This window comes from Eucyclogobius newberryi, unplaced genomic scaffold (genome assembly GCF_026437365.1).
Source record: "Eucyclogobius newberryi isolate DKJ021-1_F unplaced genomic scaffold, fEucNew1.0.hap1 SCAF_3, whole genome shotgun sequence".
In the NCBI taxonomy this organism is placed as follows: Eukaryota; Metazoa; Chordata; class Actinopteri; order Gobiiformes; family Gobiidae; genus Eucyclogobius; species Eucyclogobius newberryi.
In genome coordinates this window covers 17,295,186-17,414,665 of record NW_027315945.1, presented here as the reverse complement: position 1 = coordinate 17,414,665, position 119,480 = coordinate 17,295,186, and the positions used below count along the sequence as shown (strand labels likewise).

General features: G+C 40.1%; 1 protein-coding gene and 1 long non-coding RNA gene across 2 annotated transcripts; both read right to left on the bottom strand.

Moving 5' to 3' along the window:
• Positions 1-7,204: 7,204 nt before the first annotated feature.
• tgfbr2b (transforming growth factor beta receptor 2b) lies at positions 7,205-70,706 on the bottom strand. The gene is made up of 10 exons (XM_072461190.1): positions 70,434-70,706; positions 54,161-54,299; positions 52,698-52,891; positions 25,095-25,381; positions 23,532-23,780; positions 23,338-23,451; positions 22,290-22,427; positions 20,229-20,370; positions 11,434-11,561; positions 7,205-9,169 (listed from the first exon to the last, which is right to left on the bottom strand). The coding sequence occupies exons 1-10, from the start codon at positions 70,516-70,518 to the stop codon at positions 8,906-8,908; spliced, it is 1,740 nt and encodes a 579-aa protein (XP_072317291.1). The 5' UTR covers positions 70,519-70,706; the 3' UTR covers positions 7,205-8,905.
• On the bottom strand, positions 34,285-35,086 carry LOC140374332 (uncharacterized). The gene is made up of 2 exons (XR_011929088.1): positions 34,903-35,086; positions 34,285-34,856 (listed from the first exon to the last, which is right to left on the bottom strand). It is a non-coding gene; the product is annotated as an uncharacterized lncRNA (long non-coding RNA).
• Positions 70,707-119,480: the final 48,774 nt, after the last annotated feature.

The following is a 119,480-nucleotide window of genomic DNA, read 5'->3' as shown; positions in this document are numbered from 1 at the left end:
GTTCGGGGGTTGCCGCCACGACAGGCACCGGAGACCTTGCGACCACAGCTCCGAGCAGCCGCATCAACAATGGAGGCGGAGAACATGGTCCACTCGGACTCAATGTCCCCAACCTCCCCCGGGACATGGGAGAAGCTCTCCCGGAGGTGCGAGTTGAATACCCTACTGACAGAGGGCTCCACTAGACGTTCCCAACAGACCCTCACAATGCGCTTGGGTCTGCCAAGTCTGTCCGGCTTCCTCCTCTGCCAGCGGATCCAACTCACCACCAGGTGGTGATCGGTTGACAACTCTGCCCCTCTCTTCACCCGAGTGTCCAAGACACGCGGCCGGAGGTCTGATGACACGACAACTAAGTCGATCATTGACCTCCGGCCTAGGGTGTCCTGGTGCCACGTGCACTGATGGACACCCTTGTGCTTGAACATGGTGTTCGTTATGGACAATCCGTGGCTAGCACAGAAGTCCAATAACTGAACACCGCTCGGGTTCAGATCGGGGAAGCCGTTCTTCCCGATCACCCCTCTCCAGGTGTCACTGTCATTGCCCACGTGGGCGTTGAAGTCCCCCAGTAGAACAACGGAGTCCCCGGTCGGTGCACTGTCCAGTACCCCTCCCAAGGACTCCAAGAAGGCCGGGTACTCTGCACTGCTGTTCGGCCCGTAGGCCGCCACAACAGTGAGAGACCTGTCCCCCACCCGAAGGCGGAGGGACGCGACCCTCTCGTTCACCGGGGTAAACTCCAACACGTGGCGGCTGAGCTGAGGGGCTATCAGCAAGCCCACACCAGCCCGCCGCCTCTCCCCGCGGGCAACACCAGAGAAGTAGAGCGTCCAGCCCCTCTCGAGGAGATGGGTTCCAGAGCCCAAACTGTGCGTGGAGGTGAGGCCGACTATATCTAGTCGGTATCGCTCAACCTCCCGCACAAGCTCAGGCTCTTTCCCCCCCAGCGAGGTGACATTCCATGTCCCCAGAGTTAGTCTCTGTGTCCGGAGATCTGGTCGCCGAGGCCCCTGCCGTCGACTGCCGCCCAGATCTCTCTGCACCGGCCCCTTATGGATCCTCCTGCGGGTGGTGGGCCCACGGGAGGGCGGCCCCACGTCGCTCTTTCGGGCTGTGCCCGGCCGGGCCCCGTGGGGTAAGACCCGGCCACCAGGCGCTCGCCATGGAGCACCCATCCCAGGCCTGGCTCCAGGATGGGGCCCCGGTGACGCCGATCCGGGCGACGTAAACGGCCTTGTTCGTGTCGTCGTCATAAGAGGCTTCTGAACCGATCTTTGTCTGACCCGTCACCTAGGACCTGTTTGCCTTGGGAGACCCTACCAGGGGCATGAAGCCCCCGACAACATAGCTCCCGGGATCATTCGGGCACTCAAACCCCTCCACCACGTTAAGGTGTCGGTTCAAGGAGAGGGAAAGCAAAGTTCTTCCCTGAGATAATGAGACCAATGAAAAGTGCAGTCTAATTTTTGTTGGTTGGTTTCTTGTCATTATTTTAATCACTAGGACTCAATTTTTGATTACACTTTAAAATAGAAAACATTCTAGTTTTGTCCATGAGTCTAAGCTGTTTGAAAGCAATCAAGTCACATGATTCATTTATTTTTTTCTATAAAAATAGCTCCAAAATAAGGAGAATTAAAGAGTTCAGGGCCGTCTGGGAGATTTTTCAGACACAAGTATGTACCAGAAGCAAATGTTTGCATGTTCAGGCTTGGAAAAATGAAGACAAATTATTCCATTATTGTTTTGTGAATTTCACCCTCAAATATTTGATAAATACAAACTAAATTGTATGACATCATATTAAATGTACCGGTAATCACTTGCTTTTAACATGCAGAGAGAACATTATCCAGGTGGTCAACATTGTAAATAACATTGTAAATAACATTGTAAATAACAGTTATCTTAATGTTTTCCCTGGTCAAATAAAGGTAAAATAAAATAAATAAAACCGAATCCATTCATCCATTCATTCCAACCTTTATCAAAAGTCAAAATCCCTCTGTTTCCTTCCTTGCCTTTAGCCTGTATTTGTATGTGTGCCACTGACTGTGCCATGGCGAGTGCACTCTCCACTCTCTGCTCCGGTCGACTTGTCTCAATTGTAGAACTTGTCCTGCTGGAAGATGCAAGAGGCTTTTGCTGAGTAGCAGCGCTGCAGGAGACGTAATAAAAGACATAAACCAACATGATAAACTACAAGTGTTTATTTGTAACATAACATGTCTTTCCCAGAGACAGAGGCCCAGCATGCGCTGGGGCAAGAGTCAAACCGGCTTTCACTGGGGTTGTGTGATGTCCAATCGCACCCCTGTTGCCATGTGGGCTGTACCTCTTTGTACCTTCAGTAAATTAACGATTAACTCTTATTTATTAGGATTGATAATTGTGACATTTACACAATGAAATAATGTAACTTACAGTTTTATCTCGGACCAAGAAAGCGGAACGTGGGGGTCCCACGCTACAAAATCCACCCTATACAGCACAAGCAATAAAATAATAACATCTACCTGAAATAGTTTACTGTTTACTTACCTGTGAATGCCTTTTACCAGGTCTTTGTGTCTGAGAAAGAATGGCTGCCCCCCCAACACGCCTAAAAGAGAGAAGACTTACATTAGTCATTCTCACACTGCTTTAAATGACAAAATAGATGTTTTCTTACATGGACATGCAGCCGCAGCCCAAACGTCTCACAAATGTCTGCCACCTGTTTGAGGGAGTCAAACGTTAATAACCTCTTTTGTCTTACCTCACGTTTAGCTTCCAACATTAGTCCTTCCAAAGCATTAGGGACTATTCTATCCCTTGATACAGTGGTTTTACTTATTTACTTTTTGTGCCTGAGTAAGAAAAGAAAGGACACACACATTTCCATGAACCAGAAAGTAACTTATGGTTGTGTTGTTTTAAATCTTTAAACATCCTGTAAAGTGAAGACGACCAGACGTTTTGCTCCAAATAAATCATTTTCTTTAAAGCGCCCGTATTAGACACACCTGCCTCAGAAATAGCACAACAACTTCATGTTCAGTGTCTATTGCCCAAAAAACATTATTTTGCTTGCTTTTACCTGGGTTGAAGATGCCATCTCCATCTTCCCCTCCAATCACATCAATCATCTTTTTCAGCACAGGCTGTTCTACCAGAGTGAACACGAGGATCTGGGCAAAACACATAATAACACAAGATAGATTAACAATAGGATTTCAGTCCCATTACAGGGTTGTTAAGGTAACAAAAGAAGATTAGTGTCAGATGAAACTTACAGTGTAAACAAATAGAAAAACAGGAGGTTCAGCCCGGTGAGCAGGGCTTACTCAGAGTGGGATAAATCTGAGTTCTCAGACTAGATCCACAGATTAAGAATGACTCTTGGATGAGAGTCAAAACAATGTTTTATCTCAAATCAGAGTGTAGATGCTTTTTAGAAGCCTATAACATTGATATGTTTACATTTTGTTCTTTTGTAAACCAAACTTACTCACAAACTTAATAATACGATTATTATAGAAGGCAACACTCACAGCCTTGGGCTTGATGGCTTCAGTGATGAAGCTGGCCACAGTGGAAGAAGGCGCTATCCCGGCTTGGATCTGACTAAAAACGTGAGGTGGTGAAAATAAGGTATATACAGTATGTATGTTATATATGTTATATATGTTATTAGTGGTGTATTAATGCTGTACTCGTCTTGACGCTGTATTAGATGATGTCCCTGCACCTCTGCAGCCGCTCAGACATCTCAGACTCTCCAGTGTCTCCCAGATCCAGGTCCAACCTCTGCTTTGGCGCTCCGGAGACACCCACTCACACACCTGAGCACAAGGACAATCTGATTCCCGTCTGTTTCCCATTCTAAACATCATTCTTCTTCATTATTCTACATGTTTTATGTAGAATAAGTTGTGATCACATTGTAGGATTTGGCATAACCTCATGGTTTTCCCTCTTTATATTGGACTTTGCTATTATCACAAATGTTGAACCTGCAGATTTCTCTTAGTTAAATTGTATTGTTTAACATTTATGAAGCGCTTTTCTGCCGTCTTTACATCAAGGAACCAGTCCACCATTCACACACCAGATTTATGCAGACACTGGGGGCGAGGCGGCCTTGCCCAAGGACACAATGGTAGTATTCACCTGAGCAGTTGCTAGGCACTCCTTCATCACTCTGAAACCTATGGACAGGTTTGTTTAGGTGTAAAAACACAGGTTCTGTCTATAAACTGAAACAAAGGATCCAAAATTCAGAAGGTTTTGTATTTTGGATCCTTTTCACTAGACATGGATTATAATACCCCCTGAAGCATTCAAGTATTTCACTTTCTGTACATAACATATATTTGTTTGAAGTGGAGATGCACCAATCACAAAGATGTTAAGAAGAAAATATTGCATTTTCAATGTCTCAACATAAAATGATGTAGTTGAAATATCCGTAAAAAGCTGACCTTCTGTTTGGGGTCTTAGGCCTTGTTCACTGCTCCTCTATTATTAGCTTCATGTCTTTCTGCACAAAGCTCTTTGCTTCTTTTCTGTGTTCACACTGTTCCTGCCCCAGGTTCTTTGGACACCTGTTACACACTTACATTTTTCACATAAATTGATGCACATAGAGCCAGGTCTGCACCTTGAGTCCTAAATGTATAACGTTACACTCTTAGTGGCACACAGTTAGTGGCAGTTCTATAGTGGAAGGCACAAAGTGTCACTACTGCAACGCTGTGTATGGGTTTCAGTTTCCTCTTATATTCATCTAAATATATCATATTTTGTTTCCAATTGTTACTTGCTATGTCAACAGTCCTTTGTCCACCTCATTCTAAAACCCAGATATATAACTGACCCCTTTGTTTTAATAATTGACCACATTTTGTGGAATATATTATTTTTAATACTTAATGATTTGGGTTGTGTCAAATTGATTAAAGTGCCCATATTTATTTAAAATAATATTATACAAATATTATATTGAAATAAATAAACCTAAGCTGTTTAATACATTTACGATAAGTAACATTTTAGCAAAATATTACACTTTTAGTGACAGTAATTGTGTTAGAATGGAACGTGAAAGGACTTGAGGACAGCGCAGGACGTCTCTGGTGCAGTTCTACCATTGTCCACACGGTGGCAGGGTTGCATTAAAAAGGATAATTCTGTATTTCTCTACTAAACCAGTTCTGATGTATGAAGATAGATAAACATAACATACTGAACATATAATAATGCTAATGCCATTTATAGATAAGCTCTGTTTTATTAGGATATCTTCTGTCTAGCTCACTGTGTGTATTTGTAAAGATAGTATTTTGGAAGCTCTGTAATAGATCACCGCTCTATACTTCCACTCAAAGCCCAAATATGGCATATGTTGAATTTAAAAGCCAAGCCAATTTCCAAGCAGCATCAGGTCATCTTCTCCTCCATAGCAACTCCAGTAAACAATAGATGAAAGCACAAAGCCTTAATGCCACACACACAGAGCTGCAGGTGCATCACATCTGGACTGAACCTGCTCCAACTCCACAAGACGCTGCTTTTCAGCCACAATTTATCACTGAAAACAAACTAGCAGCACCTATAAATGATTGGAAACTTAGTATGGTTGTGCTAAGGAAAGCCAAAAATACCCCAACAAAGGTCAAGCAGGGGAAGCAATCTGCAGTTTATAGATGGAAATAGCCATGTTCAGAAGGGGCCGGTGTATGCATAGGTCATGGTTGGTCTATGGGACACCGAAGCCTGTCATTACAGTCGTATGGTACAAACTCTGGTTTTAAAGAATGTCTACACCACATTGTGTCTGAGTCACTGCTTTGAGCACAGGTCCAGGCCACAGCACATAATAAAGGGCCCACTCCAGCTGTTTAAGTGCTGCACTTTCTACTTGTGCAGACTAATTTAGCAAAGGGACTGAGTGGCTTAAACGATTAAAACATGAAACGGTGTGCTGGTATAATGCAACTTTTCTTTCATACATTGATTACTATTTTCTTTCCAAAAAGTGAATCTTTTAACAAAATCACTATAGTTGACTCTAATCATTCTCAAAATTTTTGTGAAATGTTTTGCTCATGTATCTGCACTGATACTTCTTCCACTGTTAAATACACAGAGCAAGAATGAGATTCTTCAGAGGGACCGAAAGGAGACAAAACAATAAGCGAGCCCTATTTTGTACTAGATCTTACATCAACACTAAACAAACAAAATAGGAAAAAATATACACATTACAGCTATGGTAGTCCAGAACCGCCCTGTGTGCTTTCTGGAGACTAAACTGGAGGGGCTAAATTAGAGTATTTTATAAGTGATTTATGTATTTATGTAATTCATGTACCGGTAATTATACTTTACATAGAAGTAGTTTCAATATTATCACTAATTTATTCAGATATTTTCTCTTCAATATTTAAAATAAGATATTTGGCACTAATATTTATTAGATTATTTTGATTTTTTAAACTGTATTTTTATTGTTTTTAATATGTTTTTTGGAATCCAGAAACAAGAGAATTGACCCAAAAGTGAGCAAACCATCTCAACACTGTTTTATGAAAGCTGATCTAGGAATATTTCATGTGGTACTGTACTATACATCGGACTTAAAATGGCACAGTATTTCATAACTGCTAAGAAAATGTAGGCGTGGATATGTAATAGCCGTACATCTCAGTGGTAGGTTTCCAGGCTGATGTGAAGAGGCAAAGAGGACTTGGCCACATGTGGAGCAGAAAAACATAGAGATAGAGTTGTTTGGGTTTGTCTGTCTAAGCTCACCCGGATCTCACCCCCGTCATCTGCGTTTTAAATAAAGTTTTATTCCTTCACCACCGTCAAACTCAGAGGCAGAAGTTGTGTGGACATTGTGTGGGGCGGTGCACTTCCTCTGGCATTCCTACAGAGGCCAGCAGGAAGCAGAGAGGAGAGAATAGCAGGCAGTAAAAGGACATAAACCATATATGAGCTGCTGGAATAGAAATACTTTGAGGTAAAGTTATGCACATACAGTATTTTGATTGCAAAAACAGTTTGAGTAAAATTAAACATTGTTAACTTTGCTTTAGCGTCAAAGCTGTAACACTTTAGCTGAAAAAAGTGTACATTTTCAGTGATGTTCAAACCATCCTTGTGTTCGTGTCATTTTTATTTCAAAACGTAAAACCATAAACAGCTTGACACAATTAATTGTATATACTCAAATATTTGTTTTATTTAATACACAATTTACAGTATTTTACATATAACACATAATGATGGTATATAAGGCACAACTTTGGCACTCTCCTATATTTGTCTAAATATAGACAAGTATTTTTAAAAAATATTTTTTTATAAAGCTTTCAATATTTGCATTCATACAATAAGTGGAAGGCTTAACTTTCCCTTTTGTTTTGTACATCTGTACACTGCTTGTTTGTCTGGCAAACAACTGCTTAAAAACACAAAACATTCAACTCATTCTCTCAGTGAGGCCACGAAGTGTCACTGCAGCGGGAAGTTTGGCTCAACGTTAGGCACAAAAAGGTAAGGCCCAAGCTCACTTAAATAACACGTGAAAGGCGCAGGTAAAGTGCACTCGACTGTCTTTGGTTCAATACTTATTGCCCTGTTGATGATGTAAAGATATCCTCTGCTGCTTGCCCTGGAAGAGCCCGACCCGTCACCAAAAAGGCACTATGTTAAGTAAATTGTGATTCCATCAATATATAAATCTATATTATGGAAATACCTCATGGAAATACAAGGCTGGCTCCAACCCCACATGATCACATTCCAAAATGTGAAAACAACCCGAAAGCATGATATGTACTGCATTTTAAAAGAATATCAGTAATAAAGATTAAGAAACACAAAAGCAATACACGTGACAGCTTTAGTATTGACCTATTTCAAATGTTTTGGAAGCTTCCAGTTTTCTTTGGCTTGTTAGCGCTTTGAGTTTGTGGCTTCAGAATAAAGCAGTCCTGAAAATGTATTAACACTCTGTGGCTCATTCATTGTCCTGGAGATCAACTCCTAGTCACCACATCTACAAGTGTCCAGACTGCAACAAGGTACCGCCTAGATGTGCTATTGTTATTTATTAGTTACTTATTAGCTTCAGATTGGTTTACGTTTTTCATTTTAAAGAAATGTATCTGCAAATGGAGTATGAGGAAAAAATATATTTTGTTTAGTCATACAGTCTCAGCTATAAAATTATTTTTATCTTTATCTTTTTATTTTTTTATTTTATTTCCCAAGAGTTCTATTAAGAGTGTGTTTTTTTGAAACTTCCTATAATCTGTCCTTTCCTCCTGTTCAGCTGCGTTGTAACAACGAAATTTCCCCTTGTGTGGATATTAAAGGATTATCTTATCTTATCTTAAATGCGTTTAAACTTAAAGTGCATATGACTGGTTAGACTATACATTTCATTAAAACATGATTATATTTAAGACTTTACTAATCAGTTTGCCTATTTACCCCCAGTCTGACAATTTTGGTGAAGGGCCAAAATCCATCAAAATTACACAATAGTTATGATTTGACAAATAATAATACCCGATGACATCACTATTTAGTTAAATGATGGTTTCAGCTGTCCGAAAATGTTATCTTTTGCTGTATTTTTAAAAATGTAAATTGTTCCTGCATTATGGATGGAAAGTCGCTTTTTGATGACATAGACAGGGGGATTCTGTTTAAAACTCAGCTCTACGTCCTGTAATATTCAACATTATTTTACTTGACTGATGTAAAACTATGATAAACATACACTACAGGTTCTATCCCACCGAGCAAAAGTAATAATATCCACTTTAAACAACTCCAAACTCCAAATCCAGACAAATCAACCCAAGTAGTAAGTCTCTTTTTGCAGTTTCTCGTATGTCATTGGGGCTTATTGCTTCTCATCAGAGACAGAGCAGTCCACAGCGATGATGTCCTGCAGCGCGATGATCTTGGTCTCGCCCGGGATGTCCACCTCTATGGGCAGTTTGAGCTCCGGTTCGGGGATCTTCTCGTTGGAGGAGCTGCGTGAGGAGATCTTGTCCACTTGGTCCTCCAGCTCGTAGATGCGCTCGGCCACACAGTGAGCCGTGAGACGTGCTTCTGGGTCGTGGTCCCAGCACTCGTTTATGGTGGTACAGATCACAACCACACCCTGTGGAAAGAAGGGGACAATGTTAGGACAATGCTAGGACGATGTGAGGATAATGTTAGGACAATGTTAGGACAATGTTAGGATAATGTTAGGACGATGTTAGGACGATGTTAGGACAAAGCTAGGACGATGTGAGGATGATGTTAGGACGATGTTAGGACAATGCTAGGAAGATGTGAGGATGATGTTAGGATGATGTTAGGACGATGTTAGGACAATGCTAGGAAGATGTGAGGATGATGTTAGGATAATGTTAGGACAAAGCTAGGACGATGTTAGGATAATGTTAGGATAATGTTAGGACAAAGCTAGGACGATGTTAGGATAATGTTAGGACGATGTTAGGACAATGCTAGGACGATGTTAGGACAATGTTAGGACGATGTTAGGACAATGTTAGGACAATGCTAGGACGATGTTAGGATAATGTTAGGACAATGCTAGGACGATGTTAAGACGATGTGAGGATGATGTTAGGACGATGTTAGGACGATGTTAGGATAATGTTAGGACGATGTTAGGACGATGTTAGGACGATGTTAGGACGATGTTAGGACAAAGCTAGGACGATGTTAGGATGATGTTAGGACGATGTTAGGACAATGCTAGGACGATGTTAGGATAATGTTAGGACGATGTTAGGACAAAGCTAGGACGATGTTAGGGCGATGTTAGGACAATGCTAGGACGATGTTAGGATAATGTTAGGATAATGTTAGGACGATGTTAGGACGATGTTAGGATAATGTTAGGACGATGTGAGGATGATGTTAGGACGATGTTAGGACGATGTTAGGACAATGCTAGAACGATGTGAGGACAATGTTAGGACAATGTTAGGACAATGTTAGGACAATGTTAGGACAATGTTAGGACGATGTTAGGACGATGTTAGGACAAAGCTAGGACGATGTTAGGATGATGTTAGGACGATGTTAGGACAATGCTAGGACGATGTTAGGATAATGTTAGGACGATGTTAGGACAAAGCTAGGACGATGTTAGGGCGATGTTAGGACAATGCTAGGACGATGTTAGGATAATGTTAGGATAATGTTAGGACGATGTTAGGACAATGTTAGGACGATGTTAGGATAATGTTAGGACGATGTTAGGATAATGTTAGGACGATGTTAGGATGATGTTAGGACGATGTTAGGACGATGTTAGGACAATGCTAGGACGATGTTAGGATAATGTTAGGACGATGTTAGGACAAAGCTAGGACGATGTTAGGATAATGTTAGGACGATGTTAGGACAATGCTAGGACGATGTTAGGATAATGTTAGGACGATGTTAGGACAATGCTAGAACGATGTTAGGATAATGTTAGGACGATGTTAGGACAAAGCTAGGACGATGTTAGGATAATGTTAGGACGATGTTAGGACAATGCTAGGACGATGTTAGGATAATGTTAGGACGATGTTAGGACAATGCTAGGACGATGTTAGGATAATGTTAGGACGATGTTAGGACAAAGCTAGGACGATGTGAGCCCTGCTGCTGGCATTGTGTCATCCAGCTTGCCTGTCTGGTTTTAGGAATGTCAAGATTATTTGCTTAATTGATAATTGTGATTATTTGGGTCAAAATATAATTGTAAGAACTAAAAAGTAATGATAGTGACTATTTTAGAAGCCAAGTTGAGTGGTTTTAATGCAATCTATATTAAAAAAAAAAAAAAAAAAACTCTAAATAAAAAGTACTTTTTTTATCACATTTTTGTCATTCAGAAAGTTCCATTTCATAAAGCTGGTCACAAAGGTGAGAAATTAGACGAGATTTCACACATAATAATCATGAATAATCGTTAAATCCTCAAGTTTTTTCTCAATATTGGTAACACTAAAATACATACAGGATTCTATAATAAAGAGAATTTCTTATAAACATTTGCCGAGTAATTCAGATGTCAAGATTTTGCAGATTTAAAAAGCACACTTGTGCCAGGTGAGGGTCGCTAAAGTTTAATGTGTTTAGTTTTGAAGATGCATTGTTATTTCATTAAAGGAAAAGATAAACTCAAAAGTGTCATTTCAGGCTCGTTGCCATTCATTACCACAGTTTCTTCCCTGTCGTAATGGAGACTTCAATCAAATTTGTCACATGGGTGTAGGGTGCTCTGTTTCTATTATCAAGCCGTTTTAGCTCAATATTGCAATTTGCAATGGACAAAATGTAAAATGATTCTTCTCAGAACAGAATTTCAGCAATTGGTAAACTACACAACATTCTCTGATAAGTTCTTGTGTTTCGTACTTGATGCCGGAGCCATGTGTCGGGTATTTCGGGGCGCGCTCTGTCCCTCAGAACATTGTCCTTCATGCTCTCCACACAGGGGTGCTCCCGCACCTTAGAGCCGTATGCAGGCTCGTACTCCTTCACCTCTGCAACACACAACACACAACACTCAGTAATATCATCTTTTATGAGCAAAATACAGAAAAAATTGTACTTCAGAGGATTTTGAATGTCTAAAACAAAATCACCATGATTGTAAAATAATATATGAAACTTACTTTGGAAAACCTTTAAAAGCAGTCAAAAGGTCTGAGGCACTCTGTTTAGTGATGAAGTAGAAGTCCTTTCTATTTTACAAGTAAGAAACAGAGCCTCAGACCTTTTTGACTATTATTTAACATTTTTATATTGCAAAAAGAGAAAATTGTCTATGTGGGTATGAATTGTGGCAGAAAATTATATGAGTAGAAAATTCCCACAGACAAAAGATCCAAGGCACTCTGTTTAGAGAATAATTAAAAAGCCTTTATTCAAACATGGCTTTTAGGTTAAAATTTGCACCCGTAAGTATTGCCATTTTCCCTGTTTGCATTGATAAATATTACTGACTTTAATCACCTATGCGAGGAACATATATAAAAAAAAAAAAAAAGACACAAACCAAGAAAAAAAATACCAAAAGTCATACCCAACATTTTAACTTTATACAAGATGTCTATTTTGCCAGTAAGAAAGACAAAAAGAAACAGGTGCAGCATGTGTTAATGTGATACATGCATAAACTTCCTACTATGAGCTCATCATACCATAAACCACCATCTCACTGTAGCCACAACCACTGACCATTAGGCATAACACAAACAGCAGGACGTCTCTATGGTACGTGGTGAAACTAAATTGACCTCTGCTTGTCACGTATTAGGTCCAAAATCAACATCCAAGAACTGGCTGTCGCTCCCTCTTCTTGTCTTTGGTGAAAAATTAGCATGAAAAAGCTGGAGCATAATTTTGCGATCATGAAAAATGAACAACAAGGTTTCCCGGGAAGGCGGCCAGCTCTCGTGAAACTGGATTCAGCAGCTGCAGCACGGGCTCCAACACAACGCGCTCACAGTCGGAGTGAAATGAGCCACTTGTCGCTGCAGCGTTTGGGCCCAAAGTGATGAGATGCAAATGTTTAAAACGCATCAGAGGTAAAGTGTGGCAGGCTGGATATGTAAGATTGGATGTTTCACCTTTGCTCAAATCCAATATGGTGGATGTATTTGGGATACCTGGACGGTTTACGTGCATTGTGGTGGATTACTGGTTAAGGCCCACCCAATTTGGAGGGAAATTGTCAACACACTTACTAAGCAGAGTGACATTAGCTTTCTAGAATTAGTCTAGGTCAGTGTTGTGTCAGTGAGAAAAATAAACCTGTACCGAATCAATGCAGTTGTGACATTTGTGAATCTGTGGAGAAATCCTGCCTGCAACGCCAAAATGATATTCCACCCCTCACTGATTTTCAATTTTCAATTCTTTATATGTCAGTCCTGCACATCCTGGCTGTCCACAGGACCTTAACTGTGGTTCTTCTCGAGGTTTCTCCTTTTTTCTCTAGATTTTTTGGAGTTTCTCCTTGCCGAGAAGGATGATCTGTGTGTGTTTAACTATGAGAGACAGCGTTAAAGACAAGATGCAGCTGAAGCAAAGATTCATCTCAGAATAAGATTATTTCTCATCTGAGGCTAAGTTGAAGCTAAAATGGAATAAAACAAAAGAAGATATTTTTTAGTAATAAATTATGACAACCCCCCATTTAATTTTAAATTTGTTTGAAGCTATTTTATACCAGTCCAGAACAAATTAGGAGAGTTTGTATGATACTTTGATAACATTTTGAATGACATTATGTATAAAAGTATAATATAATAAAAACAGCAATGTGGCAATTGAAAGCATGACAAGAAATAGTGTGATGTCATGTGACATGTATCTATAGTGGCATGAACCTTTCAAAGTGGCACCTGAAGCCCAAATGTTTTCTGACAACTGGGCTATACACATTTAAATTGAATTAAAATGATGTAAGTTACTTATAAATTATGCAAACGGAAAGTAATTAAGTGGATATAGTATAAAGACAATTGTCTTTATACTATATCCACTTAATTACTTTCCACTCTACACATTGTGGTATGGTTAGCAGGGACGTGCCAAAGGGCCTAACATAATAGAACACCATTTGCAGGCGTGTGTCATTTTTGGAGAGGAAAAAGTCTCCTAATGTTGGTCTCAAACCACACTCATTTATGCTGAAGCGGAGTGGAAGACTGTGTAAAAGAAATGTATTCTACTAATGATTCCTGGTCTGGGGCACTACATAGTTTCATATAAAAGTGTGTGGTCTGGACTCGGGAAGTGGGAAGGTTGGAGCAGGAAGCTGAAGGCAGGGATTGGAGTGTTCACAGAGGAGCTGACTCTACAGCTCCGCTCTTCCTGTTGTTGACGTGTGGGACTTCCTCTGGTCTTTAAAATGTGAAACCACGAGCACTTTTACCCAGAAGCTGATCCAAGCCAGGCCTGGCATTGTTCACTGTTTTGGGCAGGTTTGAGTCTCCTGGTGGGGGATACCACATTTGTCCAAGAGCAAGGAAATACAGCATAAAAACAAGACAATTATGTTTAAAGGAGGTTTTTTGGCCTTTACACATGCTCTAGAGTATTTCTGTGTCGGCATCTCACTTAGAACTTCACATAACGTATCTACTGAAAGCACACATCCCTTTATACCTGTGAGGCGATCCTCATCAGCAATTTGGCACTCCATCAACTGGCAGTAGAGGGAATTACAAAGCGGAAATGAAAAAAAGCTAGCTTGCCCCCAACATGTTAATGTAAGCACGCAGTTGTAATGAACGTGATTTGATGGCAGCAATACTCAAGTCTCGAGATGATTTGGCTCGACTTTGACGTCACAAATCTTGGAAATTTGGAACCAGTGTTTACTGAGGCTCGAAGGGAGAGGATTTACTAAACAAGATTCTTTTATTATTTTGTATATTCTATATTGTCTTTATATTATTTTTCAATTTGGTTTGTACGTATTTATTTATTCATTTTTTAACCTTTATTGTTTTAACATTGTTTGCTTTTGCTTGTTTTGTACTCTGTGCAGCACTTTGGAGACTTTGTGAAACATGCATGAATGAAGCTAAATACAACTCCAGGTATGTTTGTGATCATGAAAGAAGGCACTATATGGTCCAAGCTATGTACATTAAATCAAAGGCTTGGTTTTGTCCACCTGTTGACAGTCCAAAGCTTGATGTTTTTCTCTTAGACCCAGACAATAATCCTGGTGCAGACCCCAGGCTACAGCGGTCTCAGACACTTAATCTCAAAAGAAAACGCTCCTAAACTGCTCTCTGCCCGAACACCGGATAGTTAAAGTCATATTTTACCAAAGGAAAAAAAACAACAAGAGTGACCTAGACGCAGCATAAAGCTTCAAACCAGCTGTCCACTGGACCACGCCTTATGTATGGATGAAATGACAGGCTCCACATCTGTGCACTATATGTACAGAAATATCCCCGGGGACATGTGCACATAGCTGCACATGAGACAAGTGAAGTGGGGTTAGGAGTTGTCAGTCCACTCCAATATCTAAATTAAATGTAATGTTAATGCGGTTTGAGGGGCAGATGGCTGGACACTGTAATACATGGGTCACTCCTTGTCCTCTGTCATACACGCTAGTGCAAAAGTGATTGTCTTTCTTTGCCAATGCTCTCTCATTTCAATCTGTCAACGGCTCACAAACACATTCAGCCAAGGCGGAGGAAATGTCTGACCCAGGAAAACATCAAAATGTACAACCAGGATCAAATTGACAACCATTTATTAGAAGATGTCGGTGTAATCCCTCATTCGTCCAGGCGTGTTCCATAGTAGAAAAAGCTTCAGTTGTAGTCATCTGGACTCAGTTTGAAAAAATAGACGTTTCGACTCTCATCCAAGAGTCATTGTCAATAAAAGAATTTAGATCGAGAACTCCGATATTAATACTGTTCTGTGGTAAGACCCGCCCATTGGGAGGAGCCTTCCTGAAGTAGAAAGAGTTGTTTGTTTCAACAGAAACTCCCCCCTTGTATCTACCGAGCTAGCCTATTCAGAATCTTAATGGGCTATTAGAATCCTCTTTGTCTTTGTGAGACCCTGGCTCAACCACCCTGAGTACCTGATTAGCATCCGAATGTCCTTGTCCTGGTCCTCTACCTTTCCAGGGGTTCAGTAACCCATTATAAATAACAGGAAGATTAAACCTTAGCCCTCCATTTCTGTTTAAAGGTCTGTCTTTTTTAACAAAAATAGCTTCCTTGACTCCTCTTTCAAACCATCTTTTCTCCCTGCTTAAAACCTTCACATCACCGTCTTCAAACGAGTGATTAGAGGCTTCAAGATGGAGATGCACGGCACTCTGTGGTCCTGAACTTGTATTTCTTCTGTGCTGATAAAGCCTCTTGTGTAGAGGCTGTTTTGTCTCACCTATGTAACGTTCTTTACAGCTTTCTTCACTGCATTGGATCGAATAAACTACATTGCTCTGTTTTTGAGTCGGCAACTTGTCCTTTGGGTGAACCAGTTTTTGTCTTAAAGTGTTTCCTGGTTTAAAATAAACAGGGACTTCGTGTTGTCTAAAAATTCTCTGCAGTTTTTCCGACAGGCCAGACACATAAGGGATAGAAACACCCTTCCTTCTCTGTTCAGTTTCCCTTTTGTCCTGCTTCTTGGTTCTCTTCACTCTGTTGAGGGCCCAAGCGGGGTAACCACAGGCTGAGAGGGCATTTCGGACATGTTTTTCCTCTTTCTTCTTGCCCTCTGAGCTGGTGGGCACACCTTGAGCTCTGTGTTGTAGGGTTCTGATCACACCCAGCTTGTGCTGTAGTGGGTGGTTGGAACCAAAGAGCAGATACTGGTCCGTGTGTGTAGGTTTCCTATATACTTCTATTTGGAGTTTCCCGTCCTCTCCTCTGATCGTGGAAAAAATCAAGAAAGGCCAAGCGATTCTCCTTAGCGTCTTCTCTTGTAAACCTGATATGTGGGTCCACAGCATTGATGTGATCAGAGAAGGTTTCCAGCTCTTGTTTCTTAATTGTTACAAAAGTCATCGACATAGCGGAGCCACAGTTTTGGGGTTATGCCTGAGAAAGAGGCCAGTGCCTTCTTCTCAAAGTGCTCCATGTACAGGTTGGCCACTATGGGAGAGACGGGCGAGCCCATGGCACAGCCATGAATCTGTCTGTAAAATTGTCCCCGGAATTGAAAGTAGGTGGTGTTCAGACAGATGTCCAACAGTTTGCATATGTGTTCAGGTGTCAGTTTGGTCCTTTCCTGTAGGGTGGTGTCTTCTTGCAGTCTGATCCTCACTGCTGCTACTGCATCAGAGGTCGGGATGCAGGTGAACAGGGACACAACATCATATGAAACCATGAGGTCATCATTTTTGTTAAAAAAGAAATACCTTCTTTAACAGAAATGGAGGGCTAAGGTTTAATCTTCCTGTTATTTATAATGGGATACTGAACCCCTGGAAAGGTAGAGGACCAGGACAAGGACATTTAGATGCTAATCAGGTACTCAGGGTGGTTGAGCCAGGGTCTCACAAAGACAAAGAGGATTCTAATAGCCCATTAAGATTCTGAATAGGCTACCTCGGTAGATACAAGGGGGGAGTTTGAACTCTTTCTACTTCAGGAAGGCTCCGCCCAATGGGTGGGTCTTACCACAGAACAGTATTAATATCGGAGTTCTCGATCTAAATTCTTTTATTGACAATGACTGTTGGATGAGAGTCGAAACGTCTATTTTTTCAAACTGAGTCCAGATGACTACAACTGAAGCTTTTTCTACTATTTATTAGAAGACCACGCCATTTATGGACCTCTTGATTCACTCCGGGGATTTTAATTCATGCAAGTTGATTGGAAATTAGTCAAGATTCACTATACAAGAGGGCAAAGTTAAGGTCATTATTATTTATTTTCTGGAATGTTCTGCAGTAAGGCTTTGAACTTACCATATTTTCAGCACTATAGGGTGCACTGGACAATCAGGCGCATGAAAGGTTGAATGGACGATTTTTTGGGCCCAAATCTGAGTCTTATTTCCTCGTGGCGTGGACGGCCGATTAGTCCTGCTACGTATCAATCATAGAACGCACCTACCGCTCACCTGCAGCCGCGTGCAGCTCGTCCCCACGTTTTTGCCTATGTTTTGTTACCTTGCGTAAAGGTAAAGGTTCTTTACTGTAATGGTAATAAGTAATCTTCCTTGCGGGCAAATTTGTTTTCTGCAGCACCCAAGATCCCTTCTCCAGACCCTGACCAGGACTTCCTCGCTGTGGGATAAGACCAGGGCTTACAGACATTTGACCCCCATATTAGAATTTATAATGTTCCGGCAACTGGTGTGCTTTGATTACCCAACTCATGACACCAGTCCAAAAGTGTTCCAGTTACTACAGATTCACAAATCAAGCCCTGGATAAGCCCACTACACATGTTTGTCAACTGGCCACTGCTCTACAGATCTAGAGCCATGAGGTAGAGGAGTGGCCCAGTGTGCATGTTCGAGTTTGCTAGGATGAACCACATCTTCCTGGACTTAACCTGCCCAGACACAAGAAAAACCTGAAGTGTCTTTTTTACAGGAATCAAACCAAGGATTATTTTTGCCAACGTCTCTACCACACCACATCATAAACCTGCTACGTGAACTGACATGCTACAGGCAGACCTCTGAATGCAAACACAACGCCAAAGAAGCAAAGCCTGAATCTATGAGTGTTGTTGTTGGGGTGGAGACATTATTCCATAATTGAAACACAACTGGACAGGGGCCACCATCTGTCCAGCCTCCTCCGCTCCACGTCGACCAAATTAAACATAGAAACAGAGAAATGCAAAGGATGGAATGTGTCTGTCCCGTCCAAAATGTCTCGAGACAAAATGGAGGAGGAGCAGTGGCCAGACAGGAGCATGTCCACTGCTATTTGTATAAACGGATAAAAGCCTGGGGATGTTTCGAGGAAGTCATGTTTTTCTATAGAGTTAGTTTTAGTGGATTTGGGCTCAGTTGGTCCAAACCACAAGCCTAAATGTAGCGAAGAAACGTGGTAAAGTTGCTTTTGGACTTGAGATAATGACCATAAGTGACCAGAATACAATTTTAAACAATGTCTACTATGTTTGTCAAGCTTTGTGCCCGACGGTAGTTTATGGCTAAGTGGTAGTAGAATCCCTCCACAAACACACTTTACCACAATAATCAAGTAATGGAAATCTACAATAGCAACAATGTCTATGCAATTTCACCATTGAGAAAGTAGTTTCAGAATTATGACTTACTTTTTGTTCTTATTGTAAAGAATCGAATACGACTGCAACAATGAATAATAATGAATTAATATTAATAATAATAATTGTGACGAGTCAACTATTAAATAATCATAGTCAAATTTGGATCATTGTAATCTGGAATATACAGACTCTAAACAAAGACAGCAGTATTTTTACATCAATCCATTAAAACAGAAAATAAGAAACAATTAATAAAATAACTGATTTTGTTGAGTTAAGTAAATACTGTTTCTGTATTGCACCCAATAGGAAACAAATGTATAGACAAATGCACACAACAGAACTAAATGTCTTGTGATTCTATCTGTAGCACTTGTCTAAAGCAGTGACTGAAGTGTTTAATCTCCTCCTCTGAACGCTCTGTATAAGCCCAGGTACAGTATCCTCAGCGCTCTGTGCCCAAACAAGGCCATCAGAGCAGTGTCCCGCACATTTCAGACATTCTCCAGATTCCCCTGGAAAAACCTGGGGCTGAGGTAAAGTCTTGGTTTTAGGGCTGTTGACACACAAACCCCCAGCCTCCTCATAACAGGAAACAGTGATGGTCCTGTCTGCTGTATGTAGGTAACACAAGCACATGCAACACATGCAACACATGCAACACATGCAACACATGCAACACATGCAACACATGCAACACATGTACTACAGTGTTTGTAATCTTATGCATGAAGCAATGTAATATAATGTAAGTTTATTGACTGATGACTAAGGACTACACCCAGGCCAAGCATGAAATTATTTGGCATTTGTACTATAGTAGACCAGTTACTAATAATGAAGTTATTAACATTTGATGCATTATTGGCATGTAGATCAATAGAAAATGAACATACAGCAACCAACTTGCAAACCAAGACCACCCAATACAACCCAATATATAGAGGTTTAGTCAATGTCAAGTGTCGAATGAGATCCTGATCAGGTTTTCTACACCAAACTAGTGTTTGGTGCCCTAAAAAGGAAACTACTAGGAAACTAAGGACACTCGACCACCACGCAGCACTTGATAATAATTTCCATATAGATTTTGTTTCTGTACAATACAATATGATACAATGTTCAAACTGAATTCTACACCAGGTTAAAATTAGTGTCAAACATGGTTAAGGTGGTTAGACGTTGAACATTTGCTTGATCTTATTCTCATCCCTCCCAAGGTCTCCTAACAATGATCTCACTTCCTGTTTCCGAGCCGCTGCTGTTTGTTGTTACAGGTCCACAAAAGGGCCATGAGTCATCCCAGTGGCCGCCTCTCACGGCGTTATGCTAGCCCTCGTGCCACTTCCTGTTTACCTCATCATATGACATCATCCCATCCCACTGCAGCTATTCACATACTAATGATGTTTGTTTGTTTGTTTGTGTTTGTTTTAGGTTGAAGTGGTGGGACTTTGCACTGACCTCCTACGGCCTCGCAGCGGGACGTTATCTCCCACAAGACCAGGGCCATAGAGTAAATATCTGTCTGTTTGAATGACTCCATGTTCTCCAGGTTGAGACGAGCCTCCAGAACTTCAGGGGCCATGTACCGCGCTGTGCCCACCTGCCAGAGAGACAACACAAAGAGGGTTAGTCATGGTTTACATACAGATTAGGGATATGTGTGTTTTATGCTGTGCATGCAAACATTTTCCCTTGTAATACAAGAACATTTTCAAACTGTTCTTATTTATATTGTTTTATTATCGTGAATAGGCACTACAGTATTTATTTTTCTAATTTACTACATTTAATCAATATTTTTTCTTCTTCTTCGGTGTTTTATGGCGGCTGGTATCCAAGTGCAAAAATGTTTAGGTTGTGTGTAGGTTGTGTTCTAGAATGATGTGCATCACAACAATCTAGAACTACTATAGATCTTACTATATCTGATCAATGGACAACTGCTGTACAAAATACTGCTAATTATAAATAGTAATTCCTTTTTTCAATAGTACCGTTGTCCACTGGTTAAGTAAATATGTCTTACAGTGGCTTCATTTCATCATAGACCCAAACCCCTTAAATTAAAATATCTCTGGCACAAACTTGAAACATGTGGGACCGTCTGTCGTTTATCTGTGCTGCTGACTGTCTGGATTGGAAATAAATCATGTGTTGTGATACAATACTGAACCACAGGCTGGTTTTGAAGTCCTTCAGCTGTTTGACAAGGACTTATATTACACACATCAAACACTACACCAACGCTGGGCTTATCATGGAATATGATGCTCAGCTTTACTCTTGAACAGCTACCACACATGTTGTCTGTATTTCACTATTTAAAACAAAAATAAAATGCTATATTTAAATGATTATAAACTTTAGTAGATTAATAACGATCAATTTAACCCAATTGCATTTGTTGATGAGATGCCTTATTGCATTTGACACAAAGCAGGACACATTTTATTTGAATCCACATGGCCACCATAACACAGGGTATGAATGATTATATTCTATTCTAAGGTGACCGTTCAAGTGAAAATACAAGACATTTTTTGAAATTTAAATTTTGTCCCATTCAACAAAGTCTATTTTTCTAGCTACCTAAACAGTTTACTGCCCACAGAAGGAAAAAATGTGATGCATAAATTCTCACCTTTGCTGCTTTTATGAGACTGGATTATGCTTGAGAGCTACCGCACAAACACATTATAATTGCAAAGTGCATTGCGGGGACTTCCGGCTCAGACTCAAGACCAGAAGAAAAAATCTAGTTTCACACATGGCAGATTTAACTTGGTGTGATGATGACTATAATGTGTCTCTCTTAAAAGCAACAGAGGGAAATATGTAAGTGCAGTTACAACACTCAAGACATTTTGTGATCATCAGTAACTGCATGTCCTATGATCCAACAGAATGACAGAACATTTTGGAAACTTGGCTTTTTGATTATCATAAAACACCTTGATATAAGAATATGTTGGCACAAAGGCATGTCATTCTATTGTATTTAAAAAGCACTGACTGATCACTGGTGTTCTGACAGTGAGGGCTTCATACACAGTGCCTTAAGGCTTGTGCATGTCACAACAGAGTCCTTACCTCTTTATCTCCACTCTGCTGTCTGTTTTATGTCAAATCTGTGTCAGCAAACAAGGTTTATCCCATCAAAACATGCTCGGGACACGCCAGGAACAAGGCAAAATAAATATGAGAGCTCTTATTTCACTCAAAAAAGCCACTGAAACTCACCTAATTCAAGGTTTGGGTTGCAAGTTCTTCAGATGTTAACAAGACGCCCATACAAAACTTGCAAATGTCCCAGAGCTGACAATATCAGGTGTAATATATGTGTCAAACTTGAGTTTTGTGGCAAACTAGTAAATTAAAATGTTCCCTTTACTTTTTGTTTTCTAGTTTTGCTCAGTTTCTGGATCCATGTGCGTGTGTGTAGATTAGAATTATACTTACAGTGAAGATGGTATCACCTAAGTACTCTGAACACACATTGTTATTGTAACGTGCGCTGACCTGTCCACTGTTGGCGAGGTCGTCCACTGACAAACAGCTGTCCAGTCTCAGAGCCAGGCCGAAGTCGCACAGACAACACGACAGGTCGTTCTTCACCAGGATGTTGGAGCTCTTCAGGTCCCGGTGCACAATTGGTACCTGTGTACACAATAAAAAATGTTAAATAGATATGGACTTACACAAGACACAAGACAGAGCCACAACTGCATTAATCATCAAAAATGTCAAATTATTGTATTGTAGTCGTTTTTTTTAGCCATTATTCCTCTTTTGGATGTTAAAATTATAATTATTTCTATTCTTCTGAAATAAATAGCTTTCTTCCACCATAGATCATATTGAAGTTGTATTTTTGACTAAATCTGACCATTGCGTGCCATGTGGATTTAATTATTGAGTATTCTGTTGACCGAAAACTCAAAGGAAAGAGCCGAAAGATGAGTGTGTATTGTATTGACTGCAATTAGCCGAAATGTCAAGCAAGTGAATATTAGCAATGGGCCGAAGGGTTCAAAGTTCAATTTAACGCAAGACACACTGGGAAATGGGAACAAATCTTATATTTAGAGACACCAATTTGAAACCTACTTTACTCATATAAATGTAAGACAAGTTTAATAATGTAATAAGGCATTTTATGTGTAAAAAAATACCAACATTTCACATCCAAATCTGACAAAATTATGTTTAAATGTTTTGCTTCACTTTGACAACATTACAAACATACAAATTCTGTCATACAAATCTTATTTACCGTAGTTTTGGAGTAAACTAGATTTGACTGAAAATTTGTGTAAAAATTCAAAATTAGTTTAATTTTTTTATTTTATTCAAACTTAAATAAATAATGATTAAATATCAACACATTATTCTGTACAATTCATCAAAAATCCTGTTAAGTACAAGCTTGGTGTGAGTAGGTGCTATTTCAAGGTCTCTGTGGGTGAGATTTGCTCGTAGAATCTTTTAAGATACTTTCTCTTTTTGCGGTTTTAAAAAGAAGTTATTGCAGCTTTCAGTTTTTATTAAATTATTGAAGACGCCAAACCTTGGGCCGTCCACAGGGCAGGTGGTCACTGTGGAGGTGAGCCACTCCTCGGGCCAAAGAGCTGCCCAAAACCTGCAGGTCCTCCCAGCTGATCACATGACGTGTCAGATACTCCTAATGGCCAGAGGAGGGAAGATCACATTAACACCAACAGAATCACAGTGCATACTGAACACATGCTCGGTGATTCTTACCTGTAGATTCCCTCTGGGGTGAAAGGCGGTGATTAGCCAGTACTGCCGCTCGACCTTCCTCTCCTCGGCTGTGAGAAAGTGCAGGACGTTTTCGTGTCTGAGGTCCGTGTCTGAGAAAATATCCTTCTCATTTTTCCAGGAGGCGTATTCCTCATACGGGAAGATCTTCACGGCGACTGTCTCAAACTGATCCGACGTGCTCTGCTTCAGTTTGGCCTTGTAGACCTGAGCGAAACGACCCTTACCGACCTACAGGACACGGTTAGACAGAGTTAGACGTGGACTCTCCAGATGACAACAGGGGCTTTGTACACTAACTTGTAATGGAAAACATATAATGTTTTCCATTTATGACAGAAGTGCGGTTTTCTGGATTACTTGTGTAAATATCAAGCTAGATCAACATACAGCTCAGGATCTAATGCCAAAAAGTAACTGTTATTGACAAAATACGCCATGTTTTTGAGCAGCCATGCAAAATATCCATACAGATACATTAGCAGAAAAACTTAACAAAGATGTATTACTATGAAAAAGTTATAGTTGCAAAATATCATTGGGTTAACATTGAGCTAACAAATAGACTAAATATCAAACGTTTTTGCTTGTAAATGTTACAGTGTGAGTGAGTGTATAGGTGAATGAGTGAATCGGGCTTGCAAAACTTGTAATGAAGCCGAATTTTTATGTGGGCATAAGAATAAAGACACCTTTGGAAACAATGCAGTCTGTGTTGTTACTGCCAGCAGGTTTTCATTGCTGCTTGGCAGTGAATTTAGCAAATAAAATGCATCACACACCCACACTGAGCAAATGTGTCACAGGGAAGGGCTATTTACATAATATGTGCATATAGATTAAGTCTTAAGATTGATTTGGTTTGTTTATGCAAACAATACATTTGAAAATATATTCTACATATCATCAAGTGCACAATTCACAAAAGTTGTAGAAGCAGATTCAGCTCTATGGGCAAGGCTCAGTATTATGAGGTTGTTGGATGTTACAGTCACAGAAGTAATGATGGTAGCATTAATACTAGTAGTAATAGCAGCAGTAGTAGTCTGTTTTGGGAAGAATACTTGAAAAATAAAATGGGTTACTGAATACTGAATAGTGCATTAAAATATATTTTCGTAACATTTTTTGTAACATGGTTCAATAGGAGTGCTGTATTCTGAATACTTCTCAATAATAATACTTTCACACAACATAGGGTTAAAACAACTTTATGTTTGCAGCACACATTTGTTACGCATTTATTCATCACTAATTTCAGAGGGAATTGAAGGATCTTGCGAGATGTGTTTACATTTGGATTGTGCAAAAATGATTAAATGCTGGTGAGTTGCATCACACGAGAAGCTGTAGTTCCAAAAATCAGTCAACATTAAACTGGATTGCAAAATTTGTTTATCATAAATTATGTCATCTTATTCTCAGACCTCTTATTTTTTGTATTTTCGGCATATTAATTCAGTTATTTCTAACACTAGTAGTAGTATTGGTAGGAGTAATATTTAGTAGTAGTAATAGTAGTATATTTAGCAGTAGTACATTTACCAGCAGATCCAGCTCTATGGGCAGAGGCTCTGTGTTGTGGTTGAGGTTGTTGGCGTGAGTGGAGCTGCTGTCTGAGCCGTTGTCCATCATGATGGCACAGCTCTCACTGCAGTCCAGCCCCCCCACCTTCCTCTTCTTCACCCCGCTGTCCCACTTCGGGCTCATTCGCTGCCGGGACACTTTGTACCAGTAGAACATGCCCAGCACCACCAGTCCCACCAGGAGCAGGGGCAGCAGACTGACCAGGATCACAGACAGATACTGGTTATCCTCGGTCGGGTCAACAACTGCAAAGAGAGAGAGAGAAAGGCCACCATTATAGTATCTGTCTTGTATTGAAGCTTATACCTGTCTGTTCCAAGCATTGTTTTGAAGAAAAAACATCCATACTTCAAATATTAGTATTATTATAAAGGCATCATGGCAGGGCTCTAGTTAAACTCATCACAAGTAAAGTTATTTACATTAAGTACAAAAAGTTTACATTTTAATTACAGTTTCACATTAAGTACTACAAAAAGTGTAGTTGTTTTGTTGCTAATGATACTATTTCTACTTGTACTTTTACTGGTTGGAGATTGTATTTCTACCAAAATTGTACACTACTACTATTATTGCTTCACTGCCATGCAACAACGACAACGACAACGACAACGACAACGACAACGACAACGACAACAACAACAACAACAACTACTACTACTACTACTACTACTACTACTACTACTACTACTACTACTACAACAACTACTACTACAACAACAACAACAACAACAACAACAACAACAACTACAACTACAACTACAACAACAACTACAACAACAACAACAACAACAACAACAACAACAACAACAACTACAACTACTACAACTACACCTACAACTACAACTACAACTACAACTACAACAACTACAACTACAACAACTACAACTATAACAACTACAACTACAACTCCAACTACAACAACTCCAACTACAACAACTACAACTACAACAACTACAACTACAACAACTACAACAACTACAACTACAACAACTACAACTACAACTACAACTACAACAACTACAACTACAACAACTACAACTACAACAACTACAACTACAACAACTACAACTACAACTACAACAACTACAACTACAACAACTACAACTACAACTACAACAACTACAACTACAACTACAACAACTACAACTACAACAACTACAACAACTACAACAACTACAACTACAACAACAACTACAACAACTACAACAACAACAACTACAACAACAACAACTACAACAACTACAACAACAACAACTACAACAACAACAACTACAACTACAACAACTACAACAACAACAACTACAACAACAACTACAACAACAACAACTACAACAACAACAACAACAACTACAACAACAACAACAACAACAACTACAACAACTACAACTACAACAACAACTACAACTACAACAACAACAACTACAACAACAACAACTACAACAACAACTACAACAACTACAACAACAACTACAACAACAACAACAACAACAACTACAACAACAACAACAACTACAACAACTACAACAACAACTACAACAACTACAACAACAACAACTACAACAACAACAACTACAACTTATTTCTGACAAGAACTCATGAGGCTCACTGCATTCCTATTTTTCTTACTGTTGCTATTTTCTTTGTGTTACTACATCACCAGGGAAGTAGACAGGGGTGTATCTCAAGGCTTACTGGCCCAGAATTAGGGGTTTCTTGCCCTCAGTTGACAGGCCTGATTAAATGGTTAATGGTCAAATTTACATAGCACTTGTCTGCCCTCAATTCAATTCAATTTATATTTGTAACGCCCAAAATCACATCAGTTGCCTCGAGGGGCAACAGGAAATTATTATCAAGCAGATTAAACAATGTTCATAGGGACTTGGCAATGTCCCAGCATCCTGTGTCCTTAGACAAATGTCCCATCATCCCGTGTCCTTAGACAAATGTCCCATCATCCCGTGTCCTTAGACAAATGTCCCAGCATCCCGTGTCCTTAGACAAATGTCCAAGCATCCCGTGTCCTTAGACAAATGTCCCATCATCCCGTGTCCTTAGACAAATGTCCCAGCATCCCGTGTCCTTAGACAAATGTCCCAGCATCCCGTGTCCTTAGACAAATGTCCCATCATCCCGTGTCCTTAGACAAATGTCCCATCATCCCGTGTCCTTAGACAAATGTCCCAGCATCCCGTGTCCTGAGACAAATGTCCCAGCATCCCGTGTCCTTAGACAAATGTCCCAGCATCCCGTGTCCTTAGACAAATGTCCCAGCATCCCGTGTCCTTAGACAAATGTCCCAGCATCCCGTGTCCTTAGACAAATGTCCCAGCATCCCGTGTCCTTAGACAAATGTCCCAGCATCCCGTGTCCTTAGACAAATGTCCCAGCATCCCGTGTCCTTAGACAAATGTCCCAGCATCCCGTGTCCTTAGACAAATGTCCCAGCATCCCGTGTCCTTAGACAAATGTCCCAGCATCCCGTGTCCTTAGACAAATGTCCCAGCATCCCGTGTCCTTAGACAAATGTCCCAGCATCCCGTGTCCTTAGACCCTCCTTTCCTTAGACCACTCAAAGCGCTTTACATCAAGAGCACTCAGCCATTCATACACTCATTCACACACCAGTGTGCGCACACACTAGGACGAGGTGAGATTAGTGTCTTGCTTAAGGACACAATGACCGTAATCATCTCAGAAGCAGGGATCTGACCGCTCAACCCAGGATGATTAAAGTGAGAGCACGATTCGAACCACTGACCTTCGGATGAGAAGACAACGAACTGAAAAACGACTATGCTAATTAGTGAGCTAATGCTCACTGCACTCCTATTTTTCTTAATGTTCATATCATAACTACCAGGGAAATAGATGGGAGGACAAATGGGTCTGTTGCCCCGGGTTCCAAAGTCTTACTGGCGCAGAATTGGACCCTGTTCCTATTAGAGGGGGGCCCGTGTGAGACTTCTTGCCTTGGGCCCCAACATTTCTGTCAAACTGCCTTTACTAAAGTTACCATAACAGTAGCTGGTACTCTACTGCTAAAAAACCTTTACATATTGACCTGTTTCAAAGCATCAGTACTGTATAGTCAAATGCATTGAAGTCATAAGTAGTAGTTTGCATCTACACTCATAAATTACCCACATTTATGAGATTAGAAAGTGCTTGTGGTTTGGCATTAAATCAGACTTTGATCTCTCACTTTAAAGTTAGATCTTAATCTACTGATGACTGTGGTTTACTCTGCAAACATGAGGTAGGATTGTTTGGTGGCAGGGCATCTGAACTAAGACCACGGATGAGTTAAAACAGATTCAAACGCATCTCTCTTAAGACTGGTGTATAATTGACTAACATTCTGCAGAATACAGAAGAACAGATCAGATGGAATTAATGGTTTCATCCAACATTGATTTTAAGTTTGATTGAAAAGGCTGATAGATGATGTCACATTTACGATGCAATTTTCCTCCGTGAGTTATGTTCTATATTTCAGTGTTTTGTATGTGTTATGCACTAAACTCTCAATCAAACAAATCAAAACATTGTCGGATTAATATAATCACTTTAGGCCTTTTAGTCAGTGCTCGGGTTTCTAAAAAGTTACCATTTTGGAAATACAATTTGATTTGTGTGTGTTAAATGGCACTGCTTTTATTGTCATGTTAATGAACCTTAAAATATTACAATTCCAAACATATGTTTGTATTACCCAGAAGCCCTATTTATACAGGTCTGTCCCAGTATCTCTTGTCGTCTTTTTAGCAATAATCTGTAAAATAGTTAAACAGATGGAAGACCCCACCAAAAAAGTTACTTAGTGCATCTTTAATAGTATTTTTACTACTTCGGATACAGTACACCTACAACAACATCGTATATGTGGCACTTGAAGCAACCGACCCTGATCGGTATGAGGTCCAAAGATAAGTATTATGAAGGCCTTGAAATTAAACTTGTCTGGATTGCACCCACAAGTGTCTCAATTATCACAAAAAGTAACAGTTAGGCAAAAGTCAAATTCATTTTTACTACCGTTCTTTTACAGAAAAGAGAGTCTGTGTTTCATTTAGTTTTGTCTGGTCCAGGGCACATAAAACTGTCTGAATCCACGCCCCTCCGGTCTGACCCAGCTTTCGGCCCACACGTCGCTTCGCTCCCTCCAAAACACAGTCTGGAGTCTGAGCTGAAACCTGCGCTACAGTGCAAAGGCTGATGGGCCACTTCTGTGAGATTCGTCCTTCAAAACCTCTGCAATTTCCTCCTGCAGCCACCATCCAACACAAGCAGCGTCCATTACAAAAAATAATCATTCTTCAAAGTCTGTGAAAACACACTTCTGCCCGCACTCGTAAATCTAGATCTCTGAGCCATAACAATGTTCTTTTAAAAGTACAGACTGTTTTGGGGTTTTCTGAAGTGGAAGAAGTACTTGGAGTAGGTGCTCTAAGTTCTGTTTCTTCAAAATAGTCATAGTCATTTGTAGTTATAATTAAAGTCATAGTTTTATAGATTCTGTAGGAAAATATACTACACCACTACTACTACTACAACTACTACAACAACAACAACATCTTGACATCTTTCTTTATTATTACTGCTGTGGATGAGAATGATTCATCAACTGTAATCACTATACACACAATTACCATCAAGACTTCAATTTATACTACTATTGAAAACCTTAAGTTCACAACAACTAAGCCTGCTATAAATGTATCACATACTAAAGTCTAATTACCACTCTTTCTCAGCTATTGTATTTAAACTTTCTACTATGTCTTAATAGGAAGTTCCAAAGTACTACATCTGCATGCAAATACAAGCATTATAACTACACATGCAGTTATAATGAACTCGATTTGACGGCAGACCGTGTCTGGTGAGGATTTATGGACTTAAAAACAGAGCAGAAAATCTCTGGATCTCTACCTATTATTTACAAATCTAGGAATTTGGAAACGGAGTGTTTTGTGAGGCTCAAGGCAAAAGTGAATGAAGCAAAATACAACTCAGGGTGTGTTTTTGATGGGCACATCGTCATAACATGCATGGTAAAAAGCTCAAAGTCAATTTTATGTAATATTATGTCTTTAATAATACTCATTTACCAACTTACTTTTGTGCAAATATATTGAATGTGAAGATTACGGTGCAACAACTTGGATATTGCTACTACAAATGCTTTACAATTACTTGTAGTAATGACAGTGGGTGCATTCACACTTTGATTGTCACGCTCTGATTTGAGCCTGAATTTAGACCTAGTTTAATCCCAATTTTAATGTGGTCTATGTGCAAGTGTGAAAGTGAATTGTCCTACTGTAAATAGACTCAAGATTTGGTACAGTTTTCTCAAAAAAAACGTAATTAATTAAGTAAAATAATCTGTCTTTTCCACCGCTTAGTTAGGTGTTGAGTGCTGTCTAAATGCTTAATGCTCAGTGCCAGTGTTGAGTCGCCCTCAGTGTGCCACTGAGCTGCAGCTTTAGACATGCTCTGTGATTGCAGTGCCAGACAAACCGACGGCGGCCAACATGAGAAATCCAGAGGCGGGAAGAAAACAAGCAAAGTCTTGTGCTTCTCCAATGGGCAGCGTTTCAAAGACTGTCTCATATGTGACTCTGGGGGGAACTGTACAACCTCCTGCTATAGGACAGCGCCAGCAAGGCCGGACCAAGCACTGACCATTAGACTGGAGACTTGTAATACAAATCTCACTGTGGATTTAAGAGGAGTAGAGAAGCTTGTGAGTGATTTTATGCATGCTAATGTAGAGAATTAAAGGGAAAAACGGACAAAGCTTTTTGAACTAAGTTGTAAATTCAGAAATGAGGGTCAAATAATAATAATAGTAGTAATTGAATAAGTTACTGAAAAATGATCATGTTTATATAAAGAGAGTTATTTTTTTATTTCACAGTGTCTTAATGGTGCAGGGTCAGTCAACTGCTTTTCTCCATACTATCTTACGTGAAATGTTCCACAGTATGGCATTGATTGTTTAGCTATCTTGCATTCATTCAATGAAAGGTGTTTTTATTGCTAACGATTCCTAAAAGATTAAGACTCATTTATATCATAATAATATGATAATGATAATTTTAAAAATGTGTTTTGCACAAATTAATTTGGCAGGTTCTGAGCTTTGAAATGATATTATTATGACAAACAGACTGAGGTCAAGACAAACATACATTATGCCTTGTGTTCTCAAAATGACTAATTGGAGTATTGGATCAGTATCGGAAGATAGGGAATCCATACCCAATATATTAAACTTTCCAGCCTCGGCACAGATATTCTTGATATTGGGACTTAACTAGGACTGACCCCGGAACTTGACCTGGAAAAGACCAGGACCAAACCAAGTATATGTCAGGATTAAACTGGACTCAAACCAGGAAGCAATGGCCATTCAATCTGTGGTTTCCCTTTTATTGTGATTAATATATTAGCATGTACTCAACTTTGTCTCTTTGCATTGAGGAACAGCTGAAGAAAGTTTGTTTTTGTGGTTTTGGGTTGTTGTTGATGATAATGTAAAAATGCTTACAGCAGAACAGAACAGACATCTTTTTAATGTAAATTAAACTCCAAACTTTGCATGTTTAGACACTCAAAACACATAAAACCTAAAAGATTTGCCCTAATTGTTTTGCCCTTTAATTTTGTCATTACCAAAATCCATTATAACGTGTGGTGATCATGTACGAGCTGCAAAGGCAACACAACTTCAAGTCTCTCTTAAAACATCACTAGTTTGTGGTTGTGTGTGATTTCTAGTGTTTTTTGAATCGCTTTGGGCCAAAAGTGTGTATGCCATAAATCAAACTCGGTGCAGACAGGCCCGTATTTAGCCTGTAGACGGTTGGAGCGGTCTGGTACAGAAGCTACAGACTCCAGCGCCTCAGTCTGTACAAGCGCGGCTGATTTAGGGCTTTTTGATTGCGCTGAGGTTTCTGAGGTTTTCTTTTTATTTCACCGACCGTCTTAACCTTGATTACAGACAGTGAGTGTAGCGCTGCAGCCCATCAGACACGGCCAAGACAAACTGCTAATAATGCACTTGTGTGGGAGAATACAAAACAAGTGAAAGTGTTCAAAAAACTTTGAACACACCTGGAGATGTATTTAGCTTCATTAGCTCCATAGCTACTTTGAAGAATATTGCTAAGAAAGTCCTCTCCCCTCCGAGCCTCAAAAACCCTCCATTCTGAATTACCCCGATCATCAGGATCATTCTGTCGGAGGAAAGCTAGCTTGTGATTATCTCACGGTATTTAATTCCCTCTTCAGCCAGAAGATGGAACACAGTCAACCCCTGGAATGGGATGTGCGCAAACAACATGAAGTAGTTTTGTTTTTTGTAAACTTTTTCTACTATAACAAGAAAAGCCATAGCAAAGCATCATAATGCATAATTTTGTCTTTTAATACAAACACAAACAAACTCATATTACCAAATCTAAAGTTTTAAAAAAAGTTTTTTAACATTACAACTTACTACGGTTACCACTACAACCAGAAATCCTATAAAGTTTCATGCTGCTTCTACAATGCTCATCATTCTCTGTTTGTCTTAATTTTTCAGCATTCAGTCTTCTATCACGTGAGGACGTAATTTGAGTCATTCCAGGTTGAAATGGAACGGTTATATAAGAATTCCTGGCTTGCTACTATTACCACTATCAACATTGCTAATTTCTGTTTATTCAAAACCCAAACACATCCTACTGCTATAACCACTAAAGTACTAGTCTACTACAAAATGTGTTTTCTCTACATTGAAACATTCACAATCATACACAGCTTTCCACAAAACAAAACAGTAGATTAGGCCTACATGTGCAGACTTTTCCATATGGTTTGACACTTCATTGAGGCTAATGGCGCTTTGTAATTATCCACATTATTACAGTGGGTGTCTCTGGTTATTTAAACAGCACTGCTAACTGCCTGACTCACTGCCTGACTCCTCCAGCCTCGCACAAATTACTTGGATCCTCACTGTGTTTGGGTAAATAAAGAAGTCGGCTGCTGGATGTTTTGGGATGTTTAAGAGGAACTCCTCTACTTGGAAAAGGGCAAATCCAGACTGTTAACAAGGGTTTAGTGTTTGCATGTAAATATAGTGTTTGATTTGTTCATCATTTAGTTAGTCACTCCGGTTTTAGTTATTAGTTTATTATTAGAGCTATTCTTTACGTTCCTATTCTCTATTTGTAACCTGATCTCCAGCTATAGTCCAGCCAATCACGTCCTCTTACTCTCCACCAATCATAGTTCAGCACCTGACGGGACTTCTGTGCGTTTAGCAAAGTTGTTGTGTTGTTTTCCCCCTTCGTATGGCACGGTGCCTCCGTCTGCTTCCCGTTCCTCGTGTGCTTTTCCTGTGTGTTTGGTCCTTGAGAATGTGAGTTTAATCCTCCTAATGCTTCGTCTTTGTCTGTTTTAACTGTGCTACTATTAGTCATTACCTGTAGTTAGTTTGTCTTATTTATCCGGCTCCATCTCGGCAGTGTAATCTGCGCCGACGATGCGTTCATGGCCCATAGGCCAGCATCACTCCGCAGCACGCTGGCGCTAGTAGTGATGCATTCAAGGACGATCGGAATTTATAGTTTTTGGCGAGAAAATGGCTGGAGATCATTGCTCTGTTGTGTTGTTGTGAATGTTGCTGCTTATATACTGTTTATTTCCCATTTGAACTTGTTTTAACGTTGCAAACTATTCACACCTTTACTGTCTGTATATTCTATGTTTATCTGTCTATATTCATTGAATTATTGTGTTTTAATATCCACTATTCACTGTACTTCTGTATTGTAGAAACCAAACATCAAACCACATCTAACCCCGAACCTCAAGCAAATAAAGAGTGATAAGCAAAGCTGACGTCCTCCTTTGTTCTGGCCGGACAACCTGGGAAGATTAGGGAAATATATATCCAGTAATTATACAGTCCTTCAGAGGTCGCAAGATTGGGTCTCCTTCCCAACACCTCATTTACATGGTCCTTCGAGGCGGATTTCCTCAGCTTTCCCAGTCCAACCATGGCTCACCCTCGTCCTCGTCGTGATGTCCATCAGCCTCGCTATCTCGACGACTTCCTCGTATCACTCCCAAGACGTCAGCTTGATCACTCCAACGAGGGAGCAGCTCCTCATCCTTCTGCCCAAATCTACTCTCCCGCTCCAGAGAGTGCTCCACAGAACCTCAGCTCAGAAGCAGTCCTGTCAGCGCTTCAGGAGATGAGAGAGGAGAACAACCAGCTCAGGAGAGACATGCAGAATCTGTTCAGCTCTCTTTCCCAGAGACCTGCTCCTCCACCTCAGCCTCAAAGACAGCCTGATCAGCTTGATGTCAGCGCTGTATCATTTGTGCCAACTCATCCTCCAGAGAACACTTCCACTCCTTACTACTACTCCAGAGAACCAATGGATGTCCATCTACCGCCGTGGCCTGAATCATCACCTCCTCCATTAGATGGTCCGCTGCCTCCACCCCCTCCTCCGGCAACAGACCATCCAGCTCCCGCTCCTCTGTTTCCTCCAATGTACGTCGACCCCTCGTATAATTCAGGTCTGCAGTCCACTCCACAGTATGTTCAGCCATACACCCCCGCTCATGTTCCTCCTTTGACCGAGACCACGTACAGAGGGCCGAAGCCACATATTCCCCCTTTCACCGAAGATGATCCTCGTCAGTTTGCTCGCCTCAAAATCGCACTGGACAATATCTTGCCCCGGGATGCCACAGAGCGATTCAAATACCAGATATTAGTCGATCATCTCAAACATGAAGATGCCCTCCTCGTAGCTGACTCCTATAGCAATAGCTCAACTCCTTATTCCAAAACAATGGCATCACTCACTGAGATGTATGGACAGCCTCACAAACTAGCTCTGCAGCGCATTAACGAGGTTCTTGCAGAGCCTTCCTTAAGGAGTGGTGACAGCAAAGGGTTCCGTCACTTTGGCCTGAAAGTCAGAGCACTTGTCGGCATGTTGGAGCAGTTAGGAAGAGAGGGGCGGACAGAGTTAGAATGTGGGTCACACACATCACGTCTACTATCCAAGCTGCCACATGAACTGAGGACACAGTTCAAACGCTTCATTGACCCCATTCGTAAGCCCATACCCACATTGCTGGACTTTTCAGACTGGTTGGAATGTGAGGTGCGTGTTCAGGATGAAGATGTACCACCTCATTACTCACACTCACCTCGGGACGACCGCCACAAAGCTACCAAGCCCAAGGTGCAGAGACCCAATGTTCGCCCGACCACAGTTCTGCTTGGCTCTGACCCTGCCTCTAAATTCATCAACCCATCATCACCAGTTAGACCTAAACTCCCCACGTCATCAGAACAACCGAAGAAATACTGCCCCTATTGCAATAATAACATGCACTATTTCAATCAATGTTCTGAGTTCAAGAAATTCACCCTTGGGCAAAGAGCAGCCTGGATCAAGACGGAGAGGCGTTGCTAGAGATGTGGCCGGAACCACTTAGCTGCCCAATGCTACCTCAAAGCTAAGTGCCACCAATGCAGTCAAACTCACCTTGACATTCTGCATGAGGTCAACTCTCCATCAACAGTGAAGACAGAGCGACCAGCTCCAGAGCCTGGGCAGCCCGTCACTTATTATCTAGATCCAGATCGGAGAAGCAGCAGTGTTCTGCTGAAGATGGTTAAGGTCATCCTCCACAATGGCCAGCACAGCCTGGAGACTTATGCCATTCTGGACGACGGCTCCGAACGCACAATCATCCTCCACAGTGCGGCCCAAACACTGCACCTCCAGGGACAGAGAGAAGATTTGGCACTGAAAACAATCCGTCAAGATTTAACAACAATATCAGGCAATTCAGTGTCCTTCTGCATATCCTCCCCCGTCCATCGCCAGAAGCGCTTCCGCATTCACAGAGCCTTCACTGCCCCCGAACTCGGCCTCTCGAAACATTCTCATCCCGTAGAGGCCCTTCAGAAAGCATATCGTCACCTCAGGGGTCTCCCACTCCATTCCTTCAGCAATGCTCAGCCACTCCTCCTCATAGGCTCAGACTACCCTCACCTCCTCACACCAGTTGAGCCTGTTCACTTAGGACCACCAGGTGGTCCCGCAGCCCTCAAGACACGTCTTGGATGGACTCTACAAGGTCCTGCAAAGGTTCTGCTTCACCAGCCCTCGACCCCCCAGTGTCTCCTGATAAACACATCGTCTTCCTCAGCTGACCTTCTCAATCATGTATCCAAATTATGGGAGATGGACATTCTACCCTATCGTAATGAGAAGATCATCACCAGATCAAAGCAGGACAATGCAGCTATCCAAAGGTTGGAAGAGAAAACGATAAGAGTCGAAGTCGACAATGTCCAACGATATGCCACTCCTCTTCTATGGAAAGAGGGACTCCCCCCGCTCAGTGCCCCGAAAGAAGCAGTCATGGGTCACCTGCGTGGCACAGAGAGTCGCCTCTCCAAAGACTCTGCCAAGGCAGCTCGCTACAGTCAGGAAATCAGGAAGTTGCTGGACTCAGGTTACATCAAAAGGATCTCGTCGTCGGAAGACCATAGCAGCCATTCCTGGTACATCCCACATCATATGGTTCACCACAATGATAAAGACCGCATTGTCTTCAATTGTTCCTTCACCTTTCAGAACAACAGCTTGAATGAACATTTACTTCCTGGGCCCACCTTAGGCTCCACGCTCCTTGGTGTCCTACTCCGTTTCAGAGAGTACCCCGTCGCAGTGAGCAGCGACATTAAAGGCATGTTTCATCAGGTTCGCCTTCTGCCTGAGGACCAGCCCTTCCTCCGCTTCATCTGGAGAGACATGAACCGCAGTTCCCAGCCTGACATTTACCAGTGGCAGGTGCTTCCCTTCGGTACCACTTGCAGTCCCTGTTGTGCCACATTTGCCCTTCAAAAGCACGTAGACAAAAGACCACAGTAGCCCTGATGAAGATACCCGGCATTCAGTTGAGAACTGTTTCTACGTGGACAACCTCCTTCAAAGCTTCCCCTCGGTGGCAGGGGCAAAACAGCATGTCGCTAAGCTACAGACTCTCCTCCAATCGGGTGGGTTTGAGCTGAGGCAATGGGCCACCAACGTTCCAGACATCATCAGTCATATGTCATCCGAACTCACCTCAGAAAGTAGAGAGCTGTGGCTGTCCCTGGATGCAGCAAACCCTCCAGAACGAACTCTAGGGCTCCACTGGCACTGCAGAACAGACACTATCACATATCGCCTCCGCCACACAGAGCAGCCTCCTCCCACCATGCGCAACATCTATCGGGTCTTAGCCAGACAATATGACCCCATAGGTCTGCTCAGTCCTTATACCACCCGAGCAAAGATCCTGGTGCAGAGGCTCTGGGGAAAGAAACATGACTGGGATGATCCTCACCTTCCAGAAGACCTCCTCCAGCTGTGGAATGCGTGGGTGAGTGAGCTTCATATTCTACCTAACATCTCTATTAACCGATGTTATGTGCACCCAGAGACAGACCTCTCATCTGCAATTCAGAGCATCCACATCTTCTCAGATGCATCAGAAAGAGCATATGGGTCTGTCGCATACCTTCGCACTGTCAACAACGAAGGTGAAGTCCAGGTGGCCTTCCTCGCTGCTCGATCACGGGTTGCCCCAGTTCGCCAGCAGTCGATTCCAAGGCTGGAACTCTGCGCCGCCCACACCAGCGCCCAGCTCGGCACGGTTTTGAAAAGAGAGCTCAGGATCCCCATTTCATCGGTCACATATTGGACCGATTCCACGACTGTGTTGAATTGGCTGCTGTCCCCTTCCTGTCGCTATAAAGTGTTTGTTGGTGCCAGAGTAGCGGACATTCAGGAATTAACCGAGAACAACTCATGGCGCTATGTTCCCTCCAGTGAGAATCCAGCTGATGACATCACTCGTGGACTGACCCTCTCCCAGATCCAGTATCACAGCCGCTGGAGTGATGGACCCCCTTTCCTACATGAGAGTGACTCCTCCTGGCCCCCCTGTCCAGACCTCTCCTGTCCTGATGACCCCGTTGAGCAGCGTAAGGCTAAGTTCTGTGGCCTCATCACTTCCTCCCCTCCTACATGTTTGCCTGACGCTAGCCAGTTCAATAATTTCAAAGAGCTGCTAGACGCTACAGTCCGGGCATGTCACGGGGCGGCCACCGATCACAAGGTCACAGTTGACGAATTCAGACAAGCTGAACTGTCACTCCTCAGACAGGTGCAGAGTGACTGCTTTCCAGATGAGTTTGCCCTCATCTCCTCCCAAAAGACTATCCCGTCCAGCAGTAGACTCCTCACTTTGGCCCCAGAATATGATCCGGAGACTCACCTAATCAGAGTTGGAGGTAGACTACGACGCTGTGACTCCCTCAACACAGAAACATTACATCCCATCGTTCTCGACCCTCATCATCCCATCACAAAGCTGATCATCGCAGACTATGACAGCAAGCTCGCCCATCCAGGTCCAGAGAGAGTTTTTGCCGAACTACGCAGAAGGTTCTGGATCCTACGTGGCAGAGAGGCAGTGCGCAAACATCAGCATCACTGTGCAGACTGTCGTAAGTGGCGCGGCCAACCCATTATCCCCAAAATGGCAGATCTCCCGCCGTCCAGCTTACGCTTACACCGTCCAGCTTTCTACTCTACTGGGATGGACTGCTTCGGCCCCTTCATAATCAAGATTGGGAGGCGCAACGAGAAAAGATGGGGCATAATCTTCAAATGCCTCACTACACGTGCAGTGTACCTAGACCTGCTGTCCAGCATGGACACTGATTCATTTCTTATGAGTCTGCGGCGCTTCATTTCCAGACGCGGCAAGCCTCACGAACTGCTGTCCGACCAAGGCACAGTTGTTGTGTTGTTTTCCCCCTTCGTATGGCACGGTGCCTCCGTCTGCTTCCCGTTCCTCGTGTGCTTTTCCTGTGTGTTTGGTCCTTGAGAATGTGAGTTTAATCCTCCTAATGCTTCGTCTTTGTCTGTTTTAACTGTGCTACTATTAGTCATTACCTGTAGTTAGTTTGTCTTATTTATCCGGCTCCATCTCGGCAGTGTAATCTGCGCCGACGATGCGTTCATGGCCCATAGGCCAGCATCACTCCGCAGCACGCTGGCGCTAGTAGTGATGCATTCAAGGACGATCGGAATTTATAGTTTTTGGCGAGAAAATGGCTGGAGATCATTGCTCTGTTGTGTTGTTGTGAATGTTGCTGCTTATATACTGTTTATTTCCCATTTGAACTTGTTTTAACGTTGCAAACTATTCACACCTTTACTGTCTGTATATTCTATGTTTATCTGTCTATATTCATTGAATTATTGTGTTTTAATATCCACTATTCACTGTACTTCTGTATTGTAGAAACCAAACATCAAACCACATCTAACCCCGAACCTCAAGCAAATAAAGAGTGATAAGCAAAGCTGACGTCCTCCTTTGTTCTGGCCGGACAACCTGGGAAGATTAGGGAAATATATATCCAGTAATTATACAGTCCTTCAGAGGTCGCAAGATTGGGTCTCCTTCCCAACGCCTCATTTACACAGACGTGAGATCATGTGAGAAGCAGGTGACTGTTGGAGTGAAGAAGTAAACACATGCAAGAGACGCGTTACGTGCCACTTTGTCTGTGATTACAATGTGGTATTGATGATTAGTGATTAAATGAGCAAAAGCCAAGTTATACAATCTGGTTTAAGTTAATATTGGAGATTGAAAAATATGAAAAGTTTATCCAGCTGGAAACTTGCATGTAATAGAGAGCTGGTTTTATTACTGGAACACTTCTTTAGTCTGAGTTTGCAGAACTTTTTAATTTGCCACCAACTTTATTGTGATTGGATGAAATTTGAAATTATTCATAAAATATTCCTTTAACACTGCCAGCGTCACCCAAAGTTCACTACTTTCTTGGACTGAACATGTTTGAGGATTGAGAGTTTTACTGCAGAGCGTGACTCTCAATGGTCTTGTTGTAAAGGGACAAGTCTCGTTGACAAAGTTGGTGTGGCCCAAATTTATATCAAAATCAATTTCACCATTGGATAAATTGCAATGTCGCAGAATAAAGCCAGTACTTTTATTTTGTATGTTGTAGCATATTATTACAGACTGTGTACAGAATGTTGTTTCAAAGGCAAAATGATCCTCATAATATCAGAAAATATAAAGAATCTTGGTGTTTTGACAAATGAAAAGCAGTCAGAAACATGTGAGTAATATCAGAATACAGTGGCTTTTGTGTTTTACATTATTTATTTATCTGAAACATAACATGTTTGATGAAGAAAAAAATCTGATGTTTAGGTTTTACTGGACAAATACAGAAACGTTGACTCGTCTTGAGGTTAGTTTTACCCTTCTGATGATGTGTTGTTGCAATAGTAATCCTGATTTTATCTACAGATATATTACATTCTTTACCTCAAATTATAGTTTTGGTGAGGCATTTACATTCCAAACTATCCTTCAAAAACTATGCTTATTGTCCTTCTGAGGCAGGAATCTTGCTCTCGTGTGGTCTTCATTACTACACTATATTAGATCATCTTTCATGAATGTATTTTGCCATCTCTGGTGGTTGTAAATTTTCTGACATCTTAAAAATATTGCCCTGATTCTGGCCCAGATGTGCTCCACACCTGGATCTCACTAAAGTCTATGGAAAATGTGTCTCTGCCAAAAGGTGCAGGCTGATGTCATGTCTACGCACAGATAACTTTATGATAAGATCTATAAATAGCGGACTTTACTGATAAAAAAGATTTGTATTAACTCCTCTGACCTCAAGGCACTTTTCCACAGACTATGACTGAATGCACACAGACTGTGGCAACACATAAGAGTAACACTTGAGGCTTAGAAATCAAGGAAATAATAAAATGGAACCATTTTGCCTCCCATCATGATTATTCGTATTTACAATAATATGTACGTATAATATGTAACATTCCTAATGAACAGCTGAACTACAAGAAAAATTGCATAGTACACCTTCAATAATGGTAGTCTAGTAATAGTAGTTTGTATGGTATAATAATAATAGGGGTTTTAGCACTTTTTAAAATTCCAGTCCCCATTTGATGCACATTCACACAGAGAAGGAACTAGGAATTAGGGCCATACTTTAGGGACTTTTTTTAGCTCCTACTCCCAGTCACAGTAGGATTTGTTAACACATGTATATTTACAACATAACATGTATTGTAGACAAACGTTTTTGTTCCACAAGAAAATATTGGAAACATTCTTAATTAGTAAGTAGTAAATTAAATTAAAAATTGGGTTTTATTGTTCATTTCATTGTTTTTTGACTGTTTACTGCTGTAGGATGAAGGAGCATGATTATAAATGTTCTAATTTTTGAAGCAAGATAGACCCACCTTCAACACAACGGTTAGGTGCAAAAAAAAGGTAATTGGTAATAGGTATAGTACTTGAACAATCAAAAAGCATACATTAAAAACTGAAAAATGTATAAGTTCAAATCATTTTCCAATCCATGTGTCCTCAAATGCCCGGTCATAATAGCAGCTGCTCTCTCATCCAAGTTTACTGCAGCAGTGCAACCTGACATTTAAGTCGTCTTTTTCATTGCACTTTTCTGTGTTGTAAAGCATAAAAATAGCTTGTGTGTATTTGGTCTCATTACAGTATCGCAGTCTCTTTATTTACTTGTCATGGAAACAGTGGGGACTTCAGCACACTTCATAAACAAGACTCATATCTCCGCTGTGTCCCTCTCCTCTTTCCATCACCTCCAACCACAGAACCTTTCGGCCTCCTTCGCTCATCGCAGTGTGAGGCAACTCTAGACACCAAGCTATTTTAACACAGGGGCCTGTACTGTTAGTGATGTGTAAAAGAACGTAGGTAATTGATAGAATAATAAACACTGGCTCGTTCACACGCATTGACGTGACTTTGGGAAGATTTTAACTATAGCATGCTTTAGGTGACAAGTAGACAAGCATTTGGGGCATCTAAAGTGGGCTATGAGGTCCTATCCTGACTGGCAGTAAACAGCATTTATAGGTTAAAAAGTATATTTAATGTATCAACACATTTCAAAGTGGGATAACAGTGGGGATGCAAGAAATCAAGTCGGATTTTTGAAGTACCATGATATACTCCAGAAACAACAATATGTATGTCTTATTCTGCTATTCTACATCATACATCATACATCATACCATGTTGATGTGTACTAACATGTCCTGAAGTACATAGTTTGTCAGTTCAGTATTTTTGTCAATTCTCCTGGTCATGTTTAATTATTAATATCCAATTATATAACTTTAAAAAAAAAAACCCAAAACAGGCAGATCTAGATTTTAAAATTGTGGGTTATCAACCAATTTTCTGTCAAGTCTTTCAAGATCAACTGCCAATCCACACGCTCTTGACTGTGACTAAGTGATCAAATGACACTGACTCTTGGAATATTCACTATAATAGGAACAGCACATGAACTGCTTTTCTTCCTCATTTCATCCCGACACCAATGCCAACTAGTTATTCAACAAAGTTATTGGCAGGCAACTCAGACCAACTGACAAAATATCTTGGGGAAGACGAACCTCTAATAACTCATTGCTTACATAGCGTGGCTTTACACCGGTACAGTCATAAAAGCAACACTAAAACAAATAGCATGTTACAATGACAAGCCACTATTTACCATGGATGCCTCACCTCCTCCTGAAGTGTTGGCGAGCTCGAAAACATGTCTGGCAAAGGGAGAACATCGTTGCAATCTGCTCCACATCATGAGTATTGCGTTTAAATTAGAAACAAATGCAGTGGAGCCCAAAGGCCAACGCTTTTGCAGTGGAGAGGGAAATAAACAATGTGGCAGTTTGATTTTATAAAGCTGAAAAAAAATATCTGTGTGAGCACTGGATAGTAATTGGATTTTAAAAAGATACAGGTGGAAATGTATCGATAATATTGTGAATGTTGTTTTGAATTTATGCAACGTTTGAATATTTGGTATATTGTTTATAATAATATGAAAAAAACAAGATTTTTTTTTTTAAAGTAAGAAACGCATTTATTTTTTACAAGATAGAGAAAGGAGTTATGGAACAGACATGACTCATTGGACACAAAGGAAAATAATATCAATAGAGGAACTATTTACTATGATATCATTTTATATGTTATACTGGACAAATCAATTGTATACTATAATCCACCTTATTGATAATGTGATACTTCTGGCTTGTCTATGTTGTATTATGATTGATTATCTATTTTAAAACATTTTTTATGCTCAAAATCATAAAATATTGTTATCTGAATAGTGACAATGGCATAAAAGGATTGAGGTATTCATTATCGCCCATCCAAAGCCCCAACACTGAGCCATTGCAGCAATCGAACAATCTAAAATTCTGTTCCTATTGTTTCCTTTAACTCAACTGAAACTGTAGGATCTCTACATTTGTATGCGTGGTTTTGTATTCCAGCAGTTGTGGTTGCCATAGTAGAGATCTGATGGTATTTTAACTGTATGAACGTAAACTATGCTGTGTATTGTATTTAAAAATGTATAAATCATAAACAATTGCTCTTATCCCAGTTGCTTTGTGCTGTAATGTTAAGAGTGCATGTGAGCACTTCAGATTTACTACATTCACACGCTGTTAGCACCGCTTGTCAAACAGTCAAACACACGAGAAGCAATAAAGCGCACTCCCCGACACTATTAGGGCACGTCATCAGAATGCAATGCAGCAGATGAACAATGCCAAGCGTTTGTGGAGAGAGAAACGTAATGGCAGCGGTCGAGTAAACATCCACATCCTGCCCATGTGTCTTCAATGGGAGGAAGGAACTGCAACCTGTACCTTGGACTGTCAATAAGGTTTAGTAAGACCATAAACCATGATTTATTCCACAATTTGCATACATGTCAAACAGACAAGTGCCACCAGTGCAAGGTCAGAGAATTGCAAGTGAATTGTGGTCAGGACGTGCTGCTGTATGTTATAATCAAATGGGTGAAACAAGTGCAATTGTAATTTTGGAACTTTTTCAGTCACGTCTTTAGTCACAAATTTGAGAGAGCTCCAAACTCCACAAATCACATCAAAGGTGTGTGATGTAACTTTTTATAATGATTGTAATAGTTGATTAGTCAGTGGATATTTTCTCAATCTGTCGACTTTTATTTTATATTGTTTTATTACTATTATTTTAACCAAATAAATGTTGAATATCACCATATTCAACATTTATTTGGCGTCTGGATGGAGTACATTCACTAATAAAGTGTATTATTGAAGAAAGTTTGGAAATGTTTATGACATTTTGGTTTAATGATGTAGCTTTTGTTGTTTGTTGTAAAAAGGTCTTTCAGAGTCAGTATAGTCCAGATAATGATTACGATTATCAAAAGACTACCATCATTTTTTACAAGTCACTATTGGTCGATTAATCGTCTGCCTGGAATGTTTCACAGTATGGCATTAATCTTATCTATCTTGCATTTATTCATTTATTATATTAAGTTCTTACTTGTTATAGCTACAAAACACATTGAAAAAAAGCCATTCTTAGTGTGAGTGGCAAGGCAAGTTTATGTGTAGAGCACATTTCATACACAAGGCAATTCAAAGTGCTTCACAGCAGGAAAAATGCATTCAAATCACAAAGAAATTACAGAAACAGAAATACAATAAAATTAACAAAATAAAAAATAAAATAATAAAATAAAGAACACCTAGCCTCAAAGGGTAACTGATCCAACTGATTGTCTAAACTAATGAAATTACAAACAAAAGAAAAGAGTGCAAAGAAAAATCCTCCGTGAGTGCACTTACCTTTCCACAAATCTGACTCGTAACTTTTCTGGCTTGTTTCCATGGAGATATGTTGAATGCCGTACTGCAGAACATTCTAGCCAAAGCAATAACATCTCCATGGAGAGAAGCACTTGGCAAACCTTCCCGCAGAAAGGCAATGCCATTATATAGATTAAACATAATTATTTGTGATTTATAATTCAAACACTAAAGGTTTCTGTACACATACGTAATAGGTCCAGATTTCCTAGTTCTCAGACCACAAATGCACAAGCCAATGGAGTTTTGTCTAATTTGCAGCACACAAATTATTCAGTGCAGATAAGAAGATACTTGTGGAGTGGCGTAATGAGAAAATTTGGGTTGAATCAATCTCAGCACAAGATAAAGACGCAGCCGTAAACACTGTCAGAACAGCGAGTGCACCGATATCACTGCAATAATCATGTTGTGCTTGGTGAAACCCACACATTTAAATGATGAAAACTCTACAACTAAAGACACAATGAGTTTTACAAAATGTGGGTTGAGAGAGAGAGCTTTGGGCCTTAATAACAATAACTGATCAAATCTAACTTATTATTAGTGGGACTGAGGACATATGACACAATATTTTATTGATATTTTTATTGCATTTTTACATTTGCTGGTTGTGCTGTTTATAATGTATGTGTGTATGTATTTTATATTTTTATTTTTATTATTATATATATTTATTTATTTTTAATTTATTTTAAAATGTATTTATTTATTGGAGCTTAAGTTTTATTTTCTTATCTTTTTGTGGGTTTGTAACATAAATTGGTCTTGAGCACTCGCCAATCATTGTATATTGAAATGTATATTGCAACATGCTCAGGGGTGGAAAATAACTCAGAGCTCAAAATAAGCGGTATCGCATCGCAAATAATTTCTCTCAAATGCGATACATTTGTCAGAAAAAAGTGTTGTTGATTAGCAGCTTTTGCACTACAAAAAATCATGTTCAATTGTATAACCAAAGCGCCTAAAAAAGCACTGTTCACTCGTCAATCGATTGTCAACAACGGCATGACACAATGTAGGATGCTGGCAGGGAACCAGAATGCAACGCGCGGTGAAGACAGCATGGCCGCGCTGACAGTGTCCGCCGTCACGATCCAGAGGTGGAAAAAAGATCTCCCGCGGCTCCAAAAAAGCGACGATGGACTCTTCTGTGACATTTGTTGTAAACATAAGAACATCATACTCATGCTCGCGACTACAGCTCTCACTTCATTGACGGGATCTCAGGCTCTGGGTTGAAAAAGGACAACTGTGTGAAGCATGGCAAAAGTTGACGAGCCATTCCCAACACATTTTGGCAAACTACTTTGTGTGTGTCTGGGGCTCGACCGCTGAGGTTCAATTTCTAGGGCGGAGTTTAGAGCAGAGACAGAACCAATCACATAAACCCAGAAGTGACGCAAAAAACGCGACACGCTTAACCGGATATTACGTAGCCCATGTCAACAAGACGTGTTCCGCGTTATCCGTCCCCGAACGCAGAAAATGTCTCCTGAATTGCGACGACGCCCTTCGCATAACCGCATCTAACGCACATTCATCACGGCGAGTAGAGCGGACTTTCCTGATTCTTCAAACCGAAGCGAGAGCAGAAGTAAACACTCAGTCACGAGCCGGGTCCGCCATCTTGAATGTTTTGGAACGGGGGTGAAGAGCTACTTCCGTCTCTCAGTGTGACGCATTAAAACCTCCGACTGGGATTGGATAGGTAAATAGATTACCGACGATTTCATTGGCTTTGACTCCGATTCCAGACCCTTACACATTCGAACAGAATGTGGGCGGGGCTGGCGGGTCAGGCAATGGCAAAAGCGCGATGCACATCAAGGCTGAACAGTTGGATCAGGACAAATGGAAAACGGCAGCAGCTGAAATGTACAGAATGACACCAATCGGTTGGGGCATTTGCAAAATCTAATGAAAAGGACTACGAATGAATGGGAAGGCTTTTAAATATCACAAAAATGATCATTGACGAAGAGCTGCCTTTCACGAAATTCCGACAAGTTTTCAGTTTTATTTTAAAGTGTTTAAGAGTTAATTTGTTAAGAGTTTTTTTTAAATAGAATATTTACAAATACATTTGAAATAAATAATCTTGTCACATCGACATATTGATTGTTAGTCATTTTTGTGTTTTGCTATGCAACTTGTAATTGTAACTGAACACAAAGATCGCACTCGGCTCATAACACTCTCTCTCTCTCTCTCTCTCTCTCTCTCTCGAGAAACAGTCCCACATCTGTTTCTGCTCCTTTCTACACCTACAAACACAACACTGCATCGCCTGCTCTGATTGGCCGGAGCTCAGATATTACTTTACGTGGATTGTGATTTAAAACAACTTCATTCTGCTTGTTTAAGGCAAGACACCACAAGCAAAACATATTGTTTTAATATTTTTGTTTATTCCTTAGTTTGCTCTCTTAACATTTTCAGCTTTCACGTGGGAACTAGAAAAGAGTCCAATCTGCTCCTAATGGGGTTTTATTATTTCATTGAATCTACTTGGATCCATAGATACATATGTGGAATTGTAACTTCAAAGGCTGTGTTCTTAAACTTGAATGATGAAGCGCACAGAAGGGTTTGTAGACATCTAATTCTGAGCTTGATTTATAAAAGATTTAAATAGAAAAAATAAATTAAATTAAATATCCAAAATTCCCTCTGTATTTTTTGTAACTAATATGTGTATGAAATGAACAAAGATTAAACAATGTCCCAAATAAGTGCAATTTTGAATACATTACATGATACAATTTTACTTTTCAAAAACTGCCTGATGTAAAACTATAATAAATATTTACCAGAGAGACTTTCACACTAAAACTACATCATAATTAGAAAAACATGAGAACCCGTCTTATCCACTTTAAAGCACATATGACAGATTCTCATGCTTTTCTAATTATGATGTTGTTTGGTGAGCTGGTCCCTCTGGTAATTGATTATTATAGTTTTACATCCGCTAAGTTGCAGGTTGTGAAGAAAATTTTACAAATAAAAGTTGAAAATAATAGGAAGCAGTGCTGTTCTACAACAGAATCCCTCTGTGATGTCATCAAAAAGTGCCATTCCATCAGAGACAATTTGCAACTTACACATTTTTATGACAGTTTAAACAATCATTTAACAAAATAAAGAGTCATGTGCAACTATTGTCAAATCATAACTATACAATCCGACAAACATATTTGTATATAATCATATTCCCTTTGTAGTCTAACGTGTCACATAGAGTTTAAGTACAAATTTGGCTGCACTTATATGTCATTTTTGTACTTTTACTTGAGCACAATATTTCAGTACTCTTTCCATTACTAGTACATTGTGCTGTAAAATGTCTTCATATCCATTATCTTTGGTTAGAGAGTTGTTATCATAGCATTAAAATCCCATAAGTGTGTAGATGTAGCCTAAAATGCTGTCTACAGAGGCTAAATTGGCCAAATAAGACGGTATTCACTGTAATCATTCTCCCGATGGAAAACCTAATGTTACAGCAGCAGTAGCAGTCAGACTCTCCTCCTCTGCGCCTCGGGCCTCGCCACCACGCGCTGGACATGTTTCTGATCCGAGCTAAACACAGACAGGAAACCATATGTCTGAACGCTGCAATGAGGCCTACACCAAACAGACTGGACTTTTTGGTGTTCACATTCAGAAGCAGCTGCTTCTGAATGTGGGACCGGCCGCGTGGAGGATTCCCCGCACTGTCAAGCTGTACGCGATGCAAAAACACCATATTTCCATTTCCTGTTTGTGACGGCAGCGCATTCTTCAGACCGCAGTGATGGCAATGAGGCGAGAACTGCCTACAGCTTTGGAAAAGAGCGGGGTAGACAAACACAGGTGGAGAAGGTAATAAAAGTTACAATGAGTTACTGTTGCTCCAGTATAAGATGGAGTAGTTTAGGGTGCATTAGTTAGGCAAAGTATATCTAATTTGATGCTTTGTAAATGAAACCAAAAGCAAAAACCCACAACTCCCACAAGTAACATAGAGATGCATGCAAAGAACTAATGTTCCATCAGAGCAATCTTTCTTACTGCATAAGTCACAGAACTCCAAATGTACAAGAAAAATAACACTTATTTTATCACTATTACTCCACAACAAAACAAAAAAATTAAGTTATTGATATTGCTTGTCAGATCTACTTCTACTACTACAAGGTCAAAAAACTGTTTCTGTTTAGTAGTATACTAAAAAACGGAAATCGGTATCGGACAAGAATTTTGCAATCAGTGCATCTTGAAACACCAGTTTATCAACATTCCTGAGTGAAGTCTGTCAAAGTTCAATGGCCAAAGATTAGAAAATGTGACTTAAATGCCACGATTCATGAAATACTCTCACTGGTTCTCATGTTTACAATTTGTTGGTGTCAAATATCTTTCCTTATTTATTCATGTACTTGTGACTGGTGTCGGTTACTGTGTGTGATATGAACAGATTTAAAAAGACAGTGCAGTAAAGTTGATTGGTACAAACACTGTCGGAACAACTTCTCTACAATGGTGAATTATTACGGGCATTAACACTTTCTGCTTATTATTCCAGTCTGTACATTCTATAGATTCTACTATAATAATTTGATATGAAATTACCATAATCATTGAAGTTAGGAATGTAACAATATTGGACTTTCTTTTGAAGCGTTCACACCGATAATTTGAATATTTGATCTGATGGCCGATTCCGATCACATATAGTGATGCAAACAATACACTATACTGTATTTTCCGCACTATAAGGTGCACTTAAAAGCCTTTAATTTTCTCAAAAAACGACAGTGCGCCTTATATATGGATTCATTCTGGTTGTGCTTAATGACCTTGAAGCAATTTTGTGTGGTACACGTTTTGTTTTGCTTAATGAGCCTCATAGTCCGGTGCGCCTTATAGTGCGGAAAATATGGTATTTTTTTGACAAATATGAAGGCTGACCACAACTTTTATAGGGTCAACTGAGTTTTGTTGGTAATTTAGACTATAATATGCATTTGTTTCTCAGAATCAGAATCAGAATTAGAAAAGGTTTATTGCCATTGCTAATAAACAGAATTCACAAACATAGGAACTTGCTTAGGAACAGTAATAAAACAACGTATAGAATGTTTCTGTCATGTATCGTCTCCTTTACGTTGCATGTCTGATACATTGACACATTAGGCTCTGAACCTTTATTATGCTTTTAGCTAAAAGGTTGGCGGGTTCGCTCGTATCTCTGGTTCGTGGTCTGCTCCGGGAGGAAGCAGCTGCAAGCTGGAGCAGGTGGATACAGACTTAGAGGACCACAGTAAGAGCGAGTTTTAACCAGGAGGATTTAAGGAGCTTAAAGGAATAATAGAATAGGAAGTAATAATAAAGGAATACCGTATTTTACGGACTATAAGTCGCACCGGACTATAAGTCGCACCAGCCAAAAAAATGCATAACAGAGAAGAAAAAAACATATATAAGTTGCACTGGAGTATGAAATGCGGTTGCAAGTGTGAAAATAACAAATAATATCACATATAAGTCGCTCCAGAGTATGAGTATAAGTATAATTACATAACTATAAATATAAGTATAAGTTGCAACCCGGCCAAAACTATGAAAAAATGTGCGACTTATAGTCCGAAAGATACGGTAATAATTTTGCCGATTTGAAAACTCAAGCGACTGTCCCTTTTTTTAAATGCACACACTCACCCCCACCCTCCTGTTCTTTCCGAGAGGCCGCCTACCATCAAATCTCATACGGAAGCACTTGTGTGTGTTTGTTTATTAGCGCCATGGATCGCATCTTTTGTCTCTGCAGATTTCCGTCTCTTCTGAGCTCTAACACAATCTTTCTCTGTTGTCATTTTTGTGTTGTACACTGAAGGAACTCGCTGCTCGCTGTGCTAAACACACACCGGCATATCAACCACGCATGTGCAGCCAGGGAAACGTGCCGCTATCCTGGGAACGAGCCAGAACAAGGCTACAGGTGTGCAGTAGCACACAGGGAATGACTGACATTCACAGTTTGATCAGAGCACCTCTAAACAAAATCAAAATCTCTCGGTACAATATTTTGAAGAGGTTAACAGAACTGTAACTATATATTCCTTTTAGAATGTCTTGACAAGCCTTTACTCTCATATATGCCAACGATAAATATAAAAGCATTAAACAAAACAGCTCTTTAATTTTTTGTTGTTTCTGCCCAAAAAAAACCTTGCATTTCAAGAAAGAAGCTTATATTTGATGTATTGTGACAGCCCATGACATTATTTCAACATTTTAACAACACAGCATGACAATATTTTGGTTATTGTTACATCCCTAATTCAAGCTTTTTGTTTTCTAGAGAGATTTCAACAGAAAATGGACCTCTCATGTATATCTATCTATCTCATATATATCTATCTCAAGCATATTCAATTACAACACTTTTGTCCAATGCCATTAAATTCATCCATTTATCCCGACTTTGGACTGGCACTGGATAGTCTAGAACAGGGGTGGCCAACCAGTCAGAGGCGAAGAGCCACATTTTTTACTGTGTTACCGCAAAGAGCCACATCATACACATGGGCACACATGAACATCACCCCATCCCTTCCTCTTACACACACACCTCTGCTCAGCCAAATTATTATTATTATTAACAATATCATGTCACACACAACCATGATAATGACAGAAACTGACTCCTACAGTACTAAGACCAGAAGCCAGTCATTTTCAACAACGAACATTGTGTCTCACACACAAACTCTCAGTTCAACAAAGTCCAAACCAAAAATAATTTACATACCATGTTGAAGTTCAAAATTGCTGGTTTTCTTTTAGATGAGGCCCGTCTTCCCGTATTTTGGATGGGGTATTTTGAAATGTGGACAGGCATTTTCGAGTGCAAGGACGGGGTAATTTTTATTAATAAATCTCAGAAAAAAGGGAATATTATCATTAAATCAGGCCGGGAAGCGTTTGATTAAAGTCCGCCTCGGCCTGCGCCATGACAGTTTACAAGTGAAAATTTGCATGCTGCGCGCTGATTGGCCAACAAAGTTGTGCTTGGCTCTGATTGGCTGCGTGGTCCGGAGCATGCCGAAGCTCCACTTCCGTGCGGTTGAGCGGCGCACATACTCAGTGACTAGTCTTTGTGTTCTGGCATGAGATTGGCGTGCGTCTTGGCCCAGCGGTTAGCGACACGGCCTTGAGTGCAGAGGTTCATGAGATTGAAACCTGACATGAACTTTTAATCTTGCATTTTTTTCCTCGTCTCATTTATTTCAATATCAAATTAGTTCAGGGGTTTTGGCAGCATTCCTCTCTAGTCCTCTTTTACTATGTAGTTAGGAGACGAGGGGAAAAAAATGCAAGATTAAGAGTTCATGTTGGGTATCGATCTTAAGGACCTTTGCACTCAAAGCCGTGTCACCAACTGCTAGGCCAACACGCGGGCCAATGACAATGCAGTGCTTGTAGGCAGAAGGGCGCCTCCGCATACGCAGAGCGCCGTTTGGTACAACACAAACACAAATGTTGATATGAACGTAAAAGAGCCGCATGAAACCAGGCAAAGAGCCGCATGCGGCTCGCGAGCCGCGGGTTTGTCACCCATGGTCTAGAAGATCTTTCAGTCTAGAATGATGATAATGAATAGTAATTGTGTGATTTGTGTCCTTACTGGGTGGAAATAAGAGCCTGTCGTTGCACTCCTCGTCCTCAGAGCAGGAGCAGACGAAGGCCGATCCACTGGTGGTGTTCTTCTCCTTCATCACACACGTGGAACTGTTGTAGTCGTCCAGCATCACGCCGTACAGCGGCTTAGCTGGGTCATGGCACAGCGTCTCAATGGAGTAACTGGTCTCATTTTTCCTCCTAGAGAATAAAGGCAACAAGATGTCAAGACATCTTTCTGAAGGTTTTATAAACAGATCGTCTGGTTCACGGGTTAATTCCAAATCCATCAGAACTCACTGCACTAAGATAAATGTTAAAGAAAGCTATAGTAATACTGTATGAGGTTGAATTTATCGAAAGTTAAGTTTGAATTATGTAGAAAATAAACAGACAGACAGAAATAACAGAAAGCATCATGGATTACAATGTGGCGATAGTATACATTGGGAGTTTAAGTAAAGTGGTTTATCATCATTGAATATTACAATTATGTTAGAAAGAGGCATATATATATATAGATATATATATAGACTGCTGTCCCCGCGACCCGGACCCGGATAAGCGGAAGAAAATCACTGCAGAGGGAGGTTTACAATATAAATGATAAATAAATACATTAAAAAGCTGATGGTTACAAGTTGATACAAGTAATTTAAAAAAGACAGAGACTCTAGATTCACCTAAAGAGTAATCCACACCATAAACATTTTATCTTTAGCCCATTACTGGTCATGAATATACAGAGATGGGTGGGTTTAAAATGCTGTTATTCAAATGTGTAGTGACCCCAAAATTACTAACAAACTACAGTGTGGATGTAAAATGTATTTTAAATATGATTTATGATTTATGAGTTAATGTAATTGGACAGACAAACATCAAATAATGGAAATATTCTGATATTTCAAAGAATAGACTCATATCATATAACATATCTTATCATATCTGAAGGTGCAAATGCTTGAATCATAAAATATTGTTCATATAAAACCTTTGTTTCTATACTTAGACTTACTCACAGTGGGACAAGTAATCAAAACTTTCACTGTGGTAAAAAATCTTAAGAAAGATAATAAGCTAAAAAGTGACTGAAGTAAGTGGTATTTATCTTGCTGTAAGAAAAAGATAAAATAAGATTTGTCAATAATACGTAAATTATGGTAAAACAAGATATTATAATGTTCAATCCATTGGCAATTTTACTTTGGTTAAACTATATTCAAAACAAGATAAATACAACTTATTTCAAGCACTTATTACTTTGTAATTTTAGTTAGAATTTCCCAGTGTACGCATGTAAGAATATAATTACTTCAGACAAAATATGATTTAAGTATTGTGTAAAACTTTTCACCAGATAGTAAATTTTCTTCAAAACATACTCAAATAAAAGTAACTGTGTAAATGTAACAAAGTACTACCCACCTCTAAAGGGCTAAAAGAGTATGTTTATAAGTATTTACATACCATATAGTGACGCAGACCTCCGCATTGAACTGACAGATGGAGGTGAGGGAGCAGTTGGTCATACAGGTCCCAGTCCCGGTGCAGGACGACAGCTCCACGTCACAGAACTTACACAGGGCATTGAGAGGGTAAAGCAACCCTGCAGGAAACAAGCACATGGACATACGCATTCAAACACTGAGCTTTTGGACACGTCTTTATCTTGTTTTCATCAGCAATAATATGACATAAAGTAGGGCTGGGCGATATGGCCATAAAAACTGATTTGTGATCCTATTCCTATTTTTTTGTGTGTGAGATGGTCATATTGTGACTCGTTTCCACGCCTTGATGAGTGAGTGGCAGGTGCATTTAAACATAACCTTACAGAAAGCTCACACTTTGTTTACCTTTATTTACAAAATTTAGAGCATGACCAACATCAAAATTGTCATATATATATATATATATATATATATATATATATATATATATTTTGCACTTTGCTGTTTTGGAGTATATATTGAACCTGAATTACTTTTTTTTTGAGCTTCAAAAATGTTTCATCAAAATAATATACAAAGCATCATCATATCTTAAAGGCGGTATGGACGATTTTTCGGCGATTTGAGAACGCAGGTGGAAGTGCGCATGCGCACTCCCCCGTACGGACTGATACAACACACACGTGCGTTTGTTTATTAGTGCAACGGAGCGCATCGCATCTCTCGTCTCCCGTAGATTTCTGTCCACTTCTGTGTCAGCTCGAACTGTCTTTCTCCGTCTTCATTTTGCCCCGTACACTGAGGGAACTATATTATGATAGATCCATGCGCTTAGGCACGCGGAAACGTGGGGACGAACCGCACGCGGCTGCAGGTGAGCGATAGGTGCGTTTTATGATTGATACGTGGCAGGACAAATGATTTATCCACGCCACGAGGAAATATGATAAAAAATTTGCTGAAAAAAATCGTCCATACCACCTTTAAAGAAATCAAAAATCACTTGAATTAAATAGCAATCCCCAAAGTGTGGAGAACATGAATGGAATTGCAAATCTCCCTTTTTTTTTTCACTCGACTTTATTTTCTTGTTGGGAATTTTGCGAAACCCAAGATATCTTGATGGTAAACAGCTGTCAACACTGCAACCACTTTTTCAAGCAAGAGCACACGCAGCATGACCAACCACCTCATTTGTGTTTTCGACCAAGGGCTGCACAAAAATAAGCCACAACCACAAAACACTTCACAGACCCAGACAACCACAGCTAAATCGATACCGACAAAGTGCAGCGTGCAGCGATCTGGAACATCAAACCATTCAATGCATTAAAACACATTCAAAATAACTGCTCCAAAGGATGTGCCTGAAACATGACTTTTTTATTGTTCCGGACATCAACGAGACGACTATTTTAAGGAAACTACTGACTCATGTTAAAAGGGCACAGACAGTATATGCATATTTACAGGAGCTAAGCAGCAATCTAAGGAGAATACATTACATTTTGTATTAACACGTTTATAATGTTTTTGTAAATATCTGCCATGATCATTATCGCAAAATCGAGTGCTGTAGTTTCTGATGTAAAATGGATCTTTTAGTAGTATTGCATGGTAGTCAAGGCTACTCCTTAACCTTAGGGCAGGGGCCATCCTCAGGACCACACAATCAATATCATATAATCTAATATAATACGTGAATAAAGTGAATGGGCCCGAGTTATGTTGTAATGTAGAAGTAGAGGGCCCCTCTCAAAAAGGTTAAGAACTCCTGGTCTAGCAGCTCTGAAATGGCTCCAGCTTTATCAGATAAATGCTCGCTCTCTTCACCATAATTTCAGGCTTAAAGTGCTTATGTTGCAGGTTCTTGGGTCTTGCTAAATATCACTTAGTTTGGTGGGATGGTTTCTGTGGTAAATATTTGCAATTTGTCAAGACAAAATTTTAAAATAAAAGTTGAAAATGACAGTAAATAGAGCTGAGTTGTAAAACAGAATCCCTGTCATCAAAAGCAGTTATGGAATCCAAGATTCTGCTAATTTACAAGCAACGCACACACTTTTCTGACAGTTTAAAGAATAATTGAACAACATCAAGGTGTTATCAGCTATTACAATTTGTCAAATCGTAGCTATGGTATCCTTTGTATGGATTTTGGCCCTTGTTTACCATATGGTTGCTAAGTAACATTCATATCTGCTTGCGAGAAGGGTCTGGCTGCCGTTTTGGTTCAGTACTCAATTATCGACCCCTCAGAAACTCCTTACCCAACTTATAGCCATCGTTAATAGTATTTAGTTTTTTGCCACTGGCTGCTGGAGCTCCATTAAGCTATTAGTTAGCTGAAAACAATAATAAAGAAAGAGAATAATAAGGTAAGTTCTTCATTCATAATCCTTAAACCTGAATTGGCGCCAGTGTTACATCCGTAAGGTAAAAGGTAAGGTAACTTTATTTGTACCCGAGGGTAGATTTGGTTGCAGGTAAAAAGCGTGGGCTGCTCACACACACATAGACAACATTAAAGACATTGACAGAAAACGGGCAGTGACACAACAGAGACGACTAGTGCTCCAGACATAGAGACATGGATAAAAAGTATACAAACAGTTAATAGTGTCAGAATACAGCGGATAAAATACAGAGTAAAAGCCATCATAGATACAAAAAAGAATAAATAGATAAATAGGTTAAGAGGGCTGTGCAGTCTGGCTATTTAGTATTTTAATAGCTGAGGGAACAAAAACTGCCCCTGTATCTCTTCGTTTTGCACAGAGGCATTATCTGCGGCCTGATGGAAGAAGCTCAGCATTTAGTGGATGGGATCCGTCTTCTAAGATGGACCCAACGAGCCTCTGTAGCTGCCTAGTGAGGAGGGATTCTGGGTTCAGCTGTCGCTCTCCAATCAGCCTACTAGCCCACTTCACAATTTGGTTAAGGGAGTTCTTATTTTTTAAGGGTAGGCTGCTGAACCAAGACACCAGGCTGAAGGAGATGACTGATTCAATGAAGCAGCGGTAGAACATCGTGAGCATTGTTCTGTCTATGTGGAAGGAGGACAGTTTCCTCAGGCAGTGCAAACGCTGGTTCCCCTTTTTGTACACGGCTTCACAGTTTGCCTCAAAGTTTAGTTTGTTATCCGTTACACTTTTGTGTTTGACGGGTTGTGTTGTGTGTTTGATTGTGTCGCGTGCGTCCTGCCTGGTGTAATCTGTCAAATCGTCTCCTGGTGTTGTGCTCAGAGCGCTCCTCGGATCTGCAGCGTGGACCTGTTCAGACTCGTCCTCCTGAACTCTGTCCGCTCCACACTGATCCCACTCAAGCACACAGCTGCACAAGCTTTGGGCCCTGGGCTACGTTGGACTCTGCATCATGACATTTTTACAAACCGTTAGTAGACACGGCCACGACAATCAGTGATTCCAGTTTCTCAACTTTGTGTGTAGAATGTAAATATTATATGTTGATGATTTGATGTAATATTAGCTTTTTATGATTGTCAAGAAGGAATGTCAATTATATTTTGGATTAAAAAAAGAGATATTATGCAAAATCAACTCAATGGAGCTTTTAACCTTGTTACAACAGTGTTTCCTCATCATAAGTTTACTCAAAGTGGCATTTCGATTGATTCATGTGTTTTTGAGTCATCCTGCAATGTCCTGCAACTAAGGTTCCAGTGCTCTGAAAATTCCTGTTTTCATCTATCCCCTATCCCCGCCCACATCCCTGTGCTTAGTTTTGATTACTTGAAAAATTAAGATAAATTCAGATTTCTAAAAAGTCACGTAGCCTTTTTTAAAACTAATAACACATAAATGACAATCTGCTGCTTGTTACAGTGATATGCCACGACAAAGAGGCGGAGCTTATCCCTTCTGCAGTTTTGAACAGGAAGTCAAAGGAAATGTGTGTGTTATTAAGCCGTTTTAGATCAATATTGCAGTTTATAATGAACAACATGTAAAATAATGATCTACTTATGTTATAGTTCAATACTAAGAAACTGAAAAAGGCAGACCAGGCTAGTCACATTTTAATCATAATTATATTGTTGCCCTAATCAATTAAAAAACAATTGTAGCTTTCCTTCTCCCATTTCCTGCAAAACCATTCTGTCTAATAAAGCCTATGGGCCAAAAAATAAATAAAACGGTTCTGAATAATAAACCTGTAACTGACTTTTCACATAGCTTTACTAATACATTATGATAAATCTATATTTTCTTTTACAGGTCAATCTATAAATGACTCACATACATGTTTTGCTTTTGTTATTTTATTAATGATCAAACAGCCCTAGTTAAGAACTCAATCATTGCATTATTTACTTTGTGTACCGCAAATATTCTGCAAAACATGATTCAGCGCTGACTAATGGTACGGCACTCAAAACATCCATGTCTAGTCCTTTTCAAACAAAACCACTTCCTTGTTCACTGCCTTAACCATGTAAACTATGGACTTTGAGCAAACACTGCGTCCCACACCAAAGTTATGCACCAGCAGCTCAAAAGTTACTGTATAACATCTGAAGACTAGGATGGCAGTGAAATGTTGAAGCACAAATATTTGTTGCAAAATTTGTGGGAGGTCTTCACCAAAGGAGCAACTCTTGGTTCATGAATGACCTGGATGATCTTCTCTCACTCGATGCTCAAAGTCAGGACTTGAAGAGTATCACAACCATCTCCACTTGTATGGCTCCTTCTATTCAGAATCAGAACTATTTCGAGGAGGTTTCATTCAGACATTCATATGTTTTGGTTGGCAGAGTCTCTTTTTGCAGTCAGATCCCTGTGTGTGGGCCCCATGTGCAGTGTAACGTAGACAAACAGACCCACACACGACACCGACATATTCGCCCCAAAACAACCAGAAATGCAGTGAAGAAGTCGCACAAAGCGTGTAAGGTTTAGAGATTTGCGTACACGACATGCAATCATATCAATCGTTTTTTGAGTATGTGTGCGGGAAAGGCACATAATGACCATTCAATCTCCGACAAAACATGTGGTTTGTTGCAGCTAGAGTCCAAGAACAACAATTAGAGACTCTATAAGAAATTGAATCCGCTGACCACTCACTTCCCATTAGATGCTCTGGCCACCCAAGCCCATATGTAAAGGTGTGTTGGGGAAATGAAAGTAGTCTAGAGGGAATAAATGTGAGAGGAATTAAATGCTTGTCTAAATGTGTACTCTGAAATCAAATCTTTGCAATAAACTGGCAATTGTGCAAAACTCTAAATCTTATGTTTACTTGGTTGATGCAATAATCGCTATCGGAATTAAATAGATCTTAACAAGATTCTCCATACATCTATCTATCTATCTATCTATCTATCTATCATCTATTAATGTATTTATTTGATAAGGATAGTGCATCTTAATCAGCATCTATAACAGTTACATTGTAAATATGCCAGATTATAACAAAAATGTATTTGTTATCCCATCCTAACATAGATGTCTACTGATGGTTGTTGTTGTTTTTGTTGAAATAGGCAGATTTGATGTATTATTTGAATAGACCTAAATCAGCCTTGGTTTAATCTTGGTTCTTTCTATAAGAGATAGACATTATTGATATGTATATGAGCTGTGCAAATGTATAAATTGTGGCAAAGTGTGTAATATATTTGTAGAAAAATGAGAAACATTTCTGTAAGTACATCAGAATCTTGCCTCCAACATGCTTAATATGTGTCAAAACCTCCTTTTAAATAGACAAATACTGTAAAATACAATAGTTAATGTCTTTGAACAAGGCTGAGTGTGGTTTTTATTTGGATAAAAGAAAATCTAGGTGGCTTTGGTAATCCTAAATTTCACCATTTGAAATCCCATTCTGGAATTTAGAACCTTTTTGTTTACACATTTTAAGGGTCTATATCATCCAACGAAATCTGTTAATCCCTTAAGTCTCGGTCATTATCACCAGCGTGTCTCTTTCAGATAAAATCACTGACTCCAAGTTAAGTATGTCTCTCTATCGACTTCGTGTCTCCTTTTGCAGAAGTGAGATGTTCTGATATAACCATATGCAGTGATAAAAACAGGCCTCAAACACACTCCTAAACGTCTCCAGTCCACAACGCAGACAAAACAAGTGACGTCTGAGCTTGTAAAAAGTCAGTGGGCAGAGCATCATGTCTGCCAACCTCAGCAAAGAAGATTCATTTTCACGACCTCTCTTTCTGTTTTAAGAGTCTAGGTTGGCTCTGTGCTTATGTGAAACCCTGGTCTGCTAGAGTGAGTTATTCATTTAACAGAACAGAGGCGGAATTACAGGCCAAATATGTCATAGAAACCTGCCGAAGCATGGCTTAACAAGTGTCATTGAGAAAAGCTAAAGAGTAATCGGGGTAGAGTCGAAAGTACTTTCTGCTTCCACCACTAGTATTATATTATGATAAGGGGTGGGCGACATTGACGAGGATGAATATTTTTGAGGTTTTTAGTCGATTAATCGGTCGAGGGTGTTTTAGTCGACAAAACACACCTGGATTATAAGGATTTGAGAGCAAATTGGGAGTTTGCATGTGAATACTAAGTTTCCTAGTGCGTTCCTGTACACATTGTCATATTTGCATGAAATCCTGTCAGCTCATGTTCTTGTGAGTGCAGTTTAGATCAGATATTAAGTCAGAGCCTAGAGATACTTCACAGGTTTGAGAGACAGCACCACACCGTGATCCCTTTTAATCGACTGATCGATTAACCCTAATCTCTGTATTTTTTGGGAGTTTCCCAATTAAGATATTCAAACGACATTCAACCCTAACCCTCAATAGAATTGTGTAAAAATTTTTTTTTTTTTAATGTATTCGTTGAGGTTTAATTATGGCACAAATGTAAATTGAATCAACATGAATACGTAAATAACACTTAATTTAATGCATTTTTTAATATAAATTATATACTCTGATATATTGCCCTCTTTCTGATAATACAAACAAATAGATATACAATATAGATATATATAGAAATACAAAACAATTCATATTACTGGAGTATAAGTTAGTAGAAATCCCAGTGAGTGTAATCTCTATAGTTAGAATAGTTGAGTTTAGCTTGACAGCCTCATAAACCCTGCAGTTTTAGTGCAACCGTGCCACAGAAATAAATCTACATGACTAACAGGGCTATAGAGTTACCCAGCCTGTAAAGTGCAATTTATCTTTATTGAACTGCTGCTACAATCCTGATAAAGCGCTGAAAACAGTCATACGTCAGTAATGGAGCACAGCACGACATGCTGACCCGGGCGTGAGCTTGTGAGTTTAAATTAAGAACAGCTTCGGTCATTTGTAATCTTTGACCTTACCACACAGGGAAAGAATGAGGAAATGGAGTTTAAAATACAGTACAATTTTAATGTTATTAATATACGTAACGTAAGGTGTAAAGATTAAAAGCAGTCAGTACAGTTCTGTTAAAGGTTCTTATAGTTCGCACAATTATCAACTTTTATTTCAATGTGCAACCAAAGTAGCACAGAAAATAGCAACATGTACAACTGAATATCAGGTGGACTCCGATAGATAATATGGGGTCAATGGGGTACATAACATATCTACATGTAATCTGCTCTTGAGCAAGTAAGAGCTTTTAATATGTGCATTTTATTGATCCATAGTCCCATATTAAAACTGGACTACAATTGTATTCAGCTCTCTGCACATCTAAGTGTTGTCTGCAGCCACTATGGTAGAAATAGAAAGGCTGGAGGCGACCAAAGATATGCCCAATCAACCAATTAGTCCACTGAAAGGCAGTGTGACATCAGATCTATGAAGTATCTCCATGTGTCTAACCCAAACTGGACTCAAAAGACAACAACTGCACAGGAGTTCATGCAAAAATAGTAAATTAAATAGTGTTAGAGATATTAGATCACTCCAAATACTGTCCTTTTTGCTGTTGTCCCATATTAATCATCTGAATCTTATTAAAATCATTGGTTGACTAGTACAAATGTTGGACCGATCAACTAAAGGGTTACAGCCCTAGAAATATCTTAAATATTTTTTGACAAATGCAAATATTTCGCTATTGCTAACATAGATTTCTGAACTGCAAACTGATGTAAAAAGATCCATAAAAGCAATCCCTCGCCTCTAGTGTACAATGTGTGTTTGATTTGGCTGACACTTTGCAGATAAAAATGTGACAGTCTTCTAAGAAACCAAGATATAAATGGAAAGCACTCATCTATTTCTGTCGCTTTTAGATAGAATGACAAAGACCATAACAATGCAGCTTTGCAAATATTAACTTGTTGGTTGCAGTAAAAAGCTAACTGTGCGTGAAGGTTTTACGACGGAGTAGAAATGATATAACAAGACGTTTTCAAGTCGAGTAAAGCTATTCTGTATATTCACAGTTCATAACCATCCCTTTTACTGACTTGAACTCTTTCTTTCTGTTATTTCATGTGTCGGAGAAGAGGTCCAAGTACGTCACAGATCGCGTGGAGGAGGAAAGTGTCATTAACCAGGCTTGGGATGGTTCCTGAAGGGCCCATAATGTAAGCTGAGAGCTGTATGCTGCCGTTGTTGCACTGGAGAAACCCGCTGCTACTGTGACTGGCTCCCATCTGGTGCTGTGGCTAATAAAGACGTTTGATAAATATCTGAGTTTTTAACCTTTTAGCTCCGCGGCAAGTGTTGAGTGTCCGGACCGAGTCAGAAATACTGCCTGAGTCCCATCGGTGCGAGCGAGGTAGGAGGCTTTCAATGTTCAAAACTCGAGATCAGTTTTTAAGATGCCACGAGGTATGGGATTTGTCCAAATATCCTCACGCTAAGAAGTTGTGCGGATTTTGCCAGGTTTCCCTAGATGGGTTTGCCGTTTCCCACCATCGATCTACTAAAAAAGGCCCACTAAGCTGATGATCTTTCAGGTAATGACTCCTGGTCAAGTCCTGGAGAAGAAGCTGCTAACCCTGTAGTTTAGACTTCTACAAACACGTTCTTAAATGCTTGTGATTGCTATATTAGTTTAGTAGTTCATGTCTCAGTCTTAGGTCAAATTTTAGTGTTTTTTTTACAGAATTTTACACTATAAAGATTGTCCATCCAGAGCTTATACTGCATTAAAATGTTATGATTTTAATATTGAAGAGTTCACAGTATTGGGGCTATTTTGAGGACTTCGACCATTGAGAAGATGGAATACGGTATTTGAATCGTTGACTTATACGACAATGGTCTGAAAACTATAGATACTTGATCAAGTCTATTAAGATGGGTGAGGTTATTTCCCCATAGTATCGAAACTATTGAATATCACGCTTTTTCCATGGAATCAAAATCATGTTTGAAGCTAAATTGCTGCGACAACGAAGCAACAAAAAAAAATCCTATATGATGAGATTGTGATTGGATGAAACAACGAGTTTTTACATTGAAATATAAAAAGACCTTGTGATGAAAATGCTGCTAAACTGTTTCACTGTCTGTGTTTCTCTGTCTATTTTCATTGCTATCAATACAACCTATTCATCACCATTAAAGCCAGCTGAAACAATAGGACTCACTTTGAATACTTTTAATTATGTCTGGGAAATAATGTTGCATAACAGAGATATTCAAAGCCCACGTGAACTGCTTATTCAACTCCAATGCAAACATGGGGCTCTTGTCGAGAAGACTTATGCATACCATCTTGAAAGCTGTTGACATCCGATCTGCTGAAATACCTTCTCACCACTTATTCTCACCTTTAAAAAACCTATGCACGAACTTAAAAGAGCGTTTGTCACTGCTACACAGGAAAGACGACTATGAGGCGTTCAAATGGCTGAAAAAAGAACTGGAAATATGTGCGTCACGCAGAATGAAGTTGGGTTCAGGGTCAGCGAAATGGTAGCTTGGGTTTCATACTGTAGTTTCAGGTTTGCCGAGAAGCATGATGGGAAAATGAGTTTCAACGCAGTTTCTCTGAGAACCTTTGGTAGATTTTGACATTTCCTGTGCCTCCCGGGGGTGCAGAGGTTTTACGTTTCCAGGTCATAACAATTCATACTTACAATCTGCGAGTTTGAAAACATGACACACTTCATTCCTCCAATAGTTTGACAATCCTGGTTTAAGAGCATTTTGACAGGAGGGTTGTGTTGGTTTATGGGTGCTGAAATAACAAAAGCGTTCACTTGCGCAATGGCACATGGTGTAATGCATGTTTTCCTCATCAATTAACAGGGGCTCTGCAATTAATTACTTTTAAAATAAGTCATGTCAGAACGTCAATGAGCAGCTTGGGGTTTTTAATCGAGAGGTCTACGTTCAATTTTTTGTGTTCAGACTTTGGAGGAAGAAATTTGACTTTCTTTTCTTTTTTTAGCAAAAGTCTATATCGTTTATGTTAAGGCAATTATTGTCGAAAGCCATTTTGATTTATTTTCATCAAAGAGAAAATAAAATAGGATAGAAAATTGTGATTGATCAATATGTCATGCCATGTTATGTCTATTGCAATTATGATTATTGCTCTAATCTATTACCAAAATGGTGTACTCGAGATATTATGGTTAAACATTAACCTTTCGCAATTTGCTTTAGCGTTGTCCCAGTCCATAAGGTGGTTTTCCCGTGTGCAGTGGTTGTAAATGTCAAACTTGAGCTGTAGTTGTTCTGCTTGGAAGCGGGAGAATCCTCTTCTGGACTGGGACCAGAGAGCAACAACTACCATCGTAGGATCAGGGACGTAAATACGCCCACCAGACTGTAAATTGGGATGAGCGGGCGTGCCAACTTTCTCATACCTGGGATACAGTTCTGAAGAAGACGTCACAATAACACCAGTGACAGTTCTGAGGAAGGTGCCAGAGTGCAGCCGAAACTGTCAAAGTACAAGTCTGACTATAAGAAACTCTAAAATGACGTGTTTTCTTGATGAGAAAATTTGCTCACAGATTTTACCTTTCTACTTGTACTACTTTATACTACTTTATAGCATATTTTAGCTTCCAGACTTTTCCCTCGTTCTCCGTTTAAACCACGGAATTCCCGCTGGACCAGAAGAAGTGCGATTACGATGGGAGTGGTGATCACATGGAAAAAAGGTAAAAGTGACCTGGGCGGCATAAGGTCAATTGGTTATCATAAAATCATAAAAGGTTCTGAGTGTTGGATGTTTAGTACCGGTAGTTGGAGGGATCTGAACATTCAGTTTACTCAATAACACAGACAACCGACTGACATAATGAGAGTAGACAACTGGCAAAAGGCAGTTCAGAGCCACATAACTGGCCCAGCGGGACACTCGGCTCTCCCCCTCAGCCCCTGAAAGTTATCCTCCACCTCCAAAGTCTTCCTAAACTCTGCCCTAATCCGACTTGGACATAATCCCTTCATTCCTCAGTGTTTATCTGTCCATGCTACATTCCCAATGGTTTTCTCAAGTTCCCTCTGGCACCTCCGCCTTCATCCAACCCTCTGAATGCTTCAAGTGAGCGATTCAAAGCAAAAGAGTGGAGCTGGAGCCCAGCCAACAGACCTGGACTAATATGGTCAGGAATCAAGAGTGATAGAGAAGGAGATGTATGTGCTTTACTTCAGGGACATGTTTTTAGGTCTTTTAAGGACCAACCTTTGGATATAGGGTCAAATATTCAATACATTATACACAGTCTAGGCCACATCTTCAAGACATACTGTAATTCAAGACAAATGTATTATTTGTTTCTTTTTATATTATTATATAAATGATATGACATACTTTTACTGAACATACATACACTATATTGAGATAGTCATAGTTCAGTTACAATAAGATGGTCAAATCTCAAATCAAACGTCCCTATTGAATGCATATTAACACATTATTATTGCTTATGAGGTTGTTAAATAAGCCCCAAGAAGTTTTAAATTGCACTTAACATTGTGCTATTCAAATAATAAATGCAATGCAATGGGTTTAACAGTAACATCAGACATAAATCAGATCACAAACCAAAAATAATCAGTGATTGGTAAACTTGTAAAACTTGTTGGTTTTCTTTCCCACATGCAACACCCAGTGTGTTTCCCGGAAAGCAAAGTTTTAAAATAGCTAATGTGAGAAAGACAAGTATCAACCGCACACTGTCTGTCCAAAAGAAAAAATCACCACCAAAAAAAAGGGACACACGCTCTAACATTAAGTAGGACTGCCTTTAGCTTTGATTATAGCACGCATTCATTGTAGCATTGTTTCAATAAACTTCTGCAATATTAAAATATTTATTTCCATCCAGTGCCTTATTTTCCCCCAGTTGCTCTTGTAGTGATAATTAGATAGTTTCTCTGCTTGATGCCAATGATTTGACCCTTCTTAAACACACTGACATCTTTTCCATGACCACGGGATTTGTCTTTGCATATGGTTGCTTCAGAAATGAGAAGCCACTCTCTGCATCAGTGCGGTTTAAAGACTGTGTTGCAGCTGAAAGATCCTCGCCTGCAGTTATCCAGCAGGAGGCTCGTACCTACTGTATTTACTTGGATAAATCCAAGTGGCGACTTTCTTTTTTTTGGACAGGCAGTGTTAAAGAGGTTTAGGTGCAAATATAACGCAAAAATAATACTCTCTTGATCCGATTTTTGTCTTGCTTCTCCAGAGAACACGGTCAACCCAGTCTACATACAGGTCAAAGAACCAAAGAAGTGCGGACAGACTTAGGAGACACTTAATTAAGAGACAATCAGTAATTTACTACTAAAACTTTGTAGCTATAATTGCTGATAAAAATTACTACCATACATATCGCCACACTTTAGGTAAAATTAGACGCTAATTTACGCTAAAATTAGACGCTAATTTACGCTAAAATTAGACGCTATTTTACGCTAAAATTAGACGCTAATTTACGCTAAAATTAGACGCTAATTTACGCTGAGCAGACATGCTAGGAACTGCATTGCTCACAAGTTATTTGCTCACCACCGCACAAATAAACACAAGCTCTGATAATCTTTACTTTCACTTTAACACGGTGAACCAAAATCAATGAAACAACACGCTAGTGGAGGGATCGTAGTTGGTGTCATCTCTGCTGATCTTAAAAAAGCACGTCCAAGCACGTCTAATATTTTCCTCATGCAGCGGAATGTCTTTCCTAGTCGTCCTAGTGTGATCGGACTGCAGTGTTACATGCAAAGGGGATCCGACTACACACAGAGCTCTCCAAATGTGTTTATGGGATTCAGGAGATTCGAATAAACACAACTCAATCGTACATTTTTAAATTGAAGTAGAGCTGTAATCAAATGTTAACATGGTTGGCTGGAGGAGTGCCAGAAAAATGCCAGAAAAAACTATTTTTAGAGACTAGTTTTCTCTGCCATTTTGTTTGCAAAGCTATGTGTGCAGTTAGTACCTTTTTGATCTGACATTTAGAGGCAACTCAAGCTGCTTCTGAGAGTTCACCCTTTACTATGATAGGTTAAAACTACATGTCACTCATGACAGAGGCTGACAGATTGGAGGAGTGGGTGGTGAAAAGCTGCAAAAGCACAGAATGGCAATGGTTTATCAACTCAAAATATCAGATCGCACACATAATTTGATGACAATTGCATTTTTGATCGCTATATTGCACAGCCTTACAGACAACCATCTTTCTCACACTATTCATATTCAAATTCAGAGCCAATTTGGAAAAGGAGTCCAAAAATACATGATGAGAATTGGGTTTGCGCTGTGGGAAAGCAAACCAACATTGGCGACTGTATCAAAATAAGTCAATGAACAAAATTATAATGGAAAAAATACATCGGAGGATTAAGATTTTTACGTCACTTCACTAATAATTACTTTCCAATAGTCCTCACCAAAGCAATCAACTAAAATATCAAACTTGTTGACTGCCACCACAACAATATTTTGAGAACTACTTTCATTTCCCCCCCCAAACACACTTTGACCCAAAATGGGCCATGTTTGGTCACGGCTGCACCCGCTCCAGAGTCCAGAGCTCGAGATTCTCTAGAAGAGGAAGGAAGAGGGAGCCTTCCTGGGACGTCCCATTGAGCGGATGGTTATCGACTTCAATTCAAAGCAAACAAAGAGAGAAAAGCCGTGCTGTTTGGATAAGCACAATGTCAAGCTGCTCCAGGGGCTGCATGTGAGGAGCAAGAGGAGCGATGGTGCTATAATAACACTACAAAACAGTACCAAAATACAAGTACTGACACAGGGCAAGACAAATACTCAGATAAAGTACTAAAATAACAAACAATGCATCTTTCTGGGTTAGCGTTGAACTTGTCGGGATACTAAAAATGCAAACTTGATTTCAAAATACTACATTTTAAATACCACAAAGATAACAACAACAACAACAACAACAGCAACACTACTACTCAAAATAATAGTAGTTTATATAATATTAGCCTTTTGTACTACTTCTGATATAGAGCAAAGCTTTCCTATAGTTATTTAGGAAAGGTCCAAATTTGTTGTGTTTTTCTTCAATATTTGTTCAAATCAAGTGAGTATATAGTTTCAGTATTCATTTTAGTATCAATTATGCCCGTTAACATCTGCTACTATTTACTCATTGCAAGCTTATTGTTTGATTAACTGTCATGTCAACATCTATTGATTTATTGTGTTTTTAGGACATCAATACAGCCCTGGAGGAGCTCGGAATGATGTGCTTTTCATTCAGATCAGTGTGCATTATTTCCAGTATTCCTAACCAGACTTTTTGAACGTGAGTGTGAGTAGTCAGGGGTGAGTTTTGGTTTGTGAGTGTGGTGATGGGGGCATGTGGGTGAGTGGGTAGAAGTTTGTATGTAAAGTGGAGAGCGTGTCCGTGCATGTGCTGTCCGATGTCTATTTGTGATCCGTACAATGCAGCAAGACCACACAGTCCTTCTGGTATGTGGGATTTCCAGGTTGAAAATAGCTGTGTCGAGCGGTAGGAGCGAGCAGGGCAGGAAGAGGCAGCCGGCACAGGGGCAAGAGGGCAAGAGGAGGGGAAGAGGCAGGGTATCAACATGAGCTAAAACACGGGAGGTGTAAAGTTACGCCGAGAGAGTGTGGTGTGCGGAGGATAAGCCAATTTAACTAATGTAGTAAACGCTAACGTGATTCATTTAAAGAGGAGCACTTGTAGAGAACACTTGTTGCATTGTGAATGAAAAATCTACACTTTAGTTGTGACTTGCTGTTGTTTCACTTTTTGTGTGCTAAATAAGAAACTAAATGCTACAAATCAACAATAATAATTCGTCATAACCCCCCAAAAAAATCCACGTCAATATTGATGTTGCTCTGGCTCCCGTTCAAGAATGTTTTAGCCATTTTCAAAGAATGTGCTACTAAGAGAGTTTGTGAATAAGAACTGAATAAGCAAGCAGCACGTATTTGACTATGAAATACTGCATTATGGAATTGTTGCTGACTCGTAAACACCTTACAACTTTAACATAATCAAGTTCATTTTGTGACGAAATGACACCAAATATCTTATTGATTGAAGCAGCATAATGGGCAAAAACAGAATTGGACACCTGAATGAATGTAAACATTATAAAGCACATGTATGTTTGATAACTGTAGGGAGAGTTTTAACATCACAGTTACTCCTGGAGGCTTAATGTATGATCATTTGGATAAAGAACAACAGGCATAAAGTCAACTCTAATAAAAGGCCATATTATAAGACATGTAATGGAACTTATATATCATATCACCTCATGTCCTCCTAAAATCTTTTATAATTTATTGGATAGCTCAGAATAATACTTTCAATGCAGCTGCTGCTGTTGTTGTTGTTGTTAGTCCTATTGCTGTTAGTTGTACACTTGTAGACCATTCCCATTGCTCCTTTGAACACTTCCAATACATAATTTGACGCAGATTCGTAAATTGGCATGAATTTGGCAGAAGTCATGAAGAAGTTATTACACAGTCACTTCACCAGACGAAGCATCATCAAACATAGACATAGATCGGCCTAAACGATATTGACAACGATACAAATAGCAACGATGATCAGATTAGTTTGCAACGGATTTCTTTTGCATCAGCGCAGTGCAACAGTCGGATCACTCTCCGGTGCTGCGGCTCGTTCGGTGCAGGTCATTTCCAGGCTAATAAGTTAGTGGGGGGAAAAAGCTGTGCCGTTACTGCTCGTTTCCATGCGCTGCATCTAAAACAAACCACCAGAGTGTGAGCTCAGAGGTGCGCGCACACTCGAGCCCAGCATCAGCGGCTGAGTGAGTCACCTGTTGCGCCCCCGCCGCTCCACAGAGCCGTGCGTAACGCGGACGAAACGCGACCACCACTCACCGGCGATCCTGTGCTCCAGCAGCGACGATAACAAGAGGAAAGACACCGCTCCTCGTACGGAGCGCGACCAGTGCCGTGGCTCCATATCTCTCTGCCCTCCGCACCAGTCTTTGCATTCAGCTGCTGTTTGTGCGAAGCTGTCTCAGTGCGTAAAGTCCAGCGGATAGAAGGGGCTTTTCCAGTGGCGTGCGCTCCCGTGTGCTCTCCACACCGCTCAGCAGCCGGACAGTCACTGCGGAGACATCCATAGACACAAGCCGTTGTATATACAGTGACAGGAAACCGGAGGAGGGAGAGAGGAGGACCCGAGCTCGCGCGCTCTCAGCGGGCTGTGACGCGAGCGGGGCGTGTGTTTTTACGCGCTAACTTCAGGGGCCGAAGAGAGAAAGCTTTGGTTTAAGCAGGCATGTCCAAACTACGGCCCGCGGGCCAAATGCGGCACTCGGACCAATTTTTTGCGGCCCTCCAGCTTAGTCCAAACAACGAAAAGTGGTACTTTTTACTGTAAAATTTGACAAATTCAAGCATTTTGATGTTATAACAACCTATTAATAGTGTTCCAAGTAGTATTAAAGGTGTGGAGGCTCATCAAAACTATGTCAAATGCAAAGGAAGGATTCACTTTTAAATTCGATTGGGTTGTTTGTGCTCCATTCAAGTTTCAAAATGCGGCCCTCAGTGATAAAAGTTTGGACACCCCTTGTTTAGGGTGACACATTTTGTAGAGATTCTATCAGCGGTGGTGGTAGGGGTTGAAATTGGACAGTAAAGCAATATAGTGTTCTTTAGAAGCAGTCAAATTTCCACTAAAATAAATGAAAACTCCCACATACTGTAGGCCGATTCGGGTTGTGATCAAAGACATGTCACCAACACAGGCCACGGAGGAGAGATGAGGCAGAGACACCAAATAAATAACATCAACAAACATGTGAGGGAAAATTGAATCAATCTAGAACTTGCCTAAACATTTTTTTTTTTAATAAATAAATTACCTACAAACCAATAAATAAATATTAATCAAAAGCAAAACTAAAAGGGTGGGTCTTCAGTCTGCGCTTAAAAGCAAGAGTGTTCACTAAAACACCTGTGATCAAATACATGTCAAATAGATCAGATTAAGGCTATACTGTCGGTTTCGGAATTACAGAGGCTAAGCAGTTATGTGATCAATCAGGTTTATACAATGGCAGTTTTCAGCCCAAAAAACATTTTCTCTCATGCTCATTACTTGATTAGCCCAGAGCAAGCTTTCAAACATTTATGTATTTGTTTCCCTATTGTAAAAATGAATGGAAAATATACTTCCAACCAAGCTCAATAATAACTTCATGAATATAAGTAGGTTGTCAACTCTCCCACCAAAGCGCATGTGTACTGTACTGTGTCATAATTATTACACAATTATTTTGACAATACATTCTATAAAAGGCCAATGATCGCACAAGCGGTTCATAATGTTTAAGATTAGCAGACAAACAAGAAAGACAATTCTATGTGGAATGAAAACATGCACATTTCTTATTATAACCAAGTCTCATCATAGTGAATGACAATATAATGGTACGGAGCTTAATCAGATTAACTGTAAGTGTTTGTAATTGGGTCCCTGTGTCTTGGGAGGAGAATCCTGAGTGGAGTTGGCCGAAGGCATTATGTTGTGGTTTTGGAAATTTGTGTTGGTCAATGTGAAGTTCCCTTAAAGCATGGAAACACAACCAGCATGTGTGTGAGGGTTTAATGGGGCTTCACCGCGAAAGTTGAGTCATTTGGAAAGAAGACCTTCTATTATTTGCACAGAATATTCCTTGTGACACTTGAAGGCTGAAGTTGAAGATAGTATTCAGATACATTAGCACAACTTGATTAAATACAGTTGTGTCTACTACAACAAAGAATTCATGTAAATACTTCTAATAATTGTATTCAGAAATCCTTTTTATTATTGCTACATCTTACTCATCACCACTGCCAATGAACAATACTGTCTCAGAATGCAAACGTCCTCACGTTCTAGTCAGTAAACAGCTGTATTTACAGAAACATCAGAGATCTGGGCAACAGCGGTGCTTTCACACGTTCACAAAGACGAGATTGGGATAAACGCACAAACAGCCAGTGTGACAGAGCTGGCCAGCATGCTGCAGTTTACAGTAATGCAGAATAATGACCTCATAGTACCAGGGCCAAGATAGACAGACTTGAATCACTGTGTATGTGTTTTAAAGCAACAGTATGCAACTTTCTGCAGGTGGAAAGTCACTTGCATGATATAAAAATAGAAAGTTAGTTAGTTTTATTATGCTAAAAATGCAAAAAACATTCATTTGCAGCGTTCCACATGTATTACCTACTTATAATGCCTTAAATGACCATTGAACTCATTTACTGCAAAATGTTCATAAGCACTTTTCACAATTTCCTGAGCCCAGAGCGAGTTTTGTCGGCATGCTAAAGCTAACAAACTTGTATACTAACAGTACTTGCGTCGCATAATATGCGAAGCAAGTACTGCCAGTACACAAGTTATTAATAATAATAAAACACTCTGTAATTTGATGCAAAGAGCGCACAATGGACTCAGTTTCACCCGAATAGATGTGACAAACTAGATCTTACTTGATTACATGAAAAAAAAAAAAAAAATACAGCCCCTAAAATATACACTTCTTTATGGATAGATACATTTTATGGCATACGGTGGAATGTTATAGCTAAGGAACAACATTCACATGGAAACAGATCATGATACGTGTTTTTCCCCCTAATGTTTTCAGTGTAATAAACCTACCAACAATGAGAAAACATGATTTATTTTAGTCTATTGTTTTGGATAAAATGCTACGTGGCTTTAAATATGTATAAGAATTAGTCCAGGACTGTTCCATCGTAGAAAAAGATCCAGTTGCTGTAATCATCGGGACAAAAACAGTGTCCAGATGACTGCAGCTGAATCTTTTATAACAATGTATGAAAACTCTAGCTGTATTGCAGGGAGGCATGACTGTGGAATGTAACAACCACGCACAATTGATGTTGTGGGTTGAATTCCTCACTCTACTCAGATTTTACATGAAGTCCTCTTGTTCTTTTTTTGCTATTTTATTTTTTATTAGAACATCGACCAACAAAAACACTAATATAACAACAACAACAACAACAACAACAACAACAACAACAACAAAATATAGCCGCAAGCGGCAATGATCAGCCCTCGCTACGCCGCCGCCACGCCGCAAGAGGAGGGGGCGCTAACGCGCCCAAATTGTCCTTTTATTACATCTACTGCTGAATCTGTGACGCTGTCACATCTTCTCCCCTTTGTTTTACCATCAAAAAGCTATTTTATTTTGAATTCTTGGCAAAATGTGCTGCTTTGCCGCACAGACACCGTGACTCTTTGAATAAAAATGTGGATAACTTTTGATGGTCCACCCCTGAAGATGAGTCTCACCAAATTTCAGGTTAATATGTCTAACGCCCTAAGAGGAGTTTGTGAAAGTCTAAAGTGTAAACATGTTCTGGCGATTTCCCCATTGGAATAACATGGAAGGTTTCGGTCATCGTTACGGCAAAGCCATAACAAATATGACATGGGTCTCATTTACTTTTTTGATGGGGATGCCAAAATTGAGTTGTGTGTCAAATTTCATATAATTTCGCAAAACTAAATATTTAACCTCCATATAAAATCTGTAGGGGGCGCTGTGGCTCCAAATTAATTTATTTCACTTCAAGTAGGTTTAGGGCAAAGAGTTTAACAACTGATTCTAATTTGACGCAATTCGGACTTTATCTGCGCAAACGGCAGAAATGTTAAATTTGGGAGATTTCTGAAATTCTTGCTACAGTTTGCGGCTTCGCCGCTCAGAGACCGTGACAGGTATCAATGTAATTTGGATAACTTTTGATGTCCCACTCCTCAGTAGTATTTTCACCAAATTTCAGCTTTTTAGGGCCAACGCCCTGGGAGGAGTTTGTAAAAGTACGACGTTTGGAAAAACTCCGAAGTCATGTTTAGCCATTTTTGAAGCAATATGGCCGACATTTGGTTGGGCGGACGGCGTTGCCGTAGTAATATTTTTTACTTCTCTTGTCACCATCTACCTCTGCGCCAAATTTCATGATTCTACGATCAGATTTTTTTTGGGTCATTTCCCATCTCTCAATGCATTTTTGGTACATTTGGGGGCGCTGATGCGCCAATTTTTTTATTTTAGAAAAGGGAAATAGCCAGAATGTAGAGAGGCACGATTTTTAGAGGTGTGCAAATTTTTGTGACTTTTCGTCAATGTTCACTGGGTGAAAAATAGGGGGGTTGGTCCCGAGAAGAAAGAAAGAAAGAGAGAATATTAAAGCCGCAAGCGGCATCCAACGGCCCTCGCGGGCCGCCGGCCTTCCGACTCTGCGCTTTCGACTTGATAAAGATGGCGCCCTTATTGTGTTGAATTAAAAAAGAACTTGACAGACGGCGACACATTGGACATGGCCAATCCAGTGCAAATGAACACAAGTGTCAGTCAAATTTGCTGCGCCGCCGCACAGAGACCGTGACACTTGGAATAAAAATATGGATAACTTTTGATGCCGCGCTTGTGTAGATGATATTTCCCAAAGTAAAGCTTGATCGAGCTATTGCCCACAGAGGAGTTTGTTAAAGTGTGAAGCGTAAATGTGAACATTTCAAGGATTTGGCGTTTTTCCCATTTGTGACAGTATATTTGCAGCTCCACGGCACAGAGACCGTAGCACTTAAAATCAAAATATGACTGACTTTTGATGCCCCGCTTGTGTAGATGATTTTCCCCAAATATGAGCTTGATCGGGCAATCGCCCTAGGAGGAGTTCGTTAAAGTGTGAAGCGTAAAAATGTGGTGATTTGAGCGATTCTACGATTTTCCCATAAGGATAACATGGGATGTTTCTGTCATCGCTACGGTTACGCCGTACAAAATATGACTTTGGCTCTCATACTTGTATGATCAGGATGGCAAATTAGAATTTTGTTCAAAATATCATGTCATTTGGAAAAACTCTATTGTTTATAGGCCACTCTGAAGGCCAAATAGTCAGAATTCTGGGAAACGTTTGCGGCTCCGTCGCACAGAGACCGTAAAAGTTATCCTTAAAATTTGGATAACTTTAGATGCCCCACTTGTCTAGAGGACGTACACCGATTTTGAGGTTGGTGGGCAAAACGCACTAGGAGGAGTTTGTTAAAGTGTGAAACATAAAAATGTGGATATTTGAGACATTTTGCGGTTTTCCCATAGGGATAACATGGGAGGTTTCTGTCATCGCTACGACTACGCCGTAAAAATTAAGGCATTTGTCTGATAAGCTTTTTTGATCGGGACGGCAAAATAGAATTTTGGGTAAAGTTTAGAACATTTTGGTAAAACTAATTTTTGACCTTCAATGTTAATTTAAAGGTCACTCTGTAGGGGGCGCTATCGCGCCCATTTCAATTTTGTCATCATAAACTGGTCCAAACTAGAAAGTTGAACAACTGATTCAAATTTGGTCCTAATCGGACTTGTTTTGATCAAATGGGAACAATTTTTAGATCTGCAATATCCCAAAATAAGTTGTCCAACTTTGCGGCTGCGCCGCACACAGACCGTAAAAGGTATCTCAAAAAATTTGATAACTTTAGATGCCCCACTTGTCCAGAGGACGTCCGCCGATTTTGAAGTCGGTGGGCAAAACGCCCTAGGAGGAGTTCGTCAAAGTTTGACGTGAACAAAATTGCTGACACAGCGTGTTTTCATTTTCAAAGGAAGATGGCGGGCATAGGGTAATTCTGGGGGCGTGGCCACAATAATATTTGTTTTTTGTCCTCACAAGAGGAATGCGTGTTCCGAATTTCGTAGCTCTACGACAAAGTTGACCTCGGGGCGTCTCCCATAGGCGCAATGTATTTTGACTTTTGTCGGTGGCGCTGTCGCGCCATTTTTTAACGAAAAAAAAAATGGCCCAGTAAAAACAAAATTTTTCGCCGATTTTGAATTTTGGGTAAAGTTTGGTGAGTTTTTGAGCATGTCCAGGGGGTCAAATTAGAGCTCAAAAAGCAGAAGAACAAGAAAAATAATAAAAAATATAGCCGCAAGCGGCAATGATCGGCCCTCGCCACGCCGCCGCCACGCCGCAAGAGGAGGGGGCGCTAACGCGCCCCAATTGTCCTTTTATTGCGCCTACTGCTGAATCTGTGACGCTGTCACATCTTCTCCCCTTTGTTTTACCATCAAAAAGCTATTTTATTTTGAATTCTTGGCAAAATGTGCTGCTTTGCCGCACAGACACCGTGACTCTTTGAATAAAAATGTGGATCACTTTTGATGGTCCACCCCTGAAGATGAGTCTCACCAAATTTCAGGTTAATAGGGCTAACGCCCTAAGAGGAGTTTGTGAAAGTCTAAAGTGTAAACATGTTCTGGCGATTTCCCCATTGGAATAACATGGAAGGTTTCGGTCATCGTTACGGCAACGCCATAACAATTATGACATGGCTCTCATTGACTTTTTTGATGGGGATGCTAAAATTGAGTTGTGTGTCAAATTTCATATAATTTCGCAAAACTAAACATTTAACCTCCATATAAAATCTGTAGGGGGCGCTGTGGCGCCAAATGAATTTATTTCACTTCAAGTGGGTTTAGGGCAAAGAGTTTAACAACTGATTCTAATTTGATGCAATTCGGACTTTATCTGCGCAAACGGCATAAATTTTAAATATGGGAGATTTCTGAAATTCTAGCTACAGTTTGCGGCTTCGCCGCACAGAGACCGTGAGAGGTATCAATGTAATTTGGATAACTTTTGATGTCCCACTCCTAAGTAGCATTTTCACCAAATTTCAGCTTTTTAGGGCCAACGCCCTGGGAGGAGTTCGTAAAAGTACGACGTTTGGAAAAACTCCAAAATCATGTTTAGCCATTTTTGAAGCAATATGGCCGACATTTGGTTGGGCGGACGGCGTTGCCGTAATAATATTTTTTACTTCTCTTGTCACCATCTACCTCTGCGCCAAATTTCATGATTCTACGATCAGATTTTTTTTGGGTCATTTCCCATCTCTCAATGCATTTTTGGTACATTTGGGGGCGCTGACGCGCCAATTTTTTTTTATTTTAGAAAAGGGAAATAGCCAGAATGTAGAGAGGCACGATTTTTAGAGGTGTGCAAATTTTTGTGACTTTTCGTCAATGTTCACTGGGTGAAAAATAGGGGGGTTGGTCCCGAGAAGAAGAAGAAGAAGAAGAAGAAGAAGAAGAAGAAGAAGAAGAAGAAGAAGAAGAAGAAGAATAATCCGATGCGAAAACAATGTTTCCCATTTTTCAAATATCATAAACTATACATTTTCGGAAAGCGCTCGCGCTTTCCTACCTCATGGTGTGGGTCCCTGGTCACTGACGGGTACTTTCGTTAATTTTGAGTGGGCTCCGCCCACTTTGTGTTTTTGGCCCTCTATACAGTAATAATGTTCAATTTTTGCATTACATGCTTATATGCACGGAACATGCAAGAGATGGGGAACGTATTCGTGAGCTACTTAGCGCAAATGAGTGCTTTATATGGGGATGACGCGGTCGTCATATCAATGTAAAGTGCTCGTTTAGTGCGCACTTTTGCACGGGCTTCGCCCGTTTACAACGGTAATGTTCCATTTTCCTACTACTAATTAGTATGCACGGGGCGTGCATGAGTGAAGGAGTGCGTTAGTGAGTGTTTGGAAGTGGGCGAGCGCTTCGCGCTCGATTTCGTGCGCACTTCGTGCGCACTTTCGCAGCCGTGCTTCGCACGGCCTTACAAGATTAATAGGCCTCTCGCCAGCTTGTGGCGCTCGGGCCTAATAATAATATTTTTAGCAAAAACAATATAGCCGTTTCCACTATAACAACAAATTATACATCGTTTGAAAGCTCTAAGCCTTCCCGATGCCGCCATGGGGTGGAATCATCATTACGAGCGCTTACGCGCTCGTCACTCCCTATTCCGTCGGGATGCCCCGCCCACTCCCCATAGACTTCCATTGATTTGAGCAGATACAAGCATGGCCCATGCCTGCGGCATGGATTCTCGCATACGGGACGATGCCAGGAGGGTTTTTGAAGGAATGCAGCGCTTCGCGCTGCTGTTGTCAACAATTAGTGAATGGGCTACGCCCATTCACTAATTGTTGACTGTTTCTGTCATAGCAGGAGTAAGTATGCATGATCCATGCCTTCGGCATGGGCTAGTTCACTGTACTTGCCAGGGGCGACGGGGCACCAAACATGCATTTTTGCATTACATGCTTATATGCACGGAACATGCAAGAGATGGGGAACGTATTCGTGAGCTACTTAGCGCAAATGAGTGCTTTATATGGGGATCGCGGTCGTCATCCCAATGTAAAGTGCTCGTTTAGTGCGCACTTTTGCACGGGCTTCGCCTGTTTACAACGGTAATGTTCCATTTTCCTACTACTAATTAGTATGCACGGGGCGTACGTGAGTGAAGGAGTGTGTTAGTGAGTGTTTGGAAGTGGGCGAGCGCTTCGCGCTCGATTTCGTGCGCACTACGTGCGCACTTTCGCAGCCGTGCTTCGCACGGCCTTACGAGATTAATAGGCCTCTCGCCAGCTTGTGGCGCTCGGGCCTAAAAACATAATTATTTGAAAAATATTAAGTAAATGAATAACAGTAGAAAATAAGGGAGTGGCCTAAAAAATAAAAATAAGTAGAATTAATGCATTTAGACTTCAGATAATGTCCCGTTTTGTCCATTGTTTTTTAAATTAATCTATTTTTCCATTGTCTATCATGATGTTTGTCCAGTCCTTAAGCAGAAATTCATATTGTTCTAAGTGTTTCTCTAGTATTTGACCTTTTGCTGTGAGAGTAGGTGGTAGTTTATATTTTACAACTTTTAAAAAGGAGGTTGGCTGCTCAAATTGAGGGAGTACGTTTTGGCCAAGCACTTTGAGTGAGTCACCTGTTGCGCCCCGCTGCTCCACAGTAAAACACAGTAAAAATCCATTATTGTCACTGTTTCTGGGGCAGGATCCAACGCCTTATCATGCGCCTTAACATGCAAACATGGAAATGGATAATAGTTGTAAATGATCAGTTGAAGTCTGTTGGAAACTCCAGGTATTTGTGAAACATTCTAATCCATATTTAAGCAGTCATTTGGTGTGTGGTATATTCTCATCATACCCTGAACCACGTGAAAGACAAAGTTCTTTACGACAATGGTGAAAATATCTCTCAATAACAACAACAACAAACCTTTAATTCCAGGTAATTACACGATCAAACAGGTCCTAACAGGCTATTGGAGCTGTATTTCTGTAACAATGCCAACTTATCTTTATAAGAAACTTATATGTATTTAACATTTTAGTAAATATTTGAAAGAGATCAATAACTCATATAAAAATTAAAAATAAATCAATGTAATGCATGCTTTTCTAATCCTTAATAGCTTTCTACAAACTCTGGACTCTGGAATGGAGCAACCTTTTATTAGAAAGCAATGGAATATCATAATACCTGCAAACATATCTTACCCGAAGTGAGCAATATTAACAATCTCAATATTATTGTTTTTTGTTTTTGGCATATCCCAATAATGATTCCCAACAATGTTATGCAACTTAAAATAAATGTGTTTTTAACATGTCTTCAAATGTATTAGTTGAGTTTTAATTAACAGACAAATGTGAAATGTGTGTAAAATGAATTACAAAAGTGCAGAAATGTCACCTTATACCTTATATTTGAAAGTTTACAACATCACTTTTTTCATTTTTCTTTTTGATCAGCTCTTTTTGATGCATTTTTACCATAAATGATTATCTTGATATTGACATTTTGCATATCTTCAAAATAAAATACATTTCACTTATACTGTCCACCTCTGTATTTTACTATAATATCATTCATGGAGCAGCAGGTTACTCAAATGTCAAGTGAGTGAAGTGGAAAGCAACAACACTAAGCAAAGCATTTTAAGGGAATTTGAACTACCACTTTGTTTATATCAATGACGTGTTCTGAAGGATAGAAGCTGTGAAAAGGACTGAGCACAGAGCTGTGTCCCACATGATCACTACTTCCAAATCTGTTTTTATTGTGTCCAACTACAAATAAACTCGGTTTGGCACCATGTTCAAAACAACCACATATCTTTTAAGTACCAAACATTTTAGGGATTAAAGGCCTATTGAAGGATTAAAATAACATGCCATGCCCCTCCTCGGGTGACTCAGCAATCACATTGGAATAATAGAAGTAATAGTGTCACAAATAATGTATTATTGCTTGTAAAACTAAAATGTACTCACACATTTTGGCGCATTAAGTCGAACTTGTAAATGCTTCGTCAGAATCAGAAGCTCAATTTGTTATGCCACATTATGCTAGCAAATGTTTTATAATCAGGTTAGAATTAGATTTCGGAACAGGTAATTTAGTTAAGGTTTGGGCTTTGGGACGGGTTTGCTCATAAGTCATGGTAAAATGATGCTAATCCGATTTACTTATCCTGTTGCTACAGACCTATTGCTGACCAGAAGGACACATACCATTTTCAATACAAACACTGTTTAATAGTTTGCTTTCGGTTCAGTATTTCAGTTTTATGCAGCAAAAGTCAGTGAGTCTTCCTGAAGATGTGAGACAGGATTTTAATGGCACACCTCTCTTTCTCTTCAATTTTATAACGATCGTTTATGTTTTTGTCTGTTTGTATAGTGATTTCAATGCATTTGTTCCTCTTTTGTGAAGTACTTTGAATTATTTTGTGCAAATAAATTCAACTTGCCTTTGAATTTGATTTGATCTTCATCCCTTCGTCGGATGAGCCAAAAGTCCTGACATGGTTTGAGCCTTGAGCTGTTCAGCTGTTTCTCCTGTTTAGATTTGAATCATTTTCTCAATAAAAAACATATTTTCTTAAACCTTTTATTTACACAGACTGGCTCCGTGTGGAATAAAACAAAAACTGGGATCTTTCTGTCTCTGGTCAACATCTAAAGAGAGTAAATTCATGACACATTCGAGTTCATTGAAAACAGTCAAACATTCAAGACGATATGGGGGCTTATCCACTTAAACATAATTCAACTATATGATAATCCCACTATGGTGACAACTGCTAAGGGACAAAGCATAACATATAACCGTGAAAAATGATCCATATTCACTAAATACTCATGTAATACAGAGGGGAAACAATAGTGAAATTGTTCCGATTTCAAAGATTTTCCTTGAGGATTTATGATCATGTTTTGCAGCCCTGTCTCAAAATGAACAACTTGTGCTTGGGGCACATTGACAGCACACTGAAACTATTGATGACTGTTTGATGATTATTTTTAAGTATTTTCTTCTTTTTTTTAACTCCTGACTAAAATGACTATAAGCGAACTAAGCAGCTGCGTAGGGCCCCGAGGCGTTAATAGGGCCCCCAATCTGGCAACCCGTCTTATGAGAAGTGCAAGCGCAGCGTGCGCCACTAGTGTAGTAGCGCTGCTGGCGCGGCAGCGCACACAGCGGGAACACATAACGCACAAACCACATTTATTTGTAATGACAATCTGGCAACCAAGACACCAAACCTGCGCTGATTGGTCAACTTCAATGTGCGCGAGCAGAACGAGAGCAAAACATAAACACAACACAACGTGGTCCCTGCGTGGTCCTCATGTCCAGAGGAATATATCCCCCCGATGCCGAAAAACGAAAGAAGAAACTTCTTGACGATGTAAAGAAACTGCAAACTCAACAACACTCTCCAGGTATTGAACTTATCTTACAAAGAGACGGTTAATGCTGCTGTTTGAAACAACACGATTCTGTCACGTTAGTTCGCTCAGGCTGGAGGCGACGAGAGCTCTGCCCCGCGCACAATAATATGTGTGAATGAAAGATAATAAGCTTCACATTTACACCAGCCCCGTAGTGTCAGCTGCAGGTGAGGCCGGTGAGAGGCGTCTATGCCCCGGTCACTAAGAGGCGGAGATCCGGTCCGGACGAGCGCCGTCTCGTCCAGAACCTCTGACATGAGACTTTGGAGTGAACAGTGTGCGGCCCCTGTCCCGGGCCCCTGTCCCGGGCCCCTGTGCAGCCTCAGTCAGAGATGAGCAGGTTTGAGTTTGCGTCCCTCTCTCTCACATCACCATGTGTGAGATCAATCGTGACTCGTGATGTCTGTTTGACTTTGACTTCTTAACGTGCAATAAGAGGAATGTAAAGGTTTATGCACGTAAGGTCCATCAGCCAATCACATCGCAGCATTATTTCATGCAGGAGTCCAGTGTGTGATGTTCTGATCAGAACAAACATTTATATTGTAATTCACTTTTAATAGAGCAATAAAACATTTCAATTTATTTAAAAAGCATCATTAGACTATTTGTTATAAATTATAATAAATTGATAGTGAAAAATAACCAGACATATTAAAATTACATCTGTTATAGAATAATACTATATATTTTCATACAAAAGTGGCAAAGCTGCAGAAACGCAGTCTCTTCACAATAGCTGGGTTTGGACCTTCACTTCTTGTTCTGTTCATTCTCTGGGAATAACATGTTTGTTTTATCAGTGTTAATTGTTAATCAAGCAATGCTTATGCCATTTGTTTAATTTAAAATAACTTGTTTTGTCACTTTGGCAAGAAGGAACAGTTGGGAGCTGTAAAAGATAAATTAGTAAGGATAACTATTACTTTTACATTTTCAGTTAAAATGAATCAATTTGACCATAATTATTGAGTAATTAAGTACACTAATGTATTAATAACTGGCTTTAATCATTTTCTCCTGGCACAGTTTCATCACATCATCATTTTATAGCATTACAACCTCAACATTTTACTTTACTTTTAGCCGGCTGGACCACATTAAAATGCACCAGAAGACCCAAAAAAGGTCTGAAAATGTCTGTTCGTTAATTTAAACTAATGTGCTAATGTGGCTGTCGACCCTTAACGCCCACAAATACGCCCAAAAACATATCTGGGATGTGTGTTATTTGTACAGGGAGTAGAGGTGATGTCAGCGGAATACCAAGTTGCATTGTGGGATTAAAGTTATCAATATTTGAGCTTGTGAGGTGTTGAGAATAAACTAACTGGCAAACAGATGCCCTGGAGTTTTGGTGCGCTTTGTTTGCGTTGAAGAAAGTTCCATATGTGAATTGTTCACTGACAATGGCAATAAAACTGATTCTGATGACGTGGTGAGGGGCCCCCAAAAATGTTTTCGCTTAGGGCCCCCTGAAGGCTTGGGCCGGCCCTGTTGTGCTGTTAATAAAGATTATACAGACCTGAAATATACATCACTGCATTACTTTCAGCAAGACATGCATTTTAGATATACTTTATAGTTAAAATACATGTGACAAACTGAATATTTTTACCAAAGGAATGTCAAAGTTTCAGCTCCCAAAAGGCCAAAAGGTTGTGTGACTTGGAACACAGATATACTTGATTTTGTTGTTGAAGCGATACGGTTTACACTGTTACTTCTGTGATTGATTGTTGTGAGTAAAACAGGTTCAGAGTATTTCATAACAGGAGAAAGTTGCAGTTGCTCCGGCTCTACGAGTTGTTAACAGAGGAGCTGACGGATGTGCAGTGATGCATTCATTCCCGGCCCCTGCCCCAGGACATGGATGTGTTTTAATACTGCACAGTTCACTTCCTGTTCGTCAATCAATCTTCACGTAAATCATTTTTGTAACCGTGCATGAAGTAAAAGTAGAGACCGTGAATTATCTGTTGTATTATAAAATCCTTTGTGTTTTGTCTATTGTACTGCAGGCCTGATCAAACTTAAAAAGCACAAAGGAAAAATAACACACAAAAAAAACTTTCACTGTTCCAGATTCAACTTCAGGTTAGAGAGGATGTGACATAATAATCACGCAAGAACATGGAACTTCAATCAAAGAAGCATTTGTTCTTTTTATGTCCTCTTTTTTGTATTAGTGGGGTGGTTTCTTTTCCTAATCAGAACTAATAAACATCAGGTTAAAGAACACATTTGGTCTGAATGATCTGCAGTGCCTTTTTGGTTTATGTCTTTAATCTCCCTTTTTTTCTTTTCCTTTCGTTTGATTCAGTAACACTGGCTTGATTCTTTTTGCTTTATTTAGGCCTGTAATACAGATGTGCTTATTTCCTAACAAAACCCCTTCCCAATTCTCACCATTTTGAGTATATTATTAACCATGCAGGGAGGATATTAAACCCTTTAACATATTTTTGCACAAGTGACTTACTGTCAGCTGATTATGCAATCATAAAAACTGTGGGAGCACATACTCTCTCAGCTCAAGCCAAATGTCAACAACTTTCAAGCCCAACTTTCATGAGATGTTCTTGGCTGTTGTCTATTTTATGAGTTTTAGAATTATAAAAATTGTGATATTTGTCACAGTGAATAATAATTTAAAACAACATATTATTACATATAAGTCTCCAAAATGTTGCTTATAACAGGAAGCTGACACCCATGATGAAAGTGTCTTTCTTTTCTCCATAACACATAGCTCGTTAGACCAGTCCTTGTGGCAGCTAAAGGCTGATGACAGCAGTTAGTGCTCCCAATTTTTAATTTTGCACAACATGTGACGTCCAGGCCACAAGCCCTTCTTCAAACAGACTTATATATATATATAATGCAACAAAATACATCAACCAAAAACATACAATATATTAGGGGTGGGCGAAAAATGGCATATCTTGATTTTACTAATAGTAACTACCGGTAGTATACCAATACTGTCAAGAGAGGTGTGCTTTTAAATGTTTTAAACGTGAAATGTCAATGAAACATCACCTTCTTTGAAAGTTTACAACATCAAGTTTTTTTTCATATATAGCTTTAATGTTTCTTTTTTCTGTCTGAAGCTCCTCATGGATGACATCATAACAGGAAGCTATTTGCTTAGCTGTGGAATGAACCGAGCCGTTGGCCAAAGGGGATTCCCAGTGAAGGCAAGATAATAACAGGGCTCATACTAATCGGACAATTAAAAGTCAACCACTCATTTTATCAGTAATCCTTCATCGTTTTATTACAGCTGGTCCCTGTGGACAGTTAAGTGACTGTTGAGTTACAGGGATGTTGACGGAAAGGTGTGGTTGTGGTAAAGAGGATTTATAATGATGAGAAAATATAAAAATGCCACTGTATAAATTAATTATAGACAGTTTTATTTATAAGTATTGGCATGCATATCGGTATTCCCTGTAAGTGTGTGATAGTGGCTCTGTGGTTTAAGCGCTCATTCACCAACATCATTTCAAGATCATTTCACTCTTCATTTGGACCAATGCCTTGTGTCGCTGTGTCAAGACATTTTACCCACCTTGCCAAAGTGTAGACTGGTGTGTATACATGCATTGTGTCATATATGTTTTAACACTGTCATGACAGTTAAAAACTCATCAAAAATATGCATATTAAACTGATTTATTACAGTTTTAAGTCAAAAGAATTGAGTGAAATTAATATTTTTAGGCCTATTTTCAGTCGAAAACAAGACAAACTAAATTATCTTTGAATTTTTTTTTGTAACTAATAGGTCATCAAAATGAAGTAAGAAACTTAAACTTGGCTCTGTCCGTTTACATGTCCCAAATATGTGCAATTTTGGCCGTTTTCACATAAAATGTCTTGTTCTTATTTTGTTTTGTAAGATGTAAGATCTTAAAATGTAAGATTCTTTCCTTTTCACCTGCAGTGTCTTACATTAAGTGTTACTGTATTCAGTTAAAAAAGGTTAAAAACAATACTGCTGTATCCAAAACACATTAAACTGGCACAAGTACAGACTTTTGGGGAACCCCATGGGTGAATACTATCAGACATTTACAAAGTCATTGGCTACACATTTGTCTGGGACAAAGTTTAGGGAAAGCTAAATCTAGGGAGGGATCAGATGAGACTGGATCCGTCATTAAAGATACAAACGCGCCACACATAAGGTGGAGGCATCGACCAGTCAGTCGTCGTAAAAGAGCCATACGCTCAGCACAGACGTGTGCAGAGGCGGATAGCGCGTTGACGTCTAGGGACAGTCTAACATGGGAACAGATCTAAAAGTGAGGTGCCCATCCCGGAGACACCTGCCACGCTGGAAATGTCAAATACATATGGGAAAGAGTGTCTGGAGTGTCTGCCAGTGTGGTCCAATAGATTTGGGTTTCCATTTGGTGGATCACTAAGCGCGGACAAAATGTATGATTCATGTCAGCAAAATGTTAAATTGAATGAAAAGAAATTAAGGTTTTGTGATTTCTGTCATGTTTTTATAATTTTTAATGCATTTTTTCCCTGTTGTGTGAAGCACTTTGAATTGCCCTCTCTATAAATAGTGCTCTACAAATAAACTTGCCTTACCTTCTCCACTCTTGCGACCTGCAAAACAAGTCAGATTTTGTAAATTGCCATTTACACTTTTTCCGGTTTTCACAATTACGTGCCTGCATCTTTATTCATCATTTTACACTCTTTGTCTAAACAACATGTATCTGAGAAAACATTTACTGTGAAAGGAAAAAAAAAAAATCTTTCAACAATTTCGTCAACAGAAGTTATTTACCTTAAAGCATATGCTGATTGTACAGTTTAGTGTCTGTGAGTGCGCAGAAGTGGATTAAGTTGTGTGTTAGTGTGTGTCCGCTCCTGAGGTCCAGCAGACTCCACAGAGGAATGTAGAGAACAGCTGTGGACATGACTGAAAGAATTTACCCAGAAACTTAAGCCTGGAGCAGAATCACACACTCACATACACACGCTGGGCCAGGGAAAGGTCCAGAAAAGGAAGCTGTCTATAAACAACATTATCAGCGACACTGCTATGGTGAAGAATAAGTTGTAATTGGTAAATCAGTACTTAGGGAATCACATTATACTCTGCAGTCGTCATGAACTGTAACATAATGTGAATCAGCACTGTCTGGAACAAGTCACTGATCACTTTGTATATCATTTATTCTTGATCATATGTTGCATTGTACATAGTCACCGAATGTAATGTGTTTTCTTGTACTCTAGATATATTTTTATATTAAGATATATTTTTGAATCTTTACTTTTATTGCATTGTTTCCCCACACTTGTATTTTGCATTGGAACACAGGAATTCAACAATTTCCCTATTGTGGGATAAAATATAGTTTGTCTTATCTTACATGATGTATTCTATAACAAGCAGGCTGTTTAATGTTATCACAAAAACATTGAAATGTTTCCTTTAATAGAGGTAAATAAATTACATTTAATGTGTCAACTCTCTTACAAAAATGCAATAATAAAATTTGGCAAAACGTTTTTGAACATTTGAATCACTGATTGCATATCAGAAGCTATTTTGTCTCATAGTGCAGATGTGAAGCCTGTGAACTTAGCCAAATAATATATTGTAGACTAAACAATGACATTTCTAAAATGGTTTGATAGATTGTTGAATTAAAGCACTTTAAAGATACACTGTCCAATGTTATGTCCATTTCTTGAGTAAAGTTAACACAGCTGCAATATTGACCTCAATCGATCTGTCTTTGTGTCAAGATGACGCTTCTGAAGAAGAAGAAAAAGAAGAGAGAGAAAATGGATATATAGTGATATGGAACGGTTTGCTCACACGTTTTATATGCGGTCTGGAGATATTTAGCTGGTCTTATAGCAAAAGTTAATTTCCCATTAATTTATCATTTCTGATCTGGAGAGAGCAAAAACAAGGACAAGCTGGTATCTCGTCAGTCTGTGATATGAGACCAGCAGTGACAGATATTTACCCTGGAGACATGGCAGTCTCTGTAAAACTACATATTTAAGTGACAATTTAATACATAGCCATACATGAAAGTGTGCATTACAAAAGTCAAGCAATCTTTACTAGAAATGTGTGAGCAACTAGGTGGGAAATAGGAGATATTACATTGGACTAAAGTTGAGATAATATGAGAAATAAAATAAATATACCCAGAAGATTTGCATAGGTATTTACAATATCACTGTGAGTATTCAAACTGTTGTGTGCAATCTAATTTCTCTAAGTAATCTATTGACCAGAAAGTTTAAACTGAGGTGCCGGATTTAGCCCGTGGGCCTGTCATGTATAATACAATATCTGAACATTACTTATACTTAGTATTTTATGGTATTGTTTGTTCACTTTCAGGACCACAGAGTCATGACTTTTCCATGTGGACTCATGTTGACTCCTTGAGCTGCTCTTTTGTCTTTTTTGGACATGTCGAAACATGCCGAGTTCTCCCAGGGCAAAGCTTTTGGTTCCTGTTTGGAGAGGAGTTAGAAACCTGTGGGGTCTTTCAGGCACCAAACTGTGGAAACAAGGATATGTATTCAGATTCTGCATTCACTGGTTTAGTCTGTCACACTAATCACTCCTCAGTCACACTTGGAGAGTCATTGCCAAAACAACAAGATGTAGTGTCTTGTCCAATGACACAAGGACAGTATACAATTTGAGTTACTGGCACAGAACTCATGTGGTCGTGTTTGAGGTAAAATAAATTAAATTGATGATGATTTCTGATTACACTCTTCAGATTTTGCGATTTGTTATTTAAATAGACTTGAAGGTCCAGAAATCAGATCAGATTGTGGTGTGCATGTGAACACAGCCATAGATATTGATAGAAATGTTATTCCATAGAAATAATATCAATTATATCACAATCAAGACAATATGTTGATCCACTATGGGAAAAGATAATAAAGACTCTTCTAAACATCCTCAAACACAAACATGAGTCTGTAATCGGGACATCCTGATGCCATTAGTCAGGGTTAGGGCACTGTGGGCGGGTGGTTCCTTTCCTACCCCCCAAACGCACACAGGTTTTCACAGGCCTAATTGAAAGCCGCTGCTGGTTTGGTGTTGAAAAGAGTGTGTACGTCCACCTGTTGTGTCAGGAGAGAGGGAGAGCTAAAGGAGCTGTTCAATGTAAGAAATACACTGTGGAAACAGTGGGGGGATGTGTTTGAATGAAGCCTGAATGAATGAGCTGGTGCGGACAGATTACTTGGAAAGTAATGATTTTGTTATTTCACTGTACAGTATCATACGGTAATCATTATTTGGGCTGCTTTTCTGCTTAATGAGGCTGAGATTATATTTCACAGTAAATCAAATCTAAATATAATGTAGTTACACCTTTCGCTTACCAAATCTGAACCAGATCAATTACTAAACTAAGTCTATATCGGTAAATTAATTTTGAACCAGGTCTGAAACAGGACCCCATGAGCTAGTGGTCCCAACCAATGGCAAAACAGGGCTGTTCTTAAAGAGAAAGAAGGGACCAAGCGTAAAACAAAACCCAAAACAAGTGACCCAAGCCCCACAAAAATATGCAGCAACCAAAGAGGCAACCGGTAGAACTTTGTGTGTCGCAACTTTAAAACTGCATTTTCATTGTTACACAAAATATTAAGTCATGCATTGTTCCCTACAAAGCGAGAAACCACATTTATTTTCTGAACACTACCACACTGTACGTGATGATGATTGAGCATGCATTATATGAGTAGTGACACTAGTATTTAAAGGATATAAGGGGGCACTATAAACCATCACTGTGTTCCCACCAATGGAAAAAAAAAAAAAAAAAACGCTAATTGAAACGCACTCTGTGACATTTAAACAATAGATGCCATTACAGTGTCTTAAACTGGACATTTATTACTGTCAGCTGACATTTACCATCAGCTCTTCCACCCCGTTTCTCTATTGTGTACTGGGCTTGTGTGTAACATGTGTGCGTGCCATTGAAGGAGCAGCTTGTGTTCAGAAAGCAGCCATTCTCTGTGTGGATACAGAGTCCATTCAGTGCACATTGGGCCATTTCATCATGTCCTCACTCAGCACTTGTTAATGCTCTGGGAAGTACCCCACACCCCAGCCCCGATTCCGCGCCCAAATCTACTGTCCTCCACCCAGCAGCACTGCTCTGGGCCGAAGTCTTGTTGTAACTCCACTTGGCAGAAGAAACACACTAAAACAATATCACATCAGAGTGTTGTCAGTGATTATTCAAGCCAGCAAGTCAAATCAATGTAATAGATGATATATCCATGGCCAATTTACAGGAAATAAGCAAACGACAAGAAATAATTCCCAAAAACCCAGTGGGAAAAAGAGAAACCTCAAGGAGAACCACAATGAACAGATAGAGTTCAATTCAGAAGAACCAAGAGACAAAAAAATAATAATAATATTTATAGTCTTTCTCATATCCGGGTGGATCCACTGCTTTTTGTGCTCCGATGGACCTGAACAACACTGTTATATAGCAAGACATAGTTCCTCACCTCGTCACTGCTTGTATGTTGCATTGCTGTGCCTTTTCCATCGCAGTTCACAGTAGCGAACAGAGGTATTTTTTTCATTTGTGGCAAAATGGCTATCCGACGCTGCCCGTGACACGGAGACTTGTCTGTGGGAGAATGAATTACTCAAATATCCATGAATCACTCAAAATACAACTTTGAGTGGTTTAATGACAAAGGGGAACAATTACAATATTGTTCAAAGCTCCTAAAAATAATTCTTTGCATAATAGGTATTTTTTAATAAATAAAACACCACTATTTTCCCTTCTCGAAGTCCTGGAGCTGCTTCACGTTGTTGGGTCACATTGGTGTCCTTGATGTCCCGCTGCCTGTCCCAAGTGCGTTATTCCAGGCTCTGCTACCACCACCACCACCACCAAGCCACCAAGTCATTGCATCAGAAGTAAAAAAATAAATACACTTTAGATTTCATTAACCATTTATTTGCAATGTTCTGCTGTATGTGTTTTTGCTTCTGTGGCCCCATCTGTGTCGTACACGTATCTTACAGCGGTTCTCGGACATCCTCGCACAGACATCCAGAAGGAGGTGACAGGAAGGATCGGTTACCCCAGACAGAGAGAGGTACTGTATGAGGGGCTGCAGCGTCGCCGTCACAGGGTATGGATGATGGGTGGTCCGGGGCCACCCTTTGTACAAGGTCCAGTCTGAATGATTCAAAAGTGTGGAAATAGTTAAGGAAGGCAAACACAGAGGCCAAAGTTCAAGGATGTCATATAGGCGAATGGGAAATTCCAGATTTATGTCACACCACTGGATGTTTTGTTTTGAAGGATCTGAGAGGCACATCTCACAGTAGCGATGCAGGGTAACTGGTGAGTTAAATGTGCAATTTTAAAGAAGAAATATTATGTTCTCTTTTCTTGATCTCATCAAGTTATATGCGATGAAATCTAGACTAGTTTGAGCCACAATTGGTGGTATGACTATCGGAAAATGGTGGAAAACATGTTTGTTCCTTTGTGGTCACTTCCCAGTACTGATGGTTTGTCTAGACATTTTTCTGCTTAACGTGTTTTTTTAATTTTCTATTTTTTTACAAGAAATGAGCCATGGGATTCAAGATGATGTCACAAACAGGAAGAGAAACATTGAGACACAGAGATGTCTGATCTTTTGGAAGAACTTACAACACAATGTGATGCCAGAAAAACAATAGCTTTTCCCCATTGAGGAAAAAGGGAAACAGTTTGTCTACTCTTTCATTCAACATGCTTATGGACTGATGTAAGATGTGCAATTATACAACTATAATTTTGCGTAGCATTTCCGGCACACTGAGGTCTGTGTTTGTTCCTGAGATGTAACACTTCCTTTTTTCCTGTAAGTGTTGTTTTAGTGTGAGTCCATCAAACCCTTCAGAGGAAGATGCAGTGATCCAGGATTAGAGCTAAAGCGCCTGTGTGGAGACAGCTGCACCACTGACTTTAGAGGGGAATTTCTCTCATACTGGAAGAACAAACCAAAGATTAGAAAGGCACTATAGTTAATATATCTTATAATCTATACATAATATAAATACGTAATAATCTGTGAATTGAATTATCAATTATTTGCTTCTTTCTTTCTGAGGAAATTGGATTACATTGCCCATTATTACTGTAATATGGATCTGTTATCAAGGGATTGACACAAAAGATCCAATTGAATCACTAAATAAGCCCTCATTTAAATCTGTTGTAATTGGCTGATCAGGTCAAGCTAACATGGAAAACTGTTATAATGTGATTGGATTCAGACCTACTTTTCGGCAATGGTCATTCTTTAGTTTTTCTATTTGTCTTTTACTTGGATTCCAAAACAATTTGTTGTTCGGATCATTTGCGAGGATAACTCTAACCATTCCAACAGTAGACAATCTTCCAATAATACTATTACCGTTATAGTTTTGCTTGTGATATAAGAAAAATGGCAAAAGCACAAGGTTCTCACGGTTATTTGTACAAATGTCTTTGATAATCCCTTAAAGCTGTTGTCAATATGAAATATTTTCTTTTGGTCCACTGAATATAACGCACAATGTTTCATAAAGCAGCGTGTGTCAGGTTATCTATGTAAGTTATTACAGACAGAGGAGTGAATCTGAAACCAAACTATGGAGATGAGATAAGTGGCCATGGAGGAGTCTAACACAGTGACCAGAGAGGACCTAATGTGACGTAACTTGATTGTCTTCATGGCGATCTTACCTGCAACATGATATTAGACTCTTCACGCAGAGTAAACTCTACCCAATACAGTGAAGAAAGAGCGGTACATAGGAGAGACTAAACAGCCACTTCACAAGAGGCTTTATCAGCATAGAAGACATGCAAGTTCATAAAATGCTGTAACTTTAAAGCAGACACTCATTGGCATTCAGAAAATGTGATATTTCAACAGAAACTATGTGGCAACATATTACAATTTTACACCATATTTCCAGAAAATACACAACATGCAATTTTCCATCATCAGTGAGTTGTGCAAAACATGTTTGACGTTTGTCTTTCATTCAACAATAAAATTGTAAAATAATAACATGGTATTTCTGGTGGATTATACAATCCGAATTATCCATGGCATACTTTTTGTTATTACACTCTTGTGCAACTCTTAGAATATCCTGGGAATTTTTGGATCACTTGGGACATGTAAAGCCTTCTGTAAAGAAAATACAGACCCCAGTGACTCTTGTTATACATTGAAAACATCCTTTAAGCATAAATCCCTTTTATTTTTTCCATTGTTTCATTCTGTCATTTTGGATGCAACATGTCACTAAAGAAAATAGGCTTTTCATCTTAATCTCACAGCTTCCTGCACTTCCTCTTCTAATTTATAACCTATCTGGCTTTTCCTGGCTCGAATACAGGAAAGACGGACGTAAGCACAAGGCATTGTTGGGAAACTCAAGCACAGAGGGCAGGGCAAATTATTTGAAGATCACACTGCCTAAAACTGCAGCAGCAGTATGAATAAGCAGCATGAGATTTGGACAAAGTGAAGAGCAGTTATGACTGTTTTTTTGTTTTATTTTGGGATGGCTGGAAAAATGGTGGACTTGTCAAAACCATTTACTGTCAGTGCAGATGGACACTTTTTATCTTGTGATTTTAATTTTGTCCCCTTTGATATTCCATTTAGCCCGGACAAAAAGGTAGTTCAATAAATGTTGTGTTTCTGTAATTAAAAAAAAGCAGTGCTGCAATGACGGGAAAAATGCAAACCTCTGCAAAAGATTCTTGCGGCAAATTGTCAGATTTGACTAATCATATCTTGATTTACAAAGACAATAATAAATAAATAAAAAAACTCTGTGATCATGTAGAGCTTTTTCAAATGAACTCACAGCAGCAGTTACAAAAAAGGGGAAAAAAACGTTTTAATAAAAAGTGAATGGGAGCCAGACTCGAACGAACACTGTCCTCTTGCTGTCTTTCCTTCAGGATACTTACACGTACCAGACAGAAGGTCAGCGGTTTGACCCTTAATTGGACCATTGCATTCTGTTGTTGTGTCCTTGAACTAGACACTTCACCCACATTGCCAATACGTGATTCCCGAGTGTGAGGCAGTGATTAGTGATAGTCGGAGAGGCCAATGGTTAAAATGACCAGCCTTGCTTCATTCAGTCCACACAACTGACTTACTCTATTATCATGCTTTGTTTCTTCAATTTGGTGACAGATAATGACAGGAAAGATCCACTAAAAGTACTGATAAATAGATTATTATCTTTTATAATGCTACAACAGTATTGCATTAGACATCATGTTGGTGTTTTGGTCCAGTATTATTCATAGGTCGGGTATGTGCGGTGTAACTCGGAGCAGATGTGACGCTGACTCTTGACCTGTGCGGCTCTGACTGTTGGATTATAGTAAGGTAGAAGGCCACACTTGTACTTGTGAAAGTCTGAAAAAGAAAAACACTTGCCGCACTCTTTTGAAACTACCAAACTCACTTCTCGAATCATATGAAGCCACAATTTCACTGTCACCTCTCTAACCTCAGCTTGACCTGCTCTGTCACTGTAGGACTTTGGTGTTTTGCTTTAGGTTTGAAACACTGTTTGGATTAGTCATCATCATCGAGCATTCAATTCTGCTTTTCACACAAGAACAAAGAAAAGGAAGACATGCATTATACAGTTTTATTTAGTTGTGGCTGTTTAAACATGCTCTTGAGTGGCTTTGTTTTGGCTTTTCATGTTTTAGAACTTAAACTAATGCGCCGTCAGATTGGCTTCCGGGATTTCTTGTTAGCGTGCCATCTCCTGTCAGCAGTGGGACTGAACCCTTCTAAAAAACAAAAACTAGAGATATAAGCAACTAGACCGGCATGCAGCAGTAATGGATTTGTAGACAAGCTTAGAATGACTAGGACAAGGATTGATTGACATACATCTTCTCAGGGTTTCTTACTTTGACGTCACAATCAGAAATGGCAGAAGTGAGGATTGTGGAACTAATCTTTGGAATAGTTGGCAAACTTCAATACATTTAGGTGTTTGGCATTTGACACATTTTATTATCAAGCTGTAACTCAATAAACATTACACGTTACTGTACTGGATCTGTCACTGCTCACTGACTTGAACTCTCTCCTGCTGAAGCCCATTCTGAATGCCACTGCAGCGCGTAGCACATTGTGATAAAGGTGATTTATGGAGCTGTGAGCACATGATTTAATTTAAAGCTTATGAAAGTGTTGACAAATGGAAGTAGTAAAACTTACATGTGGCCACTCGGCTCACAGCCTGCAGCATGTGTCAGTGTGTGGTTCAGATTAGGACAAAAGACACACTGTTGAGAGGAAATTATTCATTAATCAATGCAGTCAGTTTGGCTTGAAAGTGTTTTTGTGGATTTATGATTAGTAATTTGGTTTGAGATAGTTATCCCACATAGACTGGTGTCCAGAAAGTTCTATTATGTATAGGGGTTTAAGAAGAACCACATTTTTATTTAGTAAAAGATAGAAGGACAAAAAACCCTTAAGTAAAAGTATCACACAATAATCTACTTAAGTGAAGGTATTGGCAATTGTCAAATACATTTCTTGAACTATGAAAGAGTGTGCATAATGTCTCATTTGAAATACAATTGGTAACAGGAACTTAGTTTTTATGATAATGCTTTAAACATCAATATGCTGTTATTACGCTCCCTCGATTTCACATGAAACTATAAAACACAATATTTCAGACATAATGATTCATATAAAAGTGTAGCGTTTTCAAGTTTGAATTTGGTGAAGGTGGTTGAAAAATGGAGGTTAGTGCGTACAAGAGCTGGGCTTGTAAAGCGTTTCCTCTCATTTCTCGTGCACTGAGACTGGACAGACAGAAGTTCAGCTGCTAAAGCCATCTCCACCAAGTCAAACTCCAGGAAATCTGCTGCAGCGCTCAGCAACAAGTGAAAGTCAAGACGTGTTTTGATCCGAGCGAAAGAGGAAACCAGGTGCTTTAGGAGGACAAAGAGGAACTAATGACTACTGTGTATTTACATGCTTTATTAAACACCTAACAACAGAAGACCACGGCCCTAAGAGGGAAAACTACTGTACACAGGGCGAATTCTAACTCTTTCTACTCTTTCCAAAGTACAATGGAGTGATTCACAATGCAGAGATGATTCAAATAAATAAATGCCACACACTATTAAACATAAGGATCAAATCTGTATCTACCTCTGTATCTACCTGCGTTGCACCAATGAAATTTCCGCATGTGGGACAATAAAGGAATATCTTATCTTATTTCTCAGTTGATAAAGCATTGTCATATTAACCTGTAATTTCTATGACTAAGACTCTTATGAGATGTCGGGCTCTTATCAGCTGACAATGGCTCAGTCAGAGAAAACTGTGTACACCTGTATTTAAAAGTACTGGTACTCTATTTTCTCTATCCACTCGCAATCACTGAGGTCAAACTCTCTGGAGGAGCAGTGCAAAACTCAACCTGAAGGATTTGACACGTGTTTTCCTCGGGCCAACATACACGTTCTCTGGATAATCATATACATATTTGCGTGATACATAGAGGCTGCGTTATGCTTTTGATTGGGATGGAAGTATGGAAAGTGTGAGTAGGAGCCTCAGATTGTATGGGTTGTAATGTGAGTCCAAAAGTATACAAAACCCAAATTTTATAGTTTGTATACAGACTACTATGGGGACTACGACATTATGTACAGGCAATACTACAGCTGCCTGGAAAGCCAAGCAGATGTGATACCTCATTTGTCCAGTAGTGGTCCGTGGTAGAAAAAGGTTTTGATGTCATCTGGACACCATCTTTAGAGATCAAGATCAATCTAAAATCAATCTCCTGAGGTATGGAGAGTATAAGTGCAAGCTTATACTTCAGATTGAAAATGACTTTTAGATCGACGTTAAAATGTCTTTCTATAAAAAACCTTTCCTACCTGGATGGCCAAAAATGCAAACTTCTCCAATACTTAATAAAGATGTGTTGCCTGGACACAGTTCTACCTCCCCAAGTTTATATATGCATGATTGACAGGTGAATTGCCAAAGGTTAATGCTAGAGTGTCAGGTCTGGAGGGACGGTGTTCTATGATTGGTCATGAAGGAGTTTAGGATGGGTAAGATTAGAAAAGGGTTAGAGTAAAGAGTAGGAACAATGTTAGGGTAAAGGGTAAGGTTGAAAATGGGTTATGGGTAAGGTTAGAAAAAGGGTAAAGGGTTAGGGAAAAGGGAATGTAAGTTAACTCATTGCCATGGCAACCAGATCACTTACATCCATCCCGACTATCTAGCACTAACCATCAGCCAATCAGCTGATTCACCTTTCAATAAACCACTATCCTGATCATTTATAATTCAATCAGAGTGGATTAATTACAGTTTTGCATCATACATCTTAGTCTCGTTATAATCATCAGAATACATACAAGATTATTTGAAATTTCTGACACGCTCTTTAGTTTAGACCAGTGCTGATGCAGCCCCAGTCTGCCTGAATTGAGTGCCAAAGGGTAAACAGGGCCATATAAAGTGTTTCAGTGTGGAATTTATGACATGTGGCTGTATTTAGACATAAACACTACACATATAACTCAGAGATCAGAGATATTTATGACATGTGTGTCTGTTCAGCTGCAGGGCCGACAATATCACCGTTCTATCACTGTTAGGGACTGAGGTCTCTGCATTAAATCAGCACAATTCCTTCAGGTTCTTACATTTTTATGAATGAATTATTCATGGCTTCAGGCTGTACATAATATATATATAGACACACACACACACACACACACACACACACAGGCAAACATCTTCATCTCCAAAAGAAAAATATAATATGTTTCAGAGTACTCGTATATTCATCACAAAAAGGAAATGAAAACAGAAAGATACATTGGGGAAGTACTTGAAACCCTGTGTGAAGTTTGTGGTTAAAATGCCTGTAAGACAGCAACCAACAAAACAGGAAAACATTTGAATTGCTCTTTCTCACATTTTCGCTAGTTGAACCGCTCGATTATTCTGCCTGGATGAAAGGCCCATCCCAAGCACAGGAAGTGGAGATTTCTTCCCTCTCGGTCTGGACCACTACAGTGACTGACCACGGAACCTGTTTATTTTGGTGGAGAAAACTGTTTCTAATGAAAAGCAGAGGCGGACGTTTCAGCAAGACTTTTTCTCTCAAAATGAACGAGCGTTACCTGATCCGCGCCACCAGATCCGCTTAATTAATAACGCCGCCATGTTGGAGTTTTCTTTGGCCGCCTTTGAGTAATGGGCCAGGTCATTACAGGCGAGACATATATATTTTGTTACATTCTAAACAGGAAGTCACATTTGGTTTCACTTGCTTCAGTTAGTCAGCGATTTTGACTAAACGTTGACATATTCTTCCAATGTATGCTTGTTGTTCCAGTGTGGGCAATAGTAGTGCATGCCAAGAAGTTAAATTATGTGTTTAATTAAACGTATAGGCCATATGTTTTTGGGTCGTTTTAGAGACATTTTGGGAAAGTGCTTGGTCATGGGTTGTAAATTGCGAGTGAATACTGGGGGTGTAGATGAATACATCTCAAACGGAGCAGGGCTTTAAGCGTTAATGATGACAGTGTTGAATTTCTATCTGTTAGACTCTTTCATGGGCTGTCTAGACTCTGTGATCACATGTTTCACAAACATAAACATGGTTGTAAATCAGATAAATAAAGAGGATCACAGACAGACTGCAGAGGATGAGATAGCTGGTGATGACACAAAGTGAAATGGAACACAACTCTCCAATATGTGCAGCTAACGGGGAGGTATTTTAAGAATATGACATGTTATAATGTTATCTGATAAAGTGTGTCAAAGGAGGCATAATGTATGTCACAGGGTACGTTTCCCCTGTATGTAAATTATTTTAGTTTGATTTTTGCACTGTCCGACAATTGAGGGTTGAGTGATCAGAAAATTTCCATTTTCACCTACCCCACATACCCACCCACTGGCCCCGGGTCAAAACATTTGAACTATTCATCTTGCATTTTAGCTTTAAACTATCTATCTTGCATTATTTGATTATAGGCATGTTTATTGCCTTAGAAAAAAATAATTAAAAATTTTAGGTGGTCACCTCTTCACTGATCTGACCTGTAACTCACCTCCTTGTTTCCATGGACATAATATTTTCCAGGTGGCAGAAATCCCTATCTGGACGATTGAGTACAATACAGATTACCCATACAATACAGATTACACGTACAATACAGATTACACGTACAATACAGATTACACGTACAATACAGATTATACGTACTACCATCATGTTAAACATTTCACACAAAGTAATAACATCGGCATCAGAAAATATACACACTTCACCTTTGCACTTATAGATCATTTGTTTGAAGAACTACCATAAGATGTGTCCAATTATGTCCAAGATGTGTCCAAGTCCGAGTGTTCTAAAGCAGGTGGTTTTGGAGAGTTATCCCCTTTATGGATGTTTTACTCCGTTTGCATCCGAACGAACATTTGGCCCCAAAGTGATGTTTTCTCTGACTTCAGCCGGAGGCACTTTCATCCTAAGACTAACTCTTAAGGGAGATATACAAATAGAATACTTGTAAACATTGCAGTATAAATAGTGTGTAGTGAATGAAATTACCTTGTATGGCCTGTATTTTTACAGACGGTCTTGTGCTGTCCGATGATCCTGGTTTTGGCAGTGAGCCATGGCAATGGTCAGAGGCTTAGAGGAGATCAAACACTGGATTTAACCAAAGACGACAAACCACAGTCAATTAGGCTCGTGAACATCGACATCAGCTGACTGGGATCACACCACAATCACACCACTCAGGCCAAGGCAGAACTGCAGCAACTATGGGATTAGTCCCATCGTGCACAGAGATAAGATTTGATGGACGGGATTATGTTCTGTATCTTCACTGAACTTGCAAGAGAAATGTGAGAAAAAAGTAAATTACATCAAACTTTTGACTGAAATCCGAAATATTATTATATATATTGATATTGTCCAACAAACATTCATGCAACATATTTAGTGGTTAGGTGTGGTCGACTACAACCCCAAAGATCAGCGTTTTGCATTTTGCCAACTTGGACAAGTGCCTGTAGTTACTCATGCATAAATGTAATGTGTGTGCATGAATGTCTGCTAGTGTTTAGAAAGGCTGATTGCACCACCAGACCTGCCATCATGGTAATGCTAACAACTACTAGCAAATGCAACTTTCTGATTTGTGGATAATGAAAACACTTTATAATTAGATGCAGTCAACAAACTGTGATCTCATACTGGGGCAAAACAAATTGCACTTTATTACAAGACAAAAAAGAGTAATTGAAATAATTAAGCACAGCCCCTTTCAACCATAAAATCATAATCAAGAGTAACAGTTTAAATCTCTTATTATATCTCTTATGTCTTATTATACTTTACTTTACTTTTACCAAGGCTCAGATCTGCCTGACCTCATTCAGGGATATACATAATAAATACCGGCCCATAATGACACCACTATTAACATTGAGAAAAGTAGGTCTCGTTGCTTTCACATTTTTTCCAAACCCAAAACAAGCAGGATTTTTGGCCGTGTTGCTGAGGAGGGCTGTTGTGGTCCATTACGTTTGCATTGGCACTTCCACTGGATGCTTGCTGTGTCAAACATGTTTCCTCCCTTTAGCATAAGCTTGTTTTAAGTACAACCAGCCCTACACTTTGGACCGAATACAAGCTAGCTTTTCCCACCTTTTACCCACCGAACAAAGACTATTTATTTCATGTTTGGGTTGCTTATGATTGTTGTTAACTGCACTTTAATTGTTCCAGTCTGTGGCGGACATTCAGAGTTGCTGCTCCAGGCTTTGTTTAAACCAGTCGTGTAAAGATTTAACTGTGAAAAAGCTAATGAAATATAGGCATTGGTAAAGGGAGATACGTGTTGTCACAAGTGGAGTGGACATTGTGATGGGTGGTCTGAGTATCAAGGGGGAGGGAGGGGGTACTGAAATAAACGCTCGTCATGTTGGGATTGGGCAGTGGCAAAAAGCTTTGGTCATTTTGGGTGGAGTGGGTGTGGTTTATAAAGATGTAAATGGTCGAACGTGCGTCAACATGTATCTAATAGTCTTGCAAATACATTTTTTTTCGTCTTTTCTGGAAACCAAATCTTTGAGGTGACATGAATTTAAAATGAATCTTGCTAAAATCCCGGAGGGAAACGTCATGATGTGAAAATGCCTTTGCCTGGGATCTAGATAGCACACTTCTCCAAATCTTTACAAAGAGTGAGTCTGGTCACCTCCGTCACACCTCGAGTCAAACGCAAACAGAAGCGTGCAGTCAGATTGGTTTATTTCAGTTACATGTGTGAAACAAAGGAGGTCATCGGTCACCTTTCAATTAGAACAAAATCAACTCCTCTCACCTCAGATTAACAGCATTTAAAAAAAACGTTTTTGCTTTGAAGAAATCCCTTTCTCTTTTTTAATACTGATCGGCCATGCATGTCCCTGAATGGCTAATCCACCTGTCAATCACGCCCATCTGAACTCAGCAGGACCAGACTGATATTCATCTGCACAAAAATGAAGCGATATTATTCTGGACTTTCCCGGCAAATCAAGCGTTGGCATTGGTGAAAATGAAGAGGAGGAATTGGAGAAGTTGTGTTTCATCTGGTTCTTCCATCGGAGTGGATTTTGATGTGGCTGATACAAGGAGAGGTCAGATAGTTATCCGTGTAGCTTCAGGGTTTTTTATTGGTCAACAAGGCAAGAGGCAGGATATCTTTGGTCTCTAGAATTTATGTTAAACTGAATTAATCCAATTCATTTGACACATGTTTGGATCATTGGAGAAGGTTCCATTGATAATTACATTCAGATGCAACTGCTGGAACTGAACTCAGGCATCAGATTCAATGATGCAGCAGCTCAAGAAATGGGAACATCCAAAACAAAACAAAAAACTAGATTTATTGTCTTATGATGCATGGATGCAGCACTAGTGTTTATTTACTTATTCCAGGAAATGTACGCTATTTGTGTGTTCTTAATTATAACTGGAACATTGAAGTCAGACTGAGTGGAAGACAGATAGTGACTAAATCAACAGAATACAAAACATTTGCGGAACAATAATTGGAAGAGAATGTGGACAAATTCAGAGCAGATGTTTCTTTGATTTGTGATTAATTACAGGCGACGAGACAGTCCTTGAAAGAACAAGAGGAAATGTGATTAAAGCCGCAAGCGGCATCCAACGGCCCTCGCGGGCCGCCGGCCTTCCGACTCTGCGCTTTCAACTTGATAAAGATGGCGCCCTTATTGTGTTGAATTAAAAAAGAACTTGACAGACGGCGGACATGGCCAATCCAGTGCAAATGAACACAAGCGTCAGTCAAATTTGCTGCTCCGCCGCACAGAGACCGTAGCACTTAGAATAAAAATATGGATAACTTTTGATGCCCCACTTGTGTAGATGATATTTCCCAAAGTAAAGCTTGATCGGGCTATTGCCCACGGAGGAGTTTGTTAAAGTGTGAAGCGTAAATGTGAACATTTCAAGGATTTGGCGTTTTTCCCATTTGTGACAGTATATTTGCAGCTTCACGGCACAGAGACCGTAGCACTTAAAATCAAAATATGAATAATTTTTTATGCCGCGCTTGTGTAGATGATTTTCCCCAAATATGAGCTTGATCGGGCAATCGCCCTAGGAGGAGTTTGTTAAAGTGTGAAGCGTAAAAATGTGGTCATTTTAGAGATTTGGCTGTTATCGCTACGACTACGCCGTAAAAATTAAGGCATTTGTCTGATTGGCTTTTTTGATCGGGACCCCAAAATAGAATTTTGGGTAAAGTTTAGAAAATTTTGGTAAAACTAATTTTTGACCTTCAATGTTAATTTAAAGGTCACTCAGTAGGGGGCGCTATCGCGCTCATTTCAATTTTGTCATCATAAACTGGTCCAAACTAGAAAGTTGAACAACTGATTCAAATTTGGTCCTAATCGGACTGGTTTTGATCAAATGGGAGCAATTTTTAGATCTGCAATATCCCAAAATTAGTTGTCCAACTTTGCGGCTGCGCCGCACACAGACCGTAAAAGGTATCTCAAAAAATTGGATAACTTTAGATGCCCCACTTGTCCAGAGGACGTACGCCGATTTTGAAGTCGGTGGGCAAAACGCCCTAGGAGGAGTTCGTCAAAGTTTGACGTAAACAAAATGGCTAACTCAGCTTGTTTTCATTTTCAAAGGAAGATGGCGGCCATAGGGTAAGTCTGGGGGCGTGGCCACAATAATATTTTTTTTTTGTCCTCACGAGAGGAATGTGTGTCCCAAATTTCGTAGCTTTACGCCAAAGTTGACCTCGGGGCGTCTCCCATAGGCGCAATGTATTTTGACTTTTGTCGGTGGGGCTGTCGCGCCATTTTTTAACGAAAAAAAAATGGCCCAGAAAAAATCAAATTTTTCGCCGATTTTGAATTTTGGGCAAAGTTTGGTGAGTTTTTGAGCATGTTCAGGGGGTCAAATTAGAGCTCAAAAAAAAGCAGAAGAACAAGAAAAATAATAATAATAAAAAAATAAATATAGCCGCAAGCGGCAATGATCGGCCCTCGCCACACCGCCGCCACGCCGCAAGAGGAGGGGGCGCTAACGCGCCCCAATTGTCCTTTCATTACGCCTACTGCTGAATCTGTGACGCTGTCACATCTTCTCCCCTTTGTTTTACCATCAAAAAAATATTTTATTTTGAATTCTTGGCAAAATGTGCGGCTTTGCCGCACAGACACCGTAACTCTTTGAATGAAAATGTGGATAACTTTTGATGGTCCTGAAGATGAGTCTCACCAAATTTCAGGTTAATATGTCTAACGCCCTGGGAGGAGTTTGTGAAAGTCTAAAGTGTAAACATGTTCTGGCGATTTCCCCATTGGAATAACATGAAAGGTTTCGGTCATCGTTACGGCAACGCCATAACAATTATGACATGGGTCTCATTGACTTTTTTGATGCGGTTGCCAAAATTGAGTTGTGTGTCAAATTTCATATAATTTCGCAAAACTAAACATTTAACCTCCACATAAAATCTGTAGGGGGCGCTGTGGCGCCAAATGAATTTATTTCACTTCAAGTAGGTTTAGGGCAAAGAGTTTAACAACTGATTCTAATTTGACGCAATTCGGACTTTATCTGCGCAAACGGCAGAAATTTTAAATAAGGGAGATTTCTGAAATTCTAGCTACAGTTTGCGGCTTTGCCGCACAGAGACCGTGAGAGGTATCAATGTAATTTGGATAACTTTTGATGTCCCACTCCTCAGTAAAATTTTCACCAAATTTCAGCTTTTTAGAGCCAACGCCCTGGGAGGAGTTCGTAAAAGTACGACGTTTGGAAAAACTCCGAAGTCATGTTTAGCCATTTTTGAACCAATATGGCCGACATTTGGTTGGGTGGACGGCGTTGCCGTAATAATATTTTTTACTTCTCTTGTCACCATCTACCTCGGCGCCAAATTTCATGATTCTACGATCAGATTTTTTTTGGGTCATTTCCCATCTCTCAATGCATTTTTGGTACATTTGGGGGCGCTGACGCGCCAGTTTTTTTTGTTTTAGAAAAGGGAAATAGCCAGAATGTAGAGAGGCACGATTTTTAGAGGTGTGAACATTTTTGTGACTTTTCGTCAATGTTCACTGGGTGAAAAATAGGGGGGTTGGTCCCGAGAAGAAGAAAGAATAATATTCCGATGCGAAAACAATGTTTCCCATTTTTCAAATATCATAAACTATACATTTTCGGAAAGCGCTCGCGCTTTCCTACCTCATGGTGTGGGTCCCTGGTCACTGACGGGTACTTTCGTTAATTTTGAGTGGGCTCCGCCCACTTTGTGTTTTTGGCCCTCTATACAGTAATAATGTTCAATTTTTGCATTACATGTTTATATGAACGGAACATGCAAGAGATGGGGAACGTATTCGTGAGATACTTAGCGCAAATGAGTGCTTTATATGGGGATGACGACCGCTTCGCGGTCGTCATCTCAATGTAAAGTGCTCGTTTAGTGCGCACTTTTGCACGGGCTTCGCCCGTTTACAACGGTAATGTTCCATTTTCCTACTACTAATTAGTATGCACGGGGCGTGCATGAGTGGAGGAGTGCGTTAGTGAGTGTTTGGAAGTGGGCGAGCGCTTCGCGCTCGATTTCGTGCGCACTACGTGCGCACTTTCGCAGCCGTGCTTCGCACGGCCTTACGAGATTAATAGGCCTCTCGCCAGCTTGTGGCGCTCGGGCCTAATAATAATATTTTTAGCAAAAACAATATAGCCGTTTCCACTATAACAACAAATTATACATCGTTTGAAAGCTCTAAGCCTTCCCGATGCCGCCATGGGGTGGAATCATCATTACGAGCGCTTACGCGCTCGTCACTCCCTATTCCGTTGGGATGCCCCGCCCACTCCCCATAGACTTCCATTGATTTGAGCAGATACAAGCATGGCCCATGCCTGCGGCATGAATTCTCGCGTACGGGACAATGCCAGGAGGGTTTTTGGAGGAATGCAGCGCTTTGCGCTGCTGTTGTCAACAATTAGTGAATGGGCTACACCCATTCACTAATTGTTGACTATTTCTGTCATAGCAGGAGTAAGTATGCATGATCCATGCCTTCGGCATGGGCTAGTTCACTGTACTTGCCAGGGGCGACGGGGTACCAAACATGCGGGCTGCGCCCGCATGTTTGGTCAGACAGTTGCAACGCTGCCTTCGGCAGCGTTGCGGGAGCAATAGGCCCTCCGCCCTGCTGGGGCTCGGGCCTAATTATGATTTAGATATTCATTAAAAGGTGTTTCTGTAGAGGAAACAAAACATATGGACAAAAGGTTTTTCATAAATTAACAGAATTGCAGATTTGACAAGGCTAGTTTGTCAGAATTTGCTATATCTGATCACAAATTCTTTAGGCAATGGACTCACTGAAGTAATTAAAGTCTCACTGACAAAAGATCTGTCTTGAAACAGTTGAGAGCTAGTTGTTGAGATGACAAACACATAACTCAGCCTTGTTAGCTCGCCTGTCACCCTTTTTTCTTGATCAAACTGCACAAAGCGGTCGTCAGTCTGTGGTTTGACTCATCTTCCTGTCACTGCTCGACACATGTCTCCTCCTCATTACAAAGAAGCAGATCCATTTTAGTTTATGCACAAATAGGATTTCCAAAGACATTTTTTGGACTGTATTTAACTCTTAAGTCATCGGTTATGTGTAAATCCTTCAACCAAGCTGAGATGTGCAGGCTCTGTGCTGATTATCTATAACATGCAGCATAATTCATAATTTTACATTTATCACAGTGTTGATCCAAACCAACCTAACAGAACTGATTTTCATTTACATATTTAAAATTAGCTCGAAAATTGCCTTTGTACACTTCATGACACACTTCTTATCATGAGGTACGGACGTGTTCTAATTTATACTTTATTGTCCATCATCTGATATAAGGAAAGTATCAAGCTGCCGTAACACACCTGTCAAAGCAACCATTCCAAGATGATTAAAGGTTTATACTCATTTTGTACTCCAAACCCCAAATGAAAACATAACCCTAAAATTCACAAACATTGAATAGGGCTTTGATATTGATTCCACATGGAAATTAGCTTCAGCTTTTAAAGAGGAATTGTCAAGACCCAACAACTGCCCAAACTAATGTCAATAAGTCAATTCAATGCCAATTCCTCCATACATTTCCCTAAAAAAAAGTTTCCTTTTTGCAGAGTTTGTTTCCTCTTAAAATTATAGTAAATCAGGCATTAGTGGCCAAAACTACAGTTTCACAAAGACTAAACCGCTTCAGTTTGAATTGGGGCTAATTTTAGTCAGGCATTTTGGGGTAAAGGGCACTCATGTTCAGGGTTTTAATTTAAGTCTATATATGCAATATGTTTTCTTCCTTCTCCTTTTCGAGCTTAAATAGGAAACTAAATTCTTTGTTGAATGTGCCTAAGGTATTTTGAGCTTTGGACACATGCTTACCATACTTTATTGTTGTTTGCACCCAAAACGGACCACCTTTACATTAAAAATGACACGCTTTATTCTAATAGTCAGTGTTCTTTCCATAAGACTTTACAGTTCTTGCAAAACACAAAAGCCCATCATTCTAACATCAATAAAGCATAAATATGTACAAATAACATGTGGAACCGTGTAATGAACTGCTACAAATTCTGAAAAAGTATCTGGTTGGCGAGTGCTTTATATTGCCTCTTTTCTTTTCCTTTGCATCTGCCTGCCACATTGAATCAGTCCTGTCTCTTTTATAATAATGACTTTTGTATATGTCCCTGATCAGTGGTGCAGTAAATGTACAGTGAGCTTCAACAGTCCGTTCTCACACATGTTTAATAAGGCCTTTGTTCGGCCCACCGCACTTGGCCCGTGTCCAAGTGTGAACTCCCCCCTCACTCCCGGGTAACTTTCTCCCCCTCTGCCCCCTCTGCCCCCTCTGCCCTCTGGTTCTCTCCCACTTGCCCTTTGACTTTTCCTCTTCATTCCACATTTCTCCTCCTCTTTGAGTATCTGTTTACATCTTGTTTGGTTGGGTCCCCACGGCAACCAAATCTGGGCCTTTCGGAGCAGGAGCGAGTGGAAAGTCAGATGAGTCTGAGCCAAAGACAGAAGAAAGAAAAGAGTTTTCAGATCCAGAACACTCTCCAGGCAGAGCGCAGAGAAGCATGTGTCTGGGAAAGCCAGCGCTGGTCTTCATTTTGAATTTTGAGGATTTAAATGCACTCGAGAGAGAGAAGAGGGAAGATCAGAAACACAGGGATAGGGACAAGAGCCAAGGATTCATGCTGGAGATTCCAACAGCTCAAGTTTCAATATAAAACCATGTCTGGAGGGAAAGAGATGCACTTTTTGACTTAAACTTCTGCAGTCATTTGTCAGTTTTGGGAAACAAATGCGTGTTTTCAGAACATCTGGTCGACATTGCAGATTGCTTTTTGCACACTCTCGAGATATTATGCCATGTTCTTGTACAATCCAAATAAAGATCAAAGTCAAGAACCAAAATGATAAGGAGCACTCAATGCTCAATACCTATACAAAACAGTTCATTTAAAAATTGATCCCAATTGGAAAAAATGTGCTTCTTTAGGAGAAAAATAGCTGATCCTTTTAGGCTAAATGGGTGACATTTGTGTTTCAGGGTGCAACGAGGAAGGCCATGCAGGGACAAAACACGTTGGAGCATGTGTGTTATGTCTGTTTAAGACAGCATGCCTTATATACCATTTTTAACCCAAAAGGCAAAGATGTTTTTTCTTGTTATGAAAATGAATGAATATGAATAAGAAAGTGCCCATAATAAAGTGTATAGAAAAACACAATAGAGTGCTCTAACCATTCACCATTTTGAAGAAACAGTTCCATTTTGAAGAACCACTTACAAAAAAAAGTTAAAAGCAAATGTAATCTTAACCTGGCCTGATATCAAACTCCCCCCAGCCCTCGCCTGGGCCACTCTGACATCAGCGTTCCTCCAAAGAGCTCAGTTCAGCTGCGGTGGAGCTCTGTGGTAAGTCCATGTTCACGTTTACAGCACTTTCCGATGTTTCTGCTCCACACAGGAATAAACTGTTTAAATCAAAAGGAGGAAACACACGTGCCTATTACTGCAAAGGTCAGGGGATAGTGACGTGATATTTGAATGAACGCTGTTATACATGTCTATTTTACAAGTAGTAATTTCAATATACAGTTATATGCAGTGTGTGCAGTGCCAAAATCTGAGTGTACCTTTGAAGTGTAAATGCTATATAGAGAGTAGTAACATGCACAATGTTTTTGATGGATTTGAGTCAATGGATTTGATACCATGCAAGGCTGTGCTCAGATTTAAACACGCTCTCTATTGGAACAAGACTGGAGGCCTGTTGACAAACCTGTTGACTAAACCAGGACTCGAACAGGAACAAACCAAGTCGACATCAGGAGTAAATTAAACCAGGGACCACCTCACACTAGAACTGCTCTATTTAAAATTCCAAAGTACCACTGACCAGTACGGAAGCTCTGCGAGGCAAGCAAACATTTGTATTTATTTTTTCCCTGCGTCTGTGTCCACAGTGCTCTGTGTGCAGGTCAGTCCTTGTCCACAGTGCTCTGTGTGCAGGTCAGTCCTTGTCCACAGTGCTCTGTGTGCAGGTCAGTCCTTGTCCACAGTGCTCTGTGTGCCGGTCAGTCCTTGTCCACAGTGCTCTGTGTGCGGGTCAGTCCTTGTCCACAGTGCTCTGTGTGCGGGTCAGTCCTTGTCCACAGTGCTCTGTGTGCGGGTCAGTCCTTGTCCACAGTGCTCTGTGTGCAGGTCAGTCCTTGTCCACAGTGCTCTGTGTGCCGGTCAGTCCTTGTCCACAGTGCTCTGTGTGCGGGTCAGTCCTTGTCCACAGTGCTCTGTGTGCGGGTCAGTCCTTGTCCACAGTGCTCTGTGTGCGGGTCAGTCCTTGTCCACAGTGCTCTGTGTGCGGGTCAGTCCTTGTCCACAGTGCTTTGTGTGCGGGTCAGTCCTTGTCCACAGTGCTCTGTGTGCGGGTCAGTCCTTGTCCACAGTGCTTTGTGTGCGGGTCAGTCCTTGTCCACAGTCCTCTGTGTGCAGGTCAGTCCTTGTCCACAGTGCTCTGTGTTCGGGTCAGTCCTTGTCCACAGTGCTCTGTGTGCGGGTCAGTCCTTGTCCACAGTGCTCTGTGTGCAGGTCAGTCCTTGTCCACAGTGCTCTGTGTGCGAGTCGGTCCTTGTCCACAGTGCTCTGTGTGCGGGTCAGTCCTTGTCCACAGTGCTCTGTGTGCAGGTCAGTCCTTGTCCACAGTGCTCTGTGTGCAGGTCAGTCCTTGTCCACAGTGCTCTGTGTGCGGGTCAGTCCTTGTCCACAGTGCTTTGTGTGCGGGTCAGTCCTTGTCCACAGTGCTCTGTGTGCGGGTCAGTCCTTGTCCACAGTGCTCTGTGTGCGGGTCAGTCCTTGTCCACAGTGCTCTGTGTGCGGGTCAGTCCTTGTCCACAGTGCTCTGTGTTCGGATCTGTCCTTGTCCACAGTGCTCTGTGTGCGGGTCTGTCCTTGTCCACAGTGCTCTGTGTGCGGGTCAGTCCTTGTCCACAGTGCTCTGTGTGCGGGTCAGTCCTTGTCCACAGTGCTCTGTGTGCAGGTCAGTCCTTGTCCACAATGCTCTGTGTGCGGGTCAGTCCTTGTCCACAGTGCTCTGTGTGCAGGTCAGTCCTTGTCCACAGTGCTTTGTGTGCGGGACTGCCTTTGTCCTCAGTCCTCAGCTGTGGTTCATCTCATCAATCAAAAAAGACTTTTAGCACCAATAGTTTAGAGAGTAAGAAAGCGTTTTATGTATACGCTGTGTGGAGGAACTGGACTTTGGCAGCAGAAGTCCTTTTCTGCACTGCACTGCAGTGTCAAAACCAGTGGCGTGCGGTCAGGGCAATCAAGGCAATCAGTGATTCTAAAATATATCCAAATAAGCCAGTTTTCCCCTCACTTCTGCTGCTGAAGCTTGGCTGAACTCACAGTGTCTTTTAGTGGCCTCTAGAGGCCGCTGGGCATTACTGCGCTGGAAGCATGATTTTTATTTTGCTGCAGCGGCTCAGTCTGTGGCCGTGTTCAGAGGCCGGTTTATGCTCCGCTCTCCAACATGAGCTTTTAGAACCAGAGCAGCTTCTTTTAGAGGTCTACGCATGCGCTTTGAGGACCACGAAGCCACAAACACATGGATCTGAGCCCAAACCACGCTGAATAAACCTGTGCGGGAATCAAGGATGTTTGCAGGTTCTAAAATCGGTTCTGTTTTGCAGGATAGGCCCTCACGACTTTGCAAATTAGATGTTTTTTGACATTGAACATTGAACACCCCGTGTCTGCTTGCCCATCCATAAAATTCACCACATGTTGCTGGTCAAAACGCTCATTTACTCATTTAACTACACACGACCCTAAGTTTGAGAATGTGCTAGAGCCGAGTTCCAAAGGGATATGGTTCTTTTTGATATTTCTCTTAATATTCATTCACTTTAACTAAAATACCACACTGTATGGCGCCCCCCAAAGGTCATAGTGAGATTTTCTTTCTTTTTTTTCATACAAATTTACAAGGGAATTCAATACTTTTGAGAGGGTCTGCAAAATGTTTTGCTTGGGAACACACATTTATAATGTGCTGCGCTGCTGTCCATTAACTGAAGGCCCTCTACGAAGAGCTAGGGTCCCGCTGTGGGCCCGTGCAAAGTTGTCAGACCGAGGACCAGGCGAGAGAGGTAAAAGTGGCTACAGGAGTGGGCAGAAATGGATTGATAAGCCAGTTTCATGCAGGTCTTCACCGCAATGGACACCACCTATACAGAATATTAACAGCCAAACCAATAAAAAAAAGAAAATTATAAAGTGTACTTTTTGCCAATCCACCAACAGTACATATCTTTTTCCCCACCGGCAAGCTCAAACCGGAGGAAATATATTTTGAACTTAAAAAATTGTGCATCATTATAATTTTAAATTATTTTACTTAAACAACCCAACTAACCAAAATAATTATTTTTCCTAGTCCTGCTTTCCTTCTTCACTATGAGATATGAACTATACATTGCATTATGTTCAGGCTTATGTGTAGCCTTTGGGTGTCTCTTTGCTCTCTGTCACGTTGTGAAGTTGACCAGGTTTCTCTAAGTGGATTTTAATTCTTTCACAACAGCAACTGTAATGGTTTAAGTGCAGCACATGTGAAGGATCTGCAGAATTATACCTGCTTTAGATTACAGCAGAACCAAATGAGCCTGATCTGGGAGACATATTGATTTACTTAATGTGCACTGGTCAAGAATAAAGGCATGGAACAAGTACTGAGATGGAGCTTTACGTTAGGTTCCCCCAAATGAGCATAAGAAGAACTGTAAGAAATATTGCTTCAAGTGAAATCAGTAATCTCTATTTAATTAAGTTTTGTGTATTCATTAAATACCAATACATTAATTGAGCACACTGTAAAATCCAATTTAACATAATCAAAATGATTGTTCAACAATACAACCAAGTTTATACCATTTATTAGTATGTCCCTTTTCGTAGGTTTCGGCCCAACACAATTACACAATTTTCTGTAAAAACCCTTAAGGCATTATAAGAACCCACAAAACAACAGACTGTCAGCAGATAGTAAATATGATATCAAATATTTGTATCAAGTGTCACATTTACATGACTCTATCAATCACATTGTCATCGCTCAGTCTGAAGTCAGATGTGCAACTCACTGAGGATGAGGCCAAGACACTGTAATCACCCCCTTGTGGCTTGGTGCGGTATTTATCTTTGCGCCCGTAAGCGTCATGTGATTCTTTTGGATGAAAGTCAAGCATGAATTCAACACACTTCCACTAAATGTTTGCCAAATATCAGTGTCTATCAGTGGTATATCTGCTCAGAACATAATTGAGAATGGCATTTATAATGACAAACTGCTGTGACTGTAGGCTCTGGGCCAGTGTAAGCACAAGTTGCCAAAATGAGTGTGTACAGATTGTGGCAAAATGTTGCGCAAAAGCAAATTGTCAAAGTTGACTGTAGACTGATAGAGATGCTAAATTTATTCCAACTTTCCACTGACCAATATATCCGTTTGGAGAAAATAATAGACTGCCTGTCCAAAAAAAAAGGCGCCATCTGGATTCAACCTAGCAAATAAGCTTCCTATTGTGTAATTGCTGCATGGCTGATGATCTTTCAGCTGCAACACAGTGTTTAAACCCTACTGACAGAAATTGGCTTCTCATTTCGGAAACAACCATGTTCAAAGACAAATCCCGTGGTGGTCATAGGAAAGATGCCAGTGTGTTTGAGAGGGGTCAAATCATTGGCATCGAGCAGAAAACATCTAAGGAGAAGCAGTAACTAATCTACTACAGATCTGAACCCCAGTGAGAGTGTTTGGGCTGACCTGGAGAAGGCTTTGTGCAGTGGTCACTCTCTCACATCATCAATTCAAGATCCATCCATCCATCAACCAAATAACACTCGAATTAAATGTATCGTTTGATATTGCAGAAGGCTGTCGGTGTAATCCCTCATTCGTTCAGGAGTGTTCCATTGTAGAAAAAGATTCAGTTGTAGTCATCTGGATTCAGTTTTTAGGAAAAAACTAAATGTTTGAATGAAGAGTCATTCTCAATCTGCGAAACAAGACCGGGAACTCTAATATTTATCCTTCTCTGAGTAGGACCTGCCCACTGGGCGGGACCTCCTGATAAAGGGAGTATTTGGTTTCACCTGAACTACCCTCATTGTTTACTATCAATCTAGCCACTTGTTTCCTATCAGTCCTTTATTGGGCCTCCTGTTGTGGCCTTTCGCTCTCTCCTCACTGTGTAACTGATTAGCATCTGAATGCTCTGGGTGTCGACCTCTCCAGGGATTCAAAATTCCATTATAAACAACAGGAAGGTTCAATCTTAACCCCATTCATATTTAATGTTTTTCTTTTTTAACAAAGATTGCCTCTTTAACTCGTCTTTCAAACCCCTTTTTTCTCCCTGCTTAGAATCTTTACCTCACTCTCTTTGATAGAGTGATTGGTGGCTTTAAGATGAAGATGCACGGCGCTCTGGGGTCCTGAATTTGCATGTCTTCTGTGCTGATAAAGCCTCTTGTGAAGAGGCTGTTTAGTCTTAAAGCTACAGAAAATGTGTGCTAGAAACAAACAAATTTTAGAGCATGTGACTTTTCTTTCCTTCTACATTTTAAGTTCTGGTGGAGGGTCAGCCCCCTGCTATTGAGATTTTTTTTCAACAGTATGGCATTAAACTTCCAGTATGGAGACAAGCTGGTGACTCCATCAGGTCCAGTTACAGATCAATTCTGTGGTGAGGCGACCCCGCTTACAGTAACAATTGGGGTTTTTCAAGGTATTTAATGAAAACACTTAACATAGCAACAGAACTGTACTGTACATGTGCTGACTGACAAGGACAGTAGTGCACACAACACAGTGGGGACTCAACGTTTTAAAGAGTGACTAAACACTGAAAAAGAAAAAACGAAACACTTGCGAATGTGTCTGAAAACGACTGTGAGTGCCTCAGTGTTTGTTTTTCTGGTTGCCGTTTTCTTCAGTTGAAGTGCATTCTCCAACTGACTTTGAGAATTTATTTTGTAACTAAGTTGTACGAAAATTGAGCACCAACGAGCCAATAGTGTGGAACATTTCAGGCAAAACATATCCAAAGTCATGGTGGACCCCTCACAAGAAAAGTTACATAGTGCACCTTTAAAGAGAATAATGTTATGGCAATTGTGGTGCTGATAGTACCGTGGTAAAGATCTCACTGTTTTACCAAGACACAAATTGAGTGAAAAGGCAGCAGCCAGGGAAAAAATTAATTATATTAGAGCTGCATCCGACTCTATAATCAAACATTTAACATTCAAATTGATGTTCAGATGCCCCTAAACTGCTTAAATCACATTCAAAATATGAATAATGTACGCATTATCAGTGTAATTGGTAATAACTCAAAACAGAAAAACCAAATCATACAAATTATTGGTATTCCATAAGAAAAGACTAATTCAACTTTATAGAAAACCACTGTTTCTGTTTTTTTGGTGAAATTACGTAGACTTACAAAACAATGTGTGTGTATTATAATCCAATAAGATAAGATAAGATAATATAATCCTTTATTGTCCCACATGGGGAAATTTCATTGGTGCAACGCAGGAAGATAGAGGTAGATACAGAAGAAAAGAACAGATCACTTATAGGAAGTCTGAAAAACACTTTCAGTAGAAGATCTGGCTGTTCACTGGTGATGGGGCAGTGGGGTGGCGTCTGCGGGAATCCACCACCATCTCCTTGGTCTTCCCTGCGTTGATGAGGAGGCGGTTCCGCTGACACCAGTCCACAAAGTCCTGCTCCAGTCCTCTGTACTCCGCATCATCGTCGTCCGTGATGAGTCCGATGATGGCAGAGTCGTCAGAGAACTTCTGCAGGACACAGCTGTCCGTGTCATGTCTGAAGTCTGCAGTGTAAAGGGTGAAGAGAAAGGGCGCGAGGACAGTGCCCTGGGGCGCGCCCACACTGCAGGTCCGAGTGTCAGACACACAGTCCCGGGCTCTCACAAACTGGGGTCGGTCTGTGAGGTAGTCCAGGATCCACTCTGCCAGGTCATTCTCCACACCAGCCGTCTCCAGCTTGTGCCTCAGGAGCAGCGGCTGATGGTGTCGAAGGCGCTGGAAAGATCGAAGAACAGGATCCTCACAGAGCTGCCAGGCTTCTCCAGGTCAGAGAGAGAGCGGTGCAGCAGGGAGATGACGGCGTCCTCCACTCCGATGCCAGGCCGATATGCAAACTGCAGCGGGTCCATGGCTGAGCTCACGGTGGAGCGGAGGTGGTCCAGGACCAGCCGCTCCAGTGTCTTCATCAGGTGGGACGTGAGAGCCACTGGCCTGAAGCTGTTGAGGTCTTTGGCGCGCGGTGTCTTAGGCACAGGTACCAGACAGGAGGTCTTCCAGACAGACTGTGGTACCACCCTCAGCTTCAGGCTCATGTTGAAGACATGCTCCATATGTGCATTTGATGTGCATTTTCTCCTGCCGTGCTTTCATCACCGCAGTAAAATAATGCCACGGGTAAACGACCCTCTGACTGTGTTTTGAATAACAGTGCACTAATGCGTTTCCTCCTGGTGAGTGTCCGAGGGCCCAGAGCGCTATGAGGCTGGAGGCATCTCTTCGGAAGTGTAAGGCCTGCTGGGTTTGGTGGTGAGCTGTGAGCTGACGCTGTCCAGAGCGCAGCTAATACTTGTTTACGTTCAGTGTTGTGACTTCAAGGCTGTTGGTCATAAATCAATGCATTATTTAATGGCCCCAGTCTTTGGAATTGCTGTATTTCATTATTGTACAAAGACAAATAGAGTAGAAATACAAATCATTGTCAAGTTTGAAAAGAAGAATTCCACCTGCAGTGATCAAGCAAACAACCTTTAAAAAAAAAGAATATGCTGGAGTCTGGAAAAATTTTGAACTATAAATCTTTATGAACTATATACATTCATTTACTGGAATTACATTTGCAACCGAACTTCTGTGGACCTCATTGTGTCAACTGATGCGCTTAGAGTAGTGCAGTAAACTCCCTACAAAGCTTTTATGATGCCACCCGTTTTGCCCATGGCACGCTCGCTTCATTTTATATGAGTCCCGCCAACGTTTGGGAGACACAGCTCACACTGTTATGTAAGGGCTTTATTGCAGCTGGCCGAATTGAAAAGTGCAGAAACTCCCTGATGCCTCAAAGCCAACGCCCACCATAAACCTACAGCTCTGAGTCAGAGATAACACATGAGGCCTTGTGTTCCAACTTTATCAGAGAAAGTCTTGTGTATTTTAGGGTTATTGTATTGTAATCAATGCTTTAATAGAACTACTACTACACACATAACTCAGCCTCTGCTCAAGACCAAACTGTTGCCCATTGGGCTTACAATATAAAACATATGGCAATGTCCAATCATGTATTAAAGGTGCCCTATGTAACTTTCCCGGTGGGCGGGTCCGCCACTATGTCATCACTTTGCCTGAAATGTTCAATAGTATGGTTTTCATCTTATCTAACATATATATAAGTGGATTTTATAATTAAAGTAAAACATACTTTTCAAGTCAATGTGGGGCAATTCACCAGGAAGGTTTGTGGGGAAAGACATTTTTTTTACAGGGACGCATTTTGCCCCCTGGTCATAATTAATATGTCTGCATATTGTGTTTCGGTATTCATGGGTTTAAGGCACAAGGATTTCTTCCTGATTTGAAGGATTTGGCTTGACAGCGGTCCACCGTTGTTATAGCAGAAGCACAATTCAACTCAAACTGTTATTTTTTGAAAGAAGAAAGGTCCTTCAATCAGGAAGGAATCTGTGTAAAACTCACGAATAGACACCAATAAAATGAAAAGCACTAAATTACACTAAATTACAATCTCAGCTGATCCTTAACATGTCAATATGTAAGTACGGGCATTGTTGTGTCACACAATCTACCAACAACATAATTAGAGATGGCTTTTCCTGATGTTTGTGAACCACCAAATTCTAAAAATATCGATTGACATAATGGAAACTGAAATTATATAACAATAAGATTTCCATATATCTTACTCTTAATTTATGCTTTTCATGAACCGTCTAATACAAACTTATCAATCTGCTGACCATGTATAGTTGAGTGAACCAGGGTAGTGTTTCCACTGGTACAAAGACATTTCTGTATTACAGGAGCCATCTATCTTCTCTATTACTATCTTCCACATGGTGTGACTGGAACAACATCAAGACTCATGCAGACATATATAACATACTCCACAATGTGAAAAATGGCTTTGTGTAGCTATAGATTAAAGGGTCTTTTATGTGGCTGAAAGAAGCTGTGTGTGCAGAGTTGAGTTGCTCTGATTGGAGATCACTGGGGTGAGTGGAATCAAAGTTCATGGGGAGTAAAATGAAGTGGTGATTGTACAGTGGACTGAGGAATGAGGGAGTAGGAGTAATGGCGAGGAGAGATGTCAGAGAGCAGAGGAGAATGATGATTTGACTTCAGCCTTTGTCCCTTTGTAGATTCTTTGAGCGTCTCAAGAGGCTTTGGATATGACGGCAATGGACACTAGTGACCCCTAGTGGTGAAAAAGAACAACCATTGGCTGTTGTAGTGAATGATATAGGCCTACTTTTCTGAGTTGCAGTGATGGGTGTTTGACGGTAAGTCACTCAGGTGAGGTGCAACATAAAAAGGTGGAAGACAAGGTTAAGATATTAAGGATTAAGGTTAAGGGGAGAACGATCGCCTGCATTTCTGTACCCTCAGCTGAGTCTGGGTGCGTTCGTCCTGGTTTTAGCCTGCAGTCCTGATTTAGAATTGGTTTGGTCGTATTCTAGTGTAGCGGACCAAGAGACAAGAACAAAGATAGATAGGAGGCTGCCAAATATGTGTAGTTAAATGAGGTCAAGAGTCGTGGAACAGCTAAAATAGTGGTTTACACAAGTCCTGGTTTAGGTCCTGTCCAGCTTTACTTATGAATTGACTACACGTTTAGTTTCAATATTTCATGTGGTCTATGTGGAAGTGTGAACACACCCTTAGTTCTTGTCTAGTACAGGTTTAGTTCTGTGTTCAGTCCTAGTTTTGATGCGGTGTGTGAGCAAAAGTGTTGTTGTTGTTGTTGTTGTTGTTGTTGTTGTTGTTGTTGTTTTTTATGGCGGTTGGCATCCGAGTGTTGCATTACCGCCAGTCTTTATTCCTTAGACTGTTGTTGCTGTTGTTGTGAGCAAAAGTGAACGCACCTTTTGCTCACAACAACAGCAACAACAGTGAACGCACCTTTAATGACACATGTCTCCAGGGCCGGCCCAAGCCTTCAGGGGGCCCTAAGCGAAAACATTTTTGGGGGCCCCTCACCACGTCATCAGAATCAGTTTTATTGCCATTGTCAGTAAACAATTCACATATGGGAACTTTCTTCAACGCAAACAAAGCGCACCAAAACTCCAGGGCATCTGTTTGCCAGTTAGTTTATTCTCAACACCTCACAAGCTCAAATATTGCTAACTTAAATCCCACAATGCAACTTGGTATTCCGCTGACATCACCTCTACTCCCTGTACAAATAACACACCTTTTTTGGGTCTTCTGGTGCATTTTAATGTGGTCCAGCCGGCTAAAGTAAGAGTAAAATGTTGAGGTTGTAATGCTATAAAATGATGATGTGATGAAACTGTGCCAGGAGAAAATGACTAAAGCCAATTATTAATACAATAGTGTACTTAATTACTTAATACAATATTGGCTATGAAAAATAATTATGGTCAAATTGATTCATTTTAACTGAAAGTGTAAAACTAATAGTTATCCTTACTAATTTATCTTTTACAGCCCCAACTGTTCCTTCTTGCTAAAGTGACAAAACAAGTTATATTAAATTAAACAAATGGCATAAGCATTGCTTGATTAACAATTAACACTGATAAAACAAACATGTTATTCCCAGAGAATGAACAGAACAAGAAGTGAAGGTCCAAACCCAGCTATTGTGAAGAGACTGCGTTTCTGCAGCTTTGCCACTTTT

Bases quoted from the DNA above. Each gene is read 5' to 3' on its own strand.
- tgfbr2b (XM_072461190.1), bottom strand. From the start codon at position 70,518: ATGGAGCCACGGCACTGGTCGCGCTCCGTACGAGGAGCGGTGTCTTTC. The intron at 23,781-25,094 runs GTAAATGTACTA...CGTGTCCTGTAG, and splicing joins CCATAGAGCTGGATCTGCTG to GTCGGTAAGGGTCGTTTCGC. The intron at 20,371-22,289 runs GTCAGCGCACGT...TCTCTCTGGCAG, and splicing joins ACCTCGCCAACAGTGGACAG to GTGGGCACAGCGCGGTACAT.